We start from the raw sequence: 144179 nt of genomic DNA on the forward strand, positions 1-144179 counted from the left end.
GGGACCCTGATGTAAACAAGACAAACGTCTTTCTCTGGTCTGCATCCCCTTAACAATTGTGTGTATTGAGCCGTAATGTATTGTACCCATTCTGTTTTCATTCATTCATTCAGCCTCTATACCTCTCTGTTTCAGTCATGTTCTCATTCTAACAGCCTCTATACCTGTTACAGTCCTGTTCTCATTTTAGCAGCCTCTATACCTCTCTGTGTCAGTCCTGTTCTCATTCTAACAGCCTATACCTGTTTCAGTCCTGTTCTCATTCTAACAGCCTCTATACCTCTCTGTTTCAGTCCTGTTCTCAGGTTGTTTCTGTGCCTGTAACGAGCAAACTGCTTTTATCGTTCAAATAGGATAATTAATTATCTAGCAGTGGTGTGTGAGCCTGTACCGTCAAACGAAATTCAGATCCAACTTTCAGACTAGACGTTCAAATATGACTCCAGATCCAGCGATAGCGTAGCAATCTTGTTGTTAAAAATGTTGCCAGAAACATTTAGGTAGAAAAGAGAAGATTTACGCATGAGCCGCCATCTTGTACACACGCATTTTTATCAAGATATCTTCTCACTCGCGCTATTAACTCCTGCGATTGTGGCTACAATTCTGAATGGCTCGTTTCAAGAGGGAGGGTTCTTGTCACTGTTGAACTGCATAAAAGGCACAATGCACATATTTAACCCCTCGTAGCCTACCGTAAAAACAATGCAAAACACAGGGAAAGGCCAGGGTTAGGTTAACACTAGAACAGCCGACAAGGGGTCAAATTACCCCTAGGCATTTTCAATAAATGTATCCTCGTCACTCGGTCAAGCTCCAATTCTGTCACTCAATGACTTTTCCATACCCGTTTTATCTGTCACGGTTTCTGAAATTTCAAAATTACTTCAGGAAAATGTAATTAGAACGTTATTTCAGCTATTTATCCTTGCACCTCATGGTACCAAAGCACCTCAAAGGCACTAAAAACAAAATTACAAACATCTCAAAACAAACTGGTCAGACTACTGCTTGACCTGACTCCTAGAACCCACCTCACCCCTGCCCACTTTGACAACCTAGGATGGCTTGGAGTAGACGACAGAGTACAGCAACTTGCAGTGGGCCTGGTCTACAAGATACACTACACGACCAAGCTACCCATGTACAGGTCGAAATACTTCCCAAAGGTCAGTGAATACCACAATCACAACACCAGAGGGAGCTCCACAAATCATGTTAAACCCAGATTCGGCTCAAACAAGGGACTAAACACGTTTCGCAATTATGCCACATCAATGTGCAACGCCCTACCCAAAGCTGTAAAGGAATGTGAATCACTACCCACTTTCAAAAACACTCTCAAAGAATACCTACGGGAGACTGCAATTCGAAACTGGCCCCTGCAAATGTCCTAACCCAACCCCCTCCAATGTACAGTAAATGACCAAGTATGGCTTTGTCAATATTCCAATGTACAGTGTAGTGTCCCCTACCCAAACCCCTCCCACCCACCCCACCCACCCAACCACCTCCAATGTACAGCCCCCCCCCCCCCACCTAGCAACCCACCCAACCCCACCCCACCTACCCAACCTCCTCCAATGTACAGTTTCTACGTCAAATGTATATACTGTAGTGACTAGTGACTGTACATAATTCACACAGAACTGTTGTTGGGAATAGTAGTTCCCCCCGGACGATATTGGGTGTGGCACTTCCTGCCATGGTCATTCATTCTATCTATCAACTCGACTACGTTGACATGTTGTTATGTTGCTGAATAATAAAGGGATTAGGTTCAACTTCGAGACACCGCCTCCGACTCCTTTATCTCAGCGCTACAATACTATCTTTTCTGGATTCTTTTTGTATCACAAACAGTACTGTATTTGCAAATCTGGTATGTCATAAATGTATAGATGTAGCAGTACTGTCTATCTGTATGTCGTGTGTGTCATATATGTTATGATGAATTGAAAATGGGGGACCCTGATGTAAACAAGTCGAAAGTCGTTCTCTGGTCTGCATCCCCTTAACAATTGTATGTATTGAGCTGTACTCTACCCATTCTGCAATCTGTTAACACATTGGGCGCCATTAACGTCGGACAACGGGTTTCAAGGTCATGCTAATTCTGCCATTCCAAGGCGTACGATGTTATTGAGATCATATTTCATTTTTTCGCCATGGTATTCATAATTCCCTCACGGAGCCTGGTCTGATGCAGTGGGACCCTGCACAACAGTGCAATGCTTCAATACCGCCGCCTGGTGGACGATCGGGCGAGTTACCAAACCGGAAATGGATCCCAGAAGATCTCCGTGATCTGGGAAGTCCGTCCCGCAGTCACATATTGTCGCGGGACTCTAGACACACATTCGTGTATATGGATCGCTGCCATAACTCAATAATCGATATGATTTGGCCGTTTATTCCACCATACAAACCGGAAATGGATCGAGTCGATCACCGTCAAATAAGTGGGATCTTTTTCCTCCAGTCTCATCGGCGAACGGTAAGAGTACGCTGACGTCATTTTCAAGCCGATTGTACATTTCTTTGTTTACAAACCAACTGATCAATAAATCAACCCATACTACATAAAGCATTTACTGACGATCACGGAATTATAAACAACCACCCCCCCGTTCAGCCGCGCATGATCAGTCATAACGTTTAGGATCGTATACAGTTGGATTTTTTTATATAGCGTGTCTAGGGAATAGACTGCAATCGATCATCTATATTATGCGTTTATGCCTATAACTAGCGTTCTAGGAATTACTGCAGAAAACGATAAAAACATACTTATATTCTAGACGGTATTTTCGTATGCATATATGAATGAAAAATTATAAGGTTCCTACATCCTGAACGATAGATAATCGATGTTGAATGGGCCATAGTAATGTCAATTTAGCAATACAATTTAAAAAGTTATAGCCCTGCAAAGAAGGTGAACATCTCCATAGGCTTAGACTGGTGGCAGTGATCATACATTGATGGATATAAGCGTGGCGGTTAATGTGTTATAAAGTCTTCAATCAATCAATCAGCGGCCATCTTTATTGTGATTTTCTGGCTTCAATTCCTCTTTCTACCAGCAGATGTCACCTTTTGTCACATTAGCAGCTGATGCAATTAGCAGCTGATGATGGAGGTACAACAGCAGGCAAAGTAGTAGTAGTAGTAGTAGTAGTAGTAGTAGTAGTAGTTTATTCAGTCATCATCTCACAATACAATATACACCATCATTTAACAATATTTGATTTTACAGTGACTGAAAAGGTACAGACTGAAGCATAATGCTTATATATGCCTGTCCTATATTCTTAACAAAAATTAAGACTCCAAAACAGTATTCTAAAAGAAAATAGCAAAAAACAGTATTATTCACCCTTGTAATAATAATAATACTTTATTTGTATAGCACTTTTCATACAGAAGTTGCAGTTCAAAGTGCTTCACAACAGTAAAAAATATAGGCATAAGCGAGCATGAGCACGGTAAGGTAAATCACAGTGTTTCACATTAGGACCTAGTATCCCAATAGGTTCTCTGTTTAGTTTCATTCAAGTTTCAAGTTTCAGTACAAAGATAGTTTAAAATGATTCGGTTTAGAAATAAACTAAGAATTATAAAATGGAACAGACATATGTGATGGATACACAACCCCACTAAGGTGGTGGGGGGGGGGTTGCTGCATTGTCATTGACATGTAAATAGGTGAGCCAGGGAGGGAGAGAGGGAGAGAGACCGTGTCAACAGTAGTCATCATGTGTCGCCATCAAGTGGACATTATGTGTCAGTACATGATCTCCCATTCTAAAGACAGTTCGATTGATTGATTGAAAAGTTTATTAACAGATTGCAGAATGGGTACAGTACAGTACAGCTCAATACATACAATTGTTAAGAGGATGCAGACCTGAGAAAGACTTTCGTCTTGTTTCCATCAGGGTCCCCCATTTTCAATTCATCATATGACACACATGACATACAGATAGACAGTACTGCTACATCTATACATTTATGACATACCAGATTTTCAAATACAGTACTGTTTGTGATACTAAAAAAAATCCAGAAGAAGAGTATATACATTTGACATAGAAACTGCATTGGGGGAGGTTGGGTAGGTGGGGTGGGGCTGTACATTGGAGGTGGGGGGGGGGGGGGTTGGGTAGGGGGGGGGGGGGACACTGTACATTGGAATACTGACATACATTTGACATGGAAACTGTACATTGGAGGAGGTTGGGTAGGTGGGGTGGGGTTGGGTGGGGCTGTACATTGGAATACTGACAAAGCCATGCTTGGTCTTTATTGTACAACTGGGTTAGGACATTTGTAGGGGCCAGTTTTGAATTGCAGTCTCTCGTAGGTGTTCTTTTAGAGTGTTTTTGAAGGTGGGTAGTGATTTACATTCCTTTACAGCTTTGGGTAGGGCGTTCCACATTGTTGTGGCATAATTGCGAAACGTGTATAGTCTCTTGTTTGAGCCGAATCTGGGTTTTACATGATTTGTGGAGCTCCCTCTGGTGTTGTGATCGTGGTATTCACTGACCTTTGGGAAGTATTTTGACATGTACATGGGTACCTTGGTCGTGTAGTGTATCTTGTAGACCAGGCCCATTGCAAGTTGCTGTACTCTGTTGTCTACTCTAAGCCATCCTAGGTTGGCAAAGTGTGCAGGGGTGAGGTGGGTTCTAGGAGTCAGGTCAAGCAGTAGTCTGACTAGTTTGTTTTGAGATGTTTGTAATTTGGTTTTTAGTGCCTTTGAGGTGCTTTGGTACCATGAGGTGCAAGCATAGTCGTAGTACCCTTGAATGAGTGCTCCTGCCAGAGTCTTCAGGGTATTCTTGTTTACCAGGGAGGAGATCCGGTACAAGAATCGAGTTCGTTGATTGACTTTTTTTATTACATTGGATGCCATTTTGTCACAGGAAAGATTAGCCTCTAGGATGGAACCCAGGTAGGTAATTTCATCTTTCCTTGTGACAATATTGTCACCCACTGTAACTGAGAAGCCGTCTGTTTTGCTGAGTTTGTTAGTGACATTTTGTCCATGGCTGTGCTAGGTGAAGGGTTAACGGACAAATGTAGTCAATGGAATTTAGTTAATAGCCCTCACAAGTATAGTACCGTAATAAAAACGTGTGTGTGTGTGCGTGTGTGTGTGTGTGCGTGTGTGTGCGTGCGTGTGTGTGTGTACTTTACGAGAGAAAAAGACAGAAAGAGAGAGAGAGAGAGATATGTTAACATCTCATACTGCAGTGGCGGTGGGCGGATAGGGGTTGGGGAGCGGTTTGTTGGGGGGGCGGGCGGGTGTGGGCGGGGGCGGGGGTGGATATCGTCCCACGTCCACACGGGGCTCGAACCGCCGACGTCTCTCCTCCCCCGTCAGCAATTCAACTTGACCTTGCAGCGCAGCACCAGGTATGTGGCCAGGCGCAGCACCAGGAAGAAGGCGCCGAGCGCGATGAAGTCCACGTACAGCTTGGCGTCCTCCACATCCAGCATGTGCAGCACCTCCTCCGGCTTCTGGAACGGACACGGCGGCGTGGGGCAATGCAGCTCGGTGCGGTTATCGTAGATGGACAGGATCAGCCCCTCGAAGCCGTACCTGGAGAGAGAGGGGGGGGGGGGGGGAGAGAGGGGGGGAGAGAGGGGGAGGAGAGGGAGGGGGGAGAGGGAGAGAGGGGGAGAAGGAGAGAGGGGGGAGAGGGAGAGGGGAGAGGGATAGGGGGAGAGAGGGGGGAGAGAGAGAGAGGGGGAGAGGGAGAGAGGGGGGGAGAGTGGAGAGAGAGAGGGGGGGGAGAGAGGGAGAGAGAGGGAGAGAGGGGGAGAGGGAGAGGGGAGAGGGAGAGACGGGGGGAGTGAGAGGCGGGAGAGGGGGGAAGAGGGATAGGGGGAGAGAGAGAGGGGAGAGAGGGAGAGAGGGGGGGGAGAGTGGAGAGAGAGAGGGGGGAGAGAGGGAGAGAGAGAGGGGGGAGAGGGAGAGAGGGGGGGAGAGTGGAGAGAGAGGGAGAGAGAGAGAGGGGGAGGGGGAGAGAGGGGGGGAGAGTGGAGAGAGAGAGGGGGGGGAGAGAGGGAGAGAGAGGGAGAGAGGGGGAGAGGGGAGAGGGAGAGACGGGGGGAGTGAGAGGCGGGAGAGGGGGGAAGAGGGATAGGGGGAGAGAGGGGGGGAGAGAGAGAGGGGAGAGAGAGAGGGGGGAGAGTGGAGAGAGAGGGGGGAGAGAGGGAGAGAGAGAGGGGGGAGACGGAGAGAGTGGAGAGAGAGAGGGGGAGAGAGGGGGGAGAGGGAGAGAGGGGGGGAGAGTGGAGAGAGAGAGGGGGGAGAGAGGGAGAGAGAGGGAGAGAGGGAGAGGGGAGATGGAGAGACGGGGGGGAGTGAGAGGGGGGGAGAGGGGGGGAGAGGGAGAGGGAGGAGAGAGATGGGGAGAGGGGGAGGGGAGAAAGGGGAAGAGAGAGAGAGGGAGGGGAGAGAGAGAGAGGGAGAGATAGAGGGGAGATGGGGAGAGAGAGAGTGGGAGAGAGGGGGGAGAGGGAGAGGAGGAGAGATAGAGGGGGGAGAGGGAGAGGGTTAGATTATTGTCTATGATTATGTCTGCTAAAACGTGATTATTGTTCTGTAAATGAGAGCTATTTTATTGCACTACTTTGTGATTTTATATGGTGTGTTTCCGATAGTTTCAATTATATGCTGATGTTATGCCTATTTTTAGGTCTGCACTTGCATTGCTCTTATTCTGCCAATATTATGTTCATGTTATGCTTATGTCTATTGTATGTCTATCCTACTGCTGTTGGGCTGAAATTCTTGTATGAAAGGTGCTATACAAATAAAGTGTATTATTATTATTATTATTATTATTATTATTATTATTATTATTATTATTATTATTATTATTATTATTATTATTATTATTATTATTATTATTATTATTATTATTATTATTATTATTATTATTATTATTATTATTATTATTATTATTATTATTATTATTATTATTATTATTATTATTATTATTATTCAGTCAGCTTGTACAGACAGGAGCTCGACCCCATTGACTTTGCATTGGTTTGTGTCGTAATCGTAACTATCCAAAGCTAGTATTAGCTAACCTTCATACTGTCTTTTACTATCATGCACTTTGCCACTAAATAATCGTCCTTGCCTATATTACATTTACTACCTACTATGCTAATATGTCTTTACTACTATACACTCAAGACTGCAGTACCCAAGTTTCAACACTGTTTGACGAACGTTGTTACTCAGCTGAAAGAGTTGTGCCCTTCCTGCTGACCTGTTGTACAGAACTTGTCGCTAATTTATATATTGTATACCCAGTTTAATCATCTGTACATTGTATGTTACTACAGCACTTTACTGTTACATTTGCACTCTGGTTTGTTGTACTGTAATTGTACTGCATGATGACAATACATTTGAATCTATCATCTGTCACTGAACGGCACAGGAAGTCCTTCATTCTGACAGCCATCAGACTTTATAATGCATCACTGTGCCTCACTACATCACTGAGGACAGGGTGACAGCATTATCTTCCTGGACTTTTACTTTTACTTTTAAACCGACATTGTACAATTTGACACTTACTGTATATTTCTGTATATTTTTACTGTATATGTTATATTAGAATGTAACATAGGAAATGTATATCCCGGACCGTATTTTATTCGTAGGTTTATTTTTATTCGTGACTTTTGTTCTTGTCTACCTAAATGTTGACCATTCTGTGAGCGATTTGTTATGCCAAATTTCCCTCAGGATGAATAACTGAGAGGGCATACATACCCTCATCAGTACTGAGAAACTACCACCTCAGACCTGCTTGTGTCTTTTTACCGCTGCTCCGTGGAAAGCATCCTCACCTACTGCATAAATGTGTGGTTCCTCAGCTGCACAGCCGCAGAGAGGAAGGCGCTCCAGAGGGTCGTCAACTCGGCCCAGAAGATCATCGGCTGCCCCCTCCCCTCACTGGAGGGACTATACAACTCCCGCTGCCTCAAAAAAGCAGTAAAAATACTGAAGGACCCACACCACCCGGGCAACAAGCACCTCGTGCGGCTGCGCTCGGGCAGGCGTTTCAGCGTCATGCCTACCCGGACTAACAGACTGAAGTTTAGTTTTTATCCCAGGGCCATATGTGCACTAAACTCAGCTAAATTTTAAAACAACAGTCTCCTTGCACCCCACGCACACGCACACACACACACAACATTAAGAGATAGTGCAATTATATTTTATACCCCCCTGTTTTATTAATGTTATTTACGCCCCACCCCTGTTTTTATATTTAACACTGTGTTTAGGACTGTTTTTATATTTTTACTAGCACCTAGGGTTGCATTTTTAAATTTCGTTGTAACTGTAACAATGACAATAAAGATCTATTCTATATTCTATTCTTGTTGCCCATATGCGCATGTCCAGAGTTAATTATATTGTATATTGTTTACACTGCCTTTTTATTCTATTTCTATTTCTACTTCTCCACTGTACTATAATTCCATGACCTGTACCATGTCTTCTACTACCTGTACCTCCCCTCCCCCATGCTGCTATGATGCCTGAATTTCCCCAAGGGGATCAATAAAGGAATATCTTATCTTTTAGATTTTTTTTTAGATTCAGAGTTGTATTTGCCACATGGAAGCAATACAATCACAGTTTTCATACAAAATCATACATAACGTTCTACCATTGGCAAAAGGAGCAGGAAGAAGAATAATTCTTATAGTTACCTGCCCCCTATTCCTAAACTAAACAAGTATTACTTGATGGTCGGCGTACAACCTAATTTACACAAAATAATAATTCATACCATATACAAAGAAACAAACAATCCACAGATGAAACAAGAAAAAAAAATTATAATAATAATAAACAAGAAAAGAAAAGATCTCACTATTGATCTCACTATTCACATTTGAATTGCATACTGACTAAATATATTTTTTTTTATAATTCTTTTTGAATTGACAAACACTATTACATCCCTTAAGCTCGCTATATTATTATTATTATTATTATTATTATTATTATTATTATTATTATTATTATTATTATTATTATTATTATTATTATTATTATTATTATTATTATTATTATTATTATTATTATTATTATTATTATTATTATTATTATGGAGATAATTCCACAACTTTACACCAATAACTGAAGGACACATCTGTTTAAGTGTGGTAAGTGCAAACTAATGTTTAAGATGTAGGAGCGTGGCCTTACCTCACGTAGGAGGTGTAGGAGCTCCACTGCAGGTATTTGGGAATGGTGTCGAAGTTGATGAAGAAGCCGGAGAACAGCAACACTGGGATGGCCGTGATTGGACCCGCGAACGTCGCCACCTGGAGGACGATGGAGGAAGTCGTTTGTTTACTTTTTAAACGTGAATGAGGAAGGTACACAGTAACTACACTGTACAACGTGGGCTGTATTATAAAGTGTTACCATGAGGGCTGGGTATCGCCACCGGTTTCCCAAAACGATTCGATTCCGATTCACAAGGTCCCGAATCGATTCAATTTCCAATTCAATTTGATTCAATGCTATACAATTTAAATGGTTCAAGGAACCCTCTAACATGTTTCATTGTTTAAAATATCAACGTTTACATTAAGAATTGACTCTCAAGCAGTTGAGCACTTTTTATTGGAACATTGGCTTTTGCATGTCACGTCTGGGTGATGTCTCTGTAAGTGGTTTCATAGATTTGTCGTATTTCCACAATCATTATCTATGTCTGTCACTATAACCAATGGAAATGCTAGAAATGGTCAGAGATGGGCTGGGAGAACCAATGGACAATGTCTATCCCGAGGCCAAACTTAAATTGTTGACCCCTGGTCTACACCCTCCCCAGACCGACAGTGGGGCAATGCGCGCAACGACCAGGAAGGGAATTGGCATAACGACAATTCGACCGACCTTGTGATTTTATGAATCGATAATCGCTAATTCAAATGAAGATCAATTCAGAATCGGGAAATCGATTTTTTTAACCCAGCCCTACCATTATTATATTTATAGCTAATATAGTCAATTATTATAGTGTGCATTTCTCCAGACCTCTCCTGGCAGAGCCTGAGGTGTGGCCAGCCTGACGCCTGTCTCCCTTGGCCAGAGGGTGGGGTCGATGAATATCTGAAATAACCTTTGTACTGTCTTCATACTGTCTTTTACTATTATGCATTTTGCTACTAAGGAATCTACCTTGCCTATACTACTACCTACTATGCCAATATGTCTATACTACTACCTACTATGCTAATATATCTATACTACTACCCACTATGCTAATATGTCTATATTACTACCTACTATGCTAATATGTCTATACTACTACCTACTATGCTAATATGTCTATACTACTACCTAATACATTTCCATTTGTCATTTAGCTGAATGCTTTTATCCAAAGCGACTTACAAGTTCTGTACGACAAGTCATCAGGAAGGGCACAGCTCTATCAGCTGAGTAACAATGTATATCAAAGTGTTGAGTGCTACAGTGTAGGTTAGTTTATTAGGACAAGTGCATGACAGTAAGGTTAATTAGGGTTATTTTTATAGGACCATGTAGTACCTTACTATGCTAATTGTTAATATGTCCATACTACTTACTATGCTAATATGTCTATACTACTACCTACTATGCTAATATGTCTATGCTAATATGCCTATACTACTACCTACTATGCTAATATGCCTATACTACTACCTATACTATGCTAATATGTCTATACTACTACCTACCTACTATGCTAATATGTCGATACTACTACCTACTATGCTAATATGCCTATACTACTACCTACTATGCTAATATGTCTATACTACTACCTACCTACTATGCTAATATGTCGATACTACTACCTACTATGCTAATATGCCTATACTACTTACTATGCGAATATGTCAATACTGCTACCTACTATGCTAATATGTCGATACTACTACCTACTATGCTAATATGACTATACTACTACATACTATGCTAATATGCCTATACTACTACCTACTATGCTAATACATCTATACTACTATGCACTCAAGACTGTAACACTATATTTCAACACTGTTTGACAAACAATCTTACTGACCCTTAGCTGCCAGAGTTGTACCCTTCCTGCTGACTTGTTGTACAGAACTTGTAAGTGGCTTTGGATAAATTACTAAATGTAAATTCCCCCTTGCGCTGAGTGGCAGACGCTTGGTCTTCCTGCGCGGGGTACGCAGGTTCTGATCCAGGCTGGGTTAGTGGGTTAGGATATGTCAAGATATATATCTGTATGTTGCGTATGTCATTAATGTCATTATGAATTGAAAATGGGGGACCCTGATGTAAACAAGACGAAAGTCTTTCTCTGGTTTGCATCCCCTTAACAATTGTGCCTATTGAGCCGTACCGTATTGTACCCATTCTGCAATCTGTTAATAACGTTTTCAATCAATCAACCAATCAATCAATCAATCAATCAATCAATCAATCAATCAATCAATGCTCACCTGCAGCGAGGGGGACGCGGCCCCTATGAGCAGACCCAGGGACTGGGCTACCAGGGAGGTGGAGGTGCAGAAAGCCATGAAGAGCAGGAAGCGATGTGTTTCGTAAGGCTGGTCTGTCATCCAGTACACTATACTGCAGTACATGATGGGACATAAGACCTACGAGAACAAAAGGAAGAACATAATAATAATAATAAATAATTTAGGACCTGCTCAGAGGTCATCAATCGGCACGCATGCGATGCATGTATGCGATTCGTCTCTGCGATTAACCCATCCCGTCATCCTTCCCCCCCAAGGGCAGCCGGGAGCAGACAGGCGCAATGTGAGCCGCGCCAGGGGACCAATCCCAAGTTTCAAGTTTCAAGTTTCTTTAATAGTTGTCATACAGAAGTACAGAATACTTTTATACAAAATGCTTCTTACTGTTACGCTCCAGAGACTGTGCTAGACAAGATAAGTATCAAATAACATAGTATAACATGTAAATTAGAAGTAGAAAATGAGGTCACAGTGTTCAGTATAGACATATGTACAATGTTCGATGAAGAATAGACGTAACTGAGTTACCATATAATATACAATATACTATGCAGTGTACTAATATACAATACTATATAGTGCAAAGCAGAAATGGGATGAGGTACAATTTAGGTACAATTTACAGTAAGGTGTACGAGTTGTAGTGCAAATCCTTTATCAATAAATATAAAGTGTGGAGAGTGGGTGCTGCAGTGTGTTTGTTTAAAGTGAGTGTGTGCATGTGGATGTGTGTGCTATGTGCATTTGATGGTTGTTGTGTAGTGTTCATTGTTCGTTGAGCAGCCTGATGGCCTGGGGATAGAAGCTTCTTCTGAGTCTTTCTGTGCTCGCCTTGAGACTCCGGTATCGCTTGCCTGACCGCAGCAGATCAAAGAGGCAGTTGTTCGGGTGGCTGGAGTCCTTAATGATTCTCTTAGCCTTGCCCCTGCACCGCTTGTTGTAAATGTTCTGGAGGGTGGGGAGCCCCCTCCAATTGTGCGTTCGGCTGAACGTGTCCCTCTTTGTAGTCTGCTTCGGTCTTGTGCAGTGCTATTCCCAAACCAGGAGAGAGGAGAGGCTGTTTTCCTGGCACCATCCCGCCAGGACCTTGACCTCTTCCAGGTAGGCCCTCTTGTCGTTTGCAGAGATCAGGCCCACCACTACTGTGTCGTCAGCAAATTTGATGATTGTGTTGCTACTCCGCTGAGCCACACAGTCGTGTGTGTACAGGGAGTAGAGGAGGGGACTCAGAACAAGTGCTCCTGTCCGTCTTCGTCAAGGATGCCACAGCGTTAGCGATCTTGTTGTTGTGCATGTTTTTCCATTGGGTTTATCTTATCGGGGGGGAAACCCTTGCGAGCACGGGGAGAACATGCAAACTCCACACAGAAAGGCCTGGGAGATACCCCACCTGGGTACCTGGCAACACGGAAACCTGGTCCCCAAGCGGGAATCAAACCCTGGACCTTCTTGCTGTGAGGCGACAGTGTTTAACCACTACACCACGTGCCGCTGTATGGATATCAAGCTGCTGCGGTCAGGCAAGCGCCTATGTACACACGCTACGTGTATAGTATAGTTTAGATATAGTAAGTATAACATAATGACAGAGTTAAAATTGGATATTGTATAGTAGTGTAGCTACATAGGAACCAGTGCCTTCTCAGGAATTTAGCATGTCTATTTTTATCATGCACATCTTATGTCTTACCTGTTTTTTTTTCTATGTCTATTTTATTATTGTATTATGCACAATCGATGCGGGCATGAGCACCCGCATTTCACTGTATGCCCTGGTATGTGACAAATAAACCTCTTGATTCTTGATTCTTCTTGGGTTGTCTATAGTCATAATTTTATTTTATTTTATTTCAGCTGTATTTAAAAAGGTCAAAGCACAAAACCAGTACACAGAAGCCACAAAAAGGGTTAAGCAAAGCATCAAGGCAGACAAGAAGGACTATATAGAGTCTTGTGGCAGAGGCTGAAGAAGCAGCTAGACATGGACATTTGAAAGACTTGTATAACACCACCAAGAAGCTGTCAGGAAGGTTTAGTAAACCAGAAAGACCAGTTAAGGACAAAGATGGACAGCCAATCATCGGAGAGGAAAGACAGAAGGAAAGATGGGTAGAACATTTTGAGGAACTGCTAAACAGACCAGCACCACAGGACCCACCAGACATCCAGCAAGCTGACAGGGATATGCTGATAGACTGCAGCGTGTCAACAAAGGAAGAGGTCCGCAAAGCCATCAAGAAGCTGAGGAACGGCAAGACTGCAGGACCCGACGGTATTCCGGCAGAAGCACTGAAGGCCGATATAGAGACGATGGAAGAGATGCTCCATCCTCTCTTCAAGAAGATATGGGAAGAAGAACACTTCCCATCAAAATGGAAGGAGGGCTACCTCGTCAAAATACCAACGAAAGGAGATATGAGCCAATGTGCAAACTACAGAGGGATCACACTACTCTCCATCCCAGGAAAAGTATTCAACAGGATTATACTGGACAGGATGAAGGCCGCCGTCGACCCACAGCTACGAGACCACCAGGCGGGCTTCCGCAAAAACAGATCCTGCACAGACCAGATTGCAACACTGCGGATAATACTGGAGCAGTCATTAGAGTGGAATTCACCCCTATTAATTAATTTCATTGACTACGAAAAGGCTTTCAACAGCATGAATAGAGAGACCCTTTGGAAGCTACTCAGACACTACGGAGTGCCAGAGAAGTACAGAAATATCATCAGGAGCTCCTATGAGGGGATGACCTGCAGGGTGATTCATGGCGGTCAACCCACCGACACCTTCCAGGAAAAAACTGGAGACAGGGCTGTTTGTTGTCACCATTTCTGTTCCTGCTGCAGACTGGGTCATGAAGCAATCCACGGCAGAGAAACAAAATGGCATACAATGGACATTATGGACACAGTTAGAAGACCTCGACTTTGCAGATGACCTGGCCCTTCTCTCTCACACCCAGCAGCAGATGCAGGAAAAGACAAGTACCATCGCTGACAACTCTACTCGGCTTGGGCTTAACATCCACAGAGGGAAGAGCAAGGTCATGAGAATCAATGCTGACAACACATCACCCATCATTCTGGAAGGAGAAGCTTTGGAAGAGGTAGACAACTTCACCTACCTGGGCAGCATGGTTAACAAGCAAGGTGGAACAGATGCTGATGTGAGAGCCAGGATTGGCAAGGCCAGAGGAGCCTTTCTCCAACTAAAGAACATCTGGAGCTCAAGAGACATTTCCATCACAACCAAGATCAGGATCTTTAACACCAATGTGAAGTTTAAGTTTAAGTTTATTTGGATCTGTGAGGATTCGCCTGTTCCCTGGACCTTTGTTCCCTGTCTCCTCACCTCACCAGCCCCCACCTTTGGACTTTCCCTGTCTACTCTCCTCAACAGCCCCCACCCTTGCGATGTTTTACTCTCCTCTACTCTTCACCAGCCCCCACCCTTGGACTACCTTTCACAGCTGTCATAGTTTATGATTAGCGCCCCAGAGGGCTTTAAATACCTGGACCTCCCCTCCAGTCCTGGTCGGGTTGTTCTGTATGCTGGTTCTGTGTTCTGGACTCTGTATCTTTATGTTCAGTGTTCATGGAGTCCTGGACGTTACCATCACCTGCCGCGTCTCCGGCGTGAGACGACGTGCCAGCCATCACCACCTGTCGCCGTTTGCCTGGAGTGGGACACCGTCTGCGCTCTCTAATTCTCTACGGGAGGTTTTCCAGTGTTCCCACCCCAGACGTCAAGCCGGCGCGCATCGCTTCCTATTTCCACGGGAGGATGCGTCTCTTCGCCCCGGTTCCCCTGGGACCCCGGTGTTCTGCGCTGCCCGTCTACAGCTTCCGAGGAGGATCTCCGTGCCAGGCCTGGAGTGGTGTTCCCACTCCAGACGTCAAGCTGGCGCGCTCCCACTCCAGACGTCAAGCCGGCGCGCTCCCACTCCAGATGTCAAGCCGGCGCGCATCGCTTCCTAGTTCCACGGGAGGATGCGTCTCTTCGCCCCGGTCCCCTGGGACCCCGGTGTTCTGCGCTGCCCGTCTGCAGCTTCCGAGGGGGATCTCCTTGCCAGGCCTCCGCCGTCGGAACCCTGTCATCCCTGTAAGCAGCTCTGGCCCTCGCCCTGTCCAAGGCCTTAACCCTGTTCTCTGTCCCTGTCTCCAGCCCGCCTCTCCGGGCCTCTCCAGTGCCCCTGGTCCTGGTCCTTGACATTTTGCCCTGGCCCTGTCCCTTAGCCTGTTCGCCTCTTAAAGGCACAGTGCCGCATTTTCCCTATTTTCTTTGACTCCAGTGGTTTTGTGTTCTCCCTTAAAGGGACAGTGCCGCCTTTTGTTCAATAATAAATATTTTGCCCTGTTTTGGCTTACTCTCATACCTGTCTTGTGTTGTGCGATTGGGGTCGGTTACAAACCATAACAGGATCCCCATTAGCCACAGCAGTGCTGGGGCTATTCTTCCTGGGGTCCATAACACGTAAAATACAGTTACAGACTTATACACTCACAACATTTACATCATACAGACAATTAAAACAACAATAAAAACCCTAATCAAATTCATAATACAATATAACAATATATACGCTTTATGAATTCATAATACAATACAATAATACCTACTCATAATTAATTCATAATACAATACAGCATAATATACTATTTAGCTTTTACATACATTATCTATGTTCATATCAGCCAATTATACAATATTTTAATAATATATCCCTATCAGACACATGCCTTTTCATCCATATATACCTATCCCTTTATCAGACACATACATTTTCATTTACGTACACACAATCTATTAGGGAATGTCAATTTCTTTGGTTGAAAATGTTGTTTTACCACGATTTTGAAACAACATTTACTATTCTCCTGCTTAACATGTCTGGGAAGAGAGTTCCATTCCTGCATACCACGGAACATGACAGTTCGCTTCATTGCATTCGACCTCACTTTTGGAAGTGTAAAACCTCGTGCAGAAGCATGTCTGGTGGAATGGTTGTGTCTGTCAAGACTTATAGATAAATTGTTATATAAAATTGAGGGGATCTTTGTAACAAGAATATTCCTAGTGAATACATAATTTATGTTTGACAAGTAACCAAGTTAAACAACTGTGCATCGCTGCAACATTAGTTCTGTACTCACAGCGAAGCGCTATACGTGCTGCTTTGTTTTGTACCATTTGTAATTCTTTCAGTTTATTCGTCGTTACATTCGACCATACTGCAGGACAATAGTCAAGATTTGACAAAACCAGAGCTTGAATTACCTGTTTGATAGAATTTAGTGGTAACAAATGAGCACATCTTTTAACAACAGAAATCCATCTTCCCATTTTCACTACTATATTGTTTATATGGTGTGACCATGACAATTTACTGTCTAATGTTACCCCTAGGAGTTTAGTCTCCGGACTTGATTAATTACCACATCACTTATCAAAAGTTTCAAGACTGGGTTCGTTCTTAGAGTATGGTTTGAACCGAAAATGATGCTACTTGTCTTTGATATGTTTAGAACTAGTTTGTTATTCTTTATCCATTCCATCACTGATTGCAACTCTGCCTTTAGGACCGTATTTAATTCATTGGGTGTTGAGGCTGATGTGTAAATCGTTGAATCATCCGCATACATAGAAATATAGGACTTATTTAGGACAAGAGGCATGTCATTTGTAAATATGGTGTAGACTCAGAGCAAAGGCCCAAGGCAACTTCCTTGGGGTACTCCACACCTTACCGTTTTAACTTCTGAGTAACTCTCATTAAAAAAAACTATTTGTTTCCGGTTTGCTAAATAAGTTTGCATCCAAGATAGTGCAGATGAGGAGAAACCGTAACATTCAAGTTTTTTAAGTAAGAATTTGTGATCTATGATGTCGAATGCTGCAGTAAAATCAAGCAAGACAGCTCCAACCATTTTCTTTTTATCTATCTCTTTCAGCCAATCATCCGTCATTTGGGTTAAAGCAGTCGCTGTTGAATGTCCTTCACGATATGCATGTTGAAAATCAGTGGTCAATGTGTTAAAAGAAAAGTAGCATTTAATCTGTTACTATTCTTTCCATCAGTTTACTGAACTGGCAGTAAACTTATGGGACGACTATTAGATCCTGAGAATGGCAATTTCAAATTTTTTGGCAGTGGTATTACTTTGGCAGTTTTCCACTGTTGCGGATACAAACATTCACTAAAGGATTGATTTATAATATGACAGATAGCAGGGGCAATTAAATCAGGGACCAATTTCAGAAGTTTCCCATCAAGACCGTCAACACCTGGTGGTTTGTTTTTAGTGGTACTTAACATATGTTCTACATTACTTATAGTCACACTATCAAAATTAAATTTACAATTTTTATCTTTCATTATTTTATTCTTTATTAATAAATAAGATTTTTCATTATCTATTGTTTGCATATTATTCCTTAAATTATCTACTTTTCCAATAAAATAATTGTTAATATGATTAGCAATCTCAACTGGTTTGGTGAGGAATTTTCCTTCTGTTTCTAGAAAGGATGGGGTAGGTTTCTTATTCCTGCCCATTATTTCATTTAGAGTATTCCATAATAATTTACTGTCATTTTTTATATAATTAAACCTATTTTCATAATACAATTTCTTCTTCTTTTTATTACATTTTGTAACAACATTTCTTAATTTACAATATACCTCCCAGTCTGATTTATAACCTGATGTATTTGCTATTAATTTAGCTCGATTACGTTCTATCATATATTCTTTTAGTTCATCATCCAACCATGGTGTTCTGACGCTTCTGACGGTAAACTTTCTCAATGGTGCATGTTTGTCAACAAGTGGCATAAAAATGGTATCAAATTCCCATAGAGATTTTTCAGGATCTTTTTCCCTCAACACCTTTGACCAACATAGATTTTCAACATCCTTCACAAAGCTGTCTTGATTAAACATTTTATACGATCTTTTGTAAATTATTTTAGGTCCCAGTTTTGGCATTTTAGTCTTCCTCACAATAGCAATTAAGTTATGGTCGCTACAACCAACAGTTACAGATACCGCCTTGGAACATAGCTCCGCATTGTTAGTAAAAATGTGATCAATGCAGGTGGAGACCTGGTTACCATCATTTTTCAAACATATCCTAGTTGGTTTGTTAATTACCTGTGATAGACCACATGCATTTGCTACTGTTAGAAGTAGTTTTTTCAATGGGCATTTCAATGAAAACCAATCGATGTTAAGGTCACCCATAAAATAAATCTCATTACTCAAATCACACACTTGGTCCAACATGTCACATATTTGTTCTAGATACACATTATTTGCACTAGGTGGTCTATAACAGCAACCGATCAACATAGGCTTCAAATGAAGCAGGTGTACTTGCAGCCATAATGTTTCAATTTCATTATTCATTAAATCTTCCCTAATCTTCACTGGAATAAGATTCTGAATATAAAAAGCAACCCCTCCCCCAAATGCATTCCTGTCCTTCCTAAAAATTTTGTATCCATCAATTTGCAATGCCCCATCCTCAAATGTAGAATCAAGGTGTGTTTCTGATATAGCTAAAATATGGAAATTGTCTGATAGTAAAATCTCTGATATCTCAGCTAGCTTGTTTCTTATGCTACATATATTTATATGTGCCATCTTTAACACCTTTTTGGGTAGGTTAGTATTAATTAGCATTGTATACTATATTCATAATGTTGGTATGTGTGGCAAGGGCAACAACCATTCAACTGTCCCTCGGCTGTTGAATGGTTGTTGCCCTTGCCACACATACCAACATTATGAATATAGTATACAATACAAAAAGTCAGTCCTATACAATACAAAAGTCAGTCCTACTCTATGGTGCTGAGACCTGGAGGACCACTGTCACCACAACCAATAAACTACAAGTTTTCCTAAACACCAAATCCTCCAGATTCGCTGGCCTACCACCATCAGCAACAAAGACCTGTGGCAACAAACACAACAACAGCCAGCAGAGAAAAAGATTCTCCAACGGCGTTGGAGATGGATTGGCCATACACTCCGTAAACCATCCCTGAGCATCACAAGACAATCTCTCAGGTGGAACCCCCAAGGGAAAAGAAAGAGAGGCCGACCACGAAACACCTGGCGCCGAGACTTGGAAGATGATGCTAAAAAGATGGGACACACCTGGGGCCAGCTTGAGAGGTTGGCTCAGGATCGGGATGCTTGGAGAACCCTTGTTGATGGCCTATGCCCCAAACGGGGTAAAAGGCGTAAGTAAGTAAGTATTTAACCAATTCAGATTGAGGTCAATAAGAACGACGGCCTGGTGAGAGGACAAAAGGTCCTGGTAAGAGGACAAACGGTCCTGGTGAGAGGACAAAAGGTCCTGGTGAGAGGACAAACGGTCCTGGTGAGAGGACAAGAGGACAAAAGGTCCAGGTGAGAGGACAAACGGTCATGGTGAGAGGACAAACGGTCCTGGTGAGAGGACAAAAGGGCCTCTCGAAGGGTAACAGGGCCTCTCGAAGGGTAACAGGAAAAGACAAAAACGAAGATTTTGGTATTTATTTCCTGTAGTACAATATAGTACCATGTAGTACCTTATAAGACCGTGTAGTACCTTATAGTACCATGTAGTAACCTGTAGTACTATGTTGTACTATATGCTTTATTATAGTCTCATCCATTCAACACCACAGTTTGAATAAAACACTTACAATTCAATGCAAGTGGTGATCATTAATTGTATATGTTCAAATGCCTAGTGTGGATGAAACCATGGATCCCAGGACAATCAAATGAAAAGAAAAAGTATATTTCTGGTAGAGGAAGGTTGTAAATTGGCTACATATGACTGTAACACAACACAAGGGTTAAGTACAGTAACAAAAGAAAGTAGTTTTGTGTTACAAAACCAATTCCCACTAAAGTCTGACCTGGAATGGTATGTCGGCCATGGTCTTGGCCAGGTAGTAGGCATTCACGCTGTACCAGTAGTTCAGATGTTCCCTCAGGAACACAGACATCTCCAGCGGAACTGTGGGAATGAATGAATGAATGAATGAATGAATGAATGAATGAATGAATGAATGAATGAATGAATGAATGAATGAATGAAAACTTTATTTAACAGATTGCAGAATGGGTACAATACAGTACGGCTCAATACACACAATTGTTAAGGGGATGCAGACCAGAGAAAGACTTCGGTCTTGTTTACATCAGGGTCCCCCATTTTCAATTCATAGTGACATTTATGACATACACAACATACATGACATCATGACATTTATGGCATAGGGACATACAGGACAACAGCAGAGAGGGTAGGCTCTTTTAACTGAATACTGTGTACATCATTTTGAAGTGTGTGACTAAATTGTGTTGTGGAAATTGTTTGTAATTAGTTTCACCCAGCTGACAGAAACTGGAGGTGTGGCCTTTGTGCATGTAGTTAAGTGGGCACTTGTGACAGTTTTTCTGCTTAAATACCAGCTTTTTCTCTGTTGGATTCATTCTGAGGACAACAGCAGAGAGGGTAGGCTCTTTTAACTGAATACTGTGTACATCATTTTGAAGTGTGTGACTAAATTGTGTTGTGGAAATTGTTTGTAATTAGTTTCACCCAGCTGACAGAAACTGGAGGTGTGGCCTTTGTGCATGTAGTTAAGTGGGCACTTGTGACAGTTTTTCTGCTTAAATACCAGCTTTTTCTCTGTTGGATTCATTCTGAGGACAACAGCAGAGAGGGTAGGCTCTTTTAACTGAATACTGTGTACATCATTTTGAAGTGTGTGACTAAATTGTGTTGTGGAAATTGTTTGTAATTAGTTTCACCCAGCTGACAGAAACTGGAGGTGTGGCCTTTGTGCATGTAGTTAAGTGGGCACTTGTGACAGTTTTTCTGCTTAAATACCAGCTTTTTCTCTGTTGGATTCATTCTGAGGACAACAGCAGAGAGGGTAGGCTCTTTTAACTGAATACTGTGTACATCATTTTGAAGTGTGTGACTAAATTGTGTTGTGGAAATTGTTTGTAATTAGTTTCACCCAGCTGACAGAAACTGGAGGTGTGGCCTTTGTGCATGTAGTTAAGTGGGCACTTGTGACAGTTTTTCTGCTTAAATACCAGCTTTTTCTCTGTTGGATTCATTCTGAGGACAACAGCAGAGAGGGTAGGCTCTTTTAACTGAATACTGTGTACATCATTTTGAAGTGTGTGACTAAATTGTGTTGTGGAAATTGTTTGTAATTAGTTTCACCCAGCTGACAGAAACTGGAGGTGTGGCCTTTGTGCATGTAGTTAAGTGGGCACTTGTGACAGTTTTTCTGCTTAAATACCAGCTTTTTCTCTGTTGGATTCATTCTGAGGACAACAGCAGAGAGGGTAGGCTCTTTTAACTGAATACTGTGTACATCATTTTGAAGTGTGTGACTAAATTGTGTTGTGGAAATTGTTTGTAATTAGTTTCACCCAGCTGACAGAAACTGGAGGTGTGGCCTTTGTGCATGTAGTTAAGTGGGCACTTGTGACAGTTTTTCTGCTTAAATACCAGCTTTTTCTCTGTTGGATTCATTCTGAGGACAACAGCAGAGAGGGTAGGCTCTTTTAACTGAATACTGTGTACATCATTTTGAAGTGTGTGACTAAATTGTGTTGTGGAAATTGTTTGTAATTAGTTTCACCCAGCTGACAGAAACTGGAGGTGTGGCCTTTTGCTGCAGGTGTCACTCATCAGTAATTAGTGATAGTGATTTAAAGACTTGCTGGCATAGCGTCAGCGAAGCGTCGAGAAACGAAGAGGGACAAAGAGGAGGAGTTTTCCTGGAGTTCTCCGCTGAGGGATCCACCGATCCACCCAGTGCTAAGTACACCATAATCCCATATTCCCGTCCCACTCTGCTATTTCCCTACTATCTCGCTTCCTCCCTAGCCCCTTCAACCTCCTCCTACCACTCTTGACACCACAATGTGCCTCATACCTATATCCACAATCTGCTCCTCAAGAACAGAATCAACCCATCCACGCCAGTTTGCTAGCAACCCGGCTAATCTCTCCTACCCTCCTACAGCCACTAATACACCTGTCACAGTACAGGGAGGCTTATGGAATTGTCAATCAGCAGTCAAGAAAGCTGACTTCATTACTGCCTACGCCCATAGTCTAAATCTGCAGCTCCTGGCTCTAACTGAGACCTGGATAACCCCCAATAACTCGTCAACACCTGCAGCATTATCTACAAACTATAACTTCACTCACACACCTCGACCCTCCAGACGGGGTGGAGGCACTGGCCTCATGACATCTCCTTCATGGGCTACAAACCTAACGCAACTCCCAGAACTGTCACTCTCCTCCCTCGAATATCATGCAGTATCTGTCTCTAATCCTTTCAATCTCACCATTGTTACACTCTATCGCCCTCCAGGTCCCCTCGATCACTTCACAGATGAGCTGGACATGCTTCTAAGCTCCTTACCGGAAGATGGTACCCCGCTCCTTCTATTGGGCGACTTCAACCTGCCTGACTCATCTCAGTCGGTCCCAGTGGTCTCCCTCCTACAACAATTTGACCTGACTCCCACTGCCATGCCTCCCACCCACAAAGCAGGCAACTCCTTGGATCTCATATTTTCCCGTAACTCCAGCATCATTAACACCACGGTAACTCCCCTACATGTATCTGACCATTCCTTCATATCCTTCTCACTAACTCTCATGCTTAACCGAAAAGTCTTCACCCCAACTCAAACCGTCTCACTCAGACGCAACCTGCCCTCCCTATCTCCCTCCACCCTCTCCTCTGACATAATATCCGCTCTACCTTTGAGTGACACCTTCTCTGCTCTCCCCACAGAGATGGCAACCTCCACCCTCCTCTCAGCCCTTGCAACCTCCTTCGACAAGCTCTGTCCCCTCGTTGAGAAACCTGCCCGCCGTTCCCCACCCAGTCCATGGCTGACGGATGCAGTGAGAGAACAAAGACAGGTCCTGAGAGCGGCTGAGAGGAAGTATAGAAAGTCACGCCTCACTGCTGACATCGACACATATCACAACCTCTTGTTAACATTCTCCAAAACCATTACTAATGCCAAAGCTTCTTTCTTTCACCATAGGATCGAGGCCTCTGCCAAGAATCTTCGCAAACTGCATGCTACCATGTCCTCCCTCCTCACTCCCCCCCCACCTCCTCCTCCCTCATCTTTTTCTGCCGAAGACTTTGCGATCTTCTTTGAGGAAAAAGTGGAGAACATCCGCAGCTCCTTCTCCCAACCCCCACCCATTCCAAACGCTGAATCGAGAACCTCATCCTTCACTCTGTCATCTTTCTCTCCCATTACAGAAGCCGAGACCCTGACACTGGTAACGTCGAACCGTCCGACTACATGCCAGCTGGACCAGCTACCCTCCCCACTCCTCCAGACCATAGCACCGGACATCCTCCCATTCCTAACTGCAACCATCAACTCCTCACTCAACTCGGGGGTGGTCCCCACCTCCCTAAAACAAGCCAGAGTCACGCCCCTCATAAAAAAACCAACCCTGAACCCCACCGTCATAGCCAACTATCGCCCTGTCTCTCTTCTCTCCTTCCTTTCTAAAACACTTGAACGTGCTGTATCCAACCAACTTACTGCTTATCTCTTACAGAATGACCTCCTAGACCCCAATCAGTCTGGCTTCCGGACTGGCCACTCCACAGAAACGGCCCTCATTGCGGTCACAGAGGCACTTCACTTAGCAAAAGCGAAAGGCCTCTCCTCTGTCCTGATTCTCCTAGATCTATCTGCAGCCTTCGACACAGTCAACCATCAGATCCTCCTCGCGGCCCTCGCAGGAATGGGAGTGGCTGGATCTGCGCTGACATGGCTGACATCATACCTCAATGACCGCTCCTACCAAGTGTCATGGAGAGGGACTCTGTCGGCCACCCGCCCCCTCCGGACGGGTGTCCCCCAGGGCTCGGTCCTAGGACCCCTTCTCTTCTCCCTCTACACTAAATCACTGGGTAACATTATCACATCTCATGGCTTCTCATATCATTGTTATGCCGATGATACTCAACTCTTCCTCTCCTTCCCTCCCTCAGATATCCACGTCTCTGAGCGGATCTCGGCCTGTCTGTCCGACATCTCCGCCTGGATGACGACCAACCACCTCAAACTGAACCTAAGCAAAACAGAATTGCTCCACCTGCCGGCCAAATCCTCCCCCCTGACCGACCTCTCCATCACAGTCGAGAATGCAGCTGTGACCGCGTCGCCGACCGCCAAGAACCTTGGTGTTGTCCTCGACGACCAGTTGAACTTCTCTGCTCACATCGCAGCGACAACCAGAACCTGCAGATTCCTCCTGAGCAACGTCAGAAGGATACGCCCCTTCCTGACAAAAGAAGCCACCCAACTCCTCGTCCAATCAACAGTCATCTCCCGCCTCGACTACTGCAACGCACTGCTAGCTGGCCTCCCGGCCACTGCCACCAAGCCTCTTCAACTCATTCAAAATGCAGCGGCCCGCCTGATCTCAAACCTACCGAAGTCAGCCCATGTCACCCCACTTCTTAGGGACCTGCACTGGCTCCCCATTGCTGCACGTATCCGCTTCAAGGCCCTCGACCTAGCATACCGTGCGGCAAAGGGAACCGCTCCCGCCTACCTCCGGTCAATGGTCTCTAACTACACACCCTCAAGACCCCTACGCTCTGCGTCTTCTGGCCGCCTCAGATCTACTCCTATCCAAGCTCCCGGAGGGTCATCAAAGAGAAGCCGCCTATTCTCAGTCCTTGCCCCACAATGGTGGAATGAACTACCCATCCCAGTTAGGACAGCCGAATCCCGTCCAATCTTTCGCCGTCGACTAAAGACTCACTTCTTCAACCATTATCTGAAATGATAAAAAAAAAAAAAAAAAAAATAATCTAACCCGACTAACCTTAATGTCATGCACTTGTCCTAATAAACTAACCTACACTGTAACACGCAACACTTTGATGAACATTGTTACTCAGCTGATAGAGTTATACCCTTCTTGCTGTCTTGTCGCACAGAACTTGTAAGTCGCTTTGGATAAAAGCGTCAGCTAAATGACTAAATGTAAATGTAAATGTAAATAGTACTGTTACATTTGTGACATAATACAATATGCAAATATACAGTACTGTTACCCATAGATCCTAACAGAGATTATATACATATGATGGTGAGGAGACTGTACATTAGGAGGGGGTGGGTGGGAGAAAAGATATACATACGGTGGGGATAAAAAATATACATACGGTGGGGAGGAGACTGTGGGGGGTTGGGGGGGGTTGGATATTTACAGTGGCCAGTTTCGAATTGCAGCCTCCCGTAGGTGCTCTTTAAGAGCGGTTTTGAATGTGGCTAGGGATTCACATTTCTTTTTACGGCTGTGGGTAGGGCGTTCCACATTGTTGTGGCATAATTGCGAAATGTGAGTCATAAGGGTTTTCCCAATTAAAGGTATTTTTTGTGGTTAAAGGAACACGCCAACTTTTTGGGAAATTAGCTTATTTTCCATCTACCCCGGAGTTAGACAAGCAGATACAGTACATACCCTTTTCTTCTCTGTGCATGCATTCAGAGTAGGAAACAGCCGCACCGTTAGCCTAGCTTAGCGTCATTCACTGGAAGTAGGGCTGCCCAGTTAGCCTAGTTCCCAACAGTCACGAAATACACTCCCAATACAACAAAAAAAACGTTCCTGTAAACGTGTTGTGACCTGGTGTGTATTTACTAGGGCTGTCCCCGACTAAGGATTTCGATGGTCGACTATGATTTGCCAAAATTTGCCGTTAGTCGACTATTAGTCAACCAAAAAAATATATATATAATATATATTTTTTTTTCTTTTTTTTTTATCATTCCATTTGGGCTGTGGGGGTGCTTAATGTCTGAAGGAGTCGACTGAAGGCGTCTTGTCCTCTGCAAATGCATGCAATTGGTCCACTGATGGATACATCTTGATATTTGTCTAGTCTAGTGTGTTCATTAGATGGGTGAAATCCTCTTTCAGTGCCTCTGTGCCTGTTTTCTTAGGTAGTTAGCATCCTGTATGCGTGCCATTAGCGTTAGCCACGCTTCTAGGCCTCTTTTCTTTTGGAAAGAATGATTTAAAAAAATATATATATTCGACTAACAGGTTGGCAGTCGACTACGGCTACTTTCGGGGTCAGCCCTAGTATTTACCATGTGGAGAAATAAAAAAATTTAATTAGACATTTTCGTTTTCTAAGCAGATATATACTGATTCTTTTTGCCCAACCACTGCTGACTGGCCGCAGTGATTTCACGCATCACCTCAAAAGCCCTGTTGTAACTATAGAAACTGTAGCTAACACTTTACTATTATTTTTCAAGAAATATTGTCAAGCCACATTTGCTTACTGCTTACAGATTATTTATTTATGATAAGTCATTACCTCTTAAGCTGCAATGTCCCTCATATGGGACGTTTTTCGGACTTTTTGCAACCAGCACTTTGGCGACCCCTAGTGGCTCGGGTGTGCATATTTTGTAATACAATATATAAATAGAATTGAAGGCTTATTTGTTGCCTGTCGATAGCGACAAAATCTGACAAAATCCGTTCAGCGGTTCTCGAGTTACATGCCAGTATTTGAGGCTTGTGCAAAGTACACGGTATTGCGCAAAATACCACTCCCGACTCAGGATGCAGTAGTTCCGTCAATCTAGATCCAATCTCGAAAATTATTGTGGATCCTTGTAGCCAATGAGTGTGGCTTCCAATGATATCCCATGTGGGGATGTGTGAATCAGGGATCTATGTGAACAACTAAATTCTTTAACAGGAAGCCAAATAAATTGAAGTCTGAGTTTCTCTTTGTACACAGTTTACCAAAATCACTCATAATCACTCATTTCTGAATCGAACTCTATGAAATTTGGATATGTACTACATAAGGCTTCAGGCTATGGCTCCGTCTGGATTTGTAAGCCATATCACCTTCTGGGCAAATACTACCTCTGGACTACTAACTAGTACAGAAAAACTTGAGTAACAAGATTTTTTTACAACTCAAGGTCAGACCTTACTGGTCTGGGTGATTCATGTTACGCTATTACGTTAGCACTAAAAGTGAATTTTTTTCTGGAATCAGAAACTTCAGAATGTCATCTTACAAAAGAGACCAGGTGCATGCATGTGTGACAGATCGGTTCGGACTCCTCTGCGTTGTGTATTAAAATCTGATGTCCCGAGGGGGAGTCGAACAGGGGAGCTCCCGCTCCGCGGGCGACAACATAGACCGCTGCACTAAGAAGTGAATCCACTCCTAAGTACCGTACCTATACGTCTATTAACCCTGTTATGGGGAAGTGAGTTTAACTCGCAGCCCGCTTACTGCCACAGTCACTTGTCAACACCCCTGTTTCTGTGACTGTGGATATACTCACGGACCTCCGTTACACATGCATGTGCTATAAGTATAAAGTATGTTGTTTTGGTTTGCTAAAAAAGTATGCAGTCCTCAAAAACGAAAACGAAAATGGCCAATTTTGGAGGTGCCTGTTAACACATTGGTTGCCAGCAGGGGGTGCACAATTTATCGCTTGAGTGCCAGCGCTTTAGTCAATGAGAGGATGGGGATATTTGCGAACACATAAACTATATATATTTTTTTTGTATTGATCTTTTTCCCCCTCCATTTTTCCTCCGATTTTCTCCCATCCCAATGTTAGTCGTATGCCAATTCCCAGTCCCTTCCTGGTCGCTGCGCACTTACCCCCCACAGTCAGATCATCTGGGAGAGTGGAGGCTACCACGTGCTTCCTCCGACACACGTCCAGCCAATCACCGCTTCTTTTCACCTGGCAGCGCGGATTCTCATCGAGAGGGCGTAGCGTGTGGGAGGATCACACTATCCCCCTCAAGTCCTATCCGCGCTTAGCAGGCGCCCCGACCGAACTGTAGGAGTCGCTGTTTACAACGACCCGGACCCACCCCGCCAGCTTCTCCCACCCTCTAATACAGCCAATTGTATTAGTGCAGACGGCCAGCCAAGCTGGTGACAACCCCGGAGCTGTGAGCTGGATTCGAACAGGCGAATCCAGCTCACAGCTCCGGGGTTGGTGACGAACGCAATCTCCGCTCGGCCACCTAACCGCCCTACATAAACTAAATCTTAAATTATGGCTATGTGTCTAATACAACCGTCGCTTATGTCACGATCGGGGCCCAAGCCTGCTTGATGAGGATCAATCAGCGCGGCTGCAAGGGATTACCTCATCAAGCAGGCTCTATATCATCTGGCAGAGCCTGTCATCCGGCGTCGCAGTGTTAAACTGCAAACCCAGGTACGACGTCTCGACCTGAAGCCCTGTTGACCCGCTCTTGTGTTATTCCCTGTCCTAACCTCCCTCTCTTCTGCCCAAGGACCTCCGCTCCAGCGTCACCCAGGACCTCCGTTCCAGCATTGCCCGTCTGGACCCCTGGTGCTGACTACGAGATTCCTGTTCGCCACCCCGACACAGCCGGTGTCTACCATTCTCTCATACTGCACAAGGAGTGCACCAACTCAAGGACCATTCTCTCGTACTGCACAAGGAGTACCCCTGTGCTACCCCCCCAAGAACATACATCCCCACCTGTTGCACATTCCTGTATGATTCTTGTCTGTTTGGGGGGAAACAATTAAAACACCCTAAACCGCTCCATTCTCTCTACTCCTGTGTTCGCTATTGGGCTCCACAAGAACCCCTATCCTCATAGCTTATCAATGACTTGCTTGCAGTCAACATGTACGAAACGGATTGTTTTTTCATTGGTACATTTCCGTTTTATACCGTTTTGAATACGAGTATAGTTTTGAAGATTTCTAGTGATTCCAGAAAAATCCGCAAAAATTGCCCTTTACTGGAATACACAAAATACGTTGTCATTTTTCGGCCTATTTATGAATCGTTTTCAAATAAACGCTAGATTATCGATAGTATGTACTTATGCACGCTAGAAGCGGGCTGAAAAAACAATTATCTATGCCCTGCCTGGCGCTAACGCCACACACACAAACACATACACACATATGAGACACATTGTGAAATCTGTGAAACAACATCTGATTAACCCAAGACTGGTAAAATAAAGTCCTTACCTCACACCAGATGTTCTGCAAAAAGATTATTCCAATTTCTGATCGGCATTCCAAATATCGATTGCGTTTATTGATCCAACGTTATACCTCGAAACAGATAATCCACGCTGCTTTCGGTTGCCTCAATGAATGCAATAGTCTCATGTTACATGGCTCAGAAGTCAAATGTGGAATCCGGAGTTTTTTTTCTCATGCATTTTTATTGACTCCAATCCAATGGGTGCAATACCATCCGGGAGACGATAGGAGGTGGTATTTGCCCTTTTCGAGGTCAGAGCCAGTCCCAATGATAACGAGAGGCTGGATGGATAAAAAATTAATGGATATCGCTAATAAAAGAAATAACGATTAAATAACGAGATTTCTTGTCATTGGCACTCAACGCATCTCAACGAGATATCTTGTTGCTGGCACCCAGTGATGCGTTCTTCATGGGACAGGGTTGCATGCAGTGCAGCCATTTTTGTGAGCAGAAGCGCATGCACGCACACGCACGGATGTGCACGGCACGTGCGTGCACACAGGAATGCGCTGCACTCACCAACTCGCTATAAGTACCCACCTGGGCTACTTTGCATATCAATAGCGCCGGTCGTCAGGTTTGTTAAATACGTTCTCAGATACATTCACACAGAACTTGTGAATGAAATGTGTTACATTCCATACGTAGAGGCAATTAGGCATTGTCTTTAGTCTGTGCTTAAGCGAGGGAACATTTACGCTCCCGGGCGTGCACGTGGCGTCATTAGCGTGCGTGCAATCAGTGTTGATATGACGAACGCAACACTGCTGGCACCCAATGTGTTAAGAGGCACATTTTCAATGTAGCAGAAGTAGGAAGCTCAAAGGTGAGGAGACGTGATATAGGGACTCAAGTCAGTCCAGCAGAATATAGTATAAAGAGTTCCTTATAGATGGCCAAAGAACAAAACCTCCTATCTGCATTAAAAAAGTGGGGAAAAACATCCTATCTGCACTTTGCGAGGCACTAATACCTGGTCGGTGTTGTTAACACATAATATAGTAATATAGTCCAGAAACAGTGTATTGTATTGGGTATCCTTAAAAAATAGCATTCTGTAAAAACACACAAAAACACCACTTTCTCAAAAAGGTCTTGCTCTTCATCGTTATGTTGCTCGTCAGAGAACCTAATACCGGAAACCCGCTTTTCCGGACATGGATTATGGAATTTGTTAGCTCACAACTCAAGTGAGGATTATTTTATTTGATTTTATTACGGATCCCCATTAGCTGGTGCCATAGCAACCTAGAACCCACCTCACCCCTGCCCACTTTTACAACCTAGGATGGCTTAGAGTAGATGACAGAGTACAGCAACTTGCAATGGGCCTGGTCTACAAGATACACTACACGACTAAGGTACCCATGTACATGTCAAAATACTTCCCAAAGGTCACTGAATACCACGACCCCAACACCAGAGGGAGCTGTTTCAATGACACATTTGCTTAAATCTAGTTGTTCTTATTTTTGCAGTGTGGAGTTCTCTCTCCTGATTGGATACCAGACTGGGAGACCCATGTTACTGACCAAACACTCTATATCAGTGATGGCTGTCCGAACGTAGAGCTATTATTTTAACATGTACAGTAGACCACTTATTTTAACAAAGAAAAAAATACCACTTACTGCACCTTTACTTGAAAGCAACAACAACAACAGCAACAACAACAACAGCAGCAACATCATGCCCCTCCCCCAGACACAGAGTCTTACAGGTGAGGACGGTGGGCATCAGGGCGGCGAACATGAGGAACATCATTGAGAAGAAGAGGAAGCCTGTGTTGTTGAAGACCTTGCTGGCGTCGTTGCCGATGTTCCAATACAGCAAGCCAATCAGGACCCCTATGCACAGGTGGGACATCACCCTGAAGTGAGTCAACACCTTAAGACACACACACACAGTAGTTACATCACCCTGAGGTGAGTCAGCACCTTAACAGGACACACACACAGTAGTTACATCACCCTGAAGTGAGTCAACACCTTAAGACACACACACAGTAGTTACATCACCCTGAGGTGAGTCAGCACCTTAACAGGACACACACACAGTAGTTACATCACCCTGAGGTGAGTCAGCACCTTAACAGGACACACACACAGTAGTTACATCACCCTGAGGTGAGTCAACACCTTAACAAGACCTTAATGTGTTTTATTATCATTATTTTCAAATTAAATGTTTTTTTCTTTTTTTAAACACGATTTGGTCTTCAAAAAAGTATTTTTCCAAGAGTCTTGAGAAAGAGCGGGGGTCTTATAATCAGGGTCGTCTTATATTGGGACCAGTACGGTAGGTCTCTTAAAACGACTTTGATTCAACATAAAAGGCAAATACTTGTGAAGTAAATAACTTACCATGTCCCTCTGTATAGTAATGAAGGTCCTTTTGAAGAGGATGCAGAACTGTTTGAAGGTACTCGTGGCAAAGCTGTGTTTCTCAATGATGTACAATGGCTGTGAAGAGAAAGTACAGACTCAGGAACCAACCTGGAGAGAAAGTACAGACTCAGGAACAGACCATCTCAATAGTTAATTCATTAATGAGAACACTGATATTATGACATGATGTAGTTGTAGAGCATTAGAACACTGACATTATGACATGATGTAGACTAGAGCATTAGAACACTGACATTATGACATGATGTAGAGCATTAGAACACTGACATTATGACATGATGTAGAAGAGCATTATAACACTGACATTATGAGATGATGTAGAGCATTAGAACACTGACATTATGACATGATGTAGAGCATTAGAACACTGACATTATGACCTGATGTAGAGCATTAGAACACTGACATTATGACATGATGTAGACTGTAGAGCATTAGAACACTGACATTATGACATGATGTAGAGCATTAGAACACTGACATTATGACATGATTTGTAGAGCATTAGAACACTGACATTATGACATGATGTAGAGCATTAGAACACTGACATTATGACATGATGTAGAGCATTAGAACACTGACATTATGACATGATGTAGAGCATTAGAACACTGACATTATGACATGATGTAGAAGAGCATTATAACACTGACATTATGAGATGATGTAGAGCATTAGAACACTGACATTATGACATGATGTAGAGCATTAGAACACTGACATTATGACATGATGTAGAGCATTAGAACACTGACATTATGACCTGATGTAGAGCATTAGAACACTGACATTATGAGATGATGTAGAGCATTAGAACACTGACATTATGACATGATGTAGAGCATTAGAACACTGACATTATGACCTGATGTAGAGCATTAGAACACTGACATTATGACCTGATGTAGAGCATTAGAACACTGACATTATGACATGATGTAGACTGTATAGCATTAGAACACTGACATTATGACATGATGTAGAGCATTAGAACACTGACATTATGACATGATTTGTAGAGCATTAGAACACTGACATTATGACATGATGTAGAGCATTAGAACACTGACATTATGACATGATGTAGAGCATTAGAACACTGACATTATGACATGATGTATCATGTAGAGCAGGGGTCAGCAACCTTTTTGACATGGAGTGCCTGTTTGAAATATAGTTGTAACTAGTGTGCCTCAACAATATTCCATGCATTGTAAATTTCTTTCTCATAATCAGGTCTTTTTAATGATAATTTTTACATTATTACATCATTATTGTTATTGTTATTATTAACAATATTATTATGATGGTTGTATCAACCCTAAATCTGAGTTGGGGAGGGGGGAATGCAATGCAGACAAACAGCTGCATACAGTGCGACCATTTCACTCACATTTGCCCATTCATTTTTGGACACATCACACACCATCGGTGTGTGTACTGTACGTGTGCTGTCATAGCTCCACCTACAGGCCTAATGGAGAACACCAGGAGAACACCAGGATGTGAATGGAGGATGAATGTGAGGTATATCGTGTAAATATGTTTTGATTGATCGCAAGACTACACTGTAAAAAAAGAAATAATAATAAGTTACCAGAACTTAAAAATACTGAGTTCAGTTACTGTGCATTAAGGTTTTCAGTTTTCAATCCACAATAAGTTAACCACCGAGTGACGAGGATACATTTATTGAAAATGCCTAGGCCAGGGGTCATTTGACCCCTTGTCGGCTGTGCTAGTGTTAAAACACAGTTATAATCCTGAAGTGTATTGTTTAAAACAGTTCTAATCCTGCAGTTACACAGTTTTAACCCTGCAGTGTATTGTTTAAAACACAGTTCTAATCCTGCAGTTACAGTTTTATAGCATTTTATATACAATTATATAGCATTACTGGCAATCGCGTCTCGCTCTTCGCCATAATGATATATCTCTTATCTCCAGCACCTACTGTGCTCATGAACAAAACAAATGCACCCATGCACCTGACCAGGCCACGCCCCGGCGTCCTCCTATAAGACGCCGGACATGGTCACACTCCCCCTTCCTCTTTTTTTGTTTCCATCATGGACGCTGCAGTGCACTCCATGAACTAGTTGTTATGAAATGCAGAGAGAAATTGAACAATGTTGGGTTTTCGCCGGAGATTCGCCAGCCCCTGGAATCTTCTCGGCACATCCTAACAGCGCATCGGGTCTGTCCTGGGTTTCCTCGTCTTGTAACAGCGGACCGAGGGACGTGGCGCGGCGGCTAGCTGTCGGGCTAGGTCGTGCACAGGTAGGGCCTGCGCTGCCAGGCATTATTGCTAGCATTTGTGATACTGCTCGTTTTCCCGTGAGACAGCCGAGTTGTGTATTGGCGCGAGGGGCAGGATATTTTGGAAAACATGGTCGTCATGACTATGTTTTGGGTGTTTTCCCGGCTATCCTAGTGCGCACGGCTAATGCTAATGCTACAATGCTGGGTCTCCGTTCTTGTTCCCCGCCGAGGGCTGTCTTTTAAAAAAAGTCTTCCCTCCTCTTAACCATTCATGCTGACGGTCAATCGGTGTCTACTGTTGGGAGTTTTGACGGGGGCTTGTTTACCATTTCATGGGTGGATGGGGCTGAGGCCTAGGGCTGGTGTGCTTTTTGTGAATCTATGAATTGTGTGCGGGACTGGTGTTTCTCTGGTCTGCATCCCCTTAACATTGTGTGTATGGGCTAGCCCATTCTGCAGTGCGTTAGTGGAGTTTTCGTTCATTTATTCATTTACCCCTTCATGGGTGCACACCACAGTGGAGGTTGCTGGATTCCTACTAGTGAGGCAGTGCTTTATAGATAGAAATACTTTTTCACTACTAGTAGTTTTTTGTTGCAGCCACCACTGGTGCTCCGTGCTTGTGAAGCAGGTGGCATCAGTCCTTCGCCTCTGACATGGTGGAACGGTGTCCCGCCCGGCCGATGCCATGAGGCGAGTCGGCCCGGCAGGTGATTGGTGGGCTGTTAAGCCTATACCGCCACGGTATAGAATTAGTAGCGACTAGTAACATTGTTCGAATGGCTGTTTTTTCTGTCAAAAATGATGTCGGGTGGCGGGGCCTTAGGGCCAGCCGACGTCGAAACATCGCGCAAGGTTTTGAGGTTAGGCATAACAAAAAATATTGTTTGTTTCCTGTTGGTTGTCAGTTAAGGCCATGGGTAGGTAGGGAATTTATTTAATTAACATTTTTATTTTATTCTTTCCCACGGCGACTATGGATAGGGAATTTCTTTATTTAATTAAAATGTTCACAACAACATGGATGCATGTACTCTGCCAGCATGTTTAATATCCATAATACTAAATGTTTGACTAAGATTTCTATGAAACTTTATTAAAAAAAAAATACAAAAAAAAAAGAAAAGGGAATTTTTTATTTAATTCTTTTTATATATATTTTTTACTCATAAAATATATTGGGTCGCACCTAAATCGGCAGGGTCGGTCGGCAACCGGAAACAAACCATTATTTTATTTAGGCCTTATTAGCTTTGACCTAGCCGCAAGCTATAACCGCAGGGAGGGCTAGGATGCTGTCAACGCTTGTTTACAGACATCTTGGTTGGATCAGTCTCCCCCTTGAGGGGGAGAGACGTTTTTTCCCTCCTCAGGGCTCCCCTCTCCGCAGAGGGACTTTGGTCATTCCGCAGGAGCGCGGGCGGTATTTGACCTAGGCCCCACACCGCCTCACACCGCGCAGCCAGAGGTGAGGGCGCGGCCTCGCCAGCAGCTGTGGCGAGGCCCTCAACCAACGGCCATGTTTCCCCCGCCTGAGGTACCATGGACACAAAGCAAACAGGTGATCGCAAGGCCGACAGCCTTGGCGGCCGAGGGATCGGCTACATTATATGAGCATGCCCTAAAAAACCGTCGCCGTCTAGCTGTGTCTAGCTCACTCTCCGGTCACTCCCCCCCCCAACACCAGCGGGATAAGGGCTCTGATTTGTGAAGCGCAAGCGGCCCCACGTTTTGCTTCTCATGGGGACAGGGGCTGACACCCAGTTGCTGGCTAGGCCTGGGTCTGTCCGTGAGAATGTTGTGCTGTCAAGCGGCTCCCACGCCACACGTTCTGCGTCTGTGTTTGGTGAGCCTGGTGTTGTGTCTGTCAACAACAAAAGTTGTCAGCGGGGGAGATCGAGGCCCTTGGGGTCGCAGCGCGAGTTCCCCCAGCCCCGCCGTCGCCAGGACGGATATCACGTTAGTGCCTCCCATGGCCGGAAGACCGGCGGTGGTCTGGCAGGCGCGCTTGATTTGGGTGGTAGTAATATCACTGCAGGGCTATGGTGTGTAGGAACCCACCCTATCGGGCAGTGTGGGGACCTCACGTCTTGCATGTCCAGCTGTAGAACAGTTCCTCAGCAATCCATGCCGGGGAGGTGTTCAGTGGGAGAGCTTTTGTCACCCAGTGTGATGTCAGCTTCCCCCGTATAAAACCGGCCCTTTCTGTCGGGGTCCCCCCTTGGGTGCGATTGCCTCATTGGTAGTGTCGGGGTGCGGTATCCCAGCTCCACGAGACACTCTGCTTGCGCGGTTGGCGAGTCCAGGGTTGGCAACGCACAGCGGGTGGGACCGGGCCACCCATCTACGGTTTCTGGCGGACCAGCGCCAAGTGGCGGCGGGTGCGCTTGGGATTATCATCACATATGGCTACAGCAGTGCCATATGTCAAGGTGGATGGAGAGAACGCTGAGGCGGGGACCTGTGTTTACACAACCCCACCCGTTTTTAGGTTTGGTACAGACCCTATTGTCGGGGTCAACAGCAGTGACAGCTCTGGCCGACGAGATCCAATCTCTGTGGGCGAAGCAAGCCATCGTCGTGGTCCCAAAGGACGCGATGCGTGGCGTTTCCTCCCGGTATTCTCTGGTGCCCGAGAAATCGGGGGGGGGGGGGGGGGGGGGTCAGACCCATACTGGACCTGTCCCATGGAAGGTAGAATTTTTACCCTCTCCCACCTGTTAGACGCTGTCAGGTGGGGGCCTGGTTCTCCTCCATAGACCTGTAGGATGCGTATTCGCATCCTGATCTTCCATCCTAGGGCTTACCTACGCTTCCTTTGCAGGGCTTAGCGTACGAGTACCAGAAGCTGCCGTTCGGCTATTCTCTGGCTCCCCGCATCTTCACCAAGTGCGTGTAGACCGCACTGGGGCCTCTGCGTCGTCGGGGGTTATGAAGTGTATTCTGCCCTGGATGACGTTCTGGTCCTTGGCCGGTCAGGGTAGATCGCCAGGTCTCATACCAAGCAGGTGGTGTCTCACCAGCCTGGGTTTTGCTGTAGACTGGAAGTAGAGTTCTCCTCTTCCCAGTCAATGGGTGGAGTACTTGGGCTTTTTCTAAGCTCAAGGTCTATATGGGCATCCATCTCGGAGCGGCGGCGAGTGATTGGTTCTCGGCACGCTCGGGAGGTTCCATCCTAGGACGGTTACGGCGCTGTCCGTGATGCGCCTACTGCTGGGGTCCTTCTTGGCCTCCTCTTCAAGGGGAGGATGCAGAGGTGGTTTTTTCCAGTATGGAAATGGACCCGGTTTGAGACATATGGAAGCGGCTGAAGGTTCCCATGTCAGTACTGGGGGACCACGTCGTCTGGGGAGGGTCTGGTGCCCTCACCTGCGGGGTCCCCTTGGGCAGCAGGCTGTCACACGTCACGGTCTTCACTGACGCCTCCCTCATGGGATGGGCGGGACGTGTCGGACCAACGCAGTAGGGAGCAGCTGCCATGCTGCCCGGTCTGCGCTACATTCAATGTGATGGGATTGAAGGCGGTCCTTCTGGTCATCAAACGGCTCGACAACCTTGTGGTGGGCAAGCATGTTTTGGTCAGGACGGACAACACAACGTCAGCGGTGTATATTGTCAGACAGGGTGGAGTGCGCTCCCCCCGTCTGCACCGGGCGGCGGTCGGGCTCTGGCTATGGGCGTTCTCCATCTGCTCTGCCTGAGGGCTCTCCACATCCCCGGCAGGGTGAATGTGGGTGCAGGTGTGATGTCGCGGGGCGGTCCTCTGATGAGTGGGGATTACGTCCAGACATAGTCGGGCAGGTCTGGGACAGATTCCGTGGCCGTCCGGGATCCTGTACGCTTTCCCCCCCTTACACCTGATAGCTCAACTGTTGGGGCTGGTACGTCGGGAGCACAGGACTTAATTGGTCCTGGTCGTGCCGGGCCGGGGCTCAGCTGTGTGGTCCCCGGCCCTGATTCAGCTCTGTGTGGCCCCGCCGTGGCCTGTTCCGTGGTCACCGCGGGCCCTCTCTCAGGCACGCGGAACTCTGTTCTGCCTTTCTGTTCTGGGGCAGCCCCTAGGCTTGGCTGCTGACAGTGTGAATCTGGTGGGGATGCGTCTTGACTATTCTGTGGTTAACGCTATCCGGTACGCGCGTGCTGCGTCCTCTGCCACGGCTTACGCTGGGGAGTGGCGTATGGTCGAGTGTGGGGGCGGAACGTTGTTCAGCCACCCTCTCGTGGGACGTTCCTGCTTTGCGCTCGGCGTCTCAAGCCGGTGGAACGTTCTCTGTCTCCGAGTCGGACCTCCAACTGGTCCTCGGCCGGTTGTCTGAGGCCCCGTTTGAGCCTCTTGAGCAGGCGTCGTTGGAGAAGCTGTCTTTCAAGACTGCGTTCCTATTGGCCATCACCTCCGCTAAGCGCGTGGGTGAGCTGTGTGCTCTCTCGGTGCGACCTGAGTGCTTGTCTATTCGTGCCAATAGCGGTCTGAGGCCTAATCCAGTCTTTGTGCCAAAGAATATCCGGAGCTCTTTTCGGTCCAGCGATATTGTGATTCAGGCGTTTCATCCGCCTCCTAGTGGGTTAGAGGCGAGCCTTCATCTGTCGTGTCCTGTCCGTGCTTTAGGGGTTTACCTCAGTCGGACTCGGGATCTCAAGGCTACCGATCAACTTTTTGTTTGTTACGGTGGTCCTCGCGCTGGTAAGGCACTGTCCAAGCAGCGCCTGTCACATTGGTTGTGCGAGGGCATTGCCCTTTGCTACACGTTGGCTCGACAGGCCCCCTCTGGGGGTGTCAGGGCGCACTCCACTCGTGGAGTGGCGGCCTCTGCCGCCTTGTTAGGGGGGGCCTCGGTGGAGGACATCTGTGCTGCGGCCTCCTGGTCCTCCCCGGGTCCCTTCGTAACTCCAGCATCATTAACACCACGGTAACTCCCCTACATGTATCTGACCATTCCTTCATATCCTTCTCACTAACTCTCATGCTTAACCGAAAAGTCTTCACCCCAACTCAAACCGTCTCACTCAGACGCAACCTGCCCTCCCTATCCCCCTCCACCCTCTCCTCTGACATAATATCCGCTCTACCTTTGAGTGACACCTTCTCTGCTCTCCCCACAGAGATGGCAACCTCCACCCTCCTCTCAGCCCTTGCAACCTCCTTCGACAAGCTCTGTCCCCTCGTTGAGAAACCTGCCCGCCGTTCCCCACCCAGTCCATGGCTGACGGATGCAGTGAGAGAACAAAGACAGGTCCTGAGAGCGGCTGAGAGGAAGTATAGAAAGTCACGCCTCACTGCTGACATCGACACATATCACAACCTCTTGTTAACATTCTCCAAAACCATTACTAATGCCAAAGCTTCTTTCTTTCACCATAGGATCGAGGCCTCTGCCAAGAATCTTCGCAAACTGCATGCTACCATGTCCTCCCTCCTCACTCCCCCCCCCACCTCCTCCTCCCTCATCTTTTTCTGCCGAAGACTTTGCGATCTTCTTTGAGGAAAAAGTGGAGAACATCCGCAGCTCCTTCTCCCAACCCCCACCCATTCCAAACGCTGAATCGAGAACCTCATCCTTCACTCTGTCATCTTTCTCTCCCATTACAGAAGCCGAGACCCTGACACTGGTAACGTCGAACCGTCCGACTACATGCCAGCTGGACCAGCTACCCTCCCCACTCCTCCAGACCATAGCACCGGACATCCTCCCATTCCTAACTGCAACCATCAACTCCTCACTCAACTCGGGGGTGGTCCCCACCTCCCTAAAACAAGCCAGAGTCACGCCCCTCATAAAAAAACCAACCCTGAACCCCACCGTCATAGCCAACTATCGCCCTGTCTCTCTTCTCTCCTTCCTTTCTAAAACACTTGAACGTGCTGTATCCAACCAACTTACTGCTTATCTCTTACAGAATGACCTCCTAGACCCCAATCAGTCTGGCTTCCGGACTGGCCACTCCACAGAAACGGCCCTCATTGCGGTCACAGAGGCACTTCACTTAGCAAAAGCGAAAGGCCTCTCCTCTGTCCTGATTCTCCTAGATCTATCTGCAGCCTTCGACACAGTCAACCATCAGATCCTCCTCGCGGCCCTCGCAGGAATGGGAGTGGCTGGATCTGCGCTGACATGGCTGACATCATACCTCAATGACCGCTCCTACCAAGTGTCATGGAGAGGGACTCTGTCGGCCACCCGCCCCCTCCGGACGGGTGTCCCCCAGGGCTCGGTCCTAGGACCCCTTCTCTTCTCCCTCTACACTAAATCACTGGGTAACATTATCACATCTCATGGCTTCTCATATCATTGTTATGCCGATGATACTCAACTCTTCCTCTCCTTCCCTCCCTCAGATATCCACGTCTCTGAGCGGATCTCGGCCTGTCTGTCCGACATCTCCGCCTGGATGACGACCAACCACCTCAAACTGAACCTAAGCAAAACAGAATTGCTCCACCTGCCGGCCAAATCCTCCCCCCTGACCGACCTCTCCATCACAGTCGAGAATGCAGCTGTGACCGCGTCGCCGACCGCCAAGAACCTTGGTGTTGTCCTCGACGACCAGTTGAACTTCTCTGCTCACATCGCAGCGACAACCAGAACCTGCAGATTCCTCCTGAGCAACGTCAGAAGGATACGCCCCTTCCTGACAAAAGAAGCCACCCAACTCCTCGTCCAATCAACAGTCATCTCCCGCCTCGACTACTGCAACGCACTGCTAGCTGGCCTCCCGGCCACTGCCACCAAGCCTCTTCAACTCATTCAAAATGCAGCGGCCCGCCTGATCTCAAACCTACCGAAGTCAGCCCATGTCACCCCACTTCTTAGGGACCTGCACTGGCTCCCCATTGCTGCACGTATCCGCTTCAAGGCCCTCGACCTAGCATACCGTGCGGCAAAGGGAACCGCTCCCGCCTACCTCCGGTCAATGGTCTCTAACTACACACCCTCAAGACCCCTACGCTCTGCGTCTTCTGGCCGCCTCAGATCTACTCCTATCCAAGCTCCCGGAGGGTCATCAAAGAGAAGCCGCCTATTCTCAGTCCTTGCCCCACAATGGTGGAATGAACTACCCATCCCAGTTAGGACAGCCGAATCCCGTCCAATCTTTCGCCGTCGACTAAAGACTCACTTCTTCAACCATTATCTGAAATGATAAAAAAAAAAAAAAAAAAAAAAAAAAAAAAAACTAACCCCGACTAACCTTAATGTCATGCACTTGTCCTAATAAACTAACCTACACTGTAACACGCAACACTTTGATGAACATTGTTACTCAGCTGATAGAGTTATACCCTTCTTGCTGTCTTGTCGCACAGAACTTGTAAGTCGCTTTGGATAAAAGCGTCAGCTAAATGACTAAATGTAAATGTAAATGTAAATGTTAAGTTTTACCTCATGGACATGACTGGGGGTTCTGTCTCCCAGGCGGTTCTGAGGTCTGGGACCTCCCCTGCGTCCCGCCTCTCGGTGGATTAGCAGGGGTGTGTGCCACGGGGTTGTTGCAACTATTATTATAAATAATATACATTTTCTTTCAGACTCATAAAGTAAAATATAATACACACACATAGTTAATTGGTGATAACGTTTTGTCTTATTTGTTTTATTTTCTTTAATGACAATGAAAGTGAAATGCTTGTTCGCCAACAAAAATAACACAGTTTGTCTTTCAGCACCACGCAAGAGTGGACAGCTCCTGCCAACGTGTGCCTAAACACTGCAGCTGTGCTGAATTGTTTTTGATTGTCATTGGAACCAGCTGTGATATATGTGGCGTGCTCTTCGAGCACACAGGATGTAATGAAATGTAATAGGACTTTGAACTGAACTGAACTGAACTGAACTGAAAGAATGTAAAGAGACTTTGAATTGAACTGAACTGAACTGGAAGAAAACAAACTGAACTGAATTAGAATTTGTAACTAATAGAAAATAAAGGACCTTAAGATTTGATTCAAAAGAAAAGCAACGATTGGACATTCCTGATTTCATTCTTTGTAACAAAAGCTGGTGCCGAAACCAGGGAGGAACAAAGAAAAGAAGTGCTTTGAAGACAAAGAAGGATCAAGGGAATGTACAGACATGCCTACAGCAGCGATGTCCAAGACACAACTAAAGAAACTACTTCTGAAAAGAGGTGTGGTAAGGACTGCGATAACAAAATTACTCAATGTGATAGATGAGAAGACAAGAGTGTTATTAGAAGATGTGGACGTGGATTATGAAGAAATGCTGGACATGCTTGTGGAAAAAGAAATTGCATTGAAAACCTTGAACACAGAAATTGAAGACGGAATTGAGGAAGAGGATTTTGAAGATGAACTTCAGGGTGTGCAACGATATGAAGAGGATATATGTGTGCGTAAAACCAAATTGAAAAAGGCTATGAGAAGAAAAGAAGATGACCGTTCATCAGTGTGCTCCAACAAGGGATATTGTTTTGCAGTCAAACTCCCGAGACTGATCATTGATAAATTTAACAGAGAAATTAGCCTATGGCAAACGTTCTGGAGCCAGTACGACATGGCAGTTCATAGAAACCCAGACCTCAGCAAGGCTGACAAGTTTAATTATCTAAAGTCCTATCTCACGGGAAGGGCTGCAAACGCAATCACAGGTCTCGCATTAACCAATGAAAATTATGATGCTGCGATTAAAATGTTGGAAAACAGATTTGGCCGAAAATATCTTTTAATCAATGCCCATATGAATAAGTTATTAAACTTGACCCCGGTTAAACGTGCAAACGACACAGTCGCCCTACGAAAACGATATGATGAGATCGAAATACAAGTCAGAAGTCTGTCAGCGCTTCAAGTCGTCTCTGAAATGTATGGTAGTTTACTCTGCCCTATCCTAATGAAAATGGTGCCAGAGAGCATAACGCTCGCGTTCAGCCGTCAAAGAGAGGAAGACGACATGTTGGAAGTAGATGGCCTAATGAAATTCCTGAAAAGAGAAGTTGAAAGCCGAGAAAAAACGGCAAACTTGATTGATCTGAACCCACAAATTGACAAACAAAATTACGAGCAAAGACATAGGCCTACCGCAGCCTATAGAGCGTCTACCGCTGCATTATATACGGGAGCGCCACAGAACTGCATATTTTGCAACAAAGCCAACCATATATCCAAACACTGCACGGAAAATACAGTCGAACAAAGAAGAGAATTCCTTAAAAGACAAGGACGTTGTTTTGTGTGTTTGGGGACAGGACATATGGCCAGAACTTGTAAGGCGCAGGTTTCATACGAGAAGTGTGGCCGGCGACACCACAAAGTAGTATGCGCTCAACCCCATGATATGCGCCCTTATGAACCAAGACAGCGCGTAGCGCAACAACCCACAAACCTATAAACTGATACTACCGTCAGATATAATTCAGGCCATAATAGCAATGTTTTACTCCAAACAGCAACAGTATGGTTGGTTGGCCAAAACGCAACCAGGAGTAAATTGACCAGATGCCTGTTGGACGGTGGGAGTCAACGTAGCTTTATCTAAGGACAGAATTGTCACGCAAACTAAATCTACCGGTAATAGGCTCCGAGGTAATACAATTACACACATTTGGCAGCCTACAACCAAAACGAGTGCATTGCAATAAAGTACGGGCAAAATTATCCGATGTAAGAAATGGCCAAACAATCTAAATTGAATTACTGGAATCACCACAAGTGTGCACGTCACTAATGAGTGTACCCGGAGAGCCATTACGCACGGAGATGGAAGAAAAAGGAATGCTGTTGGCCGACGTAAAGGTCCACGGAATGGAAAATCAAGACGTGGAAATATTAATCGGATCCGACTACTATTGGAAAGTGGTCTCTGGGAAGATTGAAAGACTACAAGATGGACTAGTGGCAGCCGAGAGCAGCTTCGGATGGCTCATTCAAGGAACGGTAACTACAATGCACGTCAGCACTATAACCAACGTCGGAGTGATGCATGTCAATGTAGATAATAAAACACTGTCTGACCAGTTACGCTTATTTTGGGAGCTAGAATCCCTGGGAATCAACCCTGAACTAGAAACTAAGTTGAGCGCCAATGATGAAATTGTCCTGAAACAATTCAAAGAAACCATTACGCACAACGGAGAACGTTATGAAGTGCAACTACCATGGCGCACAGATAATTTGAAACTGTCATCCAACTACAGAATTGCAGAGAACAGGTTTCAACGTCTGATGAGAAGATTCAAACATGATGGGGAAACTCTTCACAAGATACAATGAGGTGATCAATGACTACTTGGAGAAGAAAATCATTGAACCAGTCGAAACCAATATCACCGGTAACCCATTGTACTACATGCCACATCATGCTATTGTGAAGGAGGAACGCGCAACGACAAAAGTCAGGGTTGTATTCGATGCGTCGTCACATGATGAAAATAGTGACTCACTTTATGACTGTCTATTAACTGGGCCCAACTTGAACCCTGATTTATTGAATGTACTATTGAAATTCAGACAACACAAAATTGCTTTCATGTCGGACATTGAAAAGGCCTTCCTACAGATCTCAATAAACCCGACAGATCGAGACGCACTGAGGTTCCTGTGGACAGACAAGACACCTCATACAGAGAATGAAAACGAATATAATGAATGCATAATGAGGATGACAAGGGTTCCATTTGGCGCGACTGCCAGCCCATTCCTGCTGTCAGCAACGATCAGACATCATCTGGAGGGATTGGAGTCAACATACCCCTCTACGGTAAAAGCATTAAGAGAAACTCTTTATGTGGATGATTTCATAAATGGAGCGGATACAGTAGAAGATGCATACAAGTTGTATAATGAATCCAAAATAATCATGGACAAGGCCGCGATGAAGATGTGTAAATGGAAAACTAATTCACCTGAACTACAGAACAAACTACAGGAAACAAAATCGGACCAGAATGCCCCAGTCAAGGTTCTGGGAATGACGTGGAGAACGACATCGGACGATTTCATGTTTGATCTGACAAGTATTCTACGAGAATCAAAGAATACAAAATGCACAAAGAGGACAGTCCTGCAAACAGCCGCCAGGTTATTCGACCCTATCGGGTTCCTGTCACCATTCACGGTGAGGGCCAAGCGACTATTCCAGGAAACATGGGAACGAGGCCTAGAGTGGGATGAGGACTTGCCCACCGATTTAAAGTCAAAATGGAAAGAATGGTATGGAGAGTTACAAACTGTCAAGAATATGGTAATTCCTAGACCCTACGACACTGGAACCACGAGTTCAATCACAGAGCGACAACTACACGTATTCTGCGATGCCAGTGAAACCGCGTACTGCGCCGTAGGCTATTTACGCACGGTTGGGAATGACGAAAGCACCTGCACGTTAATATGTGCCAAAACGAAGGTAGCCCCTTTGAAGAAGGTGACGCTACCAAGACTGGAGTTATTAGCAGCTCTAATAGGAGCGAGACTTTGTAAATATATATTGGACACCAGAGACACACCGATAAAAGCTTACCTTTGGACAGACTCAACAATCGCACTTCACTGGATAAAGGGCTCCGCCAACCAGTGGAAACCATTCGTTGCAAACAGGATAGTTGAAATCCAAAAGCTTTCCGAGCCAGAAGATTGGCGACACTGTCCTGGTAAAGATAATCCAGCCGATCTAGGCACGCAAGGAATATCCGCGGAAAACTTAAAGACTCAGAGCTTATGGTGGAATGGACCACAATGGCTAAGAGACGCGGACCCCCGTCAAATAGAAAAGGAAACCAACGGGCATAGCCTACAAGAGCCCCTTGAGGAGACTGTCAAACAGTACCATGTTGTGACCGAAACGAAAACTTACCTAACAGAACCTGCAATTATTCCGCTTGAAAATTACAGTAGGCTAACTACAGTTCTCAGAATTACTGCATGGGTAAACCGATTTGTGCATAACTCACACAATAAAAGTAAATGCCAAGGGCCACTGACGGCAGTGGAAATGAACACAGCAGAGTTATACTGGATTGCTGAAATGCAAAAGAGAGCCTTCCCACAAGAAATGAAGGAATTGCAAAAGGGAACGGATATTCACAAGCACTCGAAAATTAAAGATCTAAACCCATTCTTGGATAATGGAGTAATGCGAGTTGGAGGTAGATTGCAAAAATCAAGCCTCAGATATGGACAAAAGCACCCGTTTATTCTACCCACGCATGACGTATTTACAGAACTGGAAATAAAACATGCGCATGAAGAGGTTTACAACCAAGGCCAGTCAAGAAAACAACACCATTGAAGGAAGGTGATGTGGTACTGGTGAACGAACACATGTTGCCAAGACAACTCTGGAAAATGGGTAGGATACATGAAGTATTCCCAGGTCGTGATGGCAAAACTAGAAGTTGCTCAATACAGTTACCAGGAAGAAAAATAATCAGACGGCCAATACAGTTATTGTATAACCTTGAGATTAATTGATGAACAGTGTTCATCGGGCCGGAGTTTGTTGCAACTATTATTATAAATAATATACATTTTCTTTCAGACTCATAAAGTAAAATATAATACACACACATAATTAATTGGTGATAACGTTTTGTCTTATTTGTTTTATTTTCTTTAATGACAATGAAAGTGCAATGCTTGTTCGCCAACAAAACTAACACAGTTTGTCTTTCAGCACCACGCAAGAGTGGACAGCTCCTGCCAACGTGTGCCTAAACACTGCAGCTGTGCTGAATTGTTTTTGATTGTCATTGGAACCAGCTGTGATATATGTGGCGTGCTCTTCGAGCACACAGGATGTAATGAAATGTAATAGGACTTTGAACTGAACTGAACTGAACTGAAAGAATGTAAAGAGACTTTGAATTGAACTGAACTGAACTGGAAGAAAACGAACTGAACTGAATTAGAATTTGTAACTAATAGAAAATAAAGGACCTTAAGATTTGATTTAAAAGAAAAGCAACGATTGGACATTCCTGATTTCATTCTTTGTAACAGGGGTGATGTGTCACACGTGGTCCCGCCTGTACTGTGCGTTTTTAGGGGTCTCTGTTTCCTCTTTTTCGCACTTTGGTGGAGTTGACTGCTGTGGACGGGACTCCCCTCCCCCCTGGTAGTGGGGCTTGCGGGTCCTCAGGGGGTACACTTGCCGGGCCACGCGTCTGCTCTGCCCCATATCTCATTATGGCGAAGAGCGAGACGCGATTGCCAGTAATGCTATATAACGAAAGGTTATCCTATAACCTAGTTATATGAATACTGGCTGAGCGTCTCGCTCTTAGCACCCTCAGGTCCCTTGGTTGGGTTTTCAATGTTGGAAACTTTTTTTCCGAGGAAGGGGGAGTGTGACCATGTCCGGCGTCTTATAGGAGGACGCCGGGGCGTGGCCTGGTCAGGTGCATGGGTGCATTTGTTTTGTTCATGAGCACAGTAGGTGCTGGAGATAAGAGATATCTCATTATGGCGAAGAGCGAGACGCTCAGCCAGTATTCCTATAACTAGGTTATAGGATAACCTTTCATTCTAATCCTGCAGTTTATTGGTTTTGGTATGGTTTGTGTTCTTTCAATAAAGTCCAGCAGGGGGAGATGTGCTCTCGCTGGCCTCTCAACCCATTTCCTGTATTCATGCTAAGGCTTCAGACAGGCTCATGCACACTATAGAGATTTACCACAGAAATACTATAGCGATTCATACACACTATATAGATTTACCACAGAAATACTATCGCGATTTATACACACTATATAGATGTACCTCTGTACTTTACCTACTGTAGCGATTCATAGTATTCCTGTGTTTTTTCATACACACTATAGAGATTCACCACAGAAATACTGTAGCGATTCATAGTATACCTGTGCAAGAGGTCAGGCACGTGCACACATAAAAAGGGGTGCTTGAGCACCTGCCTTTTTGAGCCTCATCAAAAAAGTGCCCTTTTTTTTACCGTTACGCATATAGACTGCCCTTCCAACTGAAAAATGTCAGGATAGAATCAAAATATTAGGTAAAGAGAGAGAGATGCCCCATATTCCATTGCAGTTTGCACGGCCTCCTCAGCGTGCCTCTCCGCGGACCTATATATTTTATGCATAGCGTGGGTGGTGATGATGATGATAGAAACCGCTGTGGCGCATACAGTTGAATGCTGGTATTTCAAGTCCGATGGGATTTGGGAATCTCAAATACAAATCGAGATTGGAATAAAAAATGCATTTATATTAAACAGTACAGAATATACAGCACTTCTTGGGGTCTGTAGGGTAAGCACTTATTCCCTCCCCCCTGAACATTTATGGAGATGTATGGGCCTTTTAAGTCAATGATAAAAGTGTCTTTCAAGGATAAGTGAGCTCCTGCACTGATTATTATAGTTCAATATTCAATATTTGATCACCAAAACCCCCCAAAAAACATAAAAAGGGGGCCCCCCGCCCCAAAAGGGCCCTTCAAAATCGTGATTGCGCGCTATGCGCGCTCGGTTAATATATACACACAAGTGTAGTGCCCTTTTCAGCCTTTGAGCACCTGCCCCTCTAAAGTCCTGTGCACGTCCCTGCAAGAGGTCATGGGTGTAGTTTTATATAGGGACGCTTTGATTGATTGAAAATTTTATTAACAGATTGCAGAATGGGTACAATACAGTACGGCTCAATACACACAATTGTTAAGGGGATGTAGACCAGAGAAAGACTTTTGTCTTGTTTACATCAGTGTCCCCCATTTTCAATTAATCATAAACACTAGGTGACTAGGGACATGTCTCTATAGAATAGAATAGAAATCCTTTAATAATCCCGAGGGAAATTCGGCACTACAGATCGCTCACATTGAACAACAATAAACATTTAGGTAGTTAATTAATAGGACTCAAATAAACATACGAATAAAGTAGAATAAAGGATAAATACGGTCCGGGTTATACATTCTGGTATGTATACATTCTAAAATATTAAATATAAACTATACAGCCAAAAATATACAGAAATATACAATAAAATGTACAGTAATAAGTGTAAACATTTGAAGTGTAAAGTGTCCAGGAAGATTTTGCCAGGCTGTACTGTCACCCTGTGATGCAGTGAGGCACAGTGATGCATTATAGAGTCTAATGGCTGTCGGAATGAAGGACTTCCTGTGCTGTTCAGTGTTCCAACTAGGGAGCCACCACCGCTAGATAATCCAGCTCCACCTACACCACGTTACTGGCCTTTCTGACCAGCTTTTCCAGCCTGTTTGTGTCCCCCTCGACCAAAGACACATCGTTTTCTATAGGGACGCTAGGGACATGTCTCTACCAAAGATATCGTTTTATATAGGGACTTTGATTGATTGATTGATTGATTCGTTTATTGATTTAGAATGGAAAATCACACATATACATTTGATCACAATTATGAACAGGTATACTTTTCTTCATTTACCAATAGGATTCCAATAAACACAATAAAGCCATAGGCTTGTTTCCATTGTGGTCCTTCATCATTGGTGTCAGTGGATTTATGTACTGGTGTGTGGACGTGGGTGTTTGTAGTGTCTGTATGTCAGGATGTGTGGTATAAAAACAAAAAATACATAAAATAATATTCCATTTTATAGACAATAAAAGAATAAAAAGGAATAAAAACCCTTTGTTCACTACTCCCAGCTTCTGCTACTTATGATCCACCTCTTTATAGCTGATTTAAAAGTGGAGAAGGGGCTTATGGGCTTCAACTCCATTGGTAGGCTATTCCATTGTACTGCTGCTGAATATAGGAATGAGTTTTGGCCTATTTTCTATTGCATCTCACTGGGACGATGTCTGTAGGGCTCCCCCTGGTGGCGTGTCCATGTACATCCCTTACCATGTTAAAATATCCTCTAAGACAGCGGTTCTCAACAGGGGTTCCGCGGAGAGCTGCCAGGGGTGCCGCGAGATGCCTGGGAATGTTTTTTAAAAATATAGAATGACAACAGTCTTATTTTGAAAATCCTGTAGCGGGTCTCATTTCTGCCCAAGCGCAGCTCCAGCTATAATAACTAGGCTCCGACAGCTAGCAACGTTCAGGTCATTATGATACTCTTATTTTGAAAATCTGTGGTGTCGTGACTCATATCGGCTCTACAGCACACAGCCAATAGGATGCATCTCCACACAGCAGTAGCGTCTCTCTCAGCAGCAGTAGCGTCTGGAACAGTGAACACGCACATTGCAACAGAGCAAGGATAGTGTTTACGCGACCCAAAACAAATCCCTGCTGTTTTATTCCGCAACGGGTCAAATGCATATAACATGCTTTGCAATCCTTGCCATTCCTTTATGACCACGTCGTGTTTAAGACCGGAATTAACGCCCCGTTAGCATAAGCTAACAACAAGCTAAAGCCCTGTTCAGAGCGACAGAGAACAGCAGAGTGGGGACTTGGAAGGAGGACTGGGAAGGAGGGGGGGGGGGGGGCATTCTCCCTCTGTGTGTGTGCGTTTGAAAAGATATGATGAAGTCAGACGAGTATATTATATTGATAGTAAATGTACTGAGGGTGGACAGACAGATGATGGTGATATTTAAACATAAAAAATACAATACATAATAAATGTATGCATGATCATCATGCAACATAAAACAATTGCAGGAACAGTTTGGGAGAGGAAGGGGTTGCGTGTTCCAAAAAAATTACTTAAAGTTTAAAGCTCAATATATCAAAACGTGGCACTTTATAGTGAACAGGAGGTCTATTTGTATTAAAAACAATAAATAGTTTTTCATTTAAATGTCTGGAAGAGCTAAAAAAAAAATGTAATGTTTGTAATGTAATTCCTTACACGTAACGTGTCTGGCTGTGTGACGTCAACTTGTCAGCATGAAAATGACAGCCAAACATGGCACTGCAACTAAATAACACAAATACAATAGGCACATTTGTGGCTGTTACAAATATAACATGTTTTATACTTGTGCTACAAGATTTTGGCCTGTGCTACAAAACTATCAACCTCTGTAGCACCAGTGCTATGTGCAAAAAAAGTTAACGTACAGCCCTGCAACTATTTAACTAAACAAATAGTCTATCTAGTGCTTCATGTGTATACAATAATTGCCTAATCTAATAACATGAACTAAAAAAGAAATCGATCACACGTTTCGAAAGTTATTATAGAAACTTCACCAACTTAACGTCTGCGGCAGGCGTCATTACTTTTACCAACAGATTTTCCAACGCATTTCCAGAGCAGTCCTATGTCCGTTATCAAGGAAATGCAAAGCGGCTATCGCAATCGTCGTTGTGATAATAATCACTAAATGCATTCAGTGCTGGATCTAATCAAATGGATTTATCGAGACACATTATGGAAAGTTCAAGACCGGACCACACAGCTTCTGAAAAGTGCTAATTACACGCTTCCGACGGCGATGGTCTACTCGCAGAACAAGTGAGTGTATCAGCCGCTGTGTTATGATTATTATGATACAAAATGTAAATGAATAAATGAATGAAAACTGTATTTAACAGATAAACAGTAAAAGGCACTCTGCAGGGATGTGATGTCATAATCAATCGTCACCTCACTAGAATAATATTTCCAACGTGAACCGCAAAGCTGAATTTTCACACAAAATGGACACGTTTTTAACTCGTCCATCGAAACAGGTTACAGTTACCAATACCAATTCAGTACCTTCCAGTACCAATTCGACCGCTGAGATTGCCCCAGTCAAACAGTGCAGCTGCAATGTTGTGTTCTCATGCTAAACCAGACTGGTATCATGTTGTGTGATTTTCTGTATTTAAAAAAAAAATACATGATTTTCTGTTTGAGAAATGGTCACACTATTGCTATATTTATTTATACATTTAGACCTGAAACGCCTGCTAATAATGCATTATATAGCCTGCATATACACACAAATGTGTTTCCCGGTTTCAATGGGTTAAATAAACGTTATTTTGAAAGCAAGCACTTTTGTCATCATTGTAGCAAAAAAGACAGGACCGGAAAAGTCTTTATCGTATGTAGGGGTGCCCTGGAATATTTTATTGGACACAGGGATGCCTTGGTAGCAGAAAGGTTGAGAACCCCTGCTCTAAGATATTGAGGGACAGTATTCTTGAGTATCCTGTGTGTCATGTTGAGTTTTATTTGAGAGACCCTCTCCTCAACCCTGAGCCATTTGAGGCTGTTAAAATGTGTCTGTGTAAGGTGAGTCCTGGGATCATTCTAACTAATTTGTTCTGAGCTGTGTAGCCTATCTTTTAGTGCTACTGTGATGCCAGTGTACCAGGAGGAGCATGCATAGTCATAATGACATTGGATCAGTGCCCCTGCCAGGACTTCCATTGCTGACCTGTTAATATAGGTGGACACTCTACCAAGAAATGTTATTCTCTGATTGATCTTTGTGACCACCTTTTGTGCCATGCTCACCCCTGATAAGATGTTGTCCAAAATACATCCTAAGTATGTGACTTCCTCCTTTGGTGTTACCTCGATATCTCCTACCACTACCTTGAACCCAGGACACCTCTTAAGTCGGACACTATAAGACACATCGTTTTATATAGGGACACTATAGGGACATGTCCTACCAAAGACACATAGTTTTATATAGGGACAATAGGGACATGTCCTACCAAAGACACATCGTTTTATATAGGGACACTATAGGGACATGTCCTACCAAAGACACATCGTTTTATATAGGGACAATAGGGACATGTCCTACCAAAACACATCGTTTTATATAGGGACAATAGGGACATGTCCTACCAAAGACACAGTTTTATATAGGGACACTATAGGGACATGTCCTACCAAAGACACATCGTTTTATATAGGGACACTATAGGGACATGTCCTACCAAAGACACATCGTTTTATATAGGGACACTATAGGGACATGTCCTACCAAAGACACATAGTTTTATATAGGGACACTATAGGGACATGTCCTACCAAAGACACATCGTTTTATATAGGGACACTATAGGGACATGTCTTACCAAAGACACATATAGGGACACTATAGGGACATGTCCTACCAAAGACACATAGTTTTATATAGGGACACTATAGGGACATGTCCTACCAAAGAAAGACACATATTTTTATATAGGGACAATAGGGACGTCCTACCAAAGACACATAGTTTTATATAGGGACAGTATAGGGACATGTCCTACCAAAGACACATCATTTTATATAGGGACACTAGGGACATGTCTCGACCAGGGGCGGGGCTAGGGGGTGGCTACTTGGGCTCAAGCCCTGAATGTTTTCTGAAAAGCCCTGAATCTACTTCAAATTATTTTTTTTGACAATTAATTATTGTTACATGAAAATGTGTTTGCACCAGATTTATCAGAAGCTAATTTCCATGTGTAGTCTATCCAGCTGCTAACTGTATTTGAGTGAGTTAAGTCTTATGTTGTTATGGTGTTATGGTAGACTCAGACCTAAGCTTTAAATCACAATCAACAAGTTGACAAAAACATAATTCTTCCACCTTAGAAACATAGCTAAAGTACGGCCTTTATAAATCAAAAGGACGCTGAAAACCAGATCCATGCCTTTATCTCAAGCCGACTCGACTACTGTAATGCACTCCTTACCGGCCTCCCGAAAAAATACGATGATAACTATTTTATTGCAATGCACTATTGCATTATTTTATTCTATTTTACTAACTATATTATTGCACTGCACTATTTTACTTTGTATCAGTGATAATCAAACCGTAAACAAAGACGCCTATTAACACTTTCAGCGCCAGATGGCGCTGTTTACTGTTACTGTTGAAAGGCCAGCGCCTTTTAACATGGGGATAACGTGGCTGTGTTTGCAGGCCTAAAGCTATATTATATATTATAGCTATGGATCTAATAATATAGTCGATTGTCATTGAGTTTCTTCCGGTCAAGATGCAAAAAACAGATCATTTTTCCATCCATACATTTCCGTTTTATACCGTCGTGAATATGAGTGTAGTTTCAGGGTGGTCTGGTCTCATTTCCAAAATGCTTCGTAATGGCCGCCAACGTGTATTCTAGTAAACGCGTTATCGTTTCTTCCCTGGACTAGCTACTGTTCTCAAATCAAATTTAGATGATTGGTATTGTTTCATCATGGATGCATGAAGGGGGGGGGGGGGGGGGGCTTTGATTGCAACCAACGGAACACGCCACGCCCCGATCAGCATGAAGGCATTTTCGGATCAACGCAATATTGATACCATATAGTCCTTACCTTGACCAGGATCTGTCACGAAATGAATATTCCAATTATCTGATTGCCATTCCAAGTACTGATGTCGATCAAGGTGCCAACGTAATCCAGCATTGAACATGAACCCGACCCTCGTCGATGCATGCGTTATAAGGGTTTGGCTTGACCGAGTAGTTAGACCCCGCCCGCAGGCCGCAGCTCGGCCCAGACACCAAGCCACATCGTTTCAAATGGAGTGCAATAGCGGCCGCAAGGCATTAGGCGGCGGTATTGGACTTTTGAGATCTCAGACCCATCCCCAGTGATAACACAGGCTGCCGGCATGTCTTTATGAATGGAAATATCAAATAAAAGAAACAACGATGAAAATCCAACTATACTCTGGTTTTCGGGGGTCCTGGCACTCAACGTTCGGCGAGTTAACCCTAGATCTTAGATCCTAATATGAAAAACGATGTGATTTAATGTTCTATGTCTTACCTTGACTTTGTCTATTTTGCTGCTATCTATTTCATGCTTTATGTCTGCACTTTATGCATTGCTCTTGATCTGCCAATGTTGTGATCATTTTATGCCTCTTTTTTACTGCTGTGAAGCACTTTGAGCTGCAATTCTTGTATGAAAGGTGCTATACGATACAATACATACATACAATACATACAATTATTATTATTATTATTATTATTATTATTATTATTATTATTATTATTATTATTATTATTATTATTATTATTATTATTATTATTATTATTATTATTATTATTATTATTATTATTATTATTATTATTATTATTATTATTATTATTATTATTATTATTATTATTATTATTATTATTATTATTATTATTATTATTATTATTATTATTAATTATTATTATTGTTTGCTTCATTAATTAAAGGGTGTGAATTTAAGTGTTCTCTTTTTGTCCGCTTTAAGGTGAGGGTATAAGTTAAAGGTTGTGGTGTCGAAGTACAAAAATTCCTATCTGGGCTGGGCCCCGGATCTCCTACAATCCTAAATCCGCCCCTGGTCTCAACCAAAGACAAATCGTTTTATATAGGGACACTAGGGACATGTCTCGACCAAAGACACATCGTCTTATATAGGGACACTAGGGACATGTCTCTACCAAAGACACATAGTTTTATATAGGGACACTATAGGGACATGTCTCGACCAAAGCCACAGAAGCACAAATTGTCCCTACCAAGGAAATTGCAGAGTATAATAATCCACAACATCGCAGTCTTGCAAAACAGAGCTTTTTTATCGCGAAAGTGTAGGTTGACAAGCTGTGTCAGGAACTTTTCAGCAAGAAAACAGGATCAACTGATGGTCTTTGTAGCAAAAGAAAACTGTATTTACACTCAAATGAGAAACAATAAATAAAAAGTATTTACACTCAAATGAGTGCAAAGAAAAACTGTATTTACACTCAAATTAGTGTAAAAAAAACTTTGTTTTAAGTGTCCCCAGCGAAGCTCAAATTAAACCTAGGTCTCTGCAAGACATCTATGTATGAATGTTTAAAAACAAAAATATATCTGTTCATTTGACATATATACTGCATATATATTACATATTACAAAAGATAATAAAAAAAAGACAACAAAAAGAGAAACAGATAAACAAACATATTTAAACCACTCTTTGAGCCTACTTGGCCAATAGTGTTTCCATTCTTAATCTACTCTGATCCGAGTGCCGCCCACCAAAGTGAACAATGACACTTCACGAGAGACTCATACCCCCCCGACACATCACCAACCACCTCGGCCAGTCCTTCATACCAGCGGCCATCAGGCTCCACAACCGTGGGCAAGGACCACTGCCAGCAGCCGAAGAACTAACGGCAGCAGAACTCGCGAACTACTAGGAAACGGCACAGACTAAAACATATAACGTATGACCCATATCACGCCGGTTAGAGTACCTTGTGCATACTGCACTTGTGTATACTGTATACTTTATTTACTCATCATAGTACATATTCAGATGAAGTGTTTTTATTGACCATATTGTAATGTATAATATTACAGACCCTCATCTGCACCTTTGACTACACTGCCTACTTGGCTGGATCTGCGCTGACATGGCTGACATCATACCTCAATGACCGCTCCTACCAAGTGTCATGGAGAGGGACTCTGTCGGCCACCCGCCCCCTCCGGACGGGTGTCCCCCAGGGCTCGGTCCTAGGACCCCTTCTCTTCTCCCTCTACACTAAATCACTGGGTAACATTATCACGTCTCATGGCTTCTCATATCATTGTTATGCCGATGATACTCAACTCTTCCTCTCCTTCCCTCCCTCAGATATCCACGTCTCTGAGCGGATCTCGGCCTGTCTGTCCGACATCTCCGCCTGGATGACGACCAACCACCTCAAACTGAACCTAAGCAAAACAGAATTGCTCCACCTGCCGGCCAAATCCTCCCCCCTGACCGACCTCTCCATCACAGTCGAGAATGCAGCTGTGACCGCGTCGCCGACCGCCAAGAACCTTGGTGTTGTCCTCGACGACCAGCTGAACTTCTCTGCTCACATCGCAGCGACAACCAGAACCTGCAGATTCCTCCTGAGCAACGTCAGAAGGATACGCCCCTTCCTGACAAAAGAAGCCACCCAACTCCTCGTCCAATCAACAGTCATCTCCCGCCTCGACTACTGCAACGCACTGCTAGCTGGCCTCCCGGCCACTGCCACCAAGCCTCTTCAACTCATTCAAAACGCAGCGGCCCGCCTGATCTCAAACCTACCGAAGTCGGCCCATGTCACCCCACTTCTTAGGGACCTGCACTGGCTCCCCATTGCTGCACGTATCCGCTTCAAGGCCCTCGACCTAGCATACCGTGCGGCAAAGGGAACCGCTCCCGCCTACCTCCGGTCAATGGTCTCTAACTACACACCCTCAAGACCCCTACGCTCTGCATCTTCTGGCCGCCTCAGATCTACTCCTATCCAAGCTCCCGGAGGGTCATCAAAGAGAAGCCGCCTATTCTCAGTCCTTGCCCCACAATGGTGGAATGAACTACCCATCCCAGTTAGGACAGCCGAATCCCGTCCAATCTTTCGCCGTCGACTAAAGACTCACTTCTTCAACCATTATCTGAAATGATAAAAAAAAAAAAAAAAAAAAAATCTAACCCCGACTAACCTTAATGTCATGCACTTGTCCTAATAAACTAACCTACACTGTAACACGCAACACTTTGATGAACATTGTTACTCAGCTGATAGAGTTATACCCTTCTTGCTGTCTTGTCGCACAGAACTTGTAAGTCGCTTTGGATAAAAGCGTCAGCTAAATGACTAAATGTAAATGTAATGTACTTGCTCATATTATCATCATCTTATATTCAGAGTTAATTATTTCATTTACACTGCCTATTTTTTAAACTTTTCTACTGTACTATCATTGTATTGCCTATATTTATGTCTTTCTACTATTTCCCTGCCCGTACCTGTACCTCCCCTCCCCCCTCCCCCATGCTGCTATGATGCCTGAATTTCCCCAAGGGGATCAATAAAGGAATATCTTATCTTATCTCCAATCACACCATACAGCAGATGGTACAGCACAGTACCATGCATCATTCATGTAACAACTGTATCAACACATGTTTGATGAATGCAGGTTACCGTACCAACAGTCATGTGCATTCCCCTGGAATACTCAAACTCAGTAACGCGATTGGATTACTTTCAATCAGGGCTAATTTTGAGGTTCCTTTGACTCCAGAATCCATTCGATATTAAGCCTTAAGGTCCACCCTGCTTTTCTTTATCATAAATCGATCAATAGAGACCGTATTAGATCGCCAATTATCATATCATGGGGTATCATTGGAAAGCCACACCCATTGGCTACAACCCTGTGCAAAGATTTTCGAGATCGCCAAATGATTGACAGAGCTAGAGCCCCGGGAGTCGGGGGTGGTAATGTGTACTTTTGCGTACTTTGGGGCACGCCTCACATATCGGCATGTAACTCGAGAACCGCTGAGCGGATTTTGTCATCTGAAAGGGCAATCGACAGGCAACAAATAGGGCTTTAATTCCATCTATATATTGTATTAAAAGAAATGCACACCCGAGCCACTAGAGGTCGGCAAAGAATCGTCCACATGTGGGCCCTTGGATGTTAAGAGGTTAATGTAAAAAAAGAAAAGTGTAGCCAAGAGTAAAGACCATACCCCTATCAAAAACAGTAGTCAAAGTGTATATTTTCATTTTTACCGATGTTTTATACGATTTATCGGAAATACGAATTTATCGGAAAATGCTAATTATCGTAAAAACTGCAAGGAAATGACTAAATCCAGATTCACCCCTGCCATTGGAAACAGGAGCATTTTCCCTATCCATAGATGTATGATTTGGCCATAATAGGGTCAAGGTCAAGTTCAAGGTCAAATATGAATTTATAATTAAAATCGATTATCATTCATTACTGCATCTACAAATCCTTCTGTTTAATCATCTTTTCCGCGGTTCATTTGCTGAGATTTTTTTTACACATGATCTCAATAAGATGGTGAATGAGCTCAGTGAGCATTTTCTCGTGCCCCGCAGATTTAACATGATCAAAGATGCAAAAATCATAAATCATAATTCATATTCTCCTTTTCTTCATTACAATTTACTCAGCCTAGTAACAGACACAATATTTCTGACGCTGGAAATACATATACCCCCAGGTCCCTAGATGTTTCTAGATACCAAGAACATGCAAATTGACCTTGCAGAAGTGGAGCAATCTTCCATTTACTTAGGCATGTACCTTTAGGCGAAAACGGTCTACAGATTAACAGGTTACAAAGTCTTCAAAGGGTGTCATCATCATCTACGGCTAGTTTAAACTGCAATTCAACTTAATTCATAATCGATAACTGTGGTACAAACAGTTATCTCAAGATGTGTCCAATTACGTGTGTGTGCGTGTGCGCGCGCATGTGCGTGTGTGCGTGCGTGCGTGTGTGTGTGTGACGGATCATATTGGTCTGCGTTGTGTTTGATGTTAAATGTAATGTCCTGAGGGGGAGTCGAACAGGGGGCTCCCGCGTCCGCGGGCGACGACACAGGCCGCTGCACTAAGAAGTGAATTCACTCCTAACTACCGTACCCATGCGTCTGTTAACCCTGTTATGGGGATGTGAGTTTAATTTACCAGCCCGCACTGCCACAGTCACTCGTCAACACACCTGTTTCCGTGACTGTGGACATCCCGGGCTTCCCCGTTACACTCACCTCCCTAAACTCACACCCCTCAGGACATCCGGGTCACGGCACCACTGTGACGGATCATATTGGTCTGCGTTGTGTTTGATGTTAAATGTAATGTCCCGAGGGGGAGTCGAACAGGGGGCTCCCGCGTCCGCGGGCGATGACACAGGCCGCTGCACTAAGAAGTGAATTCACTCCTAACTACCGTACCTATGCGTCTGTTAACCCTGTTATGGGGAAGTGAGTTTAATTTACCAGCCCGCACTGCCACAGTCACTCGTCAACACACCTGTTTCCGTGACTGTGGACATCCCGGGCTTCCCCGTTACATGTGTGTGTGTGAAGAATCCTAGAAGTTGGCTGTACGTTTGACTACAGTCTAGAAGAAGCCTTTACAACCAAAATATAGTATCAACTGTTAGAGCATACCATATCACAACTGGGCTACAACTGTAAACTTTTGGTCTTCATATTTGGAAGCCTGGGTCATGTTCATAAGTTGGGTGTTAGAGGCCTTCAGATGGCCGGTCTTCCGAAGAGAAGAGCCAAACAGTTAGCAAGATATTGCTCAGTGTCAGCTATTATTGGCAGCCGAGCAATTTGGAGAAGACGCTGCTATCTGTATCCATGAGCTGTCAGGTTCATCATCCATGTCTGTGTGTGTAACTTTGGTTGCCATTGTCAATTTGGGCACACATGTATCAGATTAACCCACAATGTACAAGTGCACTGATAATATTTGTGTCCTTTAAACATTGTCTTTATGTGGACATAAATAAATATTCTAAATTTGTTAATTGGTAAACAAGGTTGTTGTGTAAAACCAAGGCAGTGATCAGGAGAGACTGATATGATTTCATTAAAAAAAAATTGTTTTGTACACTAATTGCAAGTTATGCAAATGTAACAAATCCGAAACTGCATAGTGCACTTTATTATTAGTTACTTTATTAATTCATATCTTTGTGAGGTTACTGTTTTATAATTTACATTACATTGAAAAGATACAAAGATATATTTTTAAAGCTAGATTTTCTAATAGAGGTTATTATTATTTAGAACATTAATTCATATTTCTTTTGTTATTTATTGTGTCCAGTAACGCAACGCAATGCTATGCTACACTACACAACACTATGCTACGCAACACTACACAACACTATGCTATGCAACGCTACACAAAGCAATGCTACGCTACACTACACAATGCAATGCTACGCTATGCTACACAACGCAAAGCTATGCTACGCTACACAACACAATGCTACGCATCGCTACACAACACTATGCTATGCAATGCTACACAACACTATGCTACACAAGTTAACACAACGCTACACAACGCAATGCTACGCTACACTACACAATGCAATGCTATGCTACGCTACACAACGCAATGCTATGTTACACTACACAACAGTATGCTATGCAACGCTACACAACACTATGCTACGCAGCGCTACACAACGCAATGGTACGCTACACAACGCAATGCTATGCTACTCTACACAACGCAATATGCTACACAACACTATGCTATGCAACGCTACACATAGGGTTGCCACCCGTCCCGTAAAATACGGAATCGTCCCGTAATTGGAAACTAAAAGAGGCGTTCCGTATTGAACTGATACGGGACGCACTTCGTCCCGTATTTTAAGGTTGCCAGTATTGTGAGAGAAATGAGCCAGCCGACCTACAAAAACAAGCAAAATTGTGTCCAAAAGTTGCGGAAAATAAACAGACTTAGCAACTCTGGTATGATGGGCGTGCGCTCAGCAGCTCACGACCAATGAGAAGTCGCGCTTTCACGTTGCTAAAATGTTCTGTGCGGTCTTCTGCTCAGCTCAGTCACTGCATCACTGGGCTGTTTGAATACAGCAGACACTACTCCACCACCACATCCTAAAAAGACAAAACGCCTCCAGAAGTACAGTACAGACGTGAGTGGGAAGAGGCAAACTCCTCGCTTGATAGCGTCAATGGAGATACTGCAAAGTATGTAGGTGTGTGTTTTCTGTGGCGCATGGTGGACTGACTGACGTCGAACAGCATGCCTCAGGAGAACAAAAATATTCCCGAAATATAAGAACTCAAAGGACCCAAGCACAGGTGTCCCAGTTCTTCATGACTGAAACATCTCCTGAGATTGATTCAGTATGGGATATTACATCTTATTTATCTGGTTGTGTTTTTAATGTCAGTATTTCTATTTACCTGCCCTGGCAGCCAGGAGCCTATACATATTGGCTGCTGATGTGGGCATAGTCTAGGCTATTTCAGTTGACTAATATGGTTGATTGTTCATTAATGTTGAGTTTTTAAAGTCTAATAAATAAACATGTATTTATATTAATCAATATAATTAAATAGTGTGCCCATTTAAACTCTTTATGTTGTTATGCTCATCTGAAAAACGGAATTATTCATAATGGATTAACAGTTAATAAATACATAAATAATATAATTAATAAATACATAAATGCAAAAATACTTAAATAAATACTTAAAACATAAATAAATAGTGTTCAGACAACAATATAAAAGTCATACTGTTCAATTTCATTTCATTTAAATTGTATCATCCCATTCCTCCCCTCTAGGTTACTGCAGCTGAGGTGACACATAAACACAACCTCAGCTACAACTTGTTTTCTATGCATTTCAGGAGTTTGGGGGGCTGGCTCCCCTAAATAATGAAATAACATAACCATAACCCTAACCCTAAAACCGAAATAAAGTAAAAAAAAAAAAAAAAAATTACAAAATCCGCCCATTTGCGCCCAAAAAACGGCCAAAAAGAATTCTCTTGCGCGCTTTGCGCACGCTCGCGGAAAGGTGTCCCTTATTTCGATTAGTGAAAGATGCCAACCCTAGCTACACAACACTATGCTACGCAACGCTACACAACTCAATGCTACGCTACACAACACAACGCTATGCTATGCTATGCTACGCTACACAACGCAATGCTATGCTACGCTACACAACACTATGCTATGCAACGCTATACAACGCAATGCTACGCTACGCTACACAATGCAATGCTACGCAACGCTACACAACGCAATGCTACGCAACGCTACACGACGCAATGCAGAGTCATGTTGTGAACTTGTGAACAGAGGGTCAGAGAGTTGTGTTGTGACCAGAGGGTCATGGTGTGAACAGAGGGTCATGGTGTGAACAGAGGGTCAGAGGGTCATGGTGTGAACAGAGGGTCATGGTGTGAACAGAGGGTCATGGTGTGAACAGAGGGTCATGGTGTGAACAGAGGGTCAGAGGGTCATGGTGTGAACAGAGGGTCATGGTGTGAACAGAGGGTCATGGTGTGAACAGAGGGTCATGGTGTGAACAGAGGGTCATGGTGTGAACAGAGGGTCAGAGGGTCATGGTGTGAACTGTGTGAACTGTTCATGGTGTGAACTGTGAATGCTATGCTACGCTACACAACACTATGCTATGCAACACTACACAACACCGAAAGGTCTTCACCCCAACTCAAACAGTCTCACTCAGACGCAACCTACCCTCCCTATCCCCCTCCACCCTCTCCTCTGACATACTATCCGCTCTACCTTTGAGTGACACCTTCTCTGCTCTCTCCACAGAGATGGCAACCTCCACCCTCCTTTCAGCCCTTGCAACCTCCTTCAACAAGCTCTGTCCCCTCGTTGAGAAACCTGCCCGCCGTTCCCCACCCAGTCCATGGCTGACAGATCCAGTGAGAGAACAAAGACAGGTCCTGAGAGCAGCTGAAAGGAAGTATAGAAAGTCACGCCTCACTGCTGACATCGACACATATCACAACCTCTTGTTAACATTCTCCAAAACCATCACTAATGCCAAAGCTTCTTTCTTCCACCATAGGATCGAGGCCTCTGCCAAGAATCTTCGCAAACTGCATGCTACCATGTCCTCCCTCCTCACTCCCCCCCCACCCCCCCCTCCCTCATCTTTCTCTGCCGAAGACTTTGCGATCTTCTTTGAGGAAAAAGTGGAGAACATCCGCAGCTCCTTCTCCCAACCCCCACCCATTCCAAATGTTGAATCGAGAACCTCATCCTTCACTCTGTCATCTTTCTCTCCCATTACAGAAGCAGAGACCCTGACACTGGTAACGTCAAACCGTCCGACTACTTGCCAGCTGGACCAGCTACCCTCCCCACTCCTCCAGACCATAGCACCAGACATCCTCCCATTCCTAACTGCAACCATCAACTCCTCACTCAACTCGGGGGTGGTCCCCACCTCCCTAAAACAAGCCAGAGTCACGCCGCTCATAAAAAAACCAACCCTGAACCCTACCGTCATAGGCAACTACCGTCCTGTCTCTCTTCTCTCCTTCCTTTCTAAAACACTTGAACGTGCTGTATCCAACCAACTTACTGCTTATCTCTTACAGAATGACCTCCTAGACCCTAATCAGTCAGGCTTCAGGACTGGTCACTCCACAGAGACAGCCCTCATTGCAGTCACAGAGGCACTTCACTTAGCAAAAGCGAAAGGCCTCTCCTCTGTCCTGATTCTCCTAGATCTATCTGCAGCCTTCGACACAGTCAACCTCCAGATCCTCCTTGCGGCCCTCGCAGGAATGGGAGTGGCTGGCTCTGCGCTGACATGGCTGTCATCATACCTCAATGACCGCTCCTACCAAGTGTCATGGAGAGGGACCCTGTCGGCCACCCGCCCCCTGCGGACGGGTGTCCCCCAGGGCTCGGTTTTAGGACCCCTTCTCTTCTCCCTCTACACTAAATCACTGGGTAACATTATCACGTCTCATGGCTTCTCCTACCATTGTTATGCCGACGATACTCAACTCTTCCTCTCCTTCCCTCCCTCAGATATCTACGTCTCTGAGCGGATCTCGGCCTGTCTGTCCGACATCTCAGCCTGGATGACGTCCAACCACCTCAAACTGAACCTAAGCAAAACAGAATTGCTCCACCTGCCGGCCAAATCCTCCCCCCTAACCGACCTTTCAATCACAGTCGAGAATGCAGCTGTGACTGCGTCCCCGACCGCCAAGAACCTTGGTGTTGTCCTCGACGACCAGTTGAACTTCTCTGCTCACATCGCAGCGACGACCAGAACCTGCCGATTCCTCCTGAGCAACGTCAGAAGGATACGCCCCTTCCTGACAAAAGAAGCCACCCAACTCCTCGTCCAATCAACAGTCATCTCCCGCCTCGACTACTGCAATGCACTGCTCGCTGGCCTCCCGGCCACTGCCACTAAGCCTCTTCAACTCATTCAGAACGCAGCAGCCCGCCTGATCTCAAACCTACCGAAGTCGGCTCATGTCACCCCACTTCTTAGGGACCTGCACTGGCTCCCCATTGCTGCACGAATCCGCTTCAAGGCCCTCGACCTAGCATACCGTGCGGCAAAGGGAACCGCTCCCGCCTACCTCCGGTCAATGGTCTCTAACTACACACCCTCAAGACCCCTACGCTCTGCATCTTCTGGCCGCCTCAGACCTACTCCTATCCAAGCTCCGGGAGGGTCATCAAAGAGAAGTCGCCTATTCTCAGTCCTTGCCCCACAATGGTGGAATGAACTACCCACCCCAGTTAGGACAGCCGAATCACGTCCAATCTTTCGCCGTCGACTAAAGACGCACTTCTTCAACCATTATCTGAATTAAAAAAATAAAAAATAAAAAAATCTAACCCTAACTAACCGTACTGTCATGCACTTGTCCTAATAAACTAACCTACACTGTAGCACTCAACACTTTGATGAACATTGTTGCTCAGCTGATAGAGTTGTGCCCTTCCTGATGGCTTGTCGTACAGAACTTGTAAGTCGCTTTGGATAAAAGCGTCAGCTAAATGACTAAATGTAAATGTAAATGTAAACAACACTATGCTATGCAACGCTACACAAAGCAATGCTACGCTACACTACACAATGCAATGCTACGCTATGCTACACAACGCAAAGCTATGCTACGCTACACAACACAATGCTACGCATCGCTACACAACACTATGCTATGCAATGCTACACAACACTATGCTACACAAGTTAACACAGCGCTACACAACGCAATGCTACGCTACACTACACAATGCAATGCTATGCTACGCTACACAACGCAATGCTATGTTACACTACACAACAGTATGCTACGCAACGCTACACAACACTATGCTACGCATCCCAACCCCACCCCACCCACCCAACTCACCCCCATGTACAGTTTCTACGTCAAATGTATATACACTCTTTTTCTGGACACTTTTTGTATCACAAACAGTACTGTATTTGCAAATCTGATATGTCATAAATGTATAGATGTAGCAGTACTGTCTATCTGTATGTCATGTATGTCATATATGTTATGATGAATTGAAAATGGGGGACCCTGATGTAAACAAGACGAAAGTCTTTCTCTGGTCTGCATCCCCTTAACAATTGTATGTATTGAGCTGTACTGTACTGTACCCATTCTGCAATCTGTTAATAAACTTTTCAATCAATCAATCAATCAATGGTGTGAACAGAGGGTCAGAGAGTCATGGTGTGAACAGAGGGTCAGAGGGTCATGGTGTGAACAGAGGGTCATGGTGGTGTGAACAGAGGGTCAGAGGGTCATGGTGTGAACAGAGGGTCAGAGGGTCATGGTGTGAACAGAGGGTCAGAGGGTCATGGTGTGAACAGAGGGTCAGAGGGTCATGGTGTGAACAGAGGGTCAGAGGGTCATGGTGTGAACAGAGGGTCAGAGAGTCACTTTGTGAACAGAGTGTCAGAGGGTCATGGTGTGAACAGAGGGTCAGAGGGTCATGGTGTGAACAGAGGGTCAGAGGGTCATGGTGTGAACAGAGAGTCATGGTGTGAACAGAGTCAGAGAGTCATGGTGTGAACAGAGGGTCAGAGGGTCATGGTGTGAACAGAGGGTCAGAGGGTCATGGTGTGAACAGAGGGTCAGAGGGTCATGGTGTGAACAGAGGGTCAGAGGGTCATGGTGTGAACAGAGGGTCAGAGGGTCATGGTGTGAACAGAGAGTCATGGTGTGAACAGAGTCAGAGAGTCATGGTGTGAACAGAGAGTCATGGTGTGAACAGAGTCAGAGAGTCATGGTGTGAACAGAGGGTCAGAGGGTCATGGTGTGAACAGAGGGTCAGAGGGTCATGGTGTGAACAGAGGGTCAGAGGGTCATGGTGTGAACAGAGGGTCAGAGAGTCATGTTGTGAACAGAGGGTCAGAAGGTCATGGTGTGAACAGAGGGTCAGAGGGTCATGGTGTGAACAGAGGGTCAGAGGGTCATGGTGTGAACAGAGGGTCAGAGGGTCATGGTGTGAACAGAGGGTCAGAGGGTCATGTTGTGAACAGAGGGTCAGAGGGTCATGGTGTGAACAGAGGGTCAGAGAGTCATGTTGTGAACAGAGGGTCAGAAGGTCATGGTGTGAACAGAGGGTCAGAGGGTCATGGTGTGAACAGAGGGTCAGAGGGTCATGGTGTGAACAGAGTCAGAGAGTCATGTTGTGAACAGAGGGTCAGAGGGTCATGGTGTGAACAGAGGGTCAGAGAGTCATAGGCTGGTAAAGATATGCCTTCTAAAATGTCTAAACGGAAGTACAGGAAGTACAGGCTACAGGCTTTCCGGTTTCGACAAAACAATTATAGAAACGTGTGAAGTGCACAATATTTCCTCGTTTAAGCCACTGCAGCGGCTTTGCCTGAAGAATTTACTACATGACCGGGACATCAGCTTGTTTGCCGACAGGATTCGGGAAACGTTTGGTCCGTTCGGAGGCAGCTTCCAGGGGAAGTACATACACCGGAAATTCTACCCCACAGACACTTTCGGCAGTAGTTCTTTACCAGGCTTTATCTCACGGAGATAAAACTGGGAACGAGGTTACTCACGCTGTGACACTGGGATTGACAGGAGTCGCTGTTGTCGCTGGAGTTCTTCTTGTCCCCTTCTGAGCACAGACCGCTCTGGACGGCCTTGAACAGCACCGGGTTCATGTCCCCGTACTCCCCTGACGCCACCTCCATGACTGGTGATGACACGAAGAGGACACGTTAGGAAAGGAAAGGAAAGGAAGGGAAGGGAAAGGAAAGGAAAGGAAAGGAAGGGAAGGTAAGGGAAGGTAAGGGAAGGGAAGGGAAGGGAAGGGAAGGGAAGGGAAGGGAAGGGAAGGGAAGGGAAGGGAAAGGAAAGGAAGGGAAGGGAAGGGAAGGGAAGGGAAGGGAAGGGAAGGGAAGGGAAGGGAAGGGAAGGGAAGGGAAGGGAAGGGAAGGAAAGGAAAGGAAAGGAAAGGAAAGGAAAGGAAAGGAAAGGAAAGGAAAGGAAAGGAAAGGAAAGGAAAGGAAAGGAAAGGAAAGGAAAGGAAAGGAAAGGAAAGGAAAGGAAAGGAAAGGAAAGGAAAGGAAAGGAAAGGAAAGGAAAGGAAAGGAAAGGAAAGGTAAGGTAAGGTGTATTGTTTTATTGTGTCATTTTCAGTGTTGGGCAAGTTACTTTTAAAAAGTAACTAGTTACAGTTACTAGTTACTTCTTCCAAAAAGTTACTAAATTACTTACTATGTTACACATTATAAAAGTAACTAGTTACTTAAAAAAGTAACTATTGTGTTACTTACAAGTAATTTGTTTACATAAACAACATACACAAATCTAAACTATTTTAATGTTGCTGTGGGACAAAGTGAGACTAGCCTCCAATCAAATGCCATGTATGTAGATATTATAATTACTATGTTTATATAGTGGATCATACAAATACAAACACAATGTTTTGGAACTTTTTATATGTATTGCCCCTCAACAGGCCACAACTGGGCAACATTAAAGTATGCTTGTTAACACTTTGATCGCCATGGTTAAATTCATAATTTACCATCCCTCGCCAGCTCTATTTGTCTATGGAGAAGTTCCCCTTCTTTGCAGGGCTATAACTTTTTAAATTGTATTGCTAAATTGACATTATTATGGCCCATTCAATGTCCTATATCTATTATTCAGGGTGTAGCAACGTTATACTTTTTCATTCACATATTCATACTAAAATACGGTCTAAAGTATAAGTATGTTTTTATCGTTTTCTGCAGCTTTCTCCAGAACTTGATTTATAGCCCTAAATGCATTATATTGATGATGAAATACAGTTTGATAGCGATCGGTGCCAGATAAAAAATGTCAACTGGACGTAGTTCTAGAAGTTACTATGTATGATCTGATGTTGACTGGATGGGCGGGGGGTCGTTTATAATTCCGTGGGCAACGTTATATCATTCATCTAGTGTGGGTGATATGATCATCAGAGCAGTTAGTATCGAACACATTGAAAAATAACGCTGGGACTCACGGTGGCTTTCTCGCGCCGTTGGGGGATGAGCGTGGAACAGAATATTTTCTATTATGGGATGTAGAAATACCCGATCCATTTCCAGGTTGTATAATAGTATATACGTCCAAATCATGTTGTTTATCGAGTTATTTGCACCGATCGATGTTCACTGTGTCAAGATGGAGTCTCTCTAACGATAGCGAGTGCCCGGACGAAATATGGGTGAGCACCACTTCATCCACAGATCACTTCCTGTTGGGCGATCTGCCGATCGGCCACCAGATGGCGCTCTTGAACTGTTAGATAGTTGAGTGAAGCTCAGCAGTATATCTCAGGTCCCCGGGGGAGAAATATGATTTCGATCACAGATTTTTGAAATATTGATATCAAAGACGTGTTACGGCGTCTTCGGCAGAATGAGCATGGCGGGGAATGACGAGTTACGGCGTTCCCGGCGATTAAAGTGTTAAGCACTATACCAAAAATAAATAACAAATATATACTGATTGATTGAACATTTTAATTAACAGATTGCAGAATGGGTACAGTACAGTACAGCTCAATACACACAATTGTTAAGGGGATGCAGATCAGAGAAAGACTTTCGTCTTGTTTACAAAAAGTACCCAGAAATTATACTTAAGTGAAAGTATGGGTACCGTCTCAAAATCTGACTCAAGTAAAAGTAAAAGTATCTGGCTAAAAACACACTTGAGTAAAAGTAAAAAAAAGTCCTACTTTTAAATGTACTTAAATACTAAAAAGTAAAAGTAATTTTTTTTGAAAGGGATAGACCAGGGGTCTCAAACTCATTCCATCGTGGGATTCGTGGGCCAAGTTTTCATTTTAACTACACATTGCACCAGGTGAGTTAGTTGAAGAGGTGAGCCAATTAGTGAAATCATCAGCTGGTGTTTAGGCAAGGCTGGAGTGAAACCAAGCATACACTCTGCCCACAATGGAATGTGTTCTACGATAGACAATGCTGAAATGAAAGAACAGAGGACACTTTTTTTGCATTACAATTATTTAATGCACTTCTCCATTGAAGGTAAACTAACATGGACAGCATTCACATCACAGCATGAATAATATCACAATATTAAAAACAGAATGGTGTATCCTGAATAATATCACAATATTAACCACAGCATACTGGATTATCCTGAATAATATCACAGTATTAAAGGCAGAATACTGGAGTACCCTGAATAATATCACAATATTAAAGACAGAATACTGGAGTACCCTGAATAATATTACAATATTAAAGACAGAATACTGGAGTACCCTGAATAATATCACAATATTAACCACAGCATAATGCAGATCTGACTGTCTATTCTTCTAATAGCAGGTGTTTAATCAAAGATCCCCGCTATAGTGTTGCACAAGGACCAATCAGCATGGGTATGGGCGGGTTCATTTTCCATTGATGGGGATTTGATTGGCTGTTTACCTGTGGTTGCTGGATTAATAACATTAACGTTAGTTCGGCCAGTTAAACAATTCAAATATACTAATTAAAATGGTTGGACTTGTGAGATTTGTACTTTGTACTTTGTAGGTCTGCATTTAAAATGTAAGGAGTAAAGAGTATGTTTTTTTTCTCTGAAATGTAATGGAGTAAAAGTACAAAGTATACAAACCTAATAATACTAGAGTAAAGTACAAATCCCCCAAAACAGTACTTAAGTATTGTAACAACGTACAATTACTCAAGTACTTTACACCCCTGCATCAGGGTCCCCCATTTTCAATTCATGACATTTATGACATACACAACATACAGATATAAGAATCTAATCTAATCATCTAAATAAATCTAATCATGACATTTAAGACATGCATGACATACAGATATATATATATATATATATATCTCTGAGCACCTGAAGACTGTGCTATTAAACCAGGAAGTGCAGCACTATGTCAGCAGAGTAGAGCCTCCACTACTGCAGTGCCCTGCGCTGCAACACAACTAACACAAGAGTGAACAAAAAACCCTCATGGACCCGCGGTCTGTCGTTGACTGCTCGCTTGTGTTGTTCGTTGGATTCGTTTTGGATTATTTGGGCTCGCCAAACAAACTATCAAAACGTACACGGACCCGCGCACCGCAGTCTCAACCTGACTGAACTCGCTTGTGTTGTCGCTGTGTGTCAGACTCTGGATGCTTTCGAACACCCGCCCACCTCTACCTCTGATTGGCTTACCATGACATTTTACTCAACCTCAGCCAATGGCACGCTGCCCACTAACAAGGAAGAACAGTATGCCTCTTGGCGCAGAGATCTGTCTGATGAAAAAAACAGCTTCAATCTTAGTAACGCGCCACATTTTTTGGCAGTAACGGTAATGGCATTAACACCTGTTCCCCCCCACAGGGTCGGTACCGACCCCTTTTGACATTATGATCATATAGGCATATTTTTATGAATGATGAAAATAATTAGCTATTTTAAAATCAACCGTTTTCAAGTATTAACATCACTACTATGTCACAAAAGCATGTAGAATGTAAAACGTTAGGTTGGCAATAGGTTAGCAATAAGTTAAAAGTGTCCTTATATCGTTTTAAGTTTTCTATTTGTGATCGTCTATCCGACCCGAAACCGGAAATGGACATTTTGAACCATGGGAATTGTAGTTTTTTTGCAGCCATTTTGTAGAGGATAGTCATAGCTGTCGGCCAGCATTGACATTTTTCCAAACTACATTTCCCTTCAAGTTCTATGGGGGTTCAAAGTTCAGAGTTGAATTATGAATATGTCAATAACTGTTATTATTCTTGATAATAAGCTACAAAACGTAACGATTTGACAAATATTGAAACGCAGTTAGTTTCTCCTCCCTATTGTTAGCATATAGGAACAACTAGATCTGAAATTAGTTTCAAAATGGTTGCACTATGAGAAAAATAAAAAAGTAGTTGATTACAGTAGATATTATTATCTGTTATTATGCATGCCTGGTGATACTAAATCCAATTGAACTCGGGCATTTGAAAGATACTATATGTATATATATATAAATGTGCGAATTGGCTATAATAAGGTCATGTATAAGCATATATTCTATATTCTATAATAATATTTCAAATTGCATTGGTCCGGATGGGAGAATTCAGTACTGTATATACAGAACCTTCGGTTTTATCATCTTCCCTTTATTAATTTCCTTAGATCTTTTGTACACATGATCTCAAGAGGGTACTGAACGAGGTCAGTGGCAGTTTTTTAAGTCTGGTCATTATTATCATGGTGTTATTCACTGTCAAAGATGAAAAGAAAAATCATAATTCATATTTTCCTTTGTTTCATCACAATTTAAGCAAGTCTAGTAATAGACACAATATTTCTGACACTGAGAATACATTCACTGAGGTCCATAGATGTACCTAGATACCAAGAATATGCAAATAGCCCTTGTAGAAGTGGAGCAATATTCCATTTACCTAGGTATACATTTTATGCAGATTTTCACCTGGGGTGGAACAGGGGGACTGACCTGGTTAAATAAAGGCTAAATAAAATGAAACCAATCACAATCCTCCAGGGCGGCGCTAAGCGACGGCACCCTTTGCAAAATAGTGTCACAGACAGCGGAAGGGGAGGAGAATTCAGACTGTCGGCCAATTCAGTCGGCCAATGGCAGCTTATACCCACCGTCTATATCCTGTGAGTCTGACTTATTTGTAGGTAATTTGCCAGAGTATACAGTGAAATATCACATTTGTCAGTATCCTTACAGTTGACTTGCTGGCACTGTGGAGGATTAATGGTTTAGAATTCCTTGGCACTGAGTGAGTGGAGGCCATTTGATATATTGACTGCTGGCTGTTAGACTCTCTGTCTTGTTCTTTTGGCTTCCTCGGAATGGTATCTTATAGGCTATGTTCACACTGCAGATGAAAGTGGCCCAAATCTAATTTATTTTCTCTACTATGTGTAGCAGTCTGGAAAATATGGTATATTATTCAGAACTGCTGACTGTGTTTATATCCCTTTTTGTACACAAAGACATTCTAACTAGTGTCATTGATTCACACGAGCAATGACACAAACGTCCCCTTCCGAAGAGCATTGGAATACGGATTATAAATGACAGTACTGATTCATATTCTACAATGCGTCTCCCCTTGTGACTGGCAGGCGGGACCTGCAGGGGGCAGTAGCAGGCAGAGAGTGGCGGAGAGAGCTGGGAGATGATAAAGGGAGGAGTCCAGCGGAAGTCGCTCTCTTCGGCAGTGAACTTGACAACGAGTAGTCGCAGCTAACGGGGCTCTGGATAGCCCTGTTGCTGTCGTTATGCCAGGGGGCCCCGTAAGAGGACAACGGGTGATAACGAGTACTGGCTAGTGGACACGATATCCTAGCAGTACCAGCGGTATTATATGAACAATGAGTGCAGAGCCAGGCACTAGCAATCGAGTTATAGCAGTTACAGTCTGCGGTATAGGTAACGTGCGGTTAAACAATTATCCAAGTCTTTAAGTACCGAGTTATAGTAGCTACAGTGTGCGGTATAGAGCGCGCGCCCCAGGACGAACGTGGGCCAACAACCAGTCTGCTCCGGCTGACTTCGACCAGACCTGCGACCGGCTGCCTGCGTTCAGCCTTCCCCGGAGGACTTCACTCAGATCTGCACCAGGCTGCCTGCGGCCGACGGGAGTTCCGCCCGTCCAACAGGGGTCGCCATCACTCAGTACATGCTCTCAGCCGGCGCTGCCTCTCTGCCTAGCTCCGCCTGCTGACATCCTCGCGAGAGCGTTCGACGGCGGCCATTTCAGATGAGTACAAATGAGCATTGATGCTCCCGATTCCATATACAGTACACAGTGTGGTGCAGCCCGCGGGCGAAAGTAACGTTGCTACTACCAGTTCATAGGGGTACCCCGAACAATATATGCCGGCATTAAGATAGGACTTTATAGGTATTTTGTGGGCTCACTCTTTTATTTCATTCCTTTTCTTTGAGCGTGATAAGGCGTGTATTTCATAAATAATTCCCGTTCAGTGAATCCCTTTATTCTCTTCCCTATGCTCCCCCTTCCTTCCCCATATTCTCAACCGGGGACAGTATGAGTGTAATTCCTTAGAGAAGGTAAATACTGTTTTCCGCCCAGACGTGGGCAGCGTTTAGTCTGGGTACCTGAGAGCACTTGGTGCCTGGGTGTAATACAATAATTGATTCATGCCATTGATTCATGCCATTGATTCATGCCAGTGTAATTATTGTATGGATACCCATGGTGCAGTAATCACCAGACATAGCATTGTTGTAACTAGGCTGAGTTACAATACATTCATCCAGAACGGGAGCACTGTGTGCGTGTCTTTTATTATTCCTAACCCTAACCTTAACCCTTTGATGCGGGTAATATATTTAACCTTAACCCCTTCCTATTCTACCTTCCATTTCTATTGTAAGGTTTCTGGTGTCACTAAGGGAGGGTACTGCTTGCGGGGGGAACCAAGTTATTTCTCTACCATCCGGTCATTAGGTGTGGGAGGGCAAAAGAGACAATCGTGGAGGGTGAGGGTGTGTTGGGGAGTACTGCTGACTGCTCCAGAGAGAGGGAGGAAGACCAGAGTACCGGACCAGGTTTGTAAATCCTGGGCCTCATACATCCCCACTGCCAGCCTCCAGTTGACGCTCCGGACCCCAAAGACGGAGGTGCAGCTGGCCAGAGTGCTACTGTGTCTCGCTACCTATTGACCGCACACCACAGTTCCCACGAAGCAGGGATAATCCACCCTGCTACATATGTACTATGTACTATGTGACTTAGATCTCAACAGTGTGAACGGCACAAATCACATGGAATCTGATCTTTTCTATTCTGATTTGGGCCACTTTCATAATGTGGTCCTAAATTAGATGCAAGTTAGATTTCTTTGCAATGTGACCTCAGTCTCAACAGTCATGTGACCTTCATGGCACTTTTAGATTGACATTTGTCTCAGGTTTGTACGTCCATCTCCTTTATTGTTCATTTGCGCATGCGGGTCAGTTCAGGACTGTGTGACCAGTTCACACTGGAATCTAATATTGGCCAAAAAAAAAAAATAATAATAATGTGAACAGCCAAACAAAAGAAATCGGATCTGAGCAATAACTCTGAATTGAGCACTAAGGCATGCAGTGCGAACGCAACCTTAGAATTATAGAACTCTATAGCTTTCACCAGCCAGCAGTTGCGACATCATCATTAGAATCTTTGCTACTGTACCGCAGAAAGGACACACACATACAAATACATTCTTGCACGCAACATGTCTGGCTGTGTCAACTTGTCAGCATGAAATAACCGCACCAGGACAGCTTAGCAAGTAGCTAATCAGACGTTGGCGCTTTTGGGATTCACACCCATTTATTATTAAAAACATGAAGTTAGAGGCCTATGACCATATGATTCATGTGAAACCAATAGATTCACAGCCACATCGTTACTAGAGAACTAGACCAGTTAACATTGTGCCGGACGGCAGGTGGACAGGAAGTGAAGTGAGTGACTGGCTCAAGTTAAATCTAATCAAACCTGTCGCTACATCAGGTACAAACAATGCAGCGCCACTTAGTGACCAAACACTTACTGAAGTCAGCAGGGTTGTGATAGGTGGGACAGTGAAGGCCCAGGATCTTCAGGTAGGGTATGAGGTAAGGGACTGTACCCTTGTATATACACTGGCCCTGACTGAGGATGTAGAGCTGCAGGAGATCAGGAGATGAGATAAGATGATCAAATAAGACAAGACAAGATAACTCAATTTATACTGTACCTACCTACTGCTTCCACTGTCTACAACTGCCCTGAATAAACTAGCTACCTACCTACTGCTTTCACTGTATACAACTGCCCTGAATAAACTAGCTACAGTACCTACTGCTTTCATTGTCTACAACTTCCCTGAATAAACTACAGTAGCTACCTACGTACTGCTTTCACTGCTTTCACTACAACTGCCCTGAATACACCTACGTACTGCTTTCACTGTCTACAACTGCCCTGAATAAACTAGCTACCTACCACTGCGTTCACTGTCTACAACTGCCCTGAATAAACTAGCTACTGTGGGAAATTATCATCAGGCTTGAGAACATTCAGTGACGTTGTACTTATTATTTACCTTATTGGGGATATTGATCTAAGTTAAAAGTTATTATCAAATGTTATTAGGTACAATCATTATCAATATAGAATATTGAGTATGAGTTATGACATTATGTAAGTTCATTATGTAAGTTCATTCTCCCCTTAGTTCAGTGGTGTATCTGTGTCAAGGCTGTACATTTGTACAGCTGTACATTTCCCTGGTTATCTCTGGGCCAGTGTTGGATTGGCCACCGACCACATACGCCTATGGACAGAGCCGAACATAAGAAGGGGGCCAGGGCATTAGCTCAGTCTCTCTGTGCGGTGTCTCCTTTCTGGTGGGACTCCACTCTCTTGGTCTGGAGTCACACATCCTCTATCTGTCTTTCTGGACTTCTATCTTTAATCTCTCTTTTCTCCATCTATTCTCTTATTTCCTACTATACTTCTCTATCCCCTTCCAGGTTATTCTTTCGTCATATCTTCTGTCATGTCATTAATGTCTGTTTAAGTGTTCCATGGACCACCCTCTACTGTACGTAAATATGATGTCATTCTAATTCTGATCATTTCAATAAAATACAAGACATATTGTTGAACTCTTTTCCCTGTGTCTAATATTCTATATCCTTTTGTCCTGATTTGAGGAGCAAACAAAATTACCCACATTATCTACTGCTTTCACTGTCTACAACTGCCCTGAATAAACTAGCTACCTACCTACTGCTTTCACTGTCTACAACTGTCCTGAATAAACTATACATTAATAAACTATACACCATAAACTAAAACTATAAACTAAACACAATACACAACGTATATTCTATCTATACAAACTATACAATACAAGGTATATGTTAGCAGCAGTGTGTGAGTGTAATACGTAAATGGACTGCATTTATATAGCACTTTTATCCAAAGCGTTTTACAATTTGTTCCTCACATTTTACCCATTCACTCACACATTGACAAACCGATGGCGGAGGCAACCATGCAAGCAGTCTCATCTCAATCATCGGGAGCAGTTAGGGGTTAAGTGTCTTGCTCAAGGACACTTCGACACGCTGCCCGGCAGGAGAGTTAGGTGTGCTTGTGTGTCAGTAGTCTGTTTGCCCGGTGGAAACAGTTCTCTTGGATGTGGACCTGAGACTGCGTGCGGTACCGTCTGCCAGACGGCATGAGCTCAAACAGACTTAAAGGATCGATAGGATCAATAGGAAGCTGCCGATCTTTGGCAACATTTTAGATGTCTTATTACACCTCAACAGAAATCAATAGTACTAAAAGAAACGCATGCCCCTCGACATGAAAAGGTCAAAGTATTAAAGGATCCTTTCCAGATGCAATAATTACTGCATTTATATAGCAGTTTTTTTTTATGTTTTTGTAGATTTTTATTGTTTTTACTACCGGGCAGTCTGGTAGAGAGAGAGAGAGAGGAAGAATGAGAGACAGAGCGGGGGGGGAGACAGTCGGCAAAGGACGCCGGGTCCGGTAATCGAACCCGGGTCGGCTGCTTCGCGACGCAGCACGTTACATGGTTCGCCAATTGGGCGCCCCTGTATAGCAGCTTTTATCCAAAGCGCTTTACAATTTACCCATTCACTCACACATTCACACATTCACACACCGATGGCGGAGGCAACCATGCAAGGTGCCAACCTGCTCATCGGGAGCAGTTAGGGGTTAAGTGTCTTGCTCAAGGACACTTCCATACACTGCCTCGGGAGGAGCGGGAATCGAACCGGGAACCTCGGGATTACCAGACGCCCGCTCTACCTCCCGAGCCACTGTCGCCCCTACATGTATTACTCCATGTGGTACCTTGTCAAACATCTCAAAGAGCTTGGCACTGGGCTGGTGGATGGTGCAGATGATTGTCCTTCCTCCCAGAGCCAGAGACTTCATGAGAGACACCACCTGGAAGCAGGACGCACTGTCCAGACCACTGACATGGGGACAGACAGACAGACAGACAGACAGACAGACAGACAGACAGACAGACAGACAGACAGACAGACAGACAGACAGACAGACAGACAGACAGACAGACAGACAGACAGACAGACAGACAGACAGACAGACAGACAGACACACACAGACACACAGACACACAGACACACAGACACAGAGACAGATGTAGACAGACACACAGACAGCAGTGTTCATTGCTCAATGTTTCAAAGCGCTTCACCCTCTAAAATGTAAGTAAAAGCAAAAGTTAAGTTAAGGCAACTATAACAACTGAATCAACCATATTCAGTGACTTGTACTTTCATACCAGCAACCATTGGAATCACATCTTCAAACAGGTGGACGTCTCACTTTACAACCAAAGTCTTGCCCCGTTCCCCGTACCTGGCTAACTGAGTTAGCCGGATAATTTTCAGCATAGCTTGACTTAAGCCAGACCTTTCTGTTCCCCGAAGTCGGATTTTCTAAATCACCATGGTAACAGATCAGAAAGTTTGAACCTGGTCCGGAGCAGGGTTAAGTTCAGTTAGCTGGATGAACCATGGCCACGCCCCCGCAAAGAAATGCCAGCTCGCTTCCTGAAATATTTCTCACAGTCTAGATCCCATTATACCATTCTGAATTATGTTTTTGTGCTTCGTTTTCCTAGAGGGGGCTTTTGAAATGTATAATAATAGAACTAAATGCTGATAATAAATCATATTCAGCCTATAGATTTACTTTGTCCTAAATAAAATAATGCACGTCATATACGGCGCTCGGAGTCGCGATACACGCTGCATGTGGTTATTTTAATAACTGCGCATTGCAAATGTGAATCCCGTAGGGATATTTTTAATTAATGAAACCTATCGGCCGTTTGGCTCTGATTAGTTTCATATATTCTCCGCTGTAGATTTGCTTAACGGAGCGCCCGGATTGTGTTTCATTCAAGCATAAAATTGAAGTGTCTATGCATGGATTGTGGTTTTTGTGGATTATGAATTACGAGGAATCTGAGGATTGTTGAATTGTATCATCACTCACACGTTATTGTGATATTGTAACTGGGATTAAAATGTCTGATGAGATGCGCTGTTTGACGGATTTGAGCAATTGAATGAGCCGTTGACGTCACATTAATGCATTTGAGAATAAAGAGATAAAACTTCATTCAAAAGAAAATTTTCTAAACACGGGTCTCTTGTCCATTGATGGATACACAATGAATATAACCCATCTGGCACAGTGGTGCAACGGCTAGTGCTCACTCCTGTCAAGCGGACGACCCGAGTTCGAAACCCCGCGTTTCCAATTTAATTTTTTTGGAATATAATATTAATGAATATACGCAAAAGTAGCCTAGTTTTAAGTTAAAATATTATAAATCTACATGCATTGAGGATGTCATTCTTTATATAGCTCTCAACGTGCACCAAATTGAAGTATTTACATTGCAAAAAGAAAAAGAAAACTAGAAGAAGGGGGATTCGAACGCGGGTCGTCCGCGTGAAAGGAAAAATGACCAACCATCACACCACGGTGCCAGACAAATGAAACATCAACCATACATCCATCAATGGATAAGAGCCGTATCCTTATTCTGAAACTGTTGAACAAATTATTTTCGCTAGCAAGATCTCATTTGATTATCCATTCCATAAACCTACTGCCAGCAGGCACGTTTAAATAAATATAATCTGATTGATTGGGGTAATGAGGGACTTAAAATTAGCCTATAGATTATGCATTTAACTTGTCGGCGAGGCTATTGAGCCGTACTGCAATCTGTTAATAAAGTTTTAAATCAATCAATCAATCAATGCCGTTAGAAAATCAGGATTTCTGCTATCGACACTTGCTGTCTTTTCAGCTGAGGCGGGCGCGCGCAATTATCCTGGGTCTCAAGTCTGGTTCAAATGAACAAGACTGAATCCACCTTCGAGGAACAGGAAAATCCCGGATTCAAACATCGGGTTAATTGAATCTGGATAATGGGACTCTTGATCGACTTAGTTGAACCAGCAGAGACAGCATATACACAGAGCTGATACAGAATGTATACTGTACATATATAGAAGACATATAAGTATACAGTATGTAACCTATGTATCTGATGTATATTATAATAATTATTATTATTATTAATAATAATAATAATAATAATAATAATAATAATAATAATAATAATAATAATAATAATAATAATAATAATAATAATAATAATAATAATAATAATAATAATAATAATAATAATAATAATAATAATAATAATAATAATAATAATAATAATAATAATAATAATAATAATAATAATAATAATAATAATAATAATAATAATAATAATAATAATAATAATAATAATAATGATGTTTATTTTAAGTGATGTTATTTTTGCCTGTTGTGTGTAATATTATATAGGTTGTGTATGTTTCTTTTTAATTTTTTATCTGGACCATCAGTCTGTATTAAAGTTTTAATTGAATTGAGTTGATAATAATAATAATAATAATAATAATAATAATAATAATAATAATAATAATAATAATAATAATAATAATAATAATAATAATAATAATAATAATAATAATAATAATAATAATAATAATAATAATAATAATAATAATAATAATAATAATAATAATAATAATAATAATAATAATGATGATGATGATGATAATAATAATAATAATAATAATAATAATAATAATAATAATAATAATAATAATAATAATAATAATAATAATAATAATAATAATAATAATAATAATAATAATAATAATAATAATAATAATAATAATAATAATAATAATAATAATAATAATAATAATAATACTAATAATAATAATAATAATAATAAATGTTATTTGTATAGCACCTTTCATACATTGTAGCCCAAAGTGCTTCACAGCAGTGATGTAGATATAAAATAGACATAGGCATAAAATGTGCATAGAATTGGCATAAATATACAGGCATAACATTTGCAGAGAATTGTCAAAACAAAAGCAAGGCATAATGTGTAGACATAAAATATGTATAAAATAGACAGAATAAAAGCAGCGCAATAATCACTCTCATTTACAGTTCAATGATCATGAAAATAGACATACAATTAGTATAGAATAATAATGATACAATAAGTATATTACAGTATGTACTCAGGAATACACTGTACTATGTATAGTATGTATACCGATATAATAATAATAATACCTTTATTTGTATAGCACCTTTCATACAGGGGATTGCAGTTCAAAGTGCTTTACATCAGTAAGAAGAAATAAGACACCATCAGTGTAAAACAAGCAGCAAGAGCAAAGCATAAAGTGGGATAAAATAATGCAGATATATTAATAAAATCATATCAGAACCTCACGTTCCAATAGGCGTTCTATTGATATGTATCGTGTATGTATGTAAATATATGTTCATGTTGTTTATGTGTATAAACATGTGAGGAAACGTATGATTATATTTGTTTGTTTTTATTTTGATATTTTCTGGCGCTGTCTAACAGCGTATTTGTTCTTGTGTATTCGTGGGGGAGAAGAGAAAGCCCTGTGTACCTGGTGGGCTCATCGAAGAACATGACAGGGGGGTTGTTGACCAGCTCCAGGGCGATGGCCAGTCTCTTACACTGCCCTCCTGACAGCGAGATGGTCCTGGTCTGGGCACACTCCTGAAGACCCAGAGCGATCAGGATCTCATCCACCTTAATCAAATCAAATAGATTTCAAATCAAATCAAATGTATTTTTAAGGCCCAACAACATACGTTAATGTCTTCTTTAAACAAGTCAAGAAGAAACATCACAATAAATCAAGAACAAAACAAAAACACCATGAAGTCCAAAACATTTTAAATAAATGAATGCAACACTCCCAGACATAATAATAATAATAATAATAATAATAATAATAATAATAATAATAATAATAATAATAATAATAATAATAATAATAATAATAATAATAATAATAATATAATGTCCTTTGAGGACACTCAAGGTCGCTGTACAACAATTAAAAACAGTTCATTAACAATCACAATACATTTTAAAATATAAATACAATCAATTAATACAATAAATAATACAATAAAATACAATCAATAAAAAAAATATAAATCAGATATACGCCTGCCTAAACAGGTGGGTTTTGAGGTGGGTTTTAAATGGGATGATGGAGTCAATGTTCCTGATGTCGGGGGGGAGGGAGTTCCAGAGGCGGGGGGCATGCTCTTGACCCCATGGTGGACAGACGGGCTGGGGGGACGGTCAGGTTGATGGAGGAGGCAGACCTGAGGGACCGAGTGGGAATGTTGATGTGGAGGTCGGACAGGTATGGAGGGGCGAGGTTGTGGATGGCCTTGCATGTATGGAGGAGGATCTTGTAATCAATGCAGTGTTTAATGGGAAGCCAGTGTAGTTGGCGTAGGACAGGGGTGATGTGACTGATGACATACCCCACGCGAAGGTAAGGAAAAACTCACTAAAACCTATCAATAACTCGCTAGACATCTTTAAAAGACAGCTTAAAACCTATCTCTTTGCTCTGCATTTCACTGATAGATATCTGCTACCACCTAGTGGCAAGAGGAAACATCAGGGATATCCTGACACAACTTGTATTTACCTGCACTATTCTTACCCTGCCTACTCTTATACACTGCCTATCAAATTCATGTGTCGGTTATTGCACTTTTTACTTCTTACTGATGACTATTTTTAAACTGAATCATTTTAAACTATTTTTATTATTTGCTAGATCCAAATGTGAAACACTGTGATTATTTGTATTACTGAATAGAGAGCCTATTAGGATGCTAGATCCTAATGTGAAACACTGTGATTTGCCATACCTTGCTATGCTCGCTCATGCCTGTATTTTTTATGTCCGTTCTATTTTATAATTTTTTGACTATTTTTAAACTGAATCATTTTAAACTATTTTTACTATTTGTGTTACTGAAAACTGTAAGCGGAGAGCCTATTGGGATGCTAGATCCTAATGTGAAACACTGTGATTTGCCATACCTTGCTACCTGTCTATCTTTTTTATGCTCGCTTATGCCTGTATTTTTTACTGTTGTGAAGCACTTTGAACTGCAACCTCTGTATGAAAAGTGCTATACAAATAAAGTTATTATTATTATTATAATAGAAAATAAATGCACCATAGGCAATGTGGAGGAGAGAAACCTTATAGAAGGGCCGTTCAAGGGGGGGATCTCCCTTCTTAGATGCCGTGATAGTAGTGTTGCAATAAAACAGGCGAGACAGTTGGTAAGCATGCACACATATGTGTAATGAAACACAGATAAGTGCATGCAATAGCAACTGAACATTTTGAAAGATTGAAAAATAGAGCTGATGGCGGATCTATTTGAAGCATGGAGGTGGCGCAGAGAGGGTTGCATCCTCCCGGTCATCATCACCTGAGACACAAACGCCGATAAATATGGACCGGGGAGGTACATCGCATTTTAAACATCACCATGACGTTTTCTTTATGGTTAAAGGTGCTACAATATAGATAACATTTTTATGTAGAGTAACCATTTGAAAATAATAATGATATCCACAGAGCTTTTAGAAAGGTGCATAAAACAAAGAAATTATCGATTAATAAATGTATTGTTTAACACTTTGAGCGCCGCGCTGTTTGGTTAATTTACCTTTAGAATGCCAGCCTTTCTAGTAGTTTCCGTGGTCGTTGCACTATGTTTGCGAAGCTGTGTTTGTGTTCTGTATTATAGCTGTAGAGACACGGTGTGGCCCATTTCGACAAACATTACTTGTAGTCCAGCATGGGAATAATAGTTTGTTTCCACACGCTGTAGTTTGTAGTTTATTACACGCTAAACATCACGCATTTCCAAGATACTGTAATAGTCTTTTTTCATAGATCGTGAGATAAAACATGTTATGTGCAATAAGCCCAAACCGTTCTGGCTGATCCCCTGAAATCCCGAATACTCCCATATCAAAGGTATATGACTTGTATATATATCATCACAAAATCAATTTAACTCAAAACTATGATCACGTTTGCCAAGCATGTTTTTCGTCCGTTGAAACACAGAACTGTGATCGTTAGAAAAACACCTTTTTTAGATTAGGTAAAATAGACGTAGAATGTACCTTACCTTAGCCAGAAGGTATTCCAAAAGAATAATTCCAAGTGATCGCATCGCCATCGCGATTACCAGTCTATACACGTTTCGATGGTCAAATTCGCTTATGCAACGGAATCCCGAGGCGAGGACTGTGAATTTCTCTCCCAGGAGAAGGAGTGGCCACTCGCGAGGAGAAACTGAAAGTGAAGCTGACTATCAGCCCAGAGCCCCATGCAGTTCAGACACGGGACGATACTGCCATCTGGTGATAGTCGATCAGAATGCAGTTCCAATGTGTCGGGACGTGCCTAAATGATGCAGATCGCTCTGGGCAACTGTGTAGAGCGGGGGTAAAAGTAAACAGATCAAACGATCCAAAAACTACTTTTTACGTTTATGGCACTCAACGATCGGCGCCCAGAAACGTAAAAAGCCGTTTATGGCACATAATGTGTTAAAAGGTTTTTGCGGGTCCAAATTTAATGTTGTTGTTTACGTGTCGCCTACATGTACCCCTCCCTACTTCCCATTTCCCCACAATGAATGCACCTGATTGGATACACATGCTGGTATACATGATGTGTGCGACATCTAGTGGCTGAATGTTATCTATAGCACCTTTAACTGTTCTTGGACGCATGACTTTGACTATACAGATTGTTATTTGTGACTTTGACAATAGATCCCTGCATCTCAATGAGGGTAAAGGTGTAGAGATGCTGCTGATAAATTCTTAGTAGTTTATTGATTTATTTGGTAGAGAAGCCAATTTGTTATTCAATATAGAACAATTTTTGAAGGGTTTGATGAACACCTGGAGTGCATCTTTAAAGGGACCAATACACACACATGAGCACCAGGGGCGGATTTAGGATTGTAGGAGATCCGGGGCTTAGCCCAGATGGGCCCCCCCCCCCTTTTTTTTTTCTTTTTTTTTTTTAAATTTTTTTTTAGTTTTTGGGCAGGCAAGGGGTGGTTTGGAGGGGGTCCGGCACAACCCCCTCCACGACAGATTTTTTTTGAATTTAATGAACCTGTACGTGCAATTTCCTGCAATATAGAGCCTTCAATCTTGACCAATAAAGCTGCTCTTTTCACTATAAAACTCAGTTAACCATAACGTAGTTATGGTTAGATTTATATATTGGGGGGGGATATATCATATTTTTCATATAATCAAAAAGTGGTGGAGCAAGATCATACCTTTGCTCCCCCAAGTTCAATAGTGGGAGAGCAGAGATGCTCCGAATGCTCTTATGGCCAGGCGTCTATGATTCACTGATACAAAGTAAAATAGTGCAGTGCAATAAAATAGTTAGTCAAATAGAACAAAATAATGCAATAGTGCATTGCAATAAAATAGTTATCATCGTATTTTTTCGGGAGGCCGGTAAGGAGTGCATTACAGTAGTCGAGTTGGCTTGAGATAAAGGCATGGATCTGGTTTTCAGCGTCCTTTTGATTTATAAATGGCCGTACTTTAGCTATGTTTCTAAGGTGGAAGAATTAAGTTTTTGTCAACTTGTTGATTGTGATTTAAAGCTTAGGTCTGAGTCTACCATAACACCAAGACTTAACTCACTCAAATACAGTTAGCAGCTGGATAGACCACAGATGGAAATTAGCTTCTGCTAAATCTGGTGCAAACATATTTTCATGTAACAATGATGAATTGTAAAAAAAAAATAAAAAATAAAAAACATTTATTTTATTTTTTTTTAAATAGATTCGGGGCTTTTCAGAATACATCCGGGGCTTGAGCCCAGGTAGCCACCCCCTAGCTCCGCCCCTGATGAGCACACACACAACACACACACTGTATATGCTCACACACTAAGCAGTCACTTTAGCATGAACACACACACACACACACACACACACACACACACACACACACACACACACACACACATGCTGCACACGCCCACACTCAACGGTCACTCAACGGTCAAAGATTTTGTATAGTAAACAGAAGTGTTGAATATAGAGGGTGTATGTGGTTGTAACTGACTGTAATTGCTCTCTACTGCCCTCATGACTGCATGTATATCTGTGTCCACTGGAGGGCGCTGTAGGCGGAGCGTCTACTGTCTACACCAGGTTGGGACTATATAAACCTTGGTTCCCTCCTACAGTTCCTTCTTGTCACTTCTACCCCTCCCTGAGAGGAGATCATATGTGCTGCTGTATTATGAGACTACATGATAAATAAACCGCTGCCAGCAGAGCGAGGCCAAAGATAGAATACCATGCCTCTTGTATACATTATTGTCGCCCCATTGCCAAATCTGTTAACAAGAAGGATATAGCAAGCTAGCATAAAGACACATAGTATAACTGTAGATTGTACAGCATAGCATTGTATAGTAGTGTACATAAGACCCAGTGCCTCATCCGTAGCTAACTGTGTATTGCACTATCGCAGGACCTTAGCATGTCTTACCATGCTCTTGTAAACTGTATGTACATATACCTGTTATTATTATTACTTGTATTATTGCATTGTATTATTACACATTGCATTATTGCACAAATGTCTTATTCTCATTCCTGTCTTATTACTTGTATTGCACATCGCTGCGGGAATGACCCCCCGCATTTCACTGTATGCTTGTGTAGCACCCTGAATATTCGACTATTATTCAGAAGTGCTGACTTGGCCTTTTATCTCCCCTTTGTGCACAAAGACATGTTAACCAGTTTCCCTTGATATTCTCCTGAACAATGACGCAAGTTTCTCCTTCTCTCACCGGCTGGAATATGGATTATAAACACTAAACTGAATCATATTCAATTCACCCAGTTCTTCCTGTGGGGCTAATTGGCGGTGCCAGCAGGGGGCGGCGGTGGCAGGCGGAGCGCAGGAGGGAGGCGCCCAGGAGAAGCAAGTCAACTGAAACGGAAGTGGAGAGAACCAGCCTCTTTGACGTTGAACATGAACCTGGATGGTCGTGTCGTTGTAGAGCCCCGTAGTGAAGCATGCGGGTGAATGTATTGGATTTGAGTATATTTCGGGTTATATAGTAGAAATATAAGCGTAGTAGCGTGTTGAATATCCCAACGGAATACCCTAGTGATACAGCGAGTTATCCTAGAAGAAAGCGGTATATCAAAGTGGCTAATGTTAACGTTATCCCCTCCAGCGAGGTGCCCCCGGCAAGCGTTGCCTGAAGAGAACTGGTGGTTAGAGGCACCGTGCGTTGTTGCATGTTCGACTAGCAGGAGGGCTGTCTAGGACCCACAGAGTAGCTTCAGTTAAGGTAGCCACCAGATTACCACGTGCGTCAACCCAGCTCGTCGACAGCAGCTTGTCAGCACCGGCAGTCAGCAGCCTGTCAGCGCCGGCAGTCAGCAGCTTCTCAGCACCGGCAGTCAGCAGCCTAGCACGGGAGTTTGTCCCGTCCAGCAGAGGTCGCCATCACCCAGCACGCGCCTCCAGCCCGCTACTGCCCCTCTGCCTAACACAGCTTGCTAGCTCCTGGGACGAGATCGTTCGACGCCATCTTACCACCCGGACTAGTGGTGGTGCGGCGAGGCCGCCATTTTGGTTGAGTACACTGGCACTTCGGTGACCAAGATCCTATCATACATTACACAGTGTGTCGCGGCCTACGGGCGAAGCTAATGGTTGCTAACCACAGTTCATAGGGGTACCCCATAAACATTACATGCCGGCATTAGTTTAGGACTTTTGTTTGGTAAAGTGGGCCCACCCTTTTCATTTCCTTTGAGTGTGATAACGTGTATGTTCCTTAATATTACTTTCCCATCTACTTAACCCTTTCCCTCTTGGAGGTAAACGTAACGCTGCCATATAAGTAAAGCCTTAGAGAGGTATTATTGTTGGTACTAGCCCAGACGTGGGTAATGAGTCAAGTACATTGAAGTCTACAATATCTGGGTCTATTATATTTGGGTCTGCAATACCTGGTTCTATACGGTGTGGGTGTACGGTATAAGTGTCTGCAAGGTATTGAATTACAAGTGAAGTAATAATAGAACTACCTTCCAGTTGACCCATTGCTATTAAATATTTGTAGCTGACCAGTCTCTAAATAACAGTAAAGGATGTAGGTGGGAGTCTTGTGTGCGTGTCAATTCCTGAGCCTTAACATTAACCCTTTTGGTGCGGGTAACGTTAACACACTTAACCCTTTACTACCCAGCTTCCCCTTTCAGCTGTTAAGGTCTTTAATGTCACGAGGGAGGGTACTGCTTGCGGGAGGACCAACAACTTATTTACATATCAGTCACTAGGTGTGGGAGGGTTAACGGAGGTATTGGGGGAAGTGAGAGCAAGTTGGGGAGTACTGCTGACCGCCCCGGAAAGGCGAGGAAGACCAGAGTACCAGACCAGGTTGGTAAATCCCGGGCCCAATCTACTCCCACTGCCGGCTTCCAGTTTGACGCTCCAGGCCCAAAGACGAGGGTGCAGTCAAACGGAGCTCTACTGTGTCCCGCTACCCAGTGACTGTGCACACCCGTTCCCACGAAGCAGGGATAATCCACCCTGCTACACTTGTATGCCGTGACAAATAAAACTCTTGACTTGACTTGACTTAAGAGGGGGCTTAATTAATTGTCAATATGTTATAACTGGCCTCTAAAATGCATGCTAGTATGGATCCACACAGAGGTTTATAATACCATCATCACCAATATCTATCTATCATTGTGATTTTGGAATTAACATAATACCAATTGGAAACATATTGCATAGAATGTATGATGCAAATTGGATTAGAATAGACTATTAGGGATAGAAGCCAAAGAATGAACAAACAAACAAAATAAAATCACTGTGTAAATTATGTAGCCTGCTGGCACTACATCCATACCTTTTAGCATTTTGCATTAAAAAATTTAAGTTTTCATTTTGTACCTCACTGTTTGCATTTTGTACTTAATTTTGTACTTTAGGTTGTACTTTAGTTTGTATATTGTATATTTTGTATAGTGTTTGGACTTTATTCTTTTAACTTACTTTTACTGTATGAAGCACATTATCAGGGGGCTCATACATTTACATTTTTACATTTTGTCATTTAGCTGACGCTTTTATCCAAAGCGACAAGTCAGCTGAGTAACAATGATCAAACAGTGCTGAAACTTGGGTGCTGCAGTATTGAGTGCATAGACTTAAAACATAATATTAGTATAGTAGGAGGAGTGCATGGTAGTATAGGACAGTAAGAAGGTTAGTGTTTTTTTTTTTTTTTCTTATTATATTGATTGAAGAAGTGTGTTTTTAGTCGACAGCGAAAGACAGAACAGAACCAAGCATTTCACTGTAATGTATACTTTATACGTGACAAGTAAAACAAAACTTGAAACTTGAACTTGAGAAGTATTCAAATATCGTTATGCCATCAAATGTTAAAGGAAAAGGTCTAGTTTTTGGAGCCATAGCCTCAAAAATCATATCCGTACAGACGTGAAAATATAGGGAGAGAAGAAAACACACAGTTTTAATGAAAATCAATAACGTCACACTTACGAGTTCCTTCTTCACCTTCATGCTCTCGTTCATCTTCAGATTAGCTGAGACCTGGGGAGAGAGGTGGGATTTAACTGGTGAACACGAGGATTTAACTAGTGAACACAAGGATTTAACTGGTAAACAAGAGGATTTAACTGGTGAACAAGAGGATTTAACTGGTGAACACAAGGATTTAACTGGTGAACATGAGGATTTAACTGGTGAACATGAGGATCTGGTGAACAAGAGGATTCAACTGGTGAACAAGAGGATTTAACTGGTGAACATGAGGATCTGGTGAACAAGAGGATTCAACTGGTGAACACAATGATTTAACTGGTGAACACGAGGATTTAACTGGTGAACACGAGGATTTAACTAGTGAACACAAGGATTTAACTGGTGAACAAGAGGATTTAACTGGTGAACAAGAGGATTTAACGTTAGGTTATGGCTATAACCGAGTTCTGTTAACACTTAGTGAACGCTCAGCGTTTCATGCATAATCTCGCTTCAGCGTATGCACACTGAATAAATTTCAAATGTAACTTTAAATGCCAGCATTCATCTGGCCACATCCCCATCCGCTTACCTACATAAGCAGGGATGGGCCACACATTCATCTCCTTCCCAACAAATTTAATCACAATGAAAAATCAAGGGCCTGCAGCAGCGTCTAGACGCTGAGCGTTCACTAAGTGTTAACAGAACTCGGTTATAGCCATAACCTAACGTTCTGTTCCACACTAGCTCACGCTCAGCGTTTCATGCATAATAGGAGCTGAGCGGGAGCTAGAAGCTCGACAAATGTACCCTGCTGAGGCCCCCCACAACCATCAGACCAGGGAGGGCCGAGCCCCCCCGACCCACCCTAATGGAGGGCACCCCCCCTATTGGTGGCTTCACGGGAGGGCGACGGACCCGACCGTGCGAAGAGGCACTCAAGCAACTTAACACACAGGGTGAGCAGAGCGTGGCTTGACCCCACGACTACACACACGCACAACCCGCATGCCACCCGGGAACGAACGGAGGAAACAACCTCATTACTGCCCCCAGAATCACGGGGTCAAGGGCAAACCCAACCCTGTGGCAAGGCCGTAGCAGCGGAGCGCGAAGGAAGACCCAGACCCACCAAAGGGACTGGACCCCCTGGAACGGGGGCCCGGAGAAGTCCATGATGCCAGCATCAAGACCCCACCAGGTGGGCACTTAGTGACCCCGCCCCCACATCGCCAGCGTATTCGGACAAAGGCCCCTCAGCCGAGCGGGCCCTGTCCCCCCAATAGTACACCGCCTGGTACACTGACCCTGCAGCACAGGCAGTCAGCATGGCCGTAAGCACACAAAAAGGTTAACCAACGGAAGCAGGCAGCGCACCGGGGAAAAACCAGGCAACAGGCTGTTAACCCTAGCCTGGAGACTGCGGACGAGACAGGCGCCAGAGGGGACAGCTGAACACAGCCGCCCCGGCGGAAGGGGCGTATGCTGGCGTTGTTGCATGACCAAGCCTCCATTCAAAAACCCCCACCCAGAGGGGTTGAGGCAGAGAAGGCTGACATGAGTGGCAGACGTCATGAACATGCAGGGGCATCCTCAAACGGTGAACCCGGGAATTGACACTGCTCCAACACACCAGGGAATCAACCACCTTGGTATTACCCAATGCGGTTGTTGTTCCATAACCCCTCAAGAAAAAAAAGTGTTTCAGTTTTCAAAAAAGGGTTAACCCAGGCCTACGGGTCGACGAAACATTACCTCGGACCGGGCCTGGCGATACGGGAAGCACAGGGTCACCAGAGGAGGTCAAAGACCACCCCAACAGGCCCCTCTTCGCCATGCGTGAGAGAGGAGCGAAAAAGAATGGAGAACCAGCCCCTAAGCACACCGTACTTGGTATTCCCAGGCGGTCTCCCAACCAAGTACTAACCAGGACCAACCCGTGTAGCGGCCGAGATCCGACGAGATCGAGCGTGTACAGGTTGGCATGGCCGTAAGCCATTACGACAGTGCTGAGTAAAAACGTACCCAACCAGGGTCTCCATAGCGCTTAACCCTGTGACACCCGGACCGACCTGGCATTTTTCCCCCTGAAAAAAGCCCAAGTCCCTCAGGGTACCAGAACAGCAGATCTGCATCCCCGGCGGACAACGGGTTCAACTGATCCGGACCAGCGTGACCAGAACCAGTCCCGTGCCCTAACCACGCCGACATGCCTACTCCAGGAGAAAGGGCAGATATGCGTGTCGATCTTAACATGAAAAGAAGGCGCCACCCAGACGTTCGGGCGAACCGCGCCTGGTGGCCCACCCCAAGGGCGTGAGACCCCTCTACATATGTTCAGATCCATTCCGTCATCATCCCCCAGACATGAACGAGAATCCGTCGATAACCAACCCAGGTCGTGGGATGTGGTCGTCGGAAGAGGAAAAACCCCCGTCGTCGCTTTATAAAAACGCTGTTTTAACCACAAGCAACCAAGGCGTGCCAGTCAGTCGCCTGTTTACAGCGAGCTAGCACTATACGTGCGTCGGGACACACCCCCATCAATGAACAGGCTATTTAGACCTGTCATTGAATCCCCAAGGCGCCCAGGGGAACGACAAGAGGGGTGTGACACTTCCTAACTCCAACACTTTTTGAATAGAAAAGAAGGAAGCATCAACAGTATGTATCCCAGTCTACACAGCCGGGGGTAAAAATTTTTCACATTTTTACATCCCACCATCCTCCCATAGGAAGGAGACGGGGATCCCCAGAGAGACTTCCCACGCGAGCTGTACAGATTGAAACGAATATATTGCACCTTGAGCCATGTAAAAAATTGGTTTTAGGGCTCTCCGGGGAAGAGGCACTGAACCCATACACACTCAATAATCGAATTGAATCGAATACATATACAATAGAATAGGACACCTTCTAGAGGGTCCACTCACTTTGACAATCTGAGGAGAAAGGCTCTGTACTCTGATGGAGGCTCCCTCACATGGAAGAAGGAGTCCGAACTCACAGAAGGCCCGAATAGGCGCTTGGTGAGGAGGAGCCCTGACCACCCCCCTGAAACAGATCCATCACATGGACCTGAACAGCACACGGAAGTCCTACCAACAGAGACGTGCACGGTGACGTACTCTATGGCGGGGGAATTTCTGCGGTGCACACGCCCAATATACCAGGCCGTGGGACCAGGAGGCTCCCTCCCCATTTTACCCTTAATACGGCCAGTTAAAACAGGAAAACCTGTTAATATGTGAACACTGTTCATTGTCATCACAGGCTGAGAAAAGAACATTCTCTTACTCACTTGTCACTAAGCATAGCTTCATAGGTTAGTTACCTTAGTTGTGAGTACACGGTACATATAAACACACATGATGTTTCTCACACAACAACCAGATCATTTTCACATCTGTAACAAACCGATTTGCACGGAGAAGCTAACTGCCAGTGACAAAGACAGTTCACACATAACTCGCGTCGTATCCTAAATGCATTGCAGCAACACGCGTTTTGGGAAAACATTGTTATTCACAAAACATTTAGAAAAGTAAAACCAGAAGACGCGTTATAAGGTCTGGTCAAACCTTGTCCTACCCGGAACGTAGATCAGCGAAGTGCAGACTCAAGACCCCGTAGACAACACAGCCGATCCTGTGTTGCTCGAACTGGGCAGCGTCGTCGCTCCAACCAGTCGCTACAGTCCTCTTTGTTGACGCAATCCCCGTCCAGGCTCAGGGCAGGGTCGACGAACATCCCCTGTCAAGGATGACGTCGTAGTCAAGAGTGTAAAACATGTTATAATCAAAGCACGTTCAACAGAGTAGCATTAAGCTAACGGCCGCTCCAACCGTTCGGGCGCTACTGCCCCTGCTCGCGAGACGCCGAGCTAACGGCGCACGCGACCAGAAGCGAGCTTGCGGCGGCGCGCGAGGAGCTGAAGCTACCCCGCGCCAGGCCTTGGCCTATAGCAGCAAGCTAACGTTACCTAGTGATCACGACATGCTAGCGCCGCAGCTAACAGCTGACTGGCTAACAGTAGGCCCAACCTAAGTAGGCCATGCAGCGATCCCAGCAGGCTAACACAGCAGCTAACAGCTGACTGGCTAACCGTAAGCTAAGCAGCTATCACCTGAACATGTATACAATGACATAACACTCACCCAGACAGGCCGCCGTTCTGAACCTCTCCTCACTTTTTAAGAGAAAAGAGAAACAAGATGTCAACACTGCTTTACAACGGTGATTTTACCAACACCCGACGGAATCAGCACAATACCAAACTGGCCTGTGTAGCTGACTTGAACATGGATCTGCCGCTATCGCACATCCATGCACATATCTCCTCGTGAAGGAATACTCTCATTTGGATATGAAAGAAGGGGCTTAACACGGGACAGAGAGATATCCACTCGTCCAGAAAACACAGGGATCACCAGTGTTAATGGTCGCGGCCCACTAGTTAAACTAAAATGGCTTCAGACCAAGGTCTTCCGTCGTCTAGGAGACTGAACAAAGGACCCTAGCCTGGGCCCGGTTTTCATAAACATTGTCAATTAGTCCCCATAGCACTAACAGACAAGTGGAGCCTGCCAGCAAAACACTACTCACCCAACCTGGAACGCACCGCTTCTCACAACAGCGGCGCGCCACTACAGTCCCTGCACCGCCGGAGGGTTTCACTCCGTCCAGCCGCATCAAAGAAGACTGTAGCTGGGAGGTATGTAGCGGCGTGAACCCCCAATACGAAACCGGTGGAGTTTGTGGAATGATCACCATCTTCCAGACACTCCAGTACGAAGACAATATCGCCGTATTTTCTCGTTTTAAAATAGTGAGAGAGAAAATAAAGATATGATGTCAACGTATTCTCCTTATTCTCCTTTCCTTAGAGCAATATTTTTCTCCACGTCAAGTGGGCATATGAGCAACACGTTGCTTGTGATGAAATTTGCGAAGGAGATGAGACCCTCACCACCCCAATAACAGCCTGTTTCAGCTGCTGAGGTCAGGCAGACGCCTGCAAATCCCAGCTACTAGGACAGAGCGGCTTAGGCTCAGCTTCTTCCACCAGGCCATCAGAGCCATGAACAATGTACATTGAGTGCTCAGAACATTGAACTGTCCACACACAAGCACACATGAACACACACACGACACGCACACTGTGCACGCTCACACACGAGCAGCCACTTAACACTTTAACATGAGCGGGCACACACTCATGTCGCACACACGCACACTTATGGCCAAAGGAAAGGACACTTTAAATTAGAATAACAGGAACAGTGTATTGCACTACCAAAGCTAACTAGCATGTCACACATGCGCTGTAAATAACTATGTACAGATACCGAGATGTCACTCCATGTTACCTGCTATCTGTTACTGCACAATGTTGTTTCTTCTTTTGATTCTATTATATGTACCACTGTATTGCACATCGTTGCGGGCAAGACCACCCGCATTTCATTGTATACCTGTATGCCGTGACAATTAAAACTCTTGACTTGACTTGACTTGTGTGGCCCATCCCTGCTTATGTAGGTAAGCGGATGGGGGTGTGGCCAGATGAATGCTGGCATTTAAAGGTACATTTGAAATTTATTCAGTGTGCATACGCTGAAGCGAGATTATGCATGAAACGCTGAGCGTGAGCTAGTGTGGAACAGAACTGGTGAACACGAGGATTTAACTGGTGAACATGAGGATTTAACTGGTGAACACGAGGATTTAACTGGTGAACATGAGGATTTAACTGGTGAACAAGATGATTAAACTGGTGAACAAGAGGATTTTGACCTTTCCTGCACATTTTAACTGTTTTTCTTTTTACTTATTTTATTCCAGAATGTATGTTTGTAAGTGCGAATAACAATAAACAAATAAACAAATAAACAAATAAACAAACAAGAGGATTTAACTCTTTTGAACAAGATATTAAATATATATATTTTTTAATGTAGTTTTAGTTTCCAGAGTGGGTTTGCTATTTCTAGTTTAGTTTTTTTTATCGTTTAACATGTTTACGCTTTTATTAGTTTCAGTTAATTTTTTTTTGCTTTTGTAATACTGGGGTATTTGTCAGTGGCAAGATTCAAGAAGTTCAGAATCTGTGTTGTTCAATACAAACTCAACACTGTGTGAAGGAAAATTACTCGCGGTCACGTAGACGTCTCGATGAACATAATACACCAAGATCTCCTCACTGTCATGCATCTCTCTCTCTCTCTCTCTCTCTATCTCTCTCTCTCTCTCTCTCTCTCTCTCTCTCTCTCTCTCTCTCTCTCTCTCTCTCTCTCTCTCTCTCTCTCTCTCTCTCTCTCTCTCTCCAGGTGTGGTGAGTCAGGCCATCAGCTGTTTACTATCCAATCAGCCCTGCCATAAAAGACTGCACAACTCTTCCACCAGATCGTAGACTTACATCCCGTTAGTCGAGTCCTCTGCCTTTTCCATTGAGATACCAGTTGATATGCTGTGCTCTGTCTTGTTTGAGTTGTTACTTTGTTTTTGTGAACCTCCTGAATACCCCGCTTGGTGAACCTCCTGTCTGGTGAACCTCCCGCCTGGTGAACCTCCCGCCTGGTGAACCTCCCGCCTGGTGAACCTCCCGCCTGGTGAACCTCCTGCCTGGTGAACCTCCTGACTACCTCTTTTATTCCATTTAATTTTCTTGTTTAGTTTACCCCTATTCCTAGAATTCCCCTGTTCTAATATTTTGTATAAATAAATGTACCCGCATTTGGGTTTTACTCTGCTCATTCTGTGTCTGTGTTTGGGTTCTGGCTCGTTACACTCGCTGTGTTGACACATTTGACCAATGTGGTTAGTTTAGTTATTTTCTGTTTTTTTCCCTTCCATTTCTCTCCCGAAAGTCTAGTTTGTTGTTTTCTCTCATTTCGGTTAACTACAATAACCTCCACCTCGCACCCATCTTGTGACCTCACCGTCATGGCCCCCCTCAGTCAGAGGTGAGTGTGTTGTGACCTCACCGTCATGGCCTCCCTCAGTCAGAGGTGAGTGTGTTGTGACCTCACCATCATGGCCTCCCTCAGTCAGAGGTAATGTGAGTGTGTTGTGACCTCACCATCATGGCCTCCCTCAGTCAGAGGTGAGTGTGTTGTGACCTCACCATCATGGCCCCCCTCAGTCAGAGGTGAGTGTGTTGTGACCTCACCATCATGGCCTCCCTCAGTCAGAGGTGAGTGTGTTGTAACCTCACCATCATGGCCTCCCTCAGTCAGAGGTGAGTGTGTTGTGACCTCACCATCATGGCCTCCCGCGTGGTCAGAGGTAATGTGAGTGTGTTGTGACCTCACCATCATGGCCTCCCGCGTGGTCAGGTGAGGCAGCAGCATGTCGTCCTGCATGATGTAGCAGGACATCTTCCTGAAGTTGCTCAGGTTGCGCCGCCGTCCGTTCACCAGGATCTGACCCTTCATCCCCGTCTGCCTGCTCAGACAGACCGGCTTATAGTTACATATATATATATTTCCACCCATATGTACTTTTCTTTTCTGTACTCCAAGTTTGCCATCCAACCAGAGTGTAACAGTAAAGTGCAATATACAATGTACAGGTGATTAAACTGGGTATAAAATATATATAAATTAGTACTACCGAGTATTAGTGCTAATCAGATGCATGTACAGAGTTCTAACATTAATATGCACTAATATTGACACAGGTATAAAGACACTGGTAGTAAGTCGTACTGGCTATAGATATAGGTATAGTATATCTACAGATGTGTAAAAGTTATTCAGTATGCAGGCATGTAGAAAGATATATATATATATATATATATATATATATATATATATATATATATATATATATATATATATATATATATATATATATTACACAGTGAGAATACAAATTAAAAATAATATATACAGCATTATTTTGCATGCTATCATACAGAGTTGTATGGGTTATATGCAGGTATATAAGTAGGTATATAGAAGGATTATTATACAGGTATATTTGACATATATATACAGTATGTGTGTAAAAAGCCTGTTCAGTCCAGCCGATCCCAGCCCAGAGAAGGACTCACCTGTATCCAGCCAGGATGTTCATCAGGGTGGACTTCCCAGCTCCAGAGGGCCCCATGATGCCAACCAGCTCCCTGTTGTTGAATCTCCCCGAGACACACTTGAGCAGCTCTTTGTAGCCTGAAGAAGAGCAACAACCAACACAACCAGTCACAATACTACACAAATCAAATCAAATCAAATCAAATTTATTTGTAAGGCCCGACAACACACGTTAATGTTCCCATGTGTTACGATTCCTGGAACGTTTCGTTGGCATGACCAGGGGCGGATTTAGGATCGTAGGAGATCCGGGGCTTAGCCCAGATAGATTTTTTTTACTTATACCACCACATTGAAAGTGTTAATATGCATCTTTGTTTACGGTTTGATTATCACTGATACAAAGTAAAATAGTGCAGTGCAATAAAATAGTTAGTAAAATAGAATAAAATAATGCAATAGTGCATTGCAATAAAATAGTTATCATCGTATTTTTTCGGGAGGCCGGTAAGGAGTGCATTACAGTAGTCGAGTCGGCTTGAGATAAAGGCATGGATCTGGTTTTCAGCATCCTTTTGATTTATAAATGGCCGTACTTTGCTATGTTTCTAAGGTGGAAGAATTAAGTTTTTGTCAACTTGTTGATTGTGATTTAAAGCTTAGGTCTGAGTCTACCATAACACCAAGACTTAACTCACTCAAATACAGTTAGCAGCTGGATAGACTACAGATGGAAATTAGCTTCTGCTAAATCTGGTGCAAACATATTTTCATGTAACAATGATTAATTGTCAAAAAAATATTATATATTTTTTTCTTTTTTCTTTTTGGAAAATAGATTCAGGGCTTTTCAGAAAACATTCGGGGCTTGAGGAAACTCAAAACCCACCTATACCGCCTGGCCTTCCCTGACTCACTTTGACTCTTGCCTTGCTTGTTGACATGTTGTTTTGTTTCCTTTTCTATCCGTTGGTTGTTTTTATTTTCTGTTTATTCTATACTTTTCTTTGTTCTTAGCTATGTAAAGCACTTTGATTGATGTTAGGCAGGGACTACAGATGAAAACTAGCTCATTAGCTCATTCTGGCACATTTACATTGATGTGGAAACTGAAGATGTTGATTAATGTGCACTGTCCCTGGGTAATTTTTTTTAAATAAACGTAAACTTAAACTTGTCGCCTTGGATAAGAGCGTCGGCTAAATGACAAAATGTAAAATGTAAGCGGCGTGTGTTACCTCTTCTCTGCCAGCAGGGGCCCTGGCGGATGGTGTAGGAGAGGTCGGTGAACTCCAGGTCCACGCCGGAGCGGCGGGGTAGGTGGGAGAAGCGCTGGGCCTCCGTGATGTGGTTCTCCACCTTCTTGAGGTGTGTGAGCAGGGGCTCCTGGGGGGGCTTGGGGGTCTCTTCCATGGGGATGGTCACGGAGGCGACCGGCCCCGGCGGCTCCAGAGACCTCTCAGCCATGTCGGCAGATGCTGCGGGGAGGAGGAGGACCACACGTTAAATCAAATCAAAACGGGGTGCCCTCCGGGAGGGGGGGGGGTGCGAGCTGGAGCATAAGTGTGTAGGTTTTTAGATAACAGGTATTAAGGGTATATCCTATATATGACAATTAACTAAAATGTGATTTCATTGGATGTGCACTGTCAACTAATGCTTGTGTATCTTATCGTGTGTTGTCATGTTTGTTTATATGTTTGTTTAAAAAAAATTATAAAAAAATAAAATACAAAAAAACGGGGTGCCCTCGTGGCGCACCGCATAGTGCCTCGCACACCTACGCGGCCGTCCCGGGTTCACCTCCCGCTCCCGGTGACATTTGTTGCATGTCTTCCCCCGCCTCTTCTCCCGCTCATCCTCTCCTCCTCTGTCGGTCATGTCTGACCATGAAAAGCAATAAATGCAAAAAATCAAATCAAATCAAATGTATTTTTAAGGCCCGACAACACACGTTAATGTCCCCATGGGCCGGACACGTCTTCTTTAAACAAGTCAAGAAGAAACATCACAATAAATCAAGAACAAAACAAAAACACTCCCAGACATACCCACGCGAAGGTACGGAAAAACTCACTAAAACCTAGCAATAGGAAAGAATGCATGCACCACAGGCAATGTGGAGGAGAGAAACCTTAGAAGGGCCGTTCAAGGGGGGATCTCCCTTCTTAGATGTCGGTGATAGTAGTGTTGCAATAAAACAGGCAAAACAGTGTAATGAAAAACCTCTTAACGTTCCTGCAAATTTAGCATAAAACACTCATCAAATGGCATACCCAAAGTCAATCGAAAGCTATTCCTGAACCATTTGTAAGGGGGGGGGGGGGGGGGGTGAGATGGAGTGGCCTGTGGGGGTGGCATCCTCGTCACCATGCATGGCGGTAAGAGTGGCACGTGGGTTGTTTGTGTTTTCCTTCGGTCATGGCGTGCTTTATCAGGGGATGTGTCTTGGATGGGGATGTGGTGGAGATTGATGTGTGGGGTGTTTGAGGGACTGGCTGTTCCGGGGGGGGGGGGGGGGGGTTCACATGCCTTCGAGCAACACTGTACTTATTGTACTTGTTTTATACATATTCTTATGTCTGCATTTTATACATTGTTTTTATTCTGTTGACTGTATGCTGATTTTATGCTATCTTCATTTTGTGCTACTTGCTGTGAGGCACTTTGGGCTGCAGTCCATGTGTGAAGGGTGCTATATAGATAGAGTTGTTATTATTTATTATTATTATATTGTATAAAAATGTATGCATGAAATTTCTGTAAGACTCGACGACATTGAAAATGAGGGTGACCTCAATTGTCCTTTTCGAGAATAAATAAAGGTTTGAATTGAATTGAAATGAACATGCAAGTCTGCTCTCTTTTGAAAGACTTTTTCTAAACTGACGCTCATTGGCTGTTTGGTCTTATAACCCGAGAGTGGAAGCACGTAATAGGTCAAGCAGGGTGTAAATCAAACGGCGAAACGGTGGCCATTTTAGCTTTCAAACGATGTGCTGCTTCAGATATACCAGGGGCGTAATTATGGCGGGGGACATGGAGGACATGTCCCCTGCATGGTTTCAGAAGGCAGTTATTGTCCCCCGCACTTTTTTACCGTCCAAAACAATGTTACACGATAATAAACGGAGACGTGACGTGGCACTAGGACCACACGGAAAACGGCTGCTTGTTCCCTCTCTGAGGGTCTTTAAATACAAAGACAAGTAGCCAGGTGAGTACGTGACGAGGGACGAGCCATTGGCTTGTGACAAAATCATCTAATTTGCATGTCATTTGTGACGCGCGCTGCCGCGTTGTAGTTGAACACCAGACAGAGGTGGCTGCTCTTTGTCTCAGAATAAACAACCAAGCCGCTACCTGTCTTTGCATAACAATAGCTCAGGCCAATGTATCGTCGCAGCCAATGTAAATGGATCAAGCAAATATATTTGGCCTATCTAATCAGGGTCTTCAAATATGATGTCTGGGGGCGCATACACAGTGAAATGAGAGTGCTGGCCATGCCTGCTTTTTAGATAATAAATAGCGCGATATATCTCTCTCTCTCTCTCACACACACACACCGCAGTACGCACATTCCGAGACTCGCGCAGCGTTCTGACTTGTCATAAGTGAATTGTATAGAAACAACTCACCAAAATGTACTATTGTACAACTGATTTTTTTTTTTTAAATCTATGAAACCCCCCCTCCCCCACCTCCCGCGACCTTACAACTATACGTAGCACCGGCCGCAACAGCCACCCTCCCTCCTTGCCATACCTTGGCTTTTACTGAAACTACGCCACTGTGACCACGCCCCCAAATGTGTCCCCTCCACAATTGAAAACAAAATTACGCCCTTCAGATACTAAAACAATTGGACGCCGACAGACGAAGGTAAATGTACTGTGACGTGGGCATCACACATTCGTCTAATAAATCAAATCAAAATCAGGTTCCTACTTCCTGCACACTATCTCTTTTACTTTTCTACGACTACCTGATTAAAGGTGCTATAGAGATGACATTCGGCTACGAATTGCCTATACTTATTTTTTATTTTTTGTAGGTTTTTATAGGTTTTTACTACCGGGCAGTCCGGTAGAGAGAGAGAGAGGAAGAATGGGAGATATATTATATTCAGATCTAATTTTATTGCCTATATTTATGTCTTTCTACTATTACCGTGCCCATACCTGTACCTCCCCTCCCTGCTATGACGCCCGAATTTCCCCAAGGAGATCAATAAAGGAATATCTTATCTTATCTTAACTCTCTTAGATGTCACACAGCATGTCATTTATCCAATCAGGTGCGTTCCACATGGGGGACATGGGAAGTAGGGAGGAGATACCTGCAACATGTGAACAACAACATTAATTTTGGACCCGCAAAGATTGTTGAAATGATCAATTCATTAATCAATCATTTTTGGTTTCACTAAATGGTAAATAGTGCATTTATATAGCAGCTTTTGTCCAAAGCACCTTACCATTTTGTAGCTCACATTCACCCATTCAACTGACAGCGGGGACGACCATGCATGGTGCCAACATGCTCGTCTGGAGCAATTAGGGGTTAAATGTCTTGCTCAAGGACATTTCGAAACACTACTCTGGAAGAGCGGGAATCGAACCGAGAACCTTCCGATTACCGGCCACTCTACCTCCTGAGCCACTGTCAATTGCACCATGTGAAGTGAAAAAAACTACATTTGAGACGGGGGAGATTTTTAAATCTATTTGAAATATAATGGTCAACCAAGGTGCAGGGAAAGGATTGACTTGTTTCCAATGACGGTTTGAAGATGTGAGTTAACCACAAAACATGAGACCCCCAGCTACATTCCACAGATTCCAGTCATGGGATGTTTGCTTAAAATTGCCATAACCTAGCCGCATCTGCACCAGCCAGTACCTGGCACATCTGAGAACATCCAAAAGCTGCTAGGGCAGCAGCTGGAATCGCATAAACCTTCAATGTATTCAGCTCCTACACGTATCACATTATATGAGTAGGCTATGTACCAACATCTGATATCAAACAAACTACCACCACTGATGCTGAACAGCGCCACAGACCCATCCATAATCAGAAACAATCACCTCAGTAAGACAGATGGAAGTTTGCTTGCTTGTGTCTTTTTTCTTACCTGCCCTGCTCCTCAGCCAGGCAGCAATACTAAGCTCCGCTTAACGCAATTTATACAAATGGAAGTAATGATTACGCCGTAACGAATCATTACAAAAATATACCGTTAACTGGAATATGTTGTTTCTTTACACATGTTGGATTATGTAATTGGTTTGTCATGACAAACCAATAAAAAATCGCGAATTAACCGGTGGCTACAACAACACACAGGCCAATCAGAGCAACGCGGAAGGGCATGTTGGTTGCCGAAAGTATTCAGGCCCCCCCACCCCCCACCCCTGTTTTTGAACATTGGGAGAACTACAAATGGGGATAGTCATAGAAACAAAACCACACCAACAACCCAAGACGTGCAGGCATGATTCACTCCAGTCTTGAAAAACCTGAATGAGCGTATTTGATTCCAAGAGATCGTGTGTAGAGTGGACCGATAGGGCGGGGATGCCACGGCATACACTTGACAATGGTTGCATTGTTTCTTTTAAAACTCGTAACAATATTAGCTTATTAACCAACAATGGCGTCACCCGGCCCCGGGCCCTTTTACATTCATACAAAAAAAAGTGTGTAACACGCTAATAAAGGTTTTTAAGCAAAGTTGCGAGCTGTCTTCCGCCCCTTCATCTCAGGAGACTAGCAGCTGAAAACGTCATGCATTTATCGGCGGGGTGTAGGCAACATGTCGGTGCTACAGACTATTATCATTATTCGGCCTACGTGTTGATTCAGAGCATGTCATGATAAACCTAAAGTGACTTAAAAGTCATTGCATCTTGCTCATGCAAAATCAGGGCCGTAGCCAGGGTTTAGAAATTAGGGAGGTCCATTTATTTTTTTGGCCCAGACCGGCCCACCATAATCGGTCGGACACCACCCACCAGTACACCATCCTTGCGGTCCCCTTAAATATGTGTACCTACTGTAGTATTCCCCCAAACCAATACAAAGCTGGGTAGTAAGTGCCATAGACAAGTGGACCAGTGTACTCACTCGCTCTTGGCTGAATCTTGTTTTGAGTGGTGAAAAAACGCTTCATCATAGCAGGCTCAGGATGGGCAAAGTAGTCTATAGCCTGTTCATCCCTGTCTCTCTCCTCCACAACCTGGCTTGACTAGACATAAGGAGAGAGAGATGATTACAATTAAGGCGAGACACCCCAGGTGAATAGGCAAATATACTTTTTTTTGTTGATTTTGAGATTTTGTTATATTTTGCTTCCTAAACATGTCTTCTATGAAACTAGTGACAATAAAATGTCAATAACACACATTTCGTTTTTTTTTTTTACTTCATTTTGCCTTATTGCATCCATAAATGTGCACATATTTAATGGTGAAGTGCCTCATTTGCATATATAAACATAAAATTCAGAAAACTTGCAATATATTTTTTCTTAGTTTATATAACAAACTGGGAAAGTTTCATAGTGATATCTATTCAAATATGTTTTGCCTATTAGGGGGTACTACACTGTACTACACTGTTTGTAGCCTGTGTGTAGTTCTGTTCAGTTCAATAACATCATTATTATTATTATTATTATTATTATTATTATTATTATTATTATTATTATTATTATTATTATTATTATTATTATTATTATTATTATTATTATTATTATTATTATTATTATTATTATTATTATTATTATTATTATTATTATTATTATTATTATTATTATTATTCAGTTATCAGGCATGTGTTTAGGTTGTCTATTACTAATGGTTTGATTAGGTATTGTGTTTGTAAATATCTGTTTAAAAAAAAGTATGGCATTTTACAATACAGAACTTTGAAGGCGTTTTCCCAAAAATGAGTTTTAATGAGTTTTTCCTCATACTCTGAGCCAGAAATCTCCACTTTAGTAGCACTCACATACACCAAACCTTCCAGTTCTATTCATATCTATGTTCTGAAGGTATTTACAGAAGGGTTTGTTGATATCGCATTCATACCCTGATTTATATCACATTCTATTCCTAAAAACATGGCGAAATATGGAATTTTACCATAAAAAATTTACTGAATGGAGTATTTTCTGATTTATGGAGTGATAAAGAGATATCCAAAATCCCCTCTGTAATAACCTTTGGCTCTAATATGTCAACAAAATGAAACTATAATTTTGAAAATGGCTTTATCCAATGTTCAGATTTCTGTCCTGGAATTATATGCAAATTAGTGCATATTTAAGTAGATCATGCCTCATTTGCATATTTAAACATACAATTTCAGAAAACTTGTAATACAAAAAAGTCTTGTCTTAATATAAGTAATCAACTGGGGAAGTTTCATTGTGATATCTATTAGTTAAATATTTTACCCTATTCACCTGTAGTGTCTCGCCTTAACTGGTACATTCAGGTCCAGAATTTTTGGAATTCCCCGACAAAGATGTGCAAAAAGCTGTACAATTTAAGCAATACCATACTGGCAATGAGCAAATAGTTGTTTATTCAATTAGCTGTTCCATCTTATTTCATTTGACTACTCAGTTCATACAGATTTCAAGTATCCAAATATCAATGATGAATATTGCATAAGGTTTACACAGTTAATAGATCACCTTTTTGTTTTATATTAATTGGATAACATCTGATCTGAGGTAAGGAATCTATTTTACTAGTCTTGGGGTAATCAGAGCTTTTTTCACAGATATATCAACGTGTCCCATATGTGTGTGTGTGTGTGTCTGTGTGTGCTCGTTGATCAGGAAATGAGAGAATATACTTTTCAGATCGCTTCTATAACGTGCATAAGTACACATATACTATCGATAATCTAGCATTTATTTGAAAACGATTCATAAATAGGCCGAAAAATGACAACGTTTTTGTGTATGCTAAAATATTCCAGTAAATGCCGTTTATCACGGAATCTATATATTTTCCTAAAAAATGAGGGCTTTTCAAAATGCTATAAAACGGAAATGACCTGATTAAAAAATAATCAGTTTTGACAATGTTGACTGCAAACAAGTCATTGATAAGCAACAGGCAGATTAGACACATAGCCATAATTTAAGACAGAGATTATGCGTTCACAACGCTATCATTGAAGTGGGTGCTGGCATTTAACCACGTTTTACCATGTTCACCAGTGGTAATCAAAGTGTTAATGAATGCTTTTAGGTGATATCCTCAGGAATACAAATTGGTCAAGATAATTCGTTTTTATGATGTGTTTTTAATTTCCAAATACAAATCTAATCAAATCAAAAAAGCAGTTTTTGCAGTTGAGCTACAGGTGTTGTATATTATACAGCCTTTTCATGCATCTTTATCAAGGGAACCCTTATCCTAATGATTTTTTAAATAATATTATGATGATACGATATGGACCTAGTAGTTGGGTCATCTGTGGCACTTCGTTTCTCAATGGATTTGTCATCTAGGAGGGTTAATAAACAAATTTAGCCGGGTGTATTTAAAAAAAAAAGGCGGGGACTATTTGTGAGAGACCAAAATCCAAAATGGCTGCCGTGGAAGTTAACTTTTTAATGGTTTGACCTACAATGATGCACAATACATGGTACCAGCCCCCTCTCAGTCATGTACCAGCCCCTCTCAGTCATGTACCAGCCAGCCCCCTCTCAGTCATGTACCAGCCAGCCCCCTCTCAGTCATGTACCAGCCTCCTCTCAGTCATGTATACCAGCCCCCTCTCAGTCCTGTATACCAGCCCCCTATCAGTCATGTACCAGCCTCCTCTCAGTCATGTATACCAGCCCTCTCTCAGTCATGTATACCAGCCCCCTCTCAGTCATGTACCAGCCCCCTCTCAGTCATGTACCAGCCCCCTCTCAGTCATGTATACCAGCCCCCTCTCAGTCATGTACCACAGCCCCCCTCTCAGTCATGTACCACAGCCCCCTCTCAGTCATGTACCACAGCCCCCTCTCAGTCATGTACCACAGCCCCATCTCAGTCATCTACCAGCCCCCTCTCAGTCATGTACCAGCCCCCCTCTCAGTCATGTACCAGCCCCCCTCTGTCATGTACCAGCCCCCCTCTGTCATCTACCAGCCCCCTCTCAGTCATGTACCAGCCCCCTCTCAGTCATGTACCAGCCCCCTCTCAGTCATGTATACCAGCCCCCTCTCAGTCATGTATACCAGCCCCCTCTCAGTCATGTACCAGCCCCCTCTCAGTCATCTACCAGCCCCATCTCAGTCATGTACCCCAGCCCCCTCTCAGTCATGTACCAGCCCCCTCTCAGTCATGTACCAGCCCCCTCTCAGTCATCTACCAGCCCCATCTCAGTCATGTACCCCAGCCCCCTCTCAGTCATGTACCAGCCCCCTCTCAGTCATGTACCAGCCCCCTCTCAGTCATGTAAAACAGCCCCCCTCTCAGTCATGTACCACAGCCCCCTCTCAGTCATGTACCACAGCCCCCTCTCAGTCATGTACCACAGCCCCATCTCAGTCATGTACCACAGCCCCCTCTCAGTCATGTACCACAGCCCCATCTCAGTCATGTACCAGCCCCCTCTCAGTCATCTACCAGCCCCCTCTCAGTCATGTACCAGCCCCCCTCTCAGTCATGTACCAGCCCCCCTCTGTCATGTACCAGCCCCCTCTCAGTCATCTACCAGCCCCCTCTCAGTCATGTACCAGCCCCCCCCTCAGTCATGTACCAGCCCCCTCTCAGTCATGTACCAGCCCCCTCTCAGTCATGTACCAATTTCATAAATCTTCCTTTTTTTCTCTCAAACTAAATGCTCAATTTGGATAAAGTGATTCATCTGATTAAATTAGTATTTTTTCTTTTATTAAATCAACTTTCCAGCCCCATGTCAACTGTCAAATGATGTCAACTGTCAACTTGAATTAACATTCGGTATTCAATATGGTCTGGTATAAACATTCAGTATTGAATATTGTCTGATTCAATATTAACATTCAGTATTGAATATTGTCTGATTCAATATTAACATTCAGTATTCAAGTAGAACAGCTAGCTAGCCGTTGTGGACACTCACCTTTCCACAGCAAAACGGTAGGCAATGCACCTTGGTTGAGAAATGCAGGCTTCAATCTATGTTGTTTAGTCTATCTGTTCAGTTCTGTGCAGTACTGTTCAGTACTGTTTCAAGATACACAATGAGACTTCTGAGAGAATTGTTGAATAGATACACAATAGATACACAAATGCATCATACTGTGACATCATAAATGTTCTAGAATGTTTGATTATGACATCGTACTGTGACATCACAAATGTTCTTGAATGTTTGATTATGACATCATACTGTGACATCACAAATGGTCTAGAATGTTCTATTATGACATCATACTGTGACATCACAACGGAACATACATACATTAGTACACTGCGTACACTGCATAGTATTGTATATTATATGGTAACTCAGAACATTGTACATATGTCTATACCGAACACTGTGACCTCATTTTCTTCTTCTAAATTACATGCTATACTATGTTATTTGATACTATCTTGTCTAGCACAGTCTCTGGAGCGTAACAGTAAGAAGCATTTTGTATGAAAGTATTCTGTACTTCTGTATGACAACTATTAAAGAAACTTGAAACTTGAAACTTGAACATGTTTGAGTGCCATTTGAATAATATAAATAATATGTTTGGTAAGGCTGCCCCTGAAGCCTGTTTTTGGGATTCAAACTTTGTCAGGGTTCTTCGAACGGACCTTCGAACCTTAGTTTTTAATATGAAAAATAAATAAAAATAATTATAATTTTTTTATAATTTTTTATTATATATCCTCAAACTAAATCCTCAATTTGAATAAAGTGATTCAAACTTCGTCAGGGTTTTTCGAACGGACGTTCGAACCTTCGTTTTTAATTAAAAAAAATTAATAAAAACCTTTTTTTATATATTTTTTTAGTTCATTTTTTTATCCTCAAACTAAATCCTCAATTTGAATAAAGTGATTAATCTGATTAAATGAGTATTTTTTCTTTTATTATTTTGTTAGTGATGTAATCAAAAATAACACTTGGAACAAAAAAAATCGATAATATACGATTGGTAAACACTGATTAACCAAAACACTTAAAAGAAAACGTATTATAATAACATGTGGTTGACACGTCTTTATCGTTGCTATTGTAGATAACTGTGGCAATTCTAGAGTTAATACATGTACATTTTGTATTCATTGATAACCCAAAAAAAACATTATATACTTGAGGAGAGAATGTGTATATCTGTGTTTTAACTTTGTGTACACACTTACCGCCCATAATGGGAGTAGGCATTGCCGTCTGGGAGAAATGCGAGGCCCTGTGCGAGTTTAAACGCGAGAGAGAGAGCGAGAGAGAGCAAGAGAGAGAGAGAGAGAGAGAGTGAGAGAGAGAGATAGAGAGAGAGAGAGAGAGAGAGAGAGAGAGAGAGAGAGAGAGAGAGAGAGAGAGAGAGAGAGAGAGAGAGAGAGAGAGAGAGAGAGAGAGAGAGAGATCCACGGCGTCAGGTCCAAGAGGAAGGAGACGACCGTGGAGAAAGTTCACCAGTCCCATCATGATATTGTCCCCCCCGTTGGGATGAACTTGGGAGTCTGTTCCTAGTTTATCTGCCACACGTTAGCACTCGATAACGTAGCTAACGCTAGCTAGCTAGTGTTAGCTAACGCTAGCTAGCTAGGTTAGCTAACGCTAGTTAGCTGTCCCTGCCTTTAGCTAAGCTACTAGCCGACATAGCTATAGCCTGACTGAACATTCTAACACGCAACAACTTTCATCTTCAGTCCATCTGCCGAACGTCCTCTTCGTCTTGGCATAACCTAATCACTATACTTGGTATTGATAAGCTTACGGCACGCTGCGTTGTTTCTTCTGCTCCGATGCTGCACATTTGGTTTTCAAAACTAGGATGCTCTGCCTCTTGGCCAAGACATCCACTCGCTCCTGTGGATAGCGCCGAATAGACCCTGTACCTGGCTGTACCCCCTCCCCTCGTGGATAATACCGGTCTTCTTCACATCTCTCTACCGACTACCAGACCGACGCCAACCAGCTCCCCCTAGTGTTAGTCCTCCCACGATGCTTTGCACAAAAGTAATTGAATTAAACCAATAGTATATCTGCAGAGCCGCAGAGCCCGGAACACTATCCTACAAACGTGTCTAATGTGAAATATATAAGCATGTAAGCAAAACTAGATTTTAGGTCTGTGATGGAAAGTGATTGTTAACATTCTATTTATTTCGATTTTTAACAAAATGTGTATTTTAGCAGCTTTAGGGGCTACAGGCGTGTAGTTCACCAGTTTGATAAGAATCTATTATTTGGGAAACACTACAGAAAATACTGTTACTGTTGTAGTGGGGAGTTTAGGAGAGGTGTAGGATTCAAGCGCAGGACAGTGGAGGGTGAGAGAGACGAGGCACGAGTCGACGTTGCAATTGACAAGTTTTACTGGAGTAGCAGTAAACAAGGAACATTACAAGGGAAAACAAAACCGAACTCAAAACACGGGAAACCAAAACCTCAGCCAAGCTGGAAAACGTGGACTAGAAATACAGGAACGGACTGACGAGGAAATACAGGATAACAAGGCTTTCATGAAGGATAAGCAGAGTAGCACAACAGGATAACACAGGGAGCATCACGGGGGGAACACAAAGGTAGGTAGAACAGCACGGCAGGATACAGGGGTAGAAAGGACAATAGCGCAACACTGGTAACAGGGGAGCGGCACGTATAAATACAGATACTAATTATATTTGACAAGGAACAGCTGGGGGCTGACAGGCTAGGACACATGAATAATAATACAATGAATACAAGAGGACTAGACTAGAACAATATTACAGGGACAGAAATAATACAACAAGACAAGGACACTAGACTAATAGGCAGACATCTGAACATACTGGGGAGCACACAGGACCGATAACAAATACAAGGGGAACACATTAATACACACAGTCAATAAGCTCCAGACCAGTGGTTCTCAAACTTTTTACACCAAGTACCACCTGAGAACGTAGCTGGCTCTCCAAGTACCACCATATGACCGGCGTTAAAATACAGTCTATTTAGCTATGCACAGTTCACGCAGGAGGCAAATGTATTCCTAATACCATTATTTATTGTTAACTTTTGTCAGACACAGCCACAATGTACAAAGCACTAGAACTAGCAAACGCTTCCACACAACTCATACAATGCAAGGGGCATTGAGAACATAATAACTAACATTCTCAAATGTACTTAATTCTCTCTCTATATCTCTCTCTCTCTCTCTCACACAGCAAGCAATTGTCCGTCATTCTCTCTCTCACACACTCACACACACACACACACACACACACACACACACACACACACACACACACACACACACACACACACACACACACACACACACACACGCACGCACGCACACACACACACACACACACACACACACACACACACACACACACACACACACACACACACACACATTTAGTTACAAAAACTTAATTTCCTGCATTCTGGTGCAGGAACTTTTGAATTTTTACCCTTTAAATGCCAGTGTTTGTGATGGGCATCACAAATTATTGTAAAAAATAAAAGAAAACACATATTCAATACATCTTTGAATGTTTACCCTTTAAATGCCCGTTTGTGTGATGGCACCACAAATTATTGTAAAAAAACCCACAAAAAAAGTAAAATATTTTCAATATATCAAATGCAAAGTACATTTTTCTGGGGGGGATTATTACAGGCTAGGCATGTGTCAATGATTAGCAGTGACACAGATTTTGATGGATTTTTTGTAATGTCAGATTTAACACCAACTCTTTTAAAAAAAAATCTAAAAATAAATGGTTATGATCAGGGCTGAAGTTGAATTAAAGATTTATGACTGTTTAGACTGCATTACTCTCTGTCACAGTGATCTCCTGGTTGTTCCCCACTTAGGTTATCTAACTATCGCGCCACCGCAACCAGAAACACTGGCCTGGCCTGCTTCTAAGTTCAGTGGCCTGACAAAAAGAAAAAAAAGAAAAAAATCTTTAATTTTTTTGCTTTTTTGTAAAAAAAAGTACCACCAGCAGTACCACCAAGTACCACTAGTGGTACGCGTACCACAGTTTGAGAACCACTGCTCCAGACAATGAGTAGGCAGTTCTGCAGTACCTAAATCAAATCAAATCAAATCAAATTTATTTATAAGGCCCGACAACACACGTTAATGTCCCCATGGGCCGTACAAGTCTTCTTTAAACAAGTCAAGAAGAAAACATAACAATAAGTCAAGAACAGAACAAGAACACCATAAGGTCCAACAAATTTAAAATAAATGCAAATAAATGAAAGAATGCAAGCACTCCCAGACATACCCCACGCAAAGGTAAGGAAAAACTCACTAAAACCTAACAATAGGGAAAAATGCTCCACAGGCAGTGTGGAGGAGAGAAACCTTAGAAGGGCCATTCAAGGGGGGATCTCCCTTCTTAGATGTCGGTGATAGTAGTGTTGCAGACTAACAGTTGGTAAGCATGCACTCAAGTGTGTAGTGAAACACAGATGAGTGCATGCAATAGCAACTGAACATTTTGAAAGATTAAAGATAGAGCTGATAGCGATAGCAACTGAACATTTTGAAAGATTGAAGATAGAGCTGATAGCGAATCTATTTGAGGCACAGGGGCGGCGCAAAGAGGGTCGCGTCCTCCCCGTCTTAATCACGGGACATTCAACACTCCGGTCATTGCTCAGGGACAGCCGGAGACAGGGAGATAGGGTGCGGCGCAGAGAGGGTCGCGAACTCCCCGACATCATCACGGGACGTCCGGCACTCCGGTCACCACTACGAGACCTCCGGAGACAGGAGGGCACGCAGAGAGGGTCGCATCCTCCCGGCCTTCATCACGGGACGTCCGACACTCCGGTCAGCACTCCAGGACAGCAACTCACAGGGGGACAGGGAGACGGGACAGTTCCCATGTTTGTGGTGCTGCAAAAAAGCAGACATGGAGGAAAATAACCGTCCTAACTAAACTAGACAGATTAATCTAAAGGTCAGTCCCCGACCAGGTGAGATCAGGGTAGGTTGAAGGAGAGAGAGAAAAGATGGGTCTTAAGCAGGGATTTAAAAGCTTCGACAGAGCAGGCGCCCCTGATGACGGCAGGTAATTTGTTCCACAGGTAGGGAGCGCGGTAGACAAAGGCTCTGTGGCCGGCGGATTTCTTTTTAACCCTAGGAATCGATAGAAGCCCCACATTTTGTGAGCGCAGAGCACGAGCGGGCGAGTATCGGGAGATGAGATCGGATAGATAGAGCGGTGCAAGCCCATTTAAAAAAATTTAGGTGAGGAGTAGCACTTTAAAGTCAGATCGGGCTTGAATAGGAAGCCAGTGTAGGGCGGACAAAACTGGTGTGATGTGATCAAATTTTCTAGTTCTAGTTAGTATCCGTGCAGCCGCATTTTGCACGAGTTGAAGATTTTTTATGCTTGAATTAGGTAGGCCTGAAAAAAGTGCATTACAGTAGTCCAGACGTGATGAGACAAAAGCATGAATCAGGGTTTCAGCATCAGCCAGAGTTAAAATGGGGCGAATTTTTGCGATATTACGAAGATGGAAGAATGCAATTTTGGTGACATTTTTTATATGTGCATTAAATGAGAGGGAGGAATCAAAAATGACTCAGAGGTTTTTTATGGTGGAGCTCTGGGATACATGACAGGTATCAAAGTTGAGGGAGATGTCCTGAAACAGGCCTCTGTGGTTTGGGGGGCCAACAATTAACATCTCAGTTTTATCTGCATTAAGAAGTAGAAAGTTTTGCGACATCCATTTTTTGACGGCAAGCAAGCAGGCTTCAAGGTTTTGTAGTTGGGAGGAATCATTTGGCTTAATAGGTATATATAATTGGGTGTCATCAGCGTAAAAATGAAAGTTTATGCCAAATTTGCGTATGATATCGCCGAGGGGTAGCATGTAAATCGAAAATAGCAAAGGGCCCAGGACAGAGCCTTGTGGGACACCACATTGCACTGGGAGGGTCTCAGAGAGGGTCTCAGATGTTAAATCATTATAGACCACGCAGTGTGTTCTATCAGTTAAATAGGATTTAAACCAAGCTAGTGCGAGACCCCGAATGCCAACATGATTCTCAAGCCGACCTAGAAGAATCGAGTGATCGATAGTGTCAAAGGCTGCACTGAGATCAAGCAATAAGAGCACAGAAGTGAGGTTTGAGTCAAGAGAGAGCAGTAAGTCATTTGTGACTTTGGTAACCGCCGTTACCTGCCCTCCCTCCCCCCTCTGAGATTAGAGGTGTGTGTGTGTGTGTGTGTGTGTGTGTGTGTGTGTGTGTGTGTGTGTGTGTGTGTGTGTGTGTGTGTGTGTGTGTGTGTGTGTGTGTGTGTGTGTGTGTGTGCACCTCGTCATAGTCGGGGCGGCGTCATGATCCGATTGAATGAGAAATAAATGGGTGTATCTTACGGGGAAGGGGGGGTGGGGCAGCATCAGAGGGTGGTTGTGTGGGAGTCAAATTCCTGACCAATCAGGCACCAGGAAGGCAATCATGGCTCCTCCCCTGACCGGTGGTTAACTCGGCAACCTATGGCGACAAGCGCTGCGATTGAATTGCGGCGTTGATGTGTCGGAGCCTGGCTGGAGTCTCAGTCCTGTATAGCTGTACATCTCAAGCATGCTTGTACTTGTTTGTTATCATATAGGGGTAATTCTGTTCATGTAACGTGTATATCGTATTGTACATAGTATTCTTGGGATAGTAACGGTGATATATAGAAATACTCCTAACCAAAACAAAAACTAGGAAATACCAAACACTCGGCCACCCGATAAAACACAAAAAGTCATCAAAGATTAAAACCCTCCCGCGCAGCATAAAATCCCAATAAGCGGTGATGGATATTGTATTGTATTATATGTGTGTGCAGGGCCGGACTGGGGAAATAATTCATACCGGGAGATATAGTGCGAAATATAGCCCCAATCAGGCCACTTTTTAAGCAAGGGGTCTGGGGGTCACCCACCAGGATTACTTTTTAAGCAAGGGGTCTGGGGGTCACCCACCAGGATTTTTTTTGTTACAAAGACTTCATTTCCTGCATTCTGGTGAATTTGAGTGCATGTGAATCACAAACTAATGACCCAACAATTGCTTAGTACAATGTACTGTTATGAACCTCAAATAAAACTGTTGTGGCACTAGTGGCAAGAGCACAACATATTTTTCTATTTACTATTATAATACAGTTAACCACTCTCTCCACCTATTCAAACAGAGCAAGAGCACAATACCATATTCACTTTACTGATGCACTACCCATCAACAGTTAAAATAGCCCTTTACACAAACATTAAATAACAATACTATAATAACAGTAGCCACTGCCAGAATAGTGACACGTGTATCGCGTGTGGTGAGCACACGCATGCATGCACAACGAAGACAGAAGATTGCGTTGTCTCAATCATTTTAACTATAAAATGAGCTCAAAGTATGAGCTCACTGACTGAAATTTCCAACAAAATGCATCAATTGTCAAATAATATTGATCACAACCTGTTCCACCCCAGGTGAAAATCTGCATAAAATGTATACCTAGGTAAATGGAATATTGCTCCACTTCTACAAGGGCTATTTGCATATTCTTGGTATCTAGGAACATCTATGGACCTCAATGAATGTATTCTCAGTGTCAGAAATATTGTGTCTATTACTAGGCTTGCTTAAATTTTGATGAAACAAAGGAAAATATGAATTATGATTTTTCTTTTCATCTTTGACAGTGAATAAAACCATGATAATAATGACCAAACTTAAAAAACTGCCACTGAGCTAATTCAGTACCCTCTTGAGATCATGTGTACAAAAGATCTAAGGAAATTAATAAAGGGAAGATGATAAAATTGAAGGTTTTGTATATACAGTACTGAATTCTCCCATCCGGACCAATGCAATTTGAAATATTATTATAGAATATAGAATATATGCTTATACATTACCTTATTATAGCCAATTCGCACATTTATATATATATACATATAGTATCTTTCAAATGGCCGAGTTCAATTTGGATATAGTATCACCAGGCATGCGTAATAATAACATATACAGATATTTAATGTAATCGACTGTACTTTTTTATTTCTCCCACAGTGTAATCATTCTGTAACTAATTTCAGATCTAATTATTCCTACATGATTACAATAGTGTGGAGAAACTGACTGCGTTTCAATATTTGTCAAAAACGTTACCTTTTGTAGCTTATTATCGCGAATCATAACAATTATTGATATGATTCCTTCAGAACGCCGAACTTTGAACGTCCATAGCAGACCACAGGAAGTGTAGTTTTGAGAAATTCCGACACTGGCAGATAGCTGGCGAGGCGATCTTCAAAATGGCCGCAAAAAACCTACAATTCCCATGGTTCAACATTTCCATTTCCGGTTCCGCGTCAAAAACGCGACTGAAAAATAAAACTTAAAATGATAAAAACTCACTTTTAACCTATTGCTAAACTATTGCCAACCTAACGTTTTACATTCTACATGTATTTGTGACATAGTAGTGATAATAATACTTGAAAACGTTTGATTTTAAAAACGCAAATTTATTGCATCACTCATAAAAATATTAATATATGATAATAATGTCAAAAAGGGGTCGGTACCGACCCCGTGGGGGGGAACAGGCTCTAGATGTTTTTGAGGAAATTAGAAAGGGAACAACAAATTAACCCTTGTGTCTGATCAGATTCTTATTTTTTTGATAACTTTGCAGTGATTATGTTTGTAGCCAATATATGTGGCAAAGGTGTGTAATCTTTGAATTATCTTGGAATTATTTTGACTTTCTCTTTCATAAATTGTTTATTCAACTTCAGCCCCAATCATAACCACCACATTATTGTTTTTTGTAATGTCAGATTTAACAACTCCTTTCAGAAAAGTGGGAGTATTTCATTTTTAATCTGAAGTTGAATCAAATATTTATGGAAAAGAAAGTGGGAAATTATTTCAACATATAATCTTTTTATGGCGTTTTTCAATTTAGTCCCCTAATATGGTAAGAGTATAACACTTTAGTTTTCAGACACAAGGGTTAAATTATTTATTTGTTTCTTGGCAGATTTAACATTGGGCTTATGACAGGGGAGATGATGCATGGCATGGTAACGTTAGCTAGCTAACATCCACATGTTTATTTGTATCATTGACTAACCTGCTGGTTCCTTGACCTTGGTGCAAGAAAACATTTGATAAATGTTGCCGGATTTAGCAGCATCTCCTGTAAGGGCCTTTCTTTTTCTTTGTTTTATCCCTCTCTCCTCCACCCTTTCTCTTTCTTCCACTGTCCATCTTGACATCAACGTTAATTGACTTTCGCTCTACTGTATCTCTCCCGAGTCCCTCACTACCTGGCTCACTGCCTGGCTGTTATTCTGCATCTCAGTGCCATCTGCCATTCCATTCGCCGCCTCTGCTGTTAATCAGTTGTATTGCCTGGTCCCGCCTCCACCAATCACAAGCGGCAGCACGGCTCCATTGTGTGTGTGTGATCCGCGTGAGGGAGAAAGTCAGATAGTTCTCCAACTCTGTCGCAGACAGTGAAATCCTGGTTGTTCCCCACCCACCTAGGTTATCTAACTATCGCGCCGCGCCGCCGCCACAACTAGAAACAATGGCCTGGCAAAAAAAGAAAAAAAAATTATAATAAAAAAGAAATTATACCTTTTTTTTTTTTTTTTTTTTTTTTTGTTATCTGTGAAGGCCAGGCCACCGGGAAAACTCCCGGTGCTCCCGATGGCCAGTCCGGGCCGCGTCTATTCTTTTACCAACGGATTTCCAGTTCCGCGTTCGCATTCTGCGATCTGATTGGTCACTGACGTACGCTAGTTCTGCCCCCCCGGTAAGTTCCCTACGCCAGTTACGCCCAACTCTAGGCGTGTTCGAGATTGATTTCGGCTCGCCCTGTCCAGCTCATTATAATGCGATGGCCGCGTGCAAAATTAGATTAGATTCAAATGTACAGCACACCATATACTGCTATAGTGGAATATACTATTCATATACCATAATGTATACCATCTTGTTGCGCGCTCCTGGCCACCGCAGCGCGCACGCACACACAACACACACTGCTTAATAATTCTGTCTTGTATCAATATATATATGTATATTGAGGCAAAACAGAATTATATATACAGTATATATTGAGGCAAAACAGACTACGCGTGTGTGTATGTGTGTGTGTGGGATACAGTATCAGCTCAGCTGCTGCGTCGTTAATGAACTATAGATTTATATGGAATTCGTTAATCTATCTAGCGATTGGGTTAACTGAGAGCCAGATTGCTTAGAGGAGTACTGTAGATAGAGCGGTAATGTTCAGATTGCTCATTTTTATTATCATTATAATTATTTAATTCCGTTGATAGAAACAGTCCGTCTGTAGAATCGACTTGAAGAAGCAATCACCATTTGTTCAGGGGGGTTGATATGTTATTTTGATATAAACTCCGACAGCATTCATTACTCTGATAAAAATAATTTGGTGTCTGACAGCTTGAGGTTTATCATGATGATATGATGATGATAACTTTATTTGAGGAGGAAGCTCTTGGTACCTTGGTACGTGTAAAAGCGTGTCCTTCCTTGAAACGAAGGACGGATTCAAGGATGAGTCATGTTGAGGACCAACACAGGATGATTCAAATGAATTCATTAATTGTACTGCCCATGAAATTGGCATTCATAGTCCTCTAGACTCTAGAGTCTAGTCTAGACTAGGCCTACAGATGAAACCCATGAATATAGAGGTGCTTCACACTACTGACCGACTCAGCTGAGAGCGTCGTTTCTTGACTCAGCTGAGAGCGTCGTTTCTTGTTGTGATCGTGTCATCATATAAAAAATTGTCAAGCTATACAATATTATAAAATCCTGTCAGGAATTGTGCCTCAAAGCATGAATGAACCGGCATTTCAGTGGCGGCCGGTGGGTACTTCGCCACTAGGGGCGCTATACCAAACATTTTGCAAAAATGCAAACATGTACAGTACAGTACCACGCAACACTCATGGCAAGACGTGAGCGATTCGACTCACGCTCACGGCAATGAATCGGCTCTTATGAACGAGTCGCTCAGCTGTTACTACAACAACACACAACCAGTCAAATAAAGTATAGTCTAGACTCTAATTCACAACTTGAAACACAATATATAAATAGCCTGAAGAAGTCCACTATTATCCCTGTACCCAAAAAATCCAAGCCTGCTTGCCTCAACGACTACCGCCCTGTAGCTCTCACCTCCATAGCCATGAAGTGCTTTGAGAAGCTAGTAAAGGGCTACATCTGCTCCTCCCTCCCCATCAACATGGACCCCCTGCAATTTGCATACCGCCCCAACAGGTCCACGGAGGACGCCATAGCCCATGTGCTGCACACAGCAGCATCACACCTGGACAAGAGGCAGGGGAACTATGTGAGAATGCTATTCATCGACTACAGCTCGGCATTCAATACCATAGTCCCCTCCATACTCATAGCCAAGCTCAGGGACCTGGGCTTGAACTATGACCTCTGCCAGTGGGTCTTGGACTTCCTGACTGGCAGACCCCAGGTGGTGAGAGCAGGCAACTGCACCTCCTCATCCATCACCCTCAACATAGGGGCCCCCCAGGGCTGTGTTCTGAGTCCCCTCCTCTACTCCCTGTACACACACGACTGTGTGGCTCAGCGGAGTAGCAATACAATCATCAAATTTGCTGACGACACAGTGGTGGTGGGCCTGATCTCTGCCAACGACGAGAGGGCCTACCTGGAAGAGGTCAAGGTCCTGGCGGGATGGTGCCAGGAAAACAGCCTCTCCCTGAACGTCAGCAAAACAAAGGAGATGATTGTGGACTTCAGGAGGTCGGGGGTCAAGGACTACAGCCCCCTCAGCATCGACGGGGCACCGGTCGAGAGAGTCAACAGCTTTAAGTACCTCGGAGCCTACATATCCGAGGACTTGACATGGACCACACACATTGACAGTGTTGTGAAGAAGGCACGACAATGCCTCTACTTCCTCAGGCGCCTAAGGAAGTTCCAAGTCAGTCAGAAGATCCTTAAGAACTTCTACTCATGTACAATAGAGAGCATCTTGACCGGCAACATCACCTCCTGGTTTGGGAATAGCACTGCACAAGACCGAAGCAGACTACAAAGAGTGACACGTTCAGCCGAACGCACAATTGGAGGGGGGCTCCCCACCCTCCAGAACATTTACAACAAGCGTTGCAAGGGCAAGGCTAAGAGAATCATTAAAGACCCCAGTCACCCGAACAACTGCCTCTTTGAACTGCTGCGGTCAGGCAAGCGATACCGGAGTCTCAAGGCGAGCACAGAAAGACTCAGAAGAAGCTTCTATCCCCAGGCCATCAGGCTGCTAAACGAACAATGAATGAACACTACACAACAACAACCACCAAACGCACATAGCACACACATCCACACGCACACACTCACTTTAAACAAACACACTGTAGCACCCACTCCACACACTTTATAGCACACACCCACTTTAAACAAACACACTGTAGCACCCACTCCCCACACTTTATATTTATTGATGAAGGATTGCACTACAACTCGTACACCTTACTGTAAATTGTACCTAAATTGTACCTCATCCCATTTCTGCTTTGCACTAGATAGTACTGTACATTAGTACACTGCATAGTATTGTATATTATATGGTAACTCAGAACATTGTACATATGTCTATACCGAACACTGTGACCTCATTTTCTTATTCTAAATTACATGCTATACTATGTTATTTGATACTATCTTGCCTAGCACAGTCTCTGGAGCGTAACAGTAAGAAGCATTTTGTATGAAAGTATTCTGTACTTCTGTATGACAACTATTAAAGAAACTTGAAACTTGAAAACTAGATAGAAAAGTTAGAAACAAAACTCGCCCGTCTACAAACACAGGCAGATCTCTCCCTCTCTCCTTCTCTCTCTCACACACAGCGCGACGTGGAATCGATTCGTTACACAATCAGACCTATTATATACCAAGAATAACTTCAGTATGAGTACAGGGCTGTACACATATTTTGCATATTGTTAAACGAGCCAAGGCTAGCTATTAAACTATCGATATGAATCGAAAATCTGGGACCCTGATGTAAACAAGACAAACGTCTTTCTCTGGTCTGCATCCCCTTAACAATTGTGTGTATTGAGCCGTACTGTATTGTACCCATTCTGCAATCTGTTAATAAAGTTCTCATTCATTCATTCATTCAAACATAGACGATATTGAACAAGCCATAATCCACGTATTTTCAATCCGAGAGAGCTGCAGTAGTTAAATCAATGAGCCATCGACATAGTCAGTGTGGTAAGTAACGTTATTATTGCATCCAAGATTGATACACGGCTGGCTAGGCAGTTGGTAGTCATAGTCTTGTGTTATAAAATAAATAAACAATCAGCAATGTCTCGCTTCATGAATGGCCAGCAGTAGTACTGCTCCTAAAAAAAACAATTTACAAACGTTAACGTTAAGCACAGAGAGAGAGAGAGAGAGAGAGAGAGAGAGAGAGAGAGAGAGAGAGAGAGAGAGAGAGAGAGAGAGAGAGAGAGAGAGAGAGAGAGAGAGAGACTCACTGTTTAGTTGAAACGTCCAGGGCAGGAGAGCTTGATAAACGTGTATAATCCGCGTTGTTAGCCAAGTGTTAGCTGAGCTCGTTAGCACAACACTCAACAAGTACATTCCTTTGTCCATTTCCGCTCGAACAGACTGCAAACTACCTGGCGTTCTATCGCCATGCTCTAAGACAAACTCTAACCTTAACCAACTTTGAAAGAGTGCCTAAGCTTAACAGTCTAAAGAACTTGCAGTCACGGCACGCTCGTCTAAGACAAACAGCTGCATGCATCTCACAACAACACAACTATATCCACCGACCAACCTAGGACCAACCTAGGAACCAAGCTAGAAGCTAGAATTGGAACATTAGAAATTGGATTCGGCCAATCAGAGATCGTCTCTGTGAAATTCTGCCATGGAAAAAAATACTGGCGTCGGCCAATCAGAGAGCGTCTCCGCGAAATGCGGCTATGGAAATTCTTCACGGAAGTTCACGCTGCTGGCTAGACCGCTTCAAATCGCGCTCGGATTCCAACATAATAGTCATATTTCAACGCACAACGCCGTATGCACTGATTGGCTGTGACGGAGACAGCGATCAAACTGTGACGCGCACTCAGAGCGCTATCGCTTCTAGCCCGGGCGAGAAATACGAAAAAATTAAAAAAACGTCACTTCCTGTTCAAGAAAACGAGTATTTATTTTTTAATATAATAACGTTATATTGTGCATTGGAAACACAAACATACTTAAAATGAGTAAATATTATTAATTTTAAACATGTTTATATTATTTATAGGGCTTTAAAACAAAAAACAAAAAACTTATTTTTCTTGTTCTCTCATATAACCAGGGTAGGAGCTGAGGGGGGGCGGCGCACGAGCGCCCCTAGTGGTAGAGCCGCCACTGCGTCATTTCTATAGTCATAGGCGGAAACACGGAAACAGCTGTTACCGCGGAGTTGGGCGTGCAGAACTGGCGTGGGGAACTTACCGGGGGGCAGAACTAGCGTACGTCAGTGGCCAATCATATCGCAGACCGCGAACGCGGAACTGGAAATCCGTTGTTAAAAAAATAGACGCGTCCGGGCGTGTGTGTGTGTGTGTGTGTGTGTGTGTGTGTGCGTGTGTGCGTGTGTGCGTGTGTGTGTGTGTGTGTGTGTGTGTGTGTGTGTGTGTGTGTGTGTGTGTGTGTGTGTGTATGTGTGTGTGTGTGTGTGTGTGTGTGTACGGACGGGTACTACTACACTTGCGAGAATCTTAATGTCCTCACAAATACAGAAGGGGGGGGGGGACGACACTGTCCAACTGTACAAGCAAAACTGTACGTTGGAATATTGACAAAACCATACTTGGTCATTTACTGTACATTGGAGGGGGTTGGGCTAGGACATTTACAGGGGCCAGTTTCGAATTGCACTCTCCCGTAGGTGTTCTTTGAGAGTGGTTTTGGACGTGGGTAGTGATTCACATTCCTTTACAGCTTTGGTTAGGGCGGTCCACATTGATGTGGCATAATTGCGAAACGTGTTTAGTCCCTTGTTTGAGCCGAATCTGGGTTTAACATAATTTGTGGAGCTCCCTCTGGTGTTGTGATTGTGGTATTCACTGACCTTTGGGAAGTACATGGGTACCTTGGTCATGTAGTGTATCTTGTAGACCAGGCCCATTGCAAGTTGCTGTGCTACTCTGTCGTCTATTCTAAGCCATCCTAGGTTGTCAAAGTGGGCAGGGGTGAGGTGGGTTCTAGGAGTAAGGTCAAGCAGTAGTCTGACCAGTTTGTTTTGAGATGTGGGACTAAATACGTTTCGCAATTATGCCACATCAATGTGGAACGCCCTACCCAAAGCTAAAGGAATGTGAATCCCTACCCACATTCAAAACCGCTCTTAAAGAACACCTACGGGAGGCTGCAATTCTAAACTGGCCACCGTAAATGTCCTAACCCAACCCCCTCCAATGTACAGTAAATGACCAAGTATGGCTTTGCCAATATTCCAATGTACAGTGTACAGTGTCCCCTACCCAAACCCCTCCCCCCCACCCCACCCATCCAACCACCTCCAATGTACATCCCCCCCCCCCACCCACCCAACCCCACCCCACCTACCCAACCTCCTCCAATGTACAGTTTCTACGTCAAATGTATATACTCTCTTCTCTGGATTACTTTTGTATCACAAACAGTACTGTATTTGCAAATCTGGTATGTCATAAATGTATAGATGTAGCAGTACTGTCTATCTGTATGTCGTGTGTGTCATATATGTTATGATGAATTGAAAATGGGGGACCCTGATGTAAACAAGACGAAAGGCTTTCTCTGGTCTGCATCCCCTTAACAATTGTATGTGAGCTGTACTCTACCCATTCTGCAATCTGTTAACACATTGGGCGCCATTAACGTCGTACAACGGGTTTCAAGGTCATGCTAATTTTGCCATTCCACGGCGTACAACGTTATTGAGATCATATTTAATTTTTTCGCCATGGTATTCATAATTCCCTCACGGAGCCTGGTCTGATGCAGTGGGACCCTGCACAACAGTGCAACGCTTCAATACCGCCGCCTGGTGGACGATCGGGCGAGTTACCAAACCGGAAATGGATCCCAGAAGATCTCCGTGATCTGGGAAGTCCGTCCCGCAGTCACATATTGTCGCGGGACTCTAGACACACATCCGTGTATATGGATCGCTGCCATAACTCAATAATCGATATGATTTGGCCGTTTATTCCACCATACAAACCGGAAATGGATCGAGTCGATCACCGTCAAATAAGTGGGATCTTTTTCCTCCAGTCTCATTGGCGAACGGTAAGAGGACGCTGACGTCATTTTCAAGTCGATTGTACATTTCTTTGTTTACAAACCAACTGATCAATAAATCAACCCATACTACATAAAGCATTTACTGACGATCACGGAATTATAAACGACCCCCCCCCCCCCGTTCAGCCGCGCATGACCAGTCATAACGTTTAGGATCGTATACAGTTGGATTTTTTAATATAGCGTGTCTAGGGAATAGACTGCAATCGATCATCTATATTATGCGTTTAGGCCTATAACTAGCGTTCTAGGAATTACTGCAGAAAACGATAAAAACATATTTATATTCTAGACAGTATTTTCGTATGCATATATGAATGAAAAAGTATAACGTTCCAACATCCTGAACGATAGATAATCGATGTTGAATGGGCCATAGTAATGTAAATTTAGCAATACAATTTAAAAAGTGATAGCCCTGCAAAGAGGGTGAACATCTCCATAGGCTTAGACTGGTGGCAGTAATCATACATTGATGGATATAAGCGTGGCGGTTAATGTGTTAATAAAGTCTTCAATCAATCAATCAATCAATCAATCAGCGGCCATCTTTATTGTGATTTTCTGGCTTCAATTCCTCTTTCTACCAGCAGCTGTCGCCTTTTGTCACATTAGCAGCTGATGCCATTAGCAGCTGATGATGGAGGTACAATAGCAGGCAAAGTAGTAGTAGTAGTAGTAGTAGTAGTAGTAGTAGTAGTAGTAGTAGTAGTAGTAGTAGTAGTAGTAGTAGTAGTAGTAGTAGTAGTAGTAGTAGTAGTAGTAGTAGTAGTAGTAGTAGTAGTAGTAGTTTATTCAGTCATCATCTCACAATACAATATACACCATCATTTAACAATATTTGATTTTTACAGTGACTGAAAAGGTACAGACTGACCTATATTCTTAACAAAAATTAAGACTCCAAAACAGTATTCTAAAAGAAAATAGCAAAAAACAGTATTATTCACCCTTGTAATAATCAATCAAAGTGCTTCACAACGGTAAAAAATATAGGCATAAGCGAGCATGAGCAAGGTAAGGTCAATCATAGTGTTTCACATTAGGACCTACAGTAGTATCCCAATAAGTTCTATGTTTACAGTTTAATTCAGTACAAAAAGAGTTTAAAATGATTCGGTTTAGAAACAAACTAAGAATTATAAAATGGAACAGACATTTGGTAGTAATAATGGCACACAGTCTTAAAATCATCAGCAGGGCAAGTGCAATGCGCATAGGAGGAACGCTACTGTATGTTCTGTTTCCGTTTCTGTTCCCGAATGAATCTTGTACAGATCCCGATAGCTTTTAAAATATAGTTTAAAAAAAAATAGCTTTACAAACCATTTTCTTAAAAACCAAAACGCGAATTACTTATTCTTAACTGTATATCAGCATTGTTCCACAAGTTAACCCCAATAATAGAAATACACCTCCTTTTAATCCCTTTCTTAGCTTTTTGAACAGTAAATTTACAAATATCTCTCAAATCATATTTTCTTTTGTGTATTGAAAAAAACATTTGCACCCCGTCTGGGAGTAACTTTGCTTTAGCTCTGTACATTATTTGCATCGTTTTATAATAAACCAAATCATAAAATTTCATAATATGAGACTTTATAAACAATGGATTTGTGTGTTCATAGTAACCAGCCTTGAAAAGGTTCCGAATGGCCTGCTTTTGCAGTAAGACTATTGGATTTTCTGTCTTTTATATACGGTCTATATAAATACCAATAGAACACTTGTCATTGTCAACTGCTTTAGTTATTTCTTCTACCATCTCCATCACTGCATATATGTAGTAGTTCTATTTTCCCTAAACCCATACTGGTGTTCACTCAGTATTTTGTATTTGCCAATGAAAAGAGCCAGTTGTTTCACAAATTATTTCTCTAATATTTTAAAAAATGTAGGAAGTAGAGACACTGGTCTATAATTGTCCATTTAATGTTTATCTCCATTTTTAAATATTGGTATTACCTTTGCTGATTTCATATTATTAGGAAAAACACCTCTTTGAAAAGACAGATTGCATAACATGTGTGTGTGTGTGTGTGTGTGTGTGTGTGTGTGTGTGTGTGTGTGTGTGTGTGTGTGTGTTGTGTGTGTGTGTGTGCGTGTGTGTGTGTGCATGTGTACTTTACGAGAGAAAAAGACAGAGAGAGAGAGAGAGAGAGAGAGAGAGAGAGAGAGAGAGAGAGAGAGAGAGAGAGAGAGAGAGAGAGAGAGAGATGTTAACATCTCATACTGCGGTGGCGGTGGGCGGATAAGGGTTGGGGCCGGTTTGTTGGGGGGGGGGGGGGGGGGGGGCGGGTGTGGGCGGGGGTGGATATCCGACCGTCTCTGCTCCCCCGTCAGCGCTCCGACTTGACCTTGTAGTGCAGCACCAGGTAGGTGGCCAGGCGCAGCACCAGGAAGAAGACGCCGAGCGCGATGAAGTCCACGTACAGCTTGCCGTCCTCCACATCCAGCAGCTGCAGCACCTCCTCGGCTTCTGGCACTTATACACCAGCGTGGTGGGGCAATGCAGCTCGGTGCGGTTCATACCGTAGATGGACAGGATAACCCCCTGGAAGCCGTACCTGGAGAGAGAGGGGGGGGGGGAGGGGGAGAGAGGGGGAGGAGAGGGGGAGAGAGGGGGAGAGGAGAGGAGAGAGGGGGGAGAGAGAGGGGGGGAGAGGGAGAGGAGAGGGGGGGAGGGGGGAGAGGGAGAGGAGAGGGGGGAGAGCGGGGAGAGGCAGAGGAGAGGGGGAGAGGGGGGAGGGGAGAGAGAGAGAGGGGGGAGGGTGGAGAGAGAGAGAGGGGGGGAGGGGGAGAGAGAGAGGGGGGGAGAGGGGGGGGAGAGGGAGAGAGATAGAGAGGGGAGAGGGGGAGAGAGAGGGAGGGGGGGGCAGAGAGAGAGGGGGGGAGGCGGAGAGAGCGAGAGCGGGAGAGAGGGGGAGAGGGAGATGAGGAGAGAGGGGGAGAGGGAGAGGGCAAAACTTGGTATTGCGGTTTGTTTACATTTCTTGTTTGGTCTGATGTGTGGGTGGCAGTTGAGCTGGTATAGAGTAGGGGTTACTAAAGGCCATGTCCACACTAAAACGATTTTGGTCATTTTAGGCAAAGTATTTGATCGTTTGCATCGTTCTGCCACACGGAACTGCGTTCTGGCAGCCTGAAGACGGTACTTTTTGATACCAGCCTCCAGAGTGTGCAATTCTGAAGACGCCTGGAGACGCCCCATGTTGCGTCACCATATTTACAAGCGATACGCAGCTTCTCCTGAACCGATGACGCATCTCCCTTAATCCGCATGCGCAAACCCAGACAAAAAAAATAAACATGATACATATGTCTTATTGTTGAAGTCAGAGGTTCTTGGTAGGATTGTTAGTAACTGTCTAACTGCATATAACTTTTCCACTAGTAACTGTCTAACTGCATATATAACTGTTTCCACTAGAGGGCGCTCTAGATGGAGCCACTCAGGAACACCACCAGGTGGCGAGTATAAATAGATATGTCTCCTCCCATTCTTTCTCTTCCCCCACCTACCTCTCACGAGAAGGACTCATGTGTTACTGCTCTGCCATGTGAAATAAATAGACCACGCCAGTTAAGGCTCAAGATAGAAACCATGCCTCTTGACCACATTATTGTCGCCCTATAGCCTGATTCTGTTAACAGGTTATGGGCCCAGATCACGCCGGGGAGTAATAATAAGGGTAGCAAGTTTAGCTAAAGTATAGGCTAGGTTAGCACCGGGAGTACCGCGTGGCTAGACGCTAGGCCAGTAGGGTGACCACCTGTCCCGCGAGTGTCCTGATATTGGGCCGTTTGTCCCGCATCCCGCAACAACAAAACAATGTCCTGCAATTCAAAGATTAAAAAATTATTTTTTATTTTTTATTTTTTATCTTTCAAAGATTATTATTTAAAAAATGTTTTAAATGTTGTTAATTTAATGCCTCGTTCCAATACCCTCTTATATTTAAAATAAAAAAATCGGGCGACGTCACAAACCAATGCATTGCGCAGCCGAGCAATAGTATCCATCTGCAGGACCACAGCACCGACACATTCAGGACCGCGACACTTTGCGGACCCACACTCTCCAGACCCTCGCTCCCATTGGCTGATTTGGAGTGGGACGGTCACATGACCCAAATCAGCCAATGGGAGCGAGGGTCTGGAGTGTGGGTCCGCAAAGTGTCACGGTCCTGAGAGTGTCGGTGCTGTGGTCCTGCAGCAGGATGCATCTCCAGCCGAGGCTGCTGAGCAGCTCACTCGAGTCGCGCTGCCTGTCACCTGTCCGAGCCGGTGTCTGAGCCGAATTCTACTACCTCCTCGAAAACTGCTGCCGTAGCGCGAATCGCCTATATCTTTTGACAGCTGGGTGACGTCACCCTATAGTTCACTCCGAACTCCAACAGGTGTACCGACATGTTATCATCTACAGTACAAATACATTCAGCTGCAAAGCCAATTACATGCAAATATTTACATGCTTATACAGTTCAAAAGGTGCAATGAAAAACATATGTTTAAGATATTGTTTAAAATATATCAACAAGACTCAACATGACGTTCGTCAGCAAGGTGGCAGAATATTGTAGAGTGAACGATTGTGGGTCATGCGCATGCGTGCGCAAGCGCAGGAGCGCTGGCAGCAGAATTCGAGGAAGAGTAGAATTTTGCAGAACATATAGGCATTTAAATAATAAATACATTTATTTAATTTTAATTAGCAATAAAAAAAAAATTAAATACTTTTTTTTTTGGCCCCCCCCCCCCCCCCCCCTACGTGTCCCGCAAAAGCAGTGCTGCTGTCCTGCGACTGAACCATTTTGACCTGGTCACCATATAGGCCAGGGCTATTCAACTGGCGGCCCGCGGCATGATAATAAAAAGAAATAAAAAAAAATACAAAAGAAATATTTTTTTTTAATATTTTTTTTTTCTTTTTTTTTTTTTCATGTCAACGTTAACACGCACAATTGGCCAAAAGTCACTCAATTAATGACAGATTTCATTGATAAATTGAGGGAAAACTTTGCAAGTCGATTTGATGAATTTGACATGTCCAGAGAATTGATGCATTTTGTGAGCAACCCATTTGCCAATGTAGCTGCTGTGTCCACAAAAGGACAAGAGTTCCTTGCATCACTTCACATTGATGAAGGTCTCCTGCAACTTGAAATAATTGACATGCAAGCATCATCTGCTCTGAAGCAGGCACTTGAGAATGAATCCACCACAACATTTTGGATAAAGTGTATTCATGTCAAGACATTCCCCAAAATAAAAACGCTGGCAATATCTGTGCTAACAATGTTTGGCTCAACATACATCTGTGAATCCAGTTTCTCTCACATGAATGCCATTAAAACAAGCAACGTGCCTCCTTGACAAATGAGCATTTGCATCACTGTTTGCGGGTAGCCCTCACTTCCTATGAACCCTCTTTCTCTGCCATTGCCCAGTCAAAGAAGTGCAATCGCTCTCATTAGATGTGTGTATGTACTATGTAGGCTAGGCCTGTCTGCCCCCCACCCCCCTGATGTTTGAGAGTTAAGAGTGGACAATAAGTGCTAATAAGATGCTGTGATTTGCTGTTGTTGCACAGACATTAAGCACCTTTTCATAAGCTCAGCTGCACTATAAATGTGTTTTTTTGTTCAAGTGTTGATGTTAGAATGTTCAGATGCACATCATGCACTTGTTTGTTTTTTATTTTATTTTTATATTGAAATGTTGAAGAGGAGATGTTGCAGTTGTTGCACAGTCATAAATGAAGCACTTTCTGCAGGAGATGTTGCAGATGTGGCACATAAATGAAGCACTTTTTTTGAAAAGTATACTACTTTTGCAATGTAGTTAAATAAAAGTTGTGAAAATGTGGTTGCATGTTGTGTCAAGTGTACATATATTCATAGCATGGGGAGGCGCCGTGGCAGTCCGGCCCCTGGCCCCTTGGGTTTCTGACAATGTGGCCCCCTGAATAATTTAGTTGAATAGCCCTGCGCTAGGCCAACAGGAGCTAAAACTACGCCCACCATCAAAGAGCAACATGAGAGTCTTGAGAGTCAAGAAGGTAGCAGCCGGGAGTCACTGGAAGGTAGCAGCCAAGAGCCCCGAGGAGGCGGCACCGGGGGAGACGGAGCATGCTGAGCACAACGGAGGCGAGGGGGAGAACCCCGCCTTAGAAACCGTGGCGCCTGCTGAACACAACGGAGGCGAGGGGGAGAACCCCATCTTAGAACGCGTGGCGACCAGAGGGAGGAACAAATGGCCCTCATTCAATGGAAAAGCAGAGAACGGTGCCAGAGTGTTCTTCATTGAAGGTAAACATTTTCTTGTAGAGCCCAACGGTACGCGATTTGACATAGAGGTGTATGTAGAATGTATTACCTGAAAACGGAGTGTAATGACAATGATATGTGTAAAGTAACCGTCAGCCACGATATTCAGACATGGCATGAGATTATGGGTCATTGTAATTACGAGGATTTACTGAAACTGCAAGCAGTGACAGAGGGCATGCACATTGAAGGCGAAAAGCGTAGACCTGATAAAGAATGTGTCGTGTGCATAAAGGGGAAGTTTGCTCAATCGAGAAACAGAAATCCCACACAAAAGGAAAAGTACCACTTGCGTGGGTTAACACAGATCTTGCCGGTCCAGTAAGAAACGAGTCCATAGGAGGCTTTAGATTTGTACAGTCTTTTACAGACGTGTGCACAGGGGCAGTGTTTGTTTACTTTCTTAAAGCAAATAGTGACACACTCCAGGCCACGGAAAAATTCCTGGCGGACATAGCCCCTTATGGTACAGTAAGATGTTTGAGGTCCGACAACGGGACCGAATTCACAAACAGAGAGTTCCAATCACTGTTGAGGAAGAACAGGATACGTCATGTCCATATTCCCCACACCAGAACGGAGTGGCAGAGAGAGAATGGCGCACTCTTTTCGAGATTGCTAGGTGTAAGCTAGTAGGTAGTAACTTACCTAAGAGCCTATGGCACTATGCTGTGCAAGAAGCCGCTTACATCAGAAACAGGTGCTTCAATAAGCACACGGGCACCACCCTGTATACAGCACTGACAGGAAAGAAGTGTAATCTAGCCAGAATGCACCGATTTGGATCAGTGTGTTATGCGTACCTGCAGGACAGAGGAACGCTCGAGTCCAGATGTGTAAAAGGACTCTTTTGTAGGGCATGACAAGGGAAGCCCCGCTTTCCTGGTTTATTATCCCGGTAAAGGGGTAGTGCAGAAACACAGGCTAGTCAAGTTTGTCACAAAGACAACATGTGAGGGCGAGACACAGACAGAGGAGCCAGAGCTGGACTCCAGAGTAAAGTGTGTAGAAACAGAGACACATCAGCCCAGTGTACTTAGCACGGTCGTGCAGGCAGACAGTCAGCCACCCCCAGAGGGCGATGACGAAGAGCACCCGAGGGTGACGTCAAGTGCCCCAAGCAGTGGGAGGTACCCCTCGAGGGAACACAGACCCCCAAAGTATCTGACAGACTACTGTATGCTCGGAAAGGGAGTGACGAGGAGGACAATACACCCATCACCGTTGATTACTGCTACAGGGTAGTTAGTGGGGTGCCTCAGACCTTTAAAGAGGCCATAGTGTCCCCTGAATCAAGAAAATGGGAGAGAGCGATGGACGAGGAGATGAGGTCCCTAGAGCAGGGGTTCCCAAACTTTTCAGGCCGGGACCCAGAAAATAAGGCGTCAGAGAGCCGCGGCCCAATGCACATCGGCAGGCTTTTTTTTCTTTTTTTTTTGCCAGGCGACCGATTTTTTAAGCCAAATATCACTTCAATCCTATTAAGTTAGTTCAAGTTAGTTATTCATTTATATGTGCTATTTATGAGAGGGATAACTTGTTGCAAAATAATAATGATAATAATAATAATAGCCTCATTAAAATACTATTGTTGCTTCGGTTGTTTTCAGCGTTTTATGTGCATAATCTGTTATTTAGTTTGAAATGTTCGTTGAAATAAGTAGATTTTTCGTTTTTGTTTATTTATTAAGTTAATATAAAACCATATAGTCACATTTTTAGAATACAATAGAATAGAATTTTAGAATACAACTAGAAACACTGTCCTGGCCTGCTTCTAAGTTCAGTGGCCTGACAATTTTTATTTTTTTTTAATTTAGAAATCATCTCACAGCCCTCCCGTGGCTCCTCGCGGCCCACCTTTGGGTCACGACCCCGACTTTGGGAACCACTGCCCTAGAGGACAACCACACCTTCACTCTAACCAAGTTACCAGAGGGCAGACAGACAGTGTACAAATAAGTACAAAGCAAGGTTTGTAGCTAAGGGTTACAGTCAGAGGGAGGGGATAGACTACGGTGAAACATTCTCCCCCACAGCCAATCTGACCAGTATAAGGGTAGTGGTGCAGAAAGCAGCTGAGGACAATCTAATTTGACATCAGATGGATGTGAAAACAGCCTATCTGCACGCCCCCATAGATAGGGAGATATACATGGAACAACCTGAGGGTTACGAAAAGAAAGGAGAGAAGCTAGTGTGTGAGCTGGAAAAATCCATTTACGGCCTGAAACAGTCTGGGCGAAATTGGAACGAGATGCTTCATACGTGCCTTATCAAAGATCACTTCCTTCAGAACCCAGTAGACCCCTGTGTTTACTCGAGGGAGTCAAAGGAGTCAGGAAAAGTGATCATCGTCATTTGGGTGGATTTGATCATAGCAGCAGACAACACCAGGAGCCTAGCACAGGTGAAAGAGATGCTCTCCACCAGATTCAAAATGAAAGACCTTGGGAGGTTAAAGCATTTTCAAGGTATGGATTTTGAACAGTCTGCTAATTGTGTAAAAATATCCGAGAAGAGATATGTGGAAAATATCCTGAAACGTTTCGACATGCAAGAATGTAGATCAAGGGAAACACCATGTGATCAAAAACTAGACTATCAGGAGGATGCTCAGAAACTGACAGATGTAAAAATGTACAGAGAAGCTGTGGGTAGCCTCATTTATTTAACATGTACCCGCCCTGACCTATGTTTTGTAGTGAGTAAACTGTCACAGCATTTCGCTGACCCCACAGAGGAACATTGGATCACAGCAAAACAGGTTTTTCGTTATCTTAAAGGTACAGCAGACAGACAACTGTGTTTCAGAAAGAGCAGCGAGAGCGGTCAGGTGGCGTAGCGGAGATTGCGTTCGTCACCAACGCCGGAGACGCTGGATTCGCCTGTTCGAATCCAGCTCCCGGCGTTGTCACCAGCTTGGCTGGCCGTTCACACTAATACAATTGGCAGTATTAGAGGGTGGGGAAGCTGGAGGGGTGGGTCCGGGTCGTTGTAAACAACGACTCCTACAGTTCGGTCGGGGCGCCTGCTCAGCGCGGATAGGATCTAAGGGGGGTAGTGTGATCCTTCCACACGTTACACCCTCTCAGTGAGAGTCCGCGCTGCCAGGTGAAAAGAAGCGGTTGATTGGCTAGACGTGTGTCGGAGGAAGCACGTGATAGCCTCCACTCTCCCAGACCGACTGTGGGGGGTAAGTGCGCAGCGACCAGGAAGGGGATTGGGAATTGGCATAACGACTAACATTGGGATGCGAGAAAAATCGGAGGAAAAAGGAGGGGGAAAAAGATAAATAATACAAAAAAAAAAGCAGCGAGGGTCTAGGACTTAAAGCCTACAGTGATGCAGACTGGGCAACTGACACCACAGATAGAAGGAGTACCACCGGATATTGTGTGAGTTTGAACGCAGACAGCTCACTGGTTTCGTGGAAAACAAAGCAGCCCACCGTGGCTTTATCAACTTGTGAAGCCAAATATATGGCTCTATATGACCATACAGGAGTGTATTTACCTGGAACAACTGCTCGAAGGGATGGATACCTATGTATATAAGAAGACTGTTGTTTATGAAGACAACCAGGGAACCATTGCGATTGCTAGAAACCCTGTGTGCCGACAGAGATGTAAACATGTCGATATAAAATACCATTTCATCAGATCTGTCATCAGAGAAGAAAGGATGACACTGATGTATTGTCCAACGGACGACATGGTAGCAGACGCCATGACGAAACCAGCTTCCAAATTGAAATTGAAGAGATTTGCAGAGGCCATGTTTGGTGTGTAGATATTGACTGCCATATTATTTTGATGTTTTTGGAGTATATTATTTCCTTTGTAAAATGTCTTTAAAAGTTACCCAGTATGCTAATACAAACCTAAGTGGGAGTGTTGAAGTCAGAGGTTCTAGGTAGGATTGTTAGTAACTGTCTAACTGCATATATAACTGTTTCCACTAGTAACTGTCTAACTGCATATATAACTGTTTCCACTAGAGGGCGCTCTAGGCGGAGCCACTTAGGAACACCACCAGGTGGCGAGTATAAATAGAGATGTCTCCTCCCATTCTTTCTCTTCCCCCACCTACCTCTCACGAGAAGGACTCATGTGTTACTGCTCTGCCATGTGAAATAAATAAACCACGCCAGTTAAGGCTCAAGATAGAAACCATGCCTCTTGACCACATTATTGTCCACCCTATAGCCTGATTCTGTTAACACGTATATGTCCTGGCTAGAAGTGTTTATTAAACACGGGAGTTATTATTAAACAACAATGGCATCAGAGTAGTTGCATTCGTGTTACATAAACTATATTGAGCTAATTGGGAGGCTACTGTGATGCAATACACAATACTAACTAGTGATTAGCGTCACATAGCTGGCCTTTTTCTGAAAACCCAAGTAGTAGCCAAGCACATACTGTTCCATAGCATATGCCTTCAGTTGATCATGACAAATCCTCTGTTACCTTGATGATTAAAAAGCCTCCATAATTTAGTAAATAGTATTCCCATGGCTGGTGAGCTGTAGCCAGCCAGCTAGCGTTGATGCTATTCAATGCTAACAACATTAGCTAATAGCTAACCAACTAAATACAATAAGATGGTGGTATTGTATATTAGTAATAATACACTCAATTGTATTTCTTATTGGTTTATATAAGATATATATTAGTGGTGCACTATTTGTTTGTGCAATTATTTCATCTCACAAGACTTGGCACACGGTGACGTGTTTCCGCCCTCTTTCTCTTGAGTTGCGACAATGAACTTGGATGGATTATTGACTTACGTGTCAATCTTAATAAGCAAAGGACAATCCATCAAGACAACTTAACAAGACAATCTTCCAAGATAAGGATCAAAGACATACTACCATAACGCATCGATGTTCTCTTATACTGGCACGCAGCCAATAAGGTATTGATTGTTTTGGATGATGATTTTGGTATATGTTACAGTGATGTTCTGACCATGGTTTTAATGGACTTTCAATGTTAATGGTAACTTTTGTATGAATTTGTATGTTATACAGATTTTACGGTTTGGATGGAGAATGAACAAGCTTCATTAAAATCAGTTCAAGAAATCTACTTGTGTTAATTGCGTCGTGCCCGGAGGATGTCACATAAAATCTTAACTGTCTACGCGAAGTCAAGTGGAAGCAAGATGGCGCTGCCGGTCCACATCTCGCTCGTCATGAAGCAGCGCGTGGGATGGACCACGGTGTAAACTGTCACGTTCCTAGGCCCGGTCCTGGCTGGACTGGGCAGGATGGTAACATTGGGCAGTGCCCTCCACCTAACATTGGCTCTCTGCCTAACATTGGCTCTCGGTCTGCCTCTAGGGACCTAAGCCCTATGGTACGGGGTGCTATCACATGTTGGTTACACATTGTGGATTTAATTTGTAATGTTGTTGTCCTGGGCCACCCCTGTCTATGTGTGATGTCACCCCTCTGTTGTGTTGTTGTGTGTCATTGCCGTAGTGTCTAGTTGTGTTTAGTTTGTCATTGCTTTATTGTCTAGGTTGTGTTGTGATTCTGTGTTGGCCAGGTGTTCTTGATTGTTAATTAGTTTGGGTATTTAGGTTCTGTCTGTCCTCACTTCCTTGTGGTGCCATTTCCTCCAAGTCATCAGTGTTACCCTTCTCGTCGTTTCTCCTGTGTTCCCCCGTCCCTTGCTGTTTGTAATATGCGCTTGTAAGTAGATTAGTCTTTTGTTTTGTTGTTGTTTTATTTTCCGTGTTTTACAAATCAGTTCTCTTTCTCTAGCGCCAGCTCGGCTGTGCCGTTTATGTTCTCTTTGGTAACGTACAGTCGTGTTCAGTAAAGTCTGTTTACACGTATCCTGCCGTCTCTGCCTCCTCCATTCCGGTCCGCTACCTGTGTTCGCTTCGTCTACCCTCACTACCCACCTATCGTAATAGTAAACCACAAGATGGCGCTGGTGTTCAAGTCAACGCTCATCAAACAACATCTGTGTAAAGTTTCAACTGCCTTTCTCCACCACCAGGCCCGGACTGGCCATCGGGAGCACCGGGAGTTCTCCCGGTGGCCTGGCCTGCATAGATTTAAAAAAAAAAATTATATAAAAAAAAGAAAAAAAATTATTATTATTATTATTATTATTTTTTTTGCCAGGCCATTGTTTCTAGTTGTCGTGGCGGCGCGGCGCTATAGTTAGATAACCTAGGTGGGTGGGGAACAACCAGGATTTCACTGTCTGCGACAGAGTTGGAGAACTATCTGACTCTCTCCCTCACGCGGATCACACACACACAATGGAGCCGTGCTGCCGCTTGTGATTGGTGGAGGCGGGACCAGGCGATACAACTGATTGACAGTGGAGGCGGCGAATGGAATGGCAGACGGCACTTGATTGATTGATTGATTGAAAAGTTTATTAACAGATTGCAGAAGGGGTACAGTACAGTACACCTCAATACATACAATTGTTAAGGGGATGCAGACCAGAGAAAGACTTTCGTCTTGTTTACATCAGAGTCCCCCATTTTCAATTCATCATAGATGCATCATAGATGCATCACTCAGATGCAGAATAACAGCCAGGCAATGAACCAGGTAGTGAGGGACTCGGGAGAGATACAGTAGAGCGAAAGTCAATTAACGTTGATGTCAAGATAGACAGTGGAAGAAAGAGAAAGGGTGGAGGAGAGAGGGATAAAACAAAGAAAAAGAAAGGCCCTTACAGGAGAGAGTGGTTAACTGTATTATAATAGTAAATAGAAAAATATGTTGTGCTCTTGCTTTTTTCTTTTTGAAGGTGGAGAGAGTAGCATTGCTAGTGCCACAACAGTTTTATTTGAGGTCCATAACAGTACATTGTACTAAGCAATTGTTGGCTCATTAGTTTGTGATTCACATGCACTAAAATTCACCTGAATGCAGGAAATTAAGTCTTTGTAACAAAGAATTTCCTGGTGGGGGACTCCCAGACCCCCCGCTTAAAAGTGGCCTGATTGGGGCTATATTTCGCGCTATATCTCCCGGTATGAATTATTTCCCCAGTCCGGCCCTGTCCACCACTAAAAAGGCAAAAAGTTGCACCCAAGAGCTATATTTGCAAGAAAGCCATAAGGTTGAACACTTATAAGTTTAGTGTTCTAACAAAGGGTATTCTTGTAAATGTATTAGAAGGGTGAGAGAAGTGAGACAAACCACAAGGTGTCGCCTTTGTCCATGTGTTTATTTTTGTAATGTTTTTTGAAGCACCTTACTTTCTGTAGCTTGGATCCCCATTCATGCATGTATTGAAATAAGAGCTTTGAGGTTTAAAAGTGCAATTTTATTGATCAACCTTATTTTATACAAATAGAGTAAGGGGGAATTCGGCCTACATTAGTAAAGTAAACCAGCCTGGTATAAATAAGTCAACCAGCCTGGTTAAATAAGTCAACTAGCCTGGTATAAATAAGTCAACCAGCCTAGTTAAATAAGTAAACTAGCCTGGTACAAATAAGTCAACCAGCCCAGTTAAATAAGTCAACTAGCCTGGTATAAATAAGTCAACCAGCCTAGTTAAAGAAGTAAACTAGCCTGGTATAAATAAGTCAACCAGCCTAGTTAAAGAAGTAAACTAGCCTGGTATAAATAAGTTAACCAGCCTAGTTAAAGAAGTAAACTAGCCTGGTATAAATAAGTCAACCAGCCCAGTTAAATAAGTCAACTAGCCTGTATAAATAAGTCAACCAGCCCAGTTAAATAAGTCTACCAGCCTAGTTAAATAAGTAAACTTGCTTGGTTAATTAAGTCTACATTTATAACTAAGCAATTAATTAAGTAATCGCACTTCAAGTAATAATAGTAAGGCTTATACTTATTATCCTCACATATTAACTTGACATTTACACATAGCCTTCAACATGTCACATAAAGGAGAGATTACTGAGCTAGAACAAGAAGATGACACAATAGCTCAAAAGGAACAGATTATCGAACAGGTTAAAGAGAAACCCAGAAACAAAGAAGATTCCCAAGAGCAGCCCGAAAGGTGTAAAGACGGCGACACTGCTGAAAGGAATACAAGAAAAAGTGGAAGAATCATAACTCTGACAGAGAAGGGCAGAGAGATGCAAGCGGAGAAAATTATAGGACTCCAGCGAAGGTTCCAATACGTATATAAGAGATGGAAAATAAATGTGAGAGGTGCCAAGGAGATACTATCGCAAACTGAGACAGTAACTGAGGAACTCGAAACAGTCATTACTGAAACCCGTGGTTTCTCCGCTGACGTCCAGCGCGCATATGAAGAATTACGATAAGTTGACACGCCAGATCAGGAAACCCATAGGAGAGTCGATCTGTGCTCCCAAACATCCCTGTTCATCTTCAACAGAGCCTCAAGCCGACTGCATGGACATACACCTGAAGAAGAAGATGACTATCCTGAAGACAGTTCTCTATTCACAGGAAGCAACCACTTTCTCTTCTCTAACTCAAAGAAGACCTCTGTATGTTCAAATGGGTCCAGAGTAAGACGTCAAGAAGCTGCTGCCGATGTTGCTGCAGGCCAAGCTGTTCTCAAGCAAAGAGAAATACAGCGGCTGGAGGAAGAGGAAGCTACAATCAAAGCTCGATTGGTATTGCAGCATACAGCCCTGGAGGACAGGAGAAGAAGGGTACAGCAATTGGAGGAAATGAAAAGTCTAAATGCAGCCCAAGCGAGAATCCAAGTGTACGACCAAGTGGCGACTACAGAAGAAGAGAAGCTAAACATCGAAGTGGATAGTGAGAGGAGAACAGTCAACCAAATGCCTGCTCCTACAACTCCTCCTTCCCCATATGTGCTCTCTGCACCAAGAACTGTAGTCCCCCTACTGGGTGAAAGTACTTCAGAGCTCGTCAGGATCCTAGCAGATGCAGTGAGTTCAAACAGAATCCCCATTCCTGAACCTGTAGTATTCAAAGGGGATCCATTACTGTACAGTGACTGGAAACTATCATTTCAAACTCTGATAGATCAGAAGAACATCAAGGAAAACGAAAATATCTACTATCTCCGCAAGTATGTAGATGGAGATGCAAGAAAGGCGATCGATGGCAATTTCCTACTCGGCACAGAGAACGCTTATGTTGTAGCGTGGAAGCTTTTGAATGAGAGATATGGAAACCCATTCACTATCGCACAGTCCTATAGAGAGAAGCTCAACGCGTGGCCCAAGATCGGACACAAAGACAGCTTCGAGCTCAGAAGTTTCGTGGATTTTCTCTGCAGTTGTGAGGCGGCTATGATTCACATAAAAGCCCTGGAAATCCTGAACGACTGTAATGAGAATAGGAAGATTATCTCCAAGCTTCCAGACTGGTTGATGGCCAGGTGGAGTAGAAAGTCTGTTGAAATGGAAGATCGGAATGGCCATTTCCCAACCTTCAGCCAGTTCATCGCATTCCTGATTTACGAAGTGAGGATCGCCTGTCACCCAATTACCTCCATGCATTCAATCAAACAAGGCGAAGCAGAGCACCCAAAGGACAGAAGGAATAGGACCGTTGGAGCAAAGGTACTGGCTACAAGCTCAAACGAGAAGACGGTCATGACATGTGTCTTCTGCAAGAAGGATGGACACACTTTGCTCAAATGCAGAAGGTTCACGAAAGAAGGAGAACAAGAGAAAACCACCTTCGTTAAAGAGAACAGGCTGTGTTTCGGTTGCCTTAAGCCTGGCCATCTCTCAAAGAATTGTAGCAGAAGGAGTGAGTGCGACGTGTGCCACAAGCGGCACCCTACATCACTGCACTCGCATAGAGCCAAGGAATACAGGAAACCTACACACGTCAGAGAAAGGGAGGATCAAGATAAAGAGGAAACTAAATCGACGCCTCCTGAAGTACCCACTACAGCGGCTACGACTCACAGAGCTATCATTGCTAATGTTGGCGCGATCACCTCTGCAATCATCCCAGTCTGGCTCTCATCAACGACCTGCCCAGCAGAAGAGGTCCTGGTGTACGCGCTGCTGGACTCCCAGAGCGACTCAACCTTCATTCTAAGGGAAGTCGCTGACACGTTGAAAGCCAACAAAGACCAGATCAAGTTACGACTCACCACGATGACTGCAACCTCTACAGTAAACTCCCTAAAAGTGAGCAATCTACAAGTCCGTGGCTACAATACAGGCAAGACAATATCCCTGCCACCAGCCTATACAAGAGAGTTCATCCCAGTCAACAGAGCTCACATTCCAACGAGAGAAAAGGCAAAGTCCTGGTCCCACCTGGAGCACCTTCAGAAAGACATAGCACCTCTGTTGAACTACGAAGTAGGCCTGCTCATCGGGTACAACTGCTCCCAAGCGCTTCTACCAAGGGAAGTTGTATCTGGAAAATCGAACTAGCCCTACGCACAACGGACGGACCTAGGATGGAGCACTGTGGGATGTGGAAGTCCCTGTGTTGATTTCGGAGATGCCATCGGAACGAGTCATCATATAGAAGTAAAACAAGTGACACCGGATGTTGAGTCTTCAATCAACCTTCGAACAGAAGTACACTATGTAAATCGGCTCAAAGTGAAAGAAGTGACCGCTACAGAAATACTAAAGGTCCTAGAGTCCGACTTCTCAGAAAGGTCCAAGGAAGATAAAGATAATCCCATCTCACAAGATGACCTGAAGTTCTTGTCAAAACTGAAAGAAAACATCACACAGAAGGAAAACGGTCACTATGAGATGCCCCTGCCGTTCAAAAAGGAACGACCAGAGTTACCTAACAACAAGATCAGCGCAATTCACCACCTGAAGGGTCTCGAAAGAAGACTGAACAAAGATGGAAATTATTACAAGAACTACTGTACCTTTATGGAGAATATCATCTCCCGTGGTGATGCAGAAAGAGTCCCTGAGGAAGAGATAGACAACAGCCCAGCCTGGTACATACCTCATCACGGGGTGTATCATCTGCAGAGAAAAATACGTGTCGTATTTGACTGTTCTGCCCACTTCCGAGAGACTTCCCTCTACGACCATCTGCTCACTGGTCCTGACCTAACAAACGCACTCAGAGCTAATGGATGGTGGACCATGGGATGCAGCAGTGCTGTCTCATCGCACCTCTGCAGATGTGTCAGGTGCCGAATATACAAAAGAACGCACCAACGAGAATACAAGTATCGAAGAAAGAAAAGAAGCTGAGCTTGTTATCATCAAGCTTGCCCAAGAAGAGGCCTTCCCAGCTGAGATAAAAGGACTCAAGCAAAAGCATGAACTTGCCAAGATCAAAGAAAGTAAGCTATAAAAGCTAAGTCCCTTCCTGGATGAAGACGGGATCCTCAAGGTGGGAGGACGTGTAGGTCAAGACGCCCAATCTGCGTTAAAGAAGGAAGAACATATCTAAAAAGATATGGACTTATACTCACCTGTCTATGCTCAAGATCCGTTCACATAGAAGTGATTGACGATATGACTACAGACTCATTCATCAATGCACTCAGATCATTCATTGCGATCAGAGGAAACGTTCGCCAACTCAGATGCAATCAAGGAACCAATTCTGTTGGCGCTAGAAGAGAATTTACAGAACTTATGAAGGGAATGAATGAAGAAAGACTGAAGGATCTGGGATGTGAGTTTCTGAACGACCCATCCGGACCTGACCCTTTAACCCCGAACCACATTCTAACAATGAAATCTACAATCATTCTGCCCCCACCTGGACAATTCATCAAACAAGATTTGTACCTACAAAAGAGGTGGCGCCGAGTTCAGGATTTGGCCAACGAGTATTGGACAAGATGGAGGAAAGAATATCTTCTCAACCTACAACAGAGACAGAAGTGGTGTAAAACCAGAAGGAACTCTAAAGTCAACAACATCGTCCTTCTCCAAGATGAACTGACACCACGCAACGAATGGCGACTAGCAAGAGTCACTGAAGTCTACCCAGGACAAGATGGTAGATTCAGAAAGTTGAAGCTGCTAGTAAGCCACATCACATACGATAGCAAAGGGAAAGCTACAACCAGTACAGTATATTTAGAGAGACCAATACACAAGATCATTACATTGATAGAAGCATATTAGAGCACTAGTGAGTTATTCAACATTAAGCTGTTTTGGCACTTACCCATTTTCTGCTTGCCTTTACTCTGAGATATGAGTTTTCTTTTGTTTTGTCTTACACTGGAAAGAGATACTTACCTGGTTGAATCCAATTGATCTTAGAGACATATCCTTTGAAGTATCCACAATAAGAAATTCCACATTCTATAAGTATGTGCAATAAGACATTCCACATGTATTAGTATGTGTAATTGGTGGGAGTGTAACTGCAGCTATGGTTAACAGTTGGTTAATATAGTTATTTTCGTTTACAATTTTATATGCTTATTTTAGTATATTAGTAATAATACACTAATTGTATTTCACTGTATTTCTTATTGGTTTATATAAGATATATATTAGTGGCACAGTATTTTTCTATTTGTTTGTGCAATTATTTCATCTCACGAGACTTGGCACACCTGGTATCCGGTGACGTTTTTCCGCCCTCTTTCTCTTGAGTTGCGACAATAACTGTCAGGATCCGCTTCCCCAGCCTGGTCCCATTCCCCCTCCGTTTGCCCAGGCTGGTCCCATTCCCCCTCCAGCTGGTCCCATTCCCCCTCCAGCTGCAGAACCTGGCCACATTCCTCCTCCAGTCCAGAGGGCCTGCCCGGCACCCCCCTCTAGTGGACTCTTTACGTTACTCCCGTTCCTGCCACGTCTACTGGCTATTATTAATGTGTGTATTCTCCTGATGTCCTTAATGTTCAATGTGTTCGCTGTGGTGTTGTCTTTGTTACCCACTCTGTTCCCTGGTCTGGTCTAGTGTCTTGTCTTTTGTATTTGTATGTATCGTTGTTATTCAGTCCTGTCTTGTTATATATTGTTGTCATTGGCGTTTGTCCAGGTGTGTCTTGTTAGTGATTAGTCCCCTATATATTCTGTCCTTCCCTGGCGCGTGAATACTTTCGGCAACCAACATGCCCTTCCGCGTTGCTCTGATTGGCACAACAGTGAACACATAGTTAAGTACGACTGACAGATGCATTGCAACTATGTGTTCACTGTTGTGTTACTGCTTCTCGGCATAAGCCCCATAATAAGACCGTCTCTGGCTTCGTCCAGCGGACACCATGATGAGCTCAGCGATGCCGCTCACGGCAGCATATTCTCCCCGCTGTTGAAAGCCTTATCGGAGCACGGAGGGTCGTTGATGAGCTCAGCGATGCCCGAGTTGCGCGATTTTTTATTGGTTTGTCATGACAAACCAATTACATAATCCAACATATGTGTAAAGAAACAACATATTCCAGTTAACGGTATATTTTTTTAATGATTCGTTACGGTATAAATTAGCTTAACTGGAGCTTAGTATTGCTGCCTGGCTGAGGCGCGTGTCGCGGCTCATGCGCATGCGCGCACTCGGCCAATCAGAGCAACGCGGAAGGGCATGTTGGTTGCCGAAAGTATTCACGCTTCCCTGTCAC

The 144179-nt window shown here is 43.5% G+C and overlaps 1 protein-coding gene and 1 pseudogene across 2 annotated transcripts in view; both read right to left on the bottom strand.

Moving 5' to 3' along the window:
• Nucleotides 1–5385: 5385 nt before the first annotated feature.
• LOC311233615 (ATP-binding cassette sub-family G member 4-like) lies at nt 5386–99234 on the bottom strand (the record flags this gene model as incomplete). The annotated part of the gene is made up of 14 exons (XM_084320582.1): nt 5386–5608; nt 9260–9378; nt 11539–11697; nt 20503–20603; nt 31438–31606; nt 32083–32181; nt 67651–67787; nt 75677–75791; nt 78001–78124; nt 81699–81844; nt 89747–89797; nt 97045–97177; nt 97788–97905; nt 99006–99234. 14 exons carry the CDS (start codon nt 99232–99234, stop codon nt 5386–5388), a joined length of 1923 nt encoding a protein of 640 aa, XP_084176708.1.
• A 27462-nt stretch (nt 99235–126696) lies between these two features.
• LOC311233616 (ATP-binding cassette sub-family G member 4-like) overlaps nt 126697–144179 on the bottom strand; it is a 126442-nt pseudogene continuing 108959 nt past the window's right edge. The window contains exon 14 of the transcript in view: nt 126697–126924. The product of the transcript in view is annotated as an ATP-binding cassette sub-family G member 4-like (transcript). The remainder of the gene's footprint in view (nt 126925–144179) is intronic.

Source organism: Notolepis coatsorum (genome assembly GCF_963971535.1).
Source record: "Notolepis coatsorum genome assembly, chromosome: 8".
NCBI lineage: Eukaryota > Metazoa > Chordata > Actinopteri > Aulopiformes > Paralepididae > Notolepis > Notolepis coatsorum.